Below are 144,179 nucleotides of genomic sequence, written 5' to 3' on the forward strand. Positions count from 1 at the left end.
TCCTACACCAAACCTCAAAACAAACAACATGCCACATCGACTCAAGTCACACCAAGCCATAAATAGTCTTTATTTTCCCGCTCAAATTAAGGACGGACAATAGGAGCGCACAGTCAATGATGAGGACGAATAATGCTGACTCATGTATAAAAACGTCACTGAAAAGCCAAATCGGTGTGCTGTAGTGAGACCTGAAAGTCCAAAATGACTACAGAACAGCAAAGCACTGTCCAAGAGGCGCCAGGTAAGTATTTCTCTTTTTTGGGCTAAAGGATACTGTTTAACAATAATTTTGGCCAAATTTTACATTTAAAATTTTAATCCCATTTTTAAAAAAAGGTGTTGAGGATGCCATGGAAGAGGCTGCTGGGCCTAGTAGGCCAACTAAACCAAAAAAAAAAGGCAGCCACAATTCACAAGAAAGGAGATGGAGGTTTTGGTGCAAATGTGCAATGACAACCTGCCACAGGCACCAAGGAATATGGGTGCAAGCCAGAAATGGAAAATGTGGGATGATATAGCCAGTGGTGTCAATAGGGCGGGTGATTGTGAACGTTCAACCCGGGAGGTCAAACGCCGGTACGTAAAAACTACATTTTAGTAAAAAGTGTTTACAGGTCCAAATACTGCAGGAATAATGCCAACTTTTTACCCCACAGATGGAGCGACTTCAAATAGGGTCTTAAGCAAAAACTGGCTGATAGGGCTAGGCATGCAGGGGGGACAGGTGGGGGCCCCACCCCTGTGTCACTGGAGATCACAGATTTGGAGGAGCTGGCCCAGGGTTGTGTGTAGGATGAGGTGGTGTTTGGCGTGTCAAACATGGATACCAACATGCCAGACTTTATGGCTCCTCATGTTGCCCCAGGTAAATGTTGTAATGTTAACAACTCAGAAATGTGTTTGGGACAATATCTAGATTATAATGTTACTCTTTTCTCTTTTTTCTCACAGAGACACAGGTGGATGAGTCTGCTCCAGAGGGGAGCTTTGGCCGCAGAATTTCTGCTGGCTCTGCAAGGGAGGAAGCAGTAGATCCGGCTGTGGACCCTGTGGCAGACAGTCCAGGGCATTCCCACTCGCAGGCAGTGGGCCTCCTCACTGATCTCAATATTAAAATGGATCAGAAGACCGAGACTCTGCTGAGGATGGACGCCAATCTGCTATGGTGGCGGACGCCCTGGAGCAAAGTGCTGCGGCCAACGTGAACATTGCTAAGGCCCTGGCGGAAAGTACTGGGGCCAACGTGCGAATAGCAATTGCCCTGGAGCAGCTCGTTCGCCAGCACATGTTGGAGCCGGTCTCCCTTCCTGCCGGAACATCAGGACCCTCCACTTCTGGCACAACAACAGCCATCCCTCCAAATGTGCCTAGCCCTATGCCTAGTCCAGAGGCCACAACATCTGCCTATGGCCAGGCCAGCAGAAGGACATCCCGCACCCGTTCAGGCTCCCTTGCTACCTCGGCCAAACGGGCCAAAAGGCGATGACAGCACTGGCTAAATTTCCCACAATTCTTCTCAGTGTTTGCCCCATATTCCTTAATGCCCAAAACCTCCCTCTCCTTTCTTGTGAATTTTTAATTAATTGTTTGTTTGTGGATTTCAAATGCCACTTATTTTGTTGTGTGTTTTTAAAATCATTTGTTATTTGTTTTTACGTTATCCAGTTTTTTTTATTGCCCCAAAATTAGTTGAGAAATAAAACAAATAAAATATAAAATACTGTTGAAAATCTGCACAATTCTATTGTTAATTTATTCAAGAAATGGTTAAAAGGTAATCCCGCAAACAACATTACAAACAATACCACGGAAATCTAAAGATTTTTTAGGGAAAAATAAACCAAGGGTTAAAAACAATTTATGAGTTTTAATTAACACTTAGCAAAAAAAAAAAAGGACGATTGTTTTCTTGGCCCCTAAAAAATGAAGAAAAACAACAAACCTGCGTACAATATTGTTGCCCGAAAAAAAAAAAAAAAATTTGGCAAAAACACAAATGTAAAATAAATTTGTAAGCTAAGTGATTGTCTAACCCAGAAATTATCAGCTGAGTAGTTCACCTGCGTATGGTTTTTTGCTACTAAAAAAAGGCTATTTGCTAAAAACCTGACAAGCATTTTTGCAATTCAAAACTGATTGTTTTTGAGGCCTCAATTGATAAATCGGGAAACCATCGATGAGCCACAGGAAGAACGAAGAGATCATCGTCATTGCGGTATAGAATACCAGACCACAAGCTGAGCGAGCAGTTGTAATGGAAAGTGGATCAGACAGTGACGTAACACTTGTTCCGTTCACATTGGCCGTTCGCATCAGATAATTTATGTACGCCCAAAAAACGCCTCGACACGCCTGCGTTTTCCCATCTCCACCCCCGTCACCACCCCAAAATGGACAGTTCTGTCAATCACATCTGACATGTCACTTCCTGTTCGCTATTCGACGAACGACTGAAAAAATGATCGCAATCAGCCGTACGCACATGCGCACTGTTACACCGACGCATGCGTGGTTTAACAACATCGGATGACTATGAGCGTACGACCGCTTACGAGCGGCTCTGAATGAGGGCCTTTGTTCATTTTAAACTACAAATTCCTTCATATTAATGTACATGTTTTTAAATTATCACCAAAATATTGTAAACAAAATTTATTGTGGATACAAAGGTGCCCATCCACTAGATGATTAAGTTGAGCGATTGAACGATCACGATATCGTAGTCGTTCAATCGTTCATAAATCGTTTGCAAATTATTTGCAAATCGCTTGCAAAAATGTATAAAACGACAAGCGATGCGCGTTCCCGCTGGTCGTTAAGACATCTATCATCGGGCAAATATGTTGGACAACCTGATGATAACGTCAGGTTCAGCATATTTGCAGATGATGGATGTGCCTACACTGAACGACTGCTCGTTCAGTGTAGGCACATCACAGACTGACGAACGACTGCACGATTACAATATCATAATCGTGCAGTCGTTTTGAGGTCTGCTAGTGGATGGGCAGCATTAGATAAGCCATAACAAAAAATTTACATGGTTGATATGGCCAATAGAACGTCTATGGGTAGTATTCAATTTGAGGCATTAAGTCCGGATTCGCGGTAATTTACTGCCGATGACGTCATTATCGCCTGTTTTAGTTTTACCCCGTATTCAATTTCAAAGACTTTCCACCTAGGCGGAAAGTCAATGTAATGTAATAAGCGGTAAAGTATTGCCTATGAATGGCAGGCGGTAAAAAGTGCAGAATTGGGGTTTTAGGGTGCAACGTTTCGGTAACCCCCATGCAGCCTTCAGACAGTCCCCCAAAGGTAATCTGTGTCAAAAAAATGTTTAAATAAACTTAAGGACAAAAAAAAAATTGGGGTACCAACTTAAAAACTAGCGAACTTGACTCTGGGGGGGTCCCCAAGTATGCCCCAAGTGTTTTTTGGATTGCAGGTGTTTGCGGCAGGTGGATTATTTTAAGTCACTTTAGCAAGTTTAAAGTACCCCAAATTTGATGTGCATAGTTGTTTTGCCCTAAAAAAACTTCTAAATGCTCTTCTGCATCCCCTTTTTCAAAGCCGCATTTATGCACCTGCCGCAGCTATTAGAAACCCCAACTTCCTTCAGGGGTTAAAAATGGGGGTACCCTTTGTCCTCCCCTATGGCTACATTTCTTCAGGGGGGTCCCTAGAATATTTCCCGTAAATTCCCGTTTTGTTGTACCTGTAAAAAAACGGGGTAAAAAATTACAAAAAAATTACATAAGGTCCCCCCCCAAAAGCCAAACCAGCCCCAGGCTTGTCAGCCAGTGGTGGTTTCTAAAAATATGGGGAACAAAAAGTGTAGGGTTCCACCGTATTTTAGAAACCAACCCAAGGGTGCAGAGACCAGTTCTGGTTTTAAATATAGGGGTAAAAAAAAATGTGGGGATCCCCCTATATTTAAACAAGCACCAGACCCAACCGACCGGTGTGTAATGCAACAGCCCAAAGACCCAATCACTGGGGCTGCAGGTCCAAAGCATTAGCACCCCAAATCAGTCAGCGCAAGCCAGTGATCTCGGGGGAGTCAGGGACCCCCCAAGGAAGGGTCCCCCCTCCCGAGCACCACAGGCATACGCTGAAGCCTGGGGCTCTTCCCCACACCCCTGGCTTGGTGGGTATGAAGGTAATGGGGGGGCCAAATAATGTAAAACTATTGTGTTTTACAGTGGAACCACAATTGCCAGCATGCCTGCCATTTTGCACTTGTGGAACAACAAGTGCCAGCAGACATACGGCACCTGTAACTTCACTATAAAATAAATAGTTAAAAAAATACAAAACACACACACCGTGACAGTATAACTTTATTTCACACACCTACCCATTCACACATACTTACCTATACTAGATGTATCTGTCCCCTTGTCCAGTAGAATATCCTTAATACATGGCTCTGCAAAGAAAACTTCATCATCACCTATATCCTGGCGCTGGTCTCCGCAGTAATCCAGGTTCTTGGCAAAAAAAAAAAACGAGTTTATACGACCCATGCAACAGCTATCAGTATGTGTGTTGCCACACATACTCATAGCTCCTGAATGCCAGCTGAAGGAACATGCACGGAGCTGGCAGTCCCGAGAGCCAATCAGCGGCCGCGCTGACTTTAGAGCGGCCGCTGATTAGCTCCGGCTACTGGCAGTTCCCACGTGGGCGGGTCACACCACGTGGGAACTGTCAGTAGACACCCCCGAGATCACCGGCTTGTGCTGACCGATTTGGGGTGCTAATGCTTTGGACCTGGAGCCCCAGTGATTGGGTCTCCAGGCTGTCGGTTGGGTCTGGTGCTGGTCTGAAATATAGGGGGATCCCCACATTTTTTTTTACCCCTATATTTAAAACCAGAACTGGTCCCTGCAGCCTTGGGTTGGTTTCTAAAATACGGTGGAACCCTACACTTTTTGTTCCCCATATTTTTAGAAACCACCACTGGCTGACAAGCCTGGGGCTGATTTGGCTTTTGAGGGGGGAACTTATGTCATTTTTTTGGGTAAATTTTTACTTCTTTTTTTTAAAGGTACAGCACAATGGGAATTTCAGGAAATATTCTAGGGACCCACCTAAAGATGTGTAGACATGGGGGATCACTCTGGGTACCCCCATTTTTAACTTCTGAAGGAAGTCGGGGTTTCAAATAGCCGTGGCAGGTGCATTTTTGCAGAAATGTAAAAAAATGCGTTTTGGTACTTAAAAATATGCTAGTACCCATTTTCATGTACCCCAAATTTGATGGGACCATTTTTAAAAACTAAATAAATAAGCTAAATGCTCTTCTGCATCACTTCTTCAAAGTCGGGAAAAAAAAACACCTGCTGCGGCTATTTAAAAACCCGACTTTCTTTTGCAGCCAAAAACAGGGTACCGATAGTGATCCCTGATGTCTGGACATCTTTAGGGGGGTCCTAGGCTTATTTCCCAAAAATTCCCATTTATTTAACGCCGATCCAAGTATCGCCGGGTTCCGTTTCCACCTACTTTCAAATTGAATACGGGGATATGCGGGAACAAGCACGATACTTTAACACCAGGGCCGTATCTACCCATTGGCCAGGATGGCACTCGCCAGGGGCACCGGCCGAGGGGGGGCGCCATCCGGCAGTGCCTCCCATGGTCAAGGGGTAGAAATAGACAGGACTGCCGCGGAGTCCCAGGTACGCCCCTATGATGTCCGTCCAGGGCCTGGGAGCCGCTGGTGATTGAGAGGGAGTCACCCACCCCCTACTTCCCGGCACCACCTCCTCACCCGCCCCAGCACCTCCCCGCCCATCGTCCCCCAGCCTCCTCCTCCCTGTCCCTGGATCCTCCCCCGCTGGGCCTCCCCGGCAGGCATGGTGATTCTCCCTCTCACATGCCGCCGGGCACCAGGGAGCGGAGGATGAAGGAGGGTACCTGACGGCTGCTCCTGTGCGCCTGATAGTGGGACACCCGGGCTCGCGGCTGACTCTGTCTCACATGCCGCTGGGGAGCGGAGGATGAAGGAGTGTACCTGCCGGCTGCTCCTGTGCGGGCTGACAGCGGGACACCGGGCATCCATCTCACATGCCGCCGGGAACCGAGGAGCGGAGAATGTGGGAGGGTACCTTCTGGCTGCTCCTGCTCCTGTGCGGGCTGACAGCAGGACCCCAGAGGTATGTGACAGAGTATAGTGTGATAGGCTGAGTGTGAGTATGTGACAGGGTGTAGTGTGACAGGCTGAGTGTGAGTATGTGACAGGGTGTAGTGTGACAGGCTGAGTGTGAGTATGTGACCAGGTGTAGTGTGACAGGCTGAGTGTGAGTATGTGACAGGGTGTAGTGTGACAGGCTGAGTGTGAATATGTGACAGGGTGTAGTGTGACAGGCTGAGCGTGAGTATGTGACAGGGTGTAGTGTGACAGGCTGAGTGTGAATATGTGACAGGGTGTAGTGTGACAGGCTGAGTGTGAGTATGTGACAGGGTGTAGTGTGACAGGCTGAGTGTGAGTATGTGACAGGGTGTAGTGTGACAGGCTGAGTGTGAATATGTGACAGGGTGTAGTGTGACAGGCTGAGTGTGAGTATGTGACAGGGTGTAGTGTGACAGGCTGAGTGTGAATATGTGACAGGGTGTAGTGTGACAGGCTGAGCGTGAATATGTGACAGGGTGTAGTGTGACAGGCTGAGTGTGAGTATGTGACAGGGTGTAGTGTGACAGGCTGAGTGTGAATATGTGACAGGGTGTAGTGTAACAGGCTGAGTGTGAGTATGTGACAGGGTGTAGTGTGACAAGCTGAGTGTGAATATGTGACAGGGTGTAGTGTGACAGGCTGAGTGTGAGTATGTGACCGGGTGTAGTGTGACAGGCTGAGTGTGAGTATGTGACAGGGTGTAGTGTGACAGGCTGAGTGTGAATATGTGACAGGGTGTAGTGTGACAGGCTGAGTGTGAGTATGTGACAGGGTGTAGTGTGACAGGCTGAGTGTGAAGATGTGACAGGGTGTAGTGTGACAGGGTGAGCGTGAATATGTGACAGGGTGTAGTGTGACAGGCTGAGTGTGAGTATGTGACAGGGTGTAGTGTGACAGGCTGAGTGTGAGTATGTGACAGAGTGTAGTGTGACAGGCTGAGTGTGAGTATGTGACAGGGTGTAGTGTGACAGGCTGAGTGTGAATATGTGACAGTGCATAGTGTAAGTGTGTGACAGGGTATAGTGTTACAGGTGACAGGGTGAGTGTGAGTATGTGACAGGATGTAGTGTGAGTGCGTGACAGGGTGTAGTGTGAGTGTGTGACAGGATGTAGTGTGAGTGTGTGACAGGATGTAGTGTGAGTGTGTGACAGGATGTAGTGTTACAGGTGACAGGGTGTAGTGTGAGTGTGTGACAGGGTGTAGTGTTACAGGTGACAGGGTGTAGTGTGAGTATGTGACAGGGTGTAGTGTGAGTGTGTGACAGGGTGTAGTGTTACAGGTGATAGGGTGTAGTGTGAGTATGTGACAGAGTGTAGTGTGAGTATGTGACAGGGTGTAGTGTGAGTGTGTGACAGGGTGTAGTGTTACAGGTGACAGGGTGTAGTGTGAGTATGTGACAGGGTGTAGTGTGAGTGTGTGACAGGGTGTAGTGTGAGTGTGTGACAGGATGCAGTGTGAGTGTGTGAGAGGGTGTAGTGTGAGTGTGTGACAGGGTGTAGTGTTACAGGTGACAGGGTGTATTGTGAGTATGTGACAGGGTGTAGTGTGAGCGTGTGACAGGGTGTAGTGTTACAGGTGATAGGGTGTAGTGTGAGCATGTGACAGGGTGTAGTGTTACAGGTGACAGGATGTAGTGTGAGTGTGTGACAGGGTGTAGTGTTACAGGTGACAGGGTGAGTGTGAGTATGTGACAGGGTGTAGTGCTACAGGTGACAGGCTGAGTATGTGACAGGGTGTAGTGTTACTATAACTGGTAGGTGAGACATGGGGGCTGGCTAGGGAGAGGTTTTAAGTACAGTGAGTGTATTTATACAGAAAATATGGGGGGAGGGGGCGCTATTCCATTATTTTGCCATGGGCGCTCGGACCCCTAGATACACCCCTGTTTAACACCTACAAAACAGGTGAAGGCAGCGTTAAGTCCGGGCCATGTTAAATTATTGCGGCTCAGCTCAATTGAATACGGGCTAAGTTAAAATGGAAATGTGTTTTAAAAAAAGAGGTCACAATAACAGTGGAAGATGTACATTCAAACATTTACTCCAAACTATACATACTACATTCTGGATGCCAGTGACTGACAAGTCTGATCTTATTTTATTGTGCGATTTTTTCATTTTTAAACTATAGCACACTGGAAATGATTCTAAGCTAAAGGACAGGCTATTTTTCAAACAAAATAAATGGTGTATTAATTTAATGAAGTAGTTTGAAAATAGTGGACATTGGCCCTGATTCAGAGCCGGACGCAAGTCGCTGCTCGTTCGCTCCGAGTGATGTTTGCCCAACTGCGCATGCGTACGGATCGTTATACGCATACGCGAACAACTCAGTGCGGCCGAAATTCATGTGCTCGCAAAATAGCGAATGCCTGATAATTTGAGTGACAGAAAGAGGCGTATGTGGGTGGTAACAGGGGAAGGTGCTTGAAAACGGGGAGTGGAGATCCGATCGCAGGCGTGCTTAAAGGTCAAAACGGGCGTTTTATGGGTGTGCATATTTAAAACAGCAGCGTCATTGACCACGTCACTGGGTTATTTTAGAGCCAGAACTGCTCGCAAAATTGTGGAAGCAAACACCAGCCCCAAGAAAAGCAAGCAGTTCATACCCTGGTCGATGTACTCGATTAATCTAATAAATAGCGGACATGACGTAGGATGCGAGCGGCCAGGGGGCGTATTTTTTCAAAAAACGAACGCAAGTTTTGTTCGCTCGTTCAGACATAGAGGCGTGCACAGACCGCAAACAGCGAACGGTTCATTTGAATAGCCACCCCTTGTTTTAGAACGAACGACCGCAAATAGCGAGTGGCTCTGAATGAGGGCCATTATACACTAAATGAAAGCTACTTACCAGAGAAATGCCCCAAAATAAGATTCTGCCTCACCTGTTTTCCACTTTCTGTTGCCCAACTGTTACCTGCTCGCTGTCCTCAACATAATCAGCAGTTAAAGGCTGCTGCAAACACATATTATGCAAAAGACAGCAGCAGAGCAATATCTGAAACTTTACTTGGAAAATACAACAAAATTCCCCCAGATTTATCCAAACACCGAAAATGAGACTTTAACAGGCCAAAAGTATATTCTATCACACGTCTGGCGGACTTATGTGCATCATTATACTTGCGCTCAGCTGGAGAATTTGGAAGCGGCAGTAGAGTCAGTAACCAGGAGCAACACCCATAGCCAGAGTCACCTATTGTGTTTTAAAAATGACAACAGTCAATAACACCAAGGGATTAATGTGCACAGGGGATTAGGATATCTAAACTATTTTACTCAACAGCCATCCCTCCAGCATTTGTCCCACCTCAAATTTGTCATGGAGGGATGACTGGCTGAGGACAAAGGCATTGTGACATGAGCCAGGGTAGCCAACTACAACACTCATGATTTTGTGTTTTGCCTCACAAACCACCTTTCAAGCCCTGGTGTTTAAGGACTCCTATAGTTGAAACACGGACCAGGGGCCAAGGGCAGCAGGTGATAGGAATTGGGAAGGCAATATATAAGTCCTCTTCATATGTCTCTCCCAGGTGTTGGCGAGACCTACACCAAAGTGCAGAGTCTAGTCCACTTGATGGTCTTCACCACTGACCCCTCCAAACTAGGGGTGAGCGGGTTCGGATTTCTGAAATCCGAACCCCCCCGAGCCCCCCCGATCCGAGTCCGATCTGAATCAGGCTTGACTTTTCCCGCCTGACTCGGATCTGAAATCGAGGCAAAACGTCATCATCCCGCCTTCCGAGTCTCGCGGGTTTTGGATCCTATATAAGGTACCCACGTCGGCGCCATTTTCTCACTCGGCTGTGGACAGTGAAGAGGGAGGGTGGGAGCTAGGGCTGTGTAGTGTAGTGTAGTGTAGTGCTGCTGTTGTCCACTACTTCAAAGTCCATAGGGGCTGGCTGTGTTGTGCTGTGCTGCTGTTGTTAATAGGGGCTGTGTCCACTACTTCAAAGTCCATAGGGGCTGGCTGGACTGTGTTGTGCAGTCAGTTCTCCATAGGGGCTGTGTCCACTCCAAAGTCCTGTGCAGTGTCCCAGTCCTAAAGGAGTGCTGCAGTGTTGTCCAGGGGGTGCTCTGTCCATCAGGGGTGCTCCCCCCAAGTGCTAAAAAAATAATATATTTTCTGTGTTTGTGAATTGTGTGCGCAGTAGCCGCACGTGCATCAATAAAGTAGTGCCAAGCGTGCGCCTGTGTCATAAGTAAAGGGCCGGCTGGCTTGACCGTTAAAGGGTGCTGTAACCCCCGAAAGTATACTCCAGTCCAAACCAAAAAAAATTATTTTCTGTGTTTGTGAATTGTGTGCGCGGTAGCCGCACGTGCATCAACAAAGTAGTGCCAAGCGTGCGCCTGTGTCATAAGTAAATGGCCGGCTGGCTTGACCGTTAAGGGTGCTGTAACCCCCGAAAGTACACTCCAGTCCAAACCAAAAAAAAAATTATTTTCTGTGTTTGTGAATTGTGTGCGCAGTAGCCGCACGTGCATCAACAAAGTAGTGCCAAGCGTGCGCCTGTGTCATAAGTAAAGGGCCGGCTGGCTTGACCGTTAAGGGTGCTGTAACCCCCGAAAGTACACTCCAGTCCAAACCAAAAAAAAAATTATTTTCTGTGTTTGTGAATTGTGTGCGCAGTAGCCGCACGTGCATCAACAAAGTAGTGCCAAGCGTGCGCCTGTGTCATAAGTAAAGGGCCGGCTGGCTTGACCGTTAAGGGTGCTGTAACCCCCGAAAGTACACTCCAGTCCAAACCAAAAAAAAAATTATTTTCTGTGTTTGTGAATTGTGTGCGCAGTAGCCGCACGTGCATCAACAAAGTAGTGCCAAGCGTGCGCCTGTGTCATAAGTAAAGGGCCGGCTGGCTTGACCGTTAAGGGTGCTGTAACCCCCGAAAGTACACTCCAGTCCAAACCAAAAAAAAAATTATTTTCTGTGTTTGTGAATTGTGTGCGCAGTAGCCGCACGTGCATCAACAAAGTAGTGCCAAGCATGCGCCTGTGTCATAAGTAAAGGGCCGGCTGGCTTGACCGTTAAGGGTGCTGTAACCCCTGAAAGTACACTCCAGTCCAAACCAAAAAAAAAATTATTTTCTGTGTTTGTGAATTGTGTGCACTGTGGCTGCACGTGCATCAACAAAGGAGCAGCGCCAAGCGTGCGCCTGTGTCCCATAAGTTAAGAGCCGGCTGGCTCATTTCTTAAAGGGTGGTGTAACCCACAAAGTGCACTACTCTCCAGCAAAAATAAAATAATATTTTCTGTGTTTGTGTGCGCTTTAGCAGCACGTATATATATCAATTTAACATAAATGGAGGACCAAACTTTCTCCGATAAAAATAAAATAGGGAAAGATCAAGAACCACTTCCTCCTAGTGCTGTTGCTGCTGCTGGGAGTTGTTCATCATCCCAGAGAGGAAGTAGGAACATCACTACTTTTACTAAATAATTGACCCTCCAACAGTCCCTAGCGATGAGGATGAAGTACGACAGCAGTCATCCTGAAGCAAAACGTATAACTGAGGCCTTGACTGCTATGTTGGTGTTAGACGTGCGTCCGGTATCCGACATTAGTGCAGTGGGATTTAGACAATTGATGGAGGTAGTGTGTCCTCGGTTCCAAATCCCGTCTAGATTCCACCTGCATCCTCAAAGCAGCAGCGACAAGCGTGCGTCTGTCTGTTAAAGGGTGGTGACACCCTCAAAGTGTGCTACACAAACAATTAAAATATTGTTCTTTTTTTTTCTGTCTTTGTGAATTGTGTGGGCTGTAGCCGCACCTGCATCCTTAAAGCAGCAGCGACAAGCGTGCGTCTGTCTGTTAAAGGGTGGTGACACCCTCAAAGTGTGCTACACAAACAATAAAAATATTCTTCTTTTTTCTGTCTATGTGAATTGTGTGGGCTGTAGCCGCACCTGCATCCTTAAAGCAGCAGCGACAAGCGTGCGTCTGTCTGTTAAAGGGTGGTGACACCCTCAAAGTGTTCTACACAAACAATTAAAATATTGTTCTTTTTTTTTCGGTCTTTGTGAAATGTGTGGGCTGTAGCCGCACCTGCATCCTTAAAGCAGCAGCGACAAGCGTGCGTCTGTCTGTTAAAGGGTGGTGACACCTCAAAGTGTTCTACACAAACAATTAAAATATTCTTCTTCTTTTTTCTGTCTTTGTGAATTGTGTGGGCTGTAGCCGCACTTGCATCCTCAAAGCAGCAGCGACAAGCGTGCGTCTGTCTGTTAAAGGGTGGTGTAACCCTCAAAGTGTGCTCCACAAACAATAAAAATATTCTTTTTTTTTTCTGTCTTTGTGAATTGTGTGGGCTGTAGCCGCACTTGAATCCTCAAAGCAGCAGCGACAAGCGTGCGTCTGTCTGTTAAAGGATTACATCGGTGACAGCATCCAAGTAGGCATGTCAGACAGTCCGTACCTGTACTGGCAGGAAAAAGAAGCAATTTGGAGGTCCCTGTACAAACTGGCTCTATTTTACCTGAGTTGCCCCCCCTCCAGTGTGTACTCCGAAAGAGTGTTTAGTGCAGCCGGGAACCTTGTCAGCGAAAGGCGTAGGAGGTTGCTTCCACAAAATGTGGAGAAGATGATGTTCATAAAATGAATTATCAACTCTTCCAGGGAGACCAGCCTCCAGAACGTACAGAGGGACCTGTGGTTCCAGCAGGGACGAATTAATACTCTGTGAGGATGAGGATGTACACATTGAAGAGGGTGAGGAATCGGTGGATGAGGAGGATGAGGATGACATCTTGCCTCCGTAGAGCCAGTTTGTGCAGGGACAGATAAATTGCCAGCTTGTTTTGTGGGGGCCCAAATGAACCAATCATTTCAGCCACAGTTGTGTGGCAGACCCTGGCGCTGAAATGATTGGTTTGTTAAAGTGTGCATGTCCTGTTTATACAACATAAGGGTGGGTGGGAGGGCCCAAGGACAATTCCATCTTGCACCTCTTTTTTTTCTTTGCATTATGTACAGTTTGGGGCCTAGTTTTTCAATGCCATCCTGTCTGCCACTGCAGTTTCACGCCTAGACGGGTCACGTGTTTGTGCCGCCCACTTGTGTCGCTTAGCATAGTCATCCAGCTACCTCGGTGCAACCTTTTGGACATAAAAACACTATTGTGAGGTGTGAGGTATTCAGAATAGACTGGAAATGAGTGGAAATTAAGGTTATTGAGGTTAATAATAGCATAGGAGCAGAAAAACCTACAAATTCTGTGATTTTAGCTGTTTTTATGCTTTTTTTCAAAAAAATACAGATCCAAAACACAAAACCCAGAACCCAAAACACGCAAGGGTGGTTTTGGCAAAACCAATCCAGATCCAAAACACGAAGAAAGATCCAGATCCAAAACCAAAACACAAAACACGAAAAGTGGCCGGTGCACACCCCTACTCCAAACGGGATGTTGGTTTGGCTGCCCCAGGAGAACAGGTTGCGGCCCCTGGGATAGGTACCTGGAGAAAACGCGGAGATTAGATATGGAGGACTAAATAAGCACTGACTATGTTGGAAGAATAGTTATAATAGATCCGATACCAATGTGTGGAGAAAGGTACTTTGGAAATCGATATGCTAGTAGTGAGGATAACCAGTACTTGATATGAGATGCTGAATAAAGATGGTAAGCTGTTCCTGATATGAAAACACTGGGTAGCGATGGTAAGTTGTACTTGATATGAGATACTGAATAACGATGGTAAGCTGCACTTGATATGAAACACTGGGTAGCGATGGTAAGCTGTACTTGATATGAAACACTGGGTAGCGATGGTAAGCTGTACTTGATATGAACACTGAATAATGATGATAACCAGTACTTGATATGAGATGTTGACTAGCGATGGTAAGCTGCACTTGATATGAAACACTGGGTAGTGATGGTAATCTGTTCTTGAATACATGATGAGAACCAGCATTGGATGTGAGGTGCTGAGTAGCAGTGATAATCAGCACTAAATGTAGGATGCTGAATAGTGGTAAGAACCGGTACTTGATGTGAGACACTGAGTAGCAGTAAGAACCGGTACTTGATGTGAGATGCTGAGTAGCGCTAATAACCATCACTTGATGTGAGACACTGAGTAGCGGTAATAACCAGCCCTTGATATGACATGCGGAGTAGCGGTGAATACCAGCACTAGATGTGAGATGCTGAGTAATGATAATGACAGCATACGCGAGAGAGTACACAGGAGAGGTTACACTGTGGATCCTGGGATGCAGGCACAGTAGAAAACCACTATAGGAGGGAAGTTGTACAGGCAACTTCCTGCTGCAGGAAGTGCCCTAATATACTCATTGTTGTGTCTGGTCATTGGCCAGAGAAAGCAACTGACCGACTGCAGAACTACCATAGAAGAATACTGATCAAATGATGCAAACCAACATGGCAGTACCCACAACTGCAATGTGGAAACCAGGATGCACACCAGATGGCTCTAGCGGACCCTGGGCAGAATACTCAGCCATCACTTGTCTCTACAGCTGACATCTGGACTCTATAGGAGCCTGAAGACGCCATCGCAGACATGAGTAATGGCCGATCCCAGGCTGCATCCTGACACCACCTGCATGTTGGTGGAATGGGCATGGTGCCTATTCAAATATATGTGTGTCTGGGCCCTAGGTGGTTTTAGCTCAATGTGTGTGCAGTCTTTTGCGCCAAAGGGATTTGGCATGCCTGCAGTACCATAAAAAGCTACATTGACTGCATGCCAATGCGACTCCTGGTTAGGGAAGAATATTGAGTTTTGGAGGCTGAAATGCAGCCATCACCTGTGTAAGGTAACATGAAAAGGATGACTGGGATATCCCTACTACTCTACCAGTGACAGACTGGAGGTTTTCTGTAGCAAAAAAGTGCAGTTGCACAGACTGCATGTGTGTATTCCAATGACCACACAATTCTGTGAATTAGCAGCTCCACCATTTTGTGAGTGACAGCAATCTCACTCTATGAGTGTGCTGAATCTGCAGTTAATCACACTGTGTGATGGCATACCATATCTGTACACGTCCATTAAGGCATCAGCCTTAGTGATCAGAAATTCATTGCTTTTTGAAGTTTGAGTGGCAGAAATTCAATAGGTTTTGTGAAATTTCAGATCATGTTTAAGAAGCCTTAATGGTACATGTGAAACCATAAGGTTTTTTTGTCTATGGAATTTCATTTCTTTTTTATAATGTATTAACTATCAGGGTTTGGAGGAGGAAACCAGGCCACCTGCAGGGGAGAAGGGCAACAAAATGGTATATTAGCGCAGGTGGAGGAAGGCCGGCACACAGGAGGTGTTTTGGTGGTGCACAGGGAAGGACAACTGTGGGGGTGGGCTGCAGAAGAATGGGGCAGTGACAGTAGCAGGAGTGCGGAGCAGTAGCAGTAGTGGGGCAGTGCACAGGGGTATCAGCAGGCAACAGGGGGGCTCACTGGTGCTGCTTATGCATCTGAGAAAATAAAATCAATAAGACACATGCATGGATGTATCAGTGAGATCTATCTATGCATCTATGTTAAAAATGTAATATGTGTAAAATACAAAAATAAAAAAGGACATGCCCCCCCACCCAAAGCAAAACCAGCCCCAGGCTTTTCACTGCCAGTCCTGGTTGATGTCCCCTGCATTTAGCACAACCAGCACCTGGCTTTTTAGAGCCAGTCCTGGTTGTCAAAATACAGGGAACAAAAGACATAGGGGTCCCCTGTATTATCCATAACCAGCACCAAGCTCTTTCTAGTGGAGGGGATAATCACCCCAGGCCAAGGATCCCTGTAGAGCAGAGAACCGCCCCCAAAAAAGGGGTCACCCTCTCCAGGGCACCCCAGGTCTGGGCTGATAGCTTGGGGCTATCTCCAGCACCCCTGCACGGTGGGTCCTGGGTTGATTATGTAAAGTGGCCCCTCCCCCTAAAGCACAACCAGCTCTGGTCTCATCACTGGCGGCACAGGTTGTGAAAATACAGGGAAAAAAAATACATAGGGGTCCCCTGTATTTAATACAACCAGCACCAGGCTAATTAGAACCAGTCCTGGTTGCCAAAATACAGGGGACAAATGATGTATGGGTCTCCTGTAATCACCACAACCTGCATGGGGTGGCAGCCTTTAAGCTCTTTTTCATGGCCACCACCACCCAAGGACTTCAGCATCTTCGTTTGGCGGGCTTCAACCCATCAGGGCTTCGGCATCTTCGCCTAGTGGGCACCAATCCACCAGGACTTCGGCATATTTGCCTGGGGAGTGGTGGCCTTTAAGCTCTTTTTTTGTGGCCACCACCACCCCAGGACTTCGGCGTCTTTGCCTGGCAATGCCAATCCACCAGGGCTTCGGCATCTTCACCTGGAAGTGCCAACCTGCCAGGGCTTTGGCATCTTCGTCTGGCAGGCACCAACCCACAAGGCCTTCGGTATCTTTGCCTGGTGGGTGCCATACCCGCCAGAGCTTTTGCATCTTTTCCTGGAGAGCGGTGGCCTTTAAGCACTTTTTTGTTGCCACCACCACACCAGGACATTGGCACCTTTGCCTGATGGGCGCTAACCCACCAGGGCTTCGGCATCTTTGCATGTTGGGTTTCAACCCACCAGGGTTTTGGCGTCTTCAACTAGCTGGTGGCAGCCAATTAGCTCTTTTGTGTGGCTGCCACCTCCCTAGGGCTTCTGGTGTCCTCTCAGATCCAAGCAAGCTGCCAACATCTGCACAGACACCGGGTCCCACCACCACTGCAAGATCCTGAAGGCCACACCACCGCCACTGTAGCCCGCACCGATGCTACCACTGCTGTCACCCGCTTGACCACCACCATGTCCCCACCACCACTTCTGTCCTTTGCCGGGTCGCCCCGCCACTAACACCCACAAAGGCAGCCATCTTGGTGCACCCAAATGAAGCCACAGTGAGTACACCTGCTGGAGGCTCCTACTAAGGCGGCGCAACAAAATTGAAGCTTCCTACAGTATGTCTATAATGTCACAATTGTGAGGTAATAGTTTAAAAACTGTAACTTTCTCAATTACCTGAACCCTAAAAGGCCCTACCCTGGAACAAGAGCTAACTAATAAAACAATCCCACCATCTAAATTTGCCCCCTGCCCGAGTTATGCCTTCACAAAAATCCCCCGTAGAGAACAGCAGAAAAGTGGTCCTAACGGAGAGTGTCAGAAAAAACTGACAGTTGAACTTTAGATTACTCCCAAATCCTAATGTTTTTGCCCTGAAATTTGGCATGCAGCACCAAGCGACAGTTCTATCTGTCCATGCCAACTTTCAGCTTGGTACTTCCTATAGCTTTTGAGGTGTAGCCCCTTAAACACCATGCCCCCCCCCACTGGAATTCTCTATGGAGAAGTAAATTTTTTTCATTTCAGCCTTAATATAATGCACCGTCGTGTCCTTATATTTAGGCTGAATAAAAAAAAACAGCTTTCTACCATAGAAAATTCTGGAGATGGGGGCATGATGTTTAAGGGGCTGCAACTCAAAAGCTTTTAGAGATACCCAGCTGAAATTTGGCATGGACAGTTAGAAGTGTCGCTCAGTGCTGCATGCTAAATTTCAGGGCAAAAACATAAAAAATTTGAATTTAGGAACAATCTAAATTTCCAACTGTCAGTTTTTTTGTAACACTCTCCGTTAGGACCACTTTTCTGCTGTTCTCCATTGGGTATTTTTTTAAAGGCATAACTCGGGGTAGAGAGAGAATTTAAACTCTGGTTTGTTTTATTAGGTACTGTAGCTATTGTTCCAGGGTAGGTGCTTTATGGGTTTAGGTAATTGGGAAAGTTACAGATTTTAAACTATTACCTCCACGAATGCACCATTATGGAGATAGGAAGCTTCAACTAGTTGCACATCCTCAGTTGGTGCCTTCAGCAGGTATACTCACTGTGGCTTCACTTTGGTATACCAAGATGGCTGGCCAGTGCGGGCAGTAGCGGCGGTGGGACCAGGGGGAAAGAAGCGGCCATTAGCTGCAGCTGGGACCCCATGGGGTAGCGGGCATTAGTGGCGGTGGTGAGGGCTATGGGACCCGGCGGTGGTGCGGGGTCCGGCGGCAGACAGATGCAGCATGCATGGAACAGGAAGATCCCTGATGCCTGCATCTGTGTGTGATAAAAATAAACACAGATGCATGGATGGATCAGTGAGACCCAGTCCTGGTGGTGCTAAATATGTGGGGAAAATGACATAGGGGTACCCTGTATTAAGTACAACCAGCACTGGGCTATTCAGAACCAGTCCTGTTTGACAAAATATGGGGGACAAATGACGTAGGGGTCCGCCGTATTTAGCCCAACCAGCACTGGGCTCTGAGCCAGTCCTGGTTCTGGAAATACAGGGGGGAAAATGCGTACAGTCCCCCTGTATTATCCAGAAACAGCAACAGACTTTTTCCAGTGGTGGGCTAATGCCACAGGCAGGGAAACCCTTTCACTGGGTCCCCGAGCTGAAGAATCAATCCTGGCTGCTAGTCAGCCCAAGCTAGGGATCCCTGGGGAGCTAGAGAGCCCCCCAATAAAGGTGTCCCCCTCGCCAGGGCACCCTTTTAGTGGTGAGTGCTGAATTGATTTGTGTAAAAGTGTAGTGCAAATTAAAGAGTTTAAATATTGTATTTTGCAGTAGAACTACAGGCTCCAGCAAGCCTCCCCCACATACTGGTATTGAAGAACCACATGTACCAGCATGTGGGGCATTACGGGCCCGCTGGTACCTGCAGTTCCACTGCAAAAGAAATATTAAAAAAGACATGACACGAACACAGATGATAGTAAAATTTTATTAACACATACACTATCTCACATACTCACCTATGTATCCCTGTAGCCCTTCAGTACTCTTCTCCAGTAGAATCCATAGGGTACCTGTAAAAAAAAAATCTATACTCACCTCCTCCTATGCATGGATCATGTCCTCTTCCTTCCAAAGTAGACAATCCAGGGTCTTGGCAAAGCAAAAAAACTAATTTCGCAAGCCGTGGACATTATTACTGTCCTCTAAGGACAGTACTACCCGAATAGGCGTTGGGACTTCACTATAGAAACTGCAGCCACAGCTCATCAGTGATACAGCCGAGTGTTGCTGTTGCTGGATGATGGATGCGGGTGGGCGCAGATTGACCCCTGCATTGTGTGTTGCTCAATGTTTTTCCAGTTCCCTGTTACTTACAAAGGGGAATGAGTACCTGCCAGCCACCCTAGTCAGGACAGTGCTGTATTTGCAATGCTGTCCTGGATGCAGGCTGGGGCTTGCAAGGAGGAGCAGGTTTTGCTCTCCCATTTAGCATAGTGAGTCAAAAACACATTTATTTATTTTTTCAAATACTCTGTTTTAAAAAGAAACATTATTATCATTTATAACTAAAGTTTACATAGCTTAGTATAGTGGTGCAGTGCTATTGCTATCAATTTTATTGTTAACATAGTGGGAAGTGTGAGAGGAGTTTTATTGTTGGGGCCCCCACAAAATAGTTGCCCGGAGCCCCCACAAACCTTAATCCTGCCCTACCGGCACCTATCAGCAAGAGGTGCCAGGGATAGTCCGGGGCTATCAGCCTAGGCCTGGGGTGCCCTTGCGAGGGAGACCCCTTTATTGGTGGGTCCCCAGGGATTGCTGGCCTGGCCTAAGTAGCAGTCAGGGTTAATGCTTCAGCTGGGGACCCAGTGAAAGGGCTCCCCTGGATGTGGCATTAGCCCCTGCTAGAAAATGTCAGATGCTGGTTCTGAAATTTACAGGGGGACCAGGGCCGCCATCAGGGGGGACAGTTGGGACTGGAGTCTGGGTCCAGACACTCAGTGGGCCCATCCACTCCTACCATCCATTGCCTGACCACCCGCTACTACTATCCCCTTGTGACAGGCCCGAGGGCCCTCTCCTACCCCCCACGGCTGCACAATAGAAGTATAGCAGACTCGGACTGGGTGATTTATAGCCATGCCCCCTATCGCAGGAGGGTGTGGTATATGGTGCAATATGTGTGTAGCAGGTGCAGCAGCTAGCCAGGCAGTCATCAAGGCTGTGACTGACCTGGCCGGCATGTACACGCAGGGGGGAGCACAGTGCAGTCACTCAGACTCAGCACTGCAGAGCACTACTGGGTATTAACTCCCAGTAGTCTCTGCAGAGGGGTCAGAGGAGCATGTGAGGAGCTCTGATTGGATGAGCCCATCACATGCTCCTCTGACCCAGCAGCAGTGCAGCCTCATAGGTGTGACTCAATGTGAGGCTGTGACTGCTGCTCTGCCAGCTGCCTGAGGATGCTGCTGGTGAGTACACTCTATGGGTACTGCAGTGTAGCATAATGTGGGGGGCACTACAGGTGACATTATGTGTGGGCACTACAGTGTGGCCACTATTCGGGTAGTACTGTCCTTAGAGGACAGTAATAATGTCCACGGCTTGCGAAATTAGTTTTTTTGCTTTGCCAAGACCCTGGATTGTCTACTTTGGAAGGAAGAGGACATGATCCATGCATAGGAGGAGGTGAGTATAGATTTTTTTTTTACAGGTACCCTATGGATTCTACTGGAGAAGAGTACTGAAGGGCTACAGGGATACATAGGTGAGTATGTGAGATAGTGTATGTGTTAATAAAATTATACTATCATCTGTGTTCGTGTCATGTCTTTTTTAATATTTATTTTGCAGCATAATGTGGGGGGCACTACAGGTGGCCTAATGTGTGGGCACTACAGGTGGCATAATGTGTGGGCACTACAGGTGGCATAATATGTGGACACTACAGATGGCATAATGTGTGGGCACTACAGTTGGCATAATGTGTGGGCACTACAATTGGCAAAATGTGCGGGCACTACAGACAGCATAATGTGTGGGTACTACAGGTGGCATAATGTGTGAACACTACATGTAGCATAATGTATGGGCACTACAGTGTGGCATAATGTGTGGGAACTACATGTGGCATAATATGTGGGCACTACAGTGTGGTATGTGGGGATACTACAGTGTGGTATAATGTGGGGGCCCTGTAGTGTGGCATATGTGGAGGGCACTACAGTGTGCTATAAAGTAAATGCAAAACACTGTGGCATAATATATGGGGCACTACAGTGTGGCATAATGTTAGTACATGTTTAGTGGTCTCATTTACCCACAACTGACCAACATTGCAAGAGTTACTGGGTGGCTCAGCACTACTTCTCTGACTCCTCCATGCTTACCACTAACTCCCTGACCCCTCCATACTTACCACTACTTATCTGCACTGCTCCCCTGACCCCTCCTTACCAAACACTATCTCACTGCATTATGTCCCTGACCCCTCCATACTCACCACTACCTATCTGCACTACTCCCTGACCCCTCCTTACCAAACACTATCTCACTGCGCTACCTTCCTGACCCCTCCATGCTCACCACATCCTATCTGCACTAACTCCTAACCCGTCCATACAAAACACTATCTCTCTGCATTATGTCCCTGACCCCTCCATACTCACCACTATCTCTCTGCACTTCCCCCCTGACCCCTCCGTATTCACCACTATCTATCTGCACTACCCCCCTGACCCCTCCGTATTCACCACTATCTATCTGCACTATTCTCCTGACCCTTCCTTATCATACACTATCTATCTGCACTTCATCCTGACCCCTCCATACTCACCACTACCTATGTGCACTATTCCTTTGACCCTTCCATACCAAACACTATCCCTCTGCTGTTTGTACTATCTACATGGCCTCTCCATACCAAACACTGCATTGCCTACATGACCCCTGATACCCACCACAATCTTCCTTACCACATAACTGACTGCCATGCACAGGAGTAGATCACTGACCTCTCCCATTAATAGAGAGAGTTTTTTAGTATATAAAAATAAAAGACTATAAAATATTCCCATTGTAGCTGGCCCCACCCCCTCCAGTGACAGGCAAGGGCCCACCTATTTTGTCAGTCCTGGGGCCCACAATTTCTGATGGAAGACCCTGAGGGGGACCCTACTAATTTTTCCCCCCTGTATTTCCAGAACCAGGACTGGATCAGAGCCCAGTGCTGGTTGACAAAAATACGAAGGTCCCCTACATCATTTGTCCCCTGTATTTTGGCAACCAGGGCTGGTTCTGTCTAGCCTGGTGCTTGTTGTGCTTAAATACAGGGGTCCCCTACGTCATTTGTCCCCTTGCACAACCAGCACTGGGTCACTAAAAGCCTGGGGCTGGTTGCTCTTTTAGGTTGGAGGGGCACATTAGTTTTTTTTTCATTTTATGCAATTTTTATTTTTTAGGCATACTGTAGATGCGTGCCTCTGTGTCTTGATGCTGGCAGCGCAGATCTCCCTGATCCATACCTACAAACATCATATGCAGATCTGCAACATATCATTAAGGCATAAACACTGAACGATATGCTGCTGGATCATTTACGAGATTGGCAGATCTTGCCTGCTGTTGGCAAGATCTGAAGATGTGATGTACAACCGCATCGTGATCGTTAGTGGACCGTCATGATTTGGACATATTTTGTCCTTCCGATGCGTCGGAATTGGGCGAATTGTGCAGAATATCGTCTAGTGTGTATGCACTTTAAGGACAGTACTACCCGAATGATGACTTAGTGGCAGGATTTTACTATAAAAATACCGGTGCTAAGCTCTCTTTGGCTGAGAGAGATGAGCCTTCTGCCTCTCAGCCAATTAAATGGTCCTATTATTCACTTCAAAGATGGCCGCCACAAGCCAAACACGGCTCGTGAAGTCATCGCTCTGCCCCCTCGGCTGGCTTATATGAGGCAGTGGCATTGAAGTCCATCGGCCCGGAGGGCGTGTGGAAGAGTTCCCAAAGAAAGAAGACATCTGGAAGTCCTGGCGTGGCAGCAGCCCCGTAAAAGAGCTTAAAGGCCGCCAAACTCCAGGTGAAGGTGCAGCTAAATAAATTATTTTCAAAAAACGGTATATGATTATTTTAATATTTCTTTTGTGGTGGTACTACAGGTGCCAGCGGGACTATAATACCCCGCATGTTGGTACTTGTGGTACGGGGGAGGCTTGCTGGGACCTGTAGTTCCACAGCAAAAGACAATATTTTTAACTCTTTCATTTGCACCACACATTACACAATTAACCTAGCACCCACCGCTCCAGGGGTGCCGGGGATAGCCTGGGCTATCAGCCTAAGCTCTCCAGGCATCCCTGGCCTTGGCTGACTAGCGTTTAGGGGTAATGCTTTGACTGGGTTACTCGGTGAAAGCGCTCCCCTGGCTGTGGTATTACCCACCCCACTAGATAGGGTCCAGTGCTGGTTATGGTAAATACAAGGGAACCCTGCAAATTTTTTCCGCTGTATTTCCAGACAGGTCTTGCTCAGAGCCCAGTGCTGGTTGTGCCTAATACAGGGGACCCCTATATCATTTGTCCCCTTTATTTTGCAATCAGGACTGGCTCTGATTAGCCTGGTGCTGGTTGTGCTTAATCTAAAAATTTTACCATAACATTTTTTATAGTAATATTTGTCATTTGTTCCCTGTATTTAGCACAACCAGCACTGGTACTCCAAATCCCAGTACTGGTTGTGCTCTGGGGGCATGTCATTTTATTTTTATATTACACATATTGATTTTTTAAGATGCATGGATAGATCTCATTGATACATCCATGCATCTGTGCCTTATTGATTTGATTTTCTCAGGTGCATGCCCAGTGCCAGTGAGTCCCTCTGTCACCACCTGATGCTCCTGTGCATGGCCCCATTGCTGCCACTGCTCCACACCCCCACTGCTGCCACTGCTCCACATACCTGCAGCACACCCCAGCAGACATCTCTCCCTCTGCACCCCCAAAACAGTGTACCCATTTGTAGTCCTTCTGCAATGCATGTGGTCCGGTTTGCTCCTCAAAACTCTGATGGTTAATACATTATAAAAAAGCAATTCCATAGACAAAAACATTACGGTTTCACATCTCCCATTAAGGCTTCTTAGACATGATCTGAAATTTCAGAAAACCTACTGAATTTGTGCCACTCAAACTTAAAAAGGCAATGAATTTCAGATAATTAAGGCTGACACCTTAATGAATGTATTTCTTGCGCAATACAGATATGGTATGCCATCACACCCTGTGGTTAACTGCAGATTCATCACTCTCACAGAGTGAGATTGCTGTCACTGACAAAATGGTGGAGCTGTTAATTCCCAGAATTATGCCACTCTGTCTCCCCTGCATCTGCACCACTGTTTTCCACACATCTGCATCACTTTGGTTCCTTCCCATCTGTGCTGCTTAAGTTTCTACTCCTCTCCATGCCTATCTGTCTCCATCCACACCGCTCTGTCTCTTCCACCATCTACTCCACTCTTATCTCATCTGTGCAGCTCTAACTTCTGCTCAGACCTCAGTTGCATAGACTACATGTGTGTATTCCACTGAGCACAAAAATCTGTGAATTAGCAGCTCCACCATTTTGTGAGTGACAGCAATCTCACTTTGTGAGAGTGCTGAATCTTCAGTTAACCACAGGGTGTGATGGCATACCATATTTGTATTGCACAAGGAACACGTCCATTAAGGCATCAGCCTTAATGATCAGGAATTTAATTTCTTTTTTAAGTTTGAGTGGCACAAATTCAGTAGGATTTGTTAAATTTCAGATCATGTCTAAGAAGCCTTAATGGGACCAAACTGGTAAGCCCAGGGCTGGCAAATCTCAGAAATGGGGTTCTCTCTAATGAGGATTAAACCAGCCCTGCACTCTTGGTGGCGATCATGTTTGCAAATCCTCGTGTTGTATTCTTGTCTATGGAAAGTACTTTCGAGTTGTTTAGCTGGTGTATTAACTTGTATTTGTGTGTTTGGCTGTGTTTTGCAGATAGAAACGTGTTTTTACATCCATGTTTGCCTTTGGAAAATATGTAGTAGAAGTAGTAGTAGTAGTGGCAGTAGGTAGTAGTAATGGTGGTAGTAGTAGTGGTAGTAGTAGTAGTGACATTAGTAGTAGTGGTAGTAATAGTAATGGTGGTAGTAGTGGTAGTACTGGTAGTAGTAGTGGTAGTAGTAGTAATGGTGGTAGTGGTAGTAGTAGTATTAGTGGTGGTAGTAGTGGTAGTAGTAGTGGTAGTAATAGTAGTAGTAGGTGGTAGAAGTAGTAGTAGTGTTGGTAGTAGTAGTGGTAGTAATAGTAGTAGTAGGTTGTAGAAGTAGTAGTAGTGGTAGTAGTAATAGTAGTAGGTAGTAGTAGCAGTAATGAATTGATCCTGTGTCATCTTATAGCAGACCCTATAGTTGATTGTCTTGTTCATTAATCAGGCAGAATAGGTTTACAGGATGACACAGGGTTAATGCAGCTAATATTTATAACTGGTATACAGCGCTCATGTAAGGTATGTACTATATCAGACAGGAACGTAAAAGGGAGGTGGTGTGCGTACAAACCAGTCTGTATACATACAGTGGTGGCAGTGGAGTATGCACACACTAGATCTTACTCAGGGGTATAGCAGTGGTGGTTGTGCAGTGGAACTTGCGCCGATCCAGCCTTTTAAATGCATTATGGAGGCTAGATTTGTGGACCCTGACTGGTTGGTAGTTCATTTAGGTGGCAATGACCCAGGTACTTGTAAAGGCATTGAACTCATATATGCAATTAGACGGGATTGGCAGACAATCATAGATAGATGGCCAGGTGTAGGTTTGGTGTGGTCAGCAATAGTGCCAATGCGATTTTGGAGAGGGTCTCAAGGAGTGCAGCATTGGATAGGGTACATAGAAAAGGTCAATGCAGCAGTTTCCAGGTTCGTCACCAAAATGGGAGGGCGCGTGATCAGGCATCCATGCTTATGATACGAAGAAGTTTTTATAGGCCAGATGGAGTACACCTCACGGGCATGGGCCTGGAATGGTTCATTAAGTCTTCCTTGAGGTTTGAGAATTTTTCTAGATGGGTGGTGGGGCTCGGGAAGCAGTGCTCCAGGGCAGCCTATTATGGCATTAAGAGCGCCTGGGTGGCATATTCCTCTTGATAGTGGCAAATAAGTAATTATCCTAAGGGGTGGATTAGGCCTTCATTTTAGGGAGGGGTCAAGGCTGTGCCAATTAGAGGGGAATGGTATCAATACAGGCTGTCCTCCTTATTTAGTCAAATACTTTATAGGGCTGTGGCCCCTGAGCACTGCTTTTTACTGCCACCGATCTTTCAATTACAATTCTAATTTGATAAATAAATTTACAGCTGTGTGCTCTTTAAATTCCACATATGCCTCTGAGAGTTTATTTCTAGTTATTGATTAAGTACATAGCAAAACGTATTATTAAAATAATGGGTGACTTAAAGATTCTGAATACTTACAGTATATAAGTTTGAGGAAAGATAAGCACCCTGTTTGTAAGGAGTTTTGTTAGTTACTGTAGTTCAGTTAGGGGGTTAAAGGATAGAGAGGCGTATCTAGTGAGCTGTCAATCAAATTATAAACCTATAGCAATGTTAGCAGGAGGTAAGGCCTCTGCAAGTCCCATAAATAGCCAAGGTTGAGGAGCCATGTAACTCTTTGCAGTTTTTCAAGCCCACCCACCCACCCACCCGACATATATGGTTTGTATACTGTGTTATGTTTAATGGATTGTGCATTTTTCATGTTTTCCTTCCAACAGGTGGAGGAACAGCCTGGCGGAAGCAGTGCTCCTGGGCAGCCTATTATGGAGTTAAGAGTGCCCTATTGGCATTTTCCTCTTGAAAGCGGCAAGTTAGTCATATTCCTAAGAGGAGAACTAGGCCTTCATCTTAGGGAGAGGTCAAGGCTGTACCAATTGGAGGGGAATGGTACCACTTCAGGCCAGTTTATGTTAGGGCAGGGATCCATCCTCTTTATTTCGTCAAATACTTTATCAGGCTGTGGCCCCGGAGCACTGCTTTTTACTGCCACTGATGTTTCAATTACAATTATAATGTGTGTGTCCTCTTTAAATTCCACATATGCCTCTGAGTGTTTATTTCTAGTTATTGGTTAAGTACATAGCAAAACGTATTAATAAAATAATGGGTGACTTAATACCTGAGCTGGAGAAAGAGTGGCTTAGGTAATGTATTATTTTAATGAACTGAAAAGGTTGGTAAGTGCTATTCCATGTTCCAATGCATTATGTTACATGGGACTTTTTTAGAGGGTTGGTCTATTACTTTCCATAAACTCCCTAACGGCAGATAATGCGTGCAACCACAAAGTTATTAAACCAAGCTTAAATATAATAAAGAGACAGACCAAGTATATATGCAATCAAAAATATATGGTCAGCTTTATTTATTTTACAGAGTATGGTGGCATAAGAAAGAACGGCCAGTAACCTGACGCCCCACACTTGACTTATGCAAGGATGTAAAAACACTCACTGAACGGGCCAATATCCCAATTCAAGTGTAATAGTGATATAAAACTTGCAAGGGCCGATATCCCTCTCTGGCAAGTGAGACGGTATCCAGCCCCATCCCAATGCACTATTTTAGACCTCTCCGACGAGAGGTGCCGCTGACCCCAGTAGGGTAAAATCAGCCTAACCAGTGCATTGAAGGAGGCGCACCGTTCTTTCCCGCCACGCATGTTCCCAATGATGGAACGTGCCCGCCACCATACAACCTACTCTCTAAAACCTCCCCACAACGAACAAAAAACACTCTATAAATGAAATTTGTCCCTGCTAGGCATCTTGTACCAAATTAAAGGGTGATGCTGCACAAATCTACCCCCCCAACCATGCACCTACATCACCAGGAAAAAGATAGCACAATATCGGACAAAATATCACGACATCTGGCCAAAGCCAAGCAACCCACTCAAATCATGACAAATAGCGTGCTGCAAGTAAAGCGACAATTACTGGCACAAATCATTCTCACCCAGGTGAATTGCTAAGACCAAAGGAGAAACCAAAGTCCTCCCCTGACATCCGTATACAGGGCACTAATGACTCCCAACCCAAACTAGCAAAGCGGGATGACCTGCCCAAAATATAAACAAGTGTCCGATAAACAAATGAGCAATAATCCTGTAAACCACCTGCAATACATGAAATACACAAGAGTACCATGACTATGGCATATTGCAGAGGGAGTGATGGGGGGGAGGGAAAGGGGGGGAAGGAGGACTTGACCCGAGGTAAAAACCTACAAAAAACCTGCTGGATCTTTTTATTTTCGTTAGTAATGTCATTCTCATATTCATGTTGTTATTTGTCATTCAGTTTAACTATTGGTATTAGCCAAACGTTGTCCTGCGCAGGGCAAAAAATAGGGCAAAATCCCTCGAGACCCCCACCGGAAAGGTGGCAAGTTGGCCGGAGCACTCAAGTCCACAAACAAACATTACACATCATTAGTCCACATGAACATAGGCATAGGACTTCCATCATCATAGAGCCTGTATCTCCTGCCGAGCTGAGACTGCCAGAAAGACTCTCAATGCTGCCACAAAGTCTGATAGGCAATCAAAGGACTGAGGACCCAAGGACCAGCATGCGAAAACTCTCCATGGCGGCTTGAGAATTGAACAGGGTATCATCTGCGCTGATGACTCCATTCCTGGCAAAAACAGAAGCGACAATATCGATCCCTGGGGTGGCGGTAGGAGGGGATCCGGCCACATCGATGCCTGAAACAAAAGAAAACAGGGGCAGTATCGAAATTCAGGGTCCTTTGCATTAGGCAATGAAGCGTATGCGCAGGCGCAGCAGTGTAAAGAGCAAACGAGACACAAGGAACAACAGCCTCAAATCATACCTAGCTGCTTAATTAGTGGACTCAGCATGCCGACATATCGGATGCTGGGGGAGCAAACAATGCCAACCCTTGTTGTAAACAGAGCCCCCGACTGTTATAACAGCAGGGGCCTCCAAAACACCCCCACTGACACAGCAACACAGCGATGGCTCCTGAATCCAGGGATGTAGTATTCCCCGATATATGCAACCCCACATAAACACTGACCGAGCTTCTACAAGCCATTAGGAGACCACAACCCACGGCCCAGGGAAACCCAAGCCAGGGGCGTGTCCCGTTATTACATAGGCCTGTGTATAAGATATGGGGCCAAATGTAACAGGGCGAGAGCCCAGAGAAGCGAGAGCTTCTGACACTTTTTTGCCAATGTAATAGAGTCCAAAAACAAAGTAACAGAGTGAACTTGCATGTTTTTTTTTAGACTTAGAAAAACTCTCACGATTTAAAATCTCATTCAGGTGTTTTCCCATTTGAAGATAAAACTCAACCAATGTGAGAGCTCACTGCTAAACTCTCACACTTTCCAAACTCTCACCCTATCACACTCGGCCCCTGGTGTGCTTAGAAGAACGTTGTATGTGGGTGTGGTGGACTCGGGTCAAACCTGTTTCCCTATATAAGATTTATATATAAATATATGATTAGGTATATATGAATGGGGATCAGATGCAATGTAAGCTGTGTAGCTCACCTAAATCCTATGAACATGTATTTGTAAAATAAAAAGGGGGGTGTGCGTGTATAAGATATGGTGTACTTTGAAGAGCGTTGCATGTGGGGGTGGACTCGGGTCGAACCTGTATCTGTATATAAAATAAATATATATGATTAGGTCTCAATTGGAATAGGGATGAGACTACCATGCAAAAATGTGTAGCTCGCCTAAATCCTATGAACCATATTTGGCATAAAAAACATTTTCAACACCAAAATGTAAAGTATAAAACAAATATTCCCAAAGGCCAGACACTGAGTCTGAGGAGTAACTGGACCACCGAGGGGATAATTGAAATCACACCAGCAGTTATCGCATAAATGTACCTTATGTATGACCTCACAATGTATTAGACAAAGCGCTCAAATTAAAACGGTATGGAAAAGCACCCACTCATGGGTAAGAAAAACCAACCGCAGGCGCCGGCTATAGGGAAAGGGCCAGAAAACCCTATGTGAATAAAATGCAATCAACTACCGAAAGTATAAGGGAAAATTATACGGACAAAAGAAAAATTACCCCAGAACGAAGTGGTCCTATGCATGTACGAGCACCAGCTACAGGTAAAGAGCATCAATTACTGTACAGGGATTAATACAATTCAGCTACAGAAAGTATAAGGGTAAATCATATGGGCAAAAGAAAAATAACGCACCGACACGTGGTGTTCCTATGCATGCACACTTATGACCAAAAGGGGTGGTCCAAACATTTATAGAAAGAGAGTAAACAAGTGAAGAATAACAGAATAGGAGATGATAGGCTCCTAATACTTGATTTTAGACTATGAGCCAGTGATACCATTCACAAGCTGACTCCAACTTGAGCGCATGGTGGGAGGGTAAGCGGCACACGCTTCAAGTCCCTACGTGGTCATAGGGTCCCAAGACACTCCCAAACTCTATGAAACTTAGGGATACCCATGTAATGTAATTTAGTACATTTATGAAATAAAAAGTATGTAATAGCGTGATATTAGTAATAGTGTGCAAGAACACATTTGTGATCGATTAGCTGATGAATAGTCCATGATACATATTTTCCTTATCCACACTTCTCTGCCGCACTTATTTTCTTATCTCTGTGCATGACTAAACATGAATGTTTTGCTGTAATAAATGAGTTTAATGGACGATACGGTCTTATTAAGATTGAGGTAATGAATTGCTTGTATTAATATTAAATCAATATAACTTCATTGTGCGTACTGACTTATAATTTTCGAAAGTCAACCATGTGCATGACTATAACATGAATGTTTGCTGTAATAAATGAAGGTCATATGACAAAATCTTAACGAAATAATCTAATAAGGAACCGTGCAGAAGAACTGCAGAACAAAGGGCCAAAGGCACCGTGGTTTCTGACATGCTGGCTTATGGCCCTACATGTGTGGAGTCCGTACAATCTCCCTGTGCCCGCGTGGGCCTACTCCGGGCACTCTGGTTTCTTCCCACACTCCAAAAATATACTGGTAGGTTAATTGGCTCCAAACATAAATTAACCCTAGTGTGTATGTGTGTGAGCATGTGGTAGGGATCATAGAGTGTAAGCTCCACTGGGGCAGGGACTAATGTGAATGGCCAAATATTCTCTGTAAAGCGCTGCGGAATATGTGTGCGCTATATAAATAACTGGTAATAATAATAACTGGTAATATGATAACGTGCTGTAACGCATTTAACATGTATAAAAAATGCACAGCATTTATTTATGAAATAAGTGCTCTACCAATATATTGATTAATAAAACTGTTTTGTATGACTAGATGAAGAAAAACTGGTTTGTTGACAATGACCAGCTGCTGTGAATAGACCAAATAAAAAGATGTGCGGAGGTGGGCTGGTAAGCTTCTGAGGAAACGGCATATGGCCGAGAAACGAGATACGCCACGGCCTTGTAGTCGTGGGTTATGTATGAAAAGAGCCCTTACAATAACACAAACAACAAGCGAGCATAAGACCGCCGTCTCCTGACACGGAGCAGTGAGGGAACCTCCCAGCCCTGTACATTACATATTCCCACAGCCTAGTCCAGGAGCTGCGGCTGACATGAGCGCTGGAGAACTGCTTTTTGCCTGCAACCAGATATGAATACAGCTGCCTCCCTACAGTCATTTTTTAATATATCAAACTGTTGGCATATCGATACATAACCTACCACATTCGTAACCATATACCTAATGTCCGAAAGGACCAACTTAATAGCTCCCTTACACTGTGCATATAATTCAGCCTGTTATTACTGAATATGCATGCACTGCTAATAGTTTTTGCTTTGTATAAAAGAAAAGGAGTAGTGAGAGGCCGCACACATCTTTTAACTGCTGAGCCCATGTGACATATGCCGCAGGTGCAGCCAAGGTGCTAAATCCTACCCCCACACCCTCAGACTGCAAAGACCGTAGGGGTGTCAGAGCACCCCCACTGCCACCAGCTGTCCGGCAATAGACCCAGAATCCAGTGCGGCAGCACCAGCGCGACCAGATGGAACTATATTACAATTGAAGGCAATGGGAAACCCATGGCAGCACTCATGCCTTGCTGTACTGTTGTGCTGTGAGGGGTACAGGGCTGTAATAGCTCACATAAACATAGCTCACACAGAGATAGATCAAGCTGAGATAACCCATGCAGTAATAGCTCACACAGAGATAGCCCATGCAGTAATAGTTCATCTAAAGATTGATCAGGCAGTTATAGCTCACACAGAGATAGCCCATGCAGTAATAGCTCATCTAAAGATAGATCAGGCAGTTATAGCTCACACAGAGATAGCCCATGCAGTAATAGCTCATCTAAAGATATATCAAGCAGTTATAGCTCACACAGTGAGGAGGGAAGGGGGGGGGGGGTGGACAACCCAGATCTGCAGCATCATCCAGGGAGAAAAAACGGGCGTGCCAGGGGCAAGGTATACTGTAGAGAGGAATGGATAGGATATAGAAACAGCAAAGCAGGAAAGAATAGATCAGAATAAGAAGAATAAGAGATAAGGATGAAAGCAAGAAAGACATGTATGAGAAGAAAAAGGGGGAAAAATACCAAAAACAAAGACCAGAGTATTACAACCTTGTGACTTTGCAGCTTGGAGATCAGATTCCCAAGAGGCAGAGTAACAGTGCTGACCTAGCCACACTCCTATTAACCACACCCCTTACACAACACTCCACCAATCCTAACCTAATGTCAATCTGACCATAAAAACTAACACTCCCCTACCTAACTTTATTAACCCCACGCATCCCATCCCATCTGTTCTGTCCGAACCTCGGTTATCTATGTCAGCTTATAAAGGGTAGAAGTCAATAAGCTATAATGATGTTACAGTCTAAGGTTTTTACTGCAGTTGTTATTGATACCAGGTCATGAAGTCAACTCTATATATATATATAGAGAGAGAGCTTTTCAGCTAAACATACATTACAACACATGTTGCATTCCATTAGTATACATACAGAGATTTAAAGATACAGATGTCTGAAATTTCATATAGGTAGAAGTGCATCAATACAAGCTTAGACTCATATTGTCAAGGGCCCTGAGAGGACAGAGGTAGGCACTGATTACCAGGGTCTGTTGAGGGGGCCTGAGGTGGGGCCCAGGTCAGCTGCTGAGGGGCACAAATGTGTTGTTGTGCATAGTATTTTTCAGGGTATTGTTTTAGAGAAGGCATGGTCATGTCTCCCTGATTTGGCCACACCCCCACAGTACCCAGGCCCTGTTGATCTCTCAATGGCCCTGCATATTTGGCAAAGTATTTAATTCATATTTAGATCTTACATTGGTATATTCTCTAACCCTCATCTTATACAAAGCACATATACTAAATGCTCTTTTACTTACTGTCTATCAAGGCAAAAGTGATACGTTCACATTTAAACAACCAATATCAAAAGCACAAAGTCTAACTTACTTGTGGTGTTCAGGGACCCCCACAAGGAGGTTCTTCTTTTTTATAGATTGTTTTAGTTATTGTCTTTGTAGCTGTCATGCTTTATTACAAACTTCAACAATGGGTTCGGGATACTCTCTTCCCTAAACTTGCCTAATTAGATTTTCAACTGTTCATCAAATTTGTCAAGTGTAGAATAATTCTCTCTCAGTAAAATAAATTTTAATTGCCCCCATATTTTTAATGAAGTACAAAATATTTTTTTGATCTGAATTTAAAATCAAATCATAAAACTCAATGTTATGCTCTTTGGGAATTGATGTAAATTGCAGGTTGAATTCAATGTCATTTAAAAATCTTCTAAATTCCTTAACAACTTCCAGCAGTCTTCCTTAAAATATTGTCTATATACCTTTTAAAAATTATATTATATTGAGCAAATGGATTATTAGTGTATACATTTCACTTCTCCCATTCACCCATAAACAAAATCACAAAACTGGGTGTAAAATTATGCCCATTGCAGTTCCACAGGTCTGAAAAAAGGATTCTTCCAAAAACATCAAAGTGTGTTAGAACAAAAGTAATAAAATCTAATATATCTAGTTGTCTCTTTTGAAAGAAACTTGAGTCACGTGAACAAAACACTTTCATTATTTGTATCCCATTATTGTTTTACTGCCTTATAGAGAAATTATATTAGAAGAATTGACTTGGATATATGTACAGTTTTCAACTTGAAACCCTGAATTCTTCAATTGAATTCCTGGGGTTAGAACAATAGAAAGATGGGTGGGTCCAGATCCTCTCCTACCTTACTGGTAAAAGGACTCAGTGACAATATGATAACCCTAAAGTCCCAGTGTGTACCAAGAAAAAGGAGGATAATTACTGTAGCACTGTGGATACTATGAGATGCAGGAGAAGAAAGTGGTATTGCATGCACCAGATTCTTACGGCTTGGGTAATATTGCACCATTACCCAGCCGTAGATGAAAAGGCACCGAAGCTCTGGGGTGTTGCTGCTGTTCAGTTCTTCAGCAATTCTAGATTCTGGGATGATAGGGCATTTTAGTTCTTTCTAAGATCCATGTGCTCATAGATGGATTGGATAAGACTTGACATTGTGTTTACCCTATGTGCAACAAGTAGAATTTCAGTATGAATCCATAAATAGTACTCGCCTTGTCCTTAATGGATGTCACCAGTGGACATTTATTTAAAACTCGATGTCCATCTGTTTGTTCATGGTGACAATATAAGCCATATAAATAGTCAAATAGTTGGACACATCAGTTTTAGAAGAAATAATCCATAAATATGTCAAAACCGGTTGAAAGTGGGGAAAAAATACTTTATTGCAACAGATGGTTTCACAGGAATTATTATAAATGACAATCCAACTATTCAATAATAAAATAAAAATACATAGGGGGAGAGGCCCTAGATTGCATACCCTAAGCACAATGTGAGGTGCTACCTGCTGAGACTTGTAGTGCTGCCAGCAGAAAATCAGAAACAAATGCAAGTGCACACTCTAACTATGCTGAACCTAATAATAATACTGCTAAATTGCATCCAAGAGGTTCTTAGCATAATGATGGCCATAATTATGGGCCTGCCCACCATATCCAGATGACCGCCATCAGGCAGGTCACTAACACTCCTATGGAACAACTACAGGGCATGGGACCCCCCCAGGCCAACCCAGCAGAACCACCCCATGGCATCACACTAGTGTGCGATTTAAAGTGAGGGTTAAAGAATATTAAAGAAATGACAATGTGTTCGGTCCTACATAAGTAGGAGGTTATAATTAAAAGTGTATAAAGTGCTACATATATAAAAATACAAACTAAAGAAGGGGAAAAAGTGTACATTATGATGCCATGAAACAGTCCAGTCACACCAGCCCAGAGGGCCACGCACCCCAATACCAGTCCCAAAACTGACACGCAGCATATATATAGTAGGTCTTACCCTCAGTGTGCCTTATTAGACGTGCAGTCTTGGAATGCAATGACTCCTTGCTAATTAAAAACACCCAGGAACAGGTGGGAGGGGTGCTAATCAAGGTGGAATGAGTCTCATCTTTCCAGTGTACATACATAGACACAGTACAGAATACATAGGGGGAGGGGCCCTAGATTGCACACTCTTAGCACAATGTGAGGTGCTACCTGCTGAGACTTGTAGTGCTGCAAGCAGAAAATCAGAAACAAATGCAAGTGCACACTCTAACTATGCTGAACCTAACAATAATACTGCTAAATTGCATCCAAGAGGTTCCTAGCATAATGATGGCCATAATTATGGGGCTGCCCACCATATCCAGGTGACCTCCATCAGGCATGTCCCTAACACTCCTATGGAACAAATACAGGGCACAGGACCCCCCAGACCAACCCAGTAGAACTGCCCCATGGCATCACACTAGTGTGAGATTTAAAGTGAGGGTTAAAGAATAATAAAGAAATGCCTATGTGTTAGGTCCTGCATAAGTAGGAGATTATAATTAAAAGTGTATAAAGTGCTACATATATAAAAAAGCAAACTAAAGAAGAGTACATTATGATGCCATGAAACAGTCCAGTCACTCCAGCCCTGAGAGCCCCGCACCACAATACCAGTTCCAAAACAGACACACAGCATATATATAGTAGGTCTTACCCTCAGTGTGCCTTGTTAGATGTGCAGCCTTGGAGTGCAAGGACTCATAAAATAAAAATATAGTTAAAAAAACCCAATAAAATAATTAAAATTAAAAAAAAATGTTATGTGAAAAAGGAATGTAAAATAAATAAAGTTGAGGGATAAGTGACCCTCTATAGAGCTATGCATTTTGCTGAACTCTGTCTGCTTTCTCAGGTTGGTTGTGGAACCAGTTAGTAGGAGAATAGATGCCTCAGAGATTCATCCACACTTTGCGGGTAAAGTAGGCTGAGGTCCCCCAGATCTGAATATATAGTTGTTACGATTCTCTCGCAAAGATGCTGACCAGTGCTAGGTATGATGGAGGAGTGGCAGTCCCTTCACAACTAGGGCTAGCTGGAGTGTGGCTGTAGGAGGATAGCACTACACAGAACAATATGGTCGTAGGTATGTCAGGGACTGAGGAGCAACTGAGTTGTCAGGCAATGAGTGGCACGACAATACTAATTGCTGCAGGGCAGGAGTGACCTGGACTGATATGTAGCAGGACAACAAACAGAGGTTTCCTGGATATGGTGGGTAGGCCCATAACCTTGGCCAAGATTATGCTAAAAACCTCTATTGATTGCAAAGTTTTATTGAATTTATATATTATTAATAATTTGGAGTTGTGCACCTGAGATTTTTGTCTGTTTTTGTGCCTGCAATTAGTCTCATAAGGTAGCACCTTCCAGTATATATATATATATATATATATATACACAACGCAATGAAGTGCGGCACTCGTCCTATACAAAACCAACTCCACACAAATATAATGTGTTATCAACGTTTCAGTGCCTCTTTAATGGCACTATCTTCAGGATAAAAACAAGACAAAACGTACATCTTACCTTTATAGACTTCACCCCTGTGAAGGAACTTGCCAGGCGCGGGACCACACACCCGACCGGCGTCCCTGAACAAATGACGTCATCGCGACGTCCATGTGACCCGCAAACAAACCATCACCATGACAACAGGATTCCCTTAGCGCTGTAATACATGCATATGATCGAACAAGTTAAATATACAAAACAGATGGAACAGCTTCACTTTTAAAGCATAACATACTACTTACATTAACACTGAAATAAATAAGTAACTACTAACTCCATCTTTCACTAGGGTATATTATAATGATGTAACCTGGGAAATACTAGTACATAATTATTACAAAGATTAACTACCCAGAGCCTGACGAATTAGCCAACCAGGGCCAAAAAATTAAAAACTGGAAAGAGGGAGATTTTCATTTAAACCCCTTGGTGCACAGGTACCTAGGCGATGGATCCATCGAGCCTCACTTTGCAAGAGTAAGCGTCCCCTATCACCGCCTCTTTGGGGGATTGGGACATGGTCGATCATACGGTAACGTAAACTTGCTAACGTATGGCCTTTTTCCAAAAAATTACGGGCTACAGGGAACTCACTACGACCATTAGTTAGAGCAGATCTAATATTTGAGCGATGCATCGCCATTCGCTCTTTAAATTTACACTGAGTTTTGCCGATATATGAAAGTCCGCAGGGGCAAATAATTTGATATACAACAAATGTACTGTTACAACTTAATGAAAACCGTATCAAAAATTTCTTTCCTGACAAGGGGTGATAAAAAGTGTCACCACTTAATAAATACCTGCATGTAACGCAGGAGCATTTGAAACAACCCTTTTTAAGATTAATATTTGCTAAAAAATGCTTAGGGGTCACCTCTCGAGATAAGTTAGAGATATCGGCCTTAACTAATAAGTCTCTCAGATTACGTCCACGGAAAAAACTAGGCATCAACTCAGTATTAGTGAGAGGAAGTGATTTATCAGATTTATGCCAATGCTTTTTAGCTGCCTTGGTGATATTTGGGGTAAGAACATTGTATCTGTTAACCCAAGGAAAAACTTGACTCTGCAAATGCTTATTGTTTTTACTAAGAAGATCCTTGTGATCCAAAACCAATGCTCGCTGTTTAGCTTCTTGTAAAACTTGAGAGGAATAACCCCTATTCCTAAACTTCAAGATTAAATCATCAATTTGTGAAATCGCTACTTCTTTCTGGTTGTTAATTCTCAAAATTCTAACCATCTGTGAGTATGGTAAACCAATTTTAAGGTTTCTAGGGTGACAGCTTTGCATGTGTAAAAGAGTATTGCGGTCTGTGGGTTTCGTATGAACTGTAGTTGACAATAAATTATTTGATTTTATAATTTTAACATCGAGAAAATCGATGTTCACTTGGTTCATTCTGATAGTTAATTTGACAGGCGAACCTGTCAAATTATGTATCTCAACAATTTCCCTTAACTTCTTATCAGACCCCCTCCACACAAGAAACAGGTCATCAATGAACCTCGTATAGAAAGTAATATTAGAAGAAATCGCATCATCTTTAAAGAATATTTCCTGTTCAACAAAAAACATATAAATATTGGCGTATGCCGGGGCCACTGCTGAGCCCATGGCACACCCGGTAAGTTGAAGATAATAGCACCCGTCGAACAGGAAAAAATTCTTAGTTAGAACAAATTCCAACAAAGAAACACAAAATTCAACAAAATCTTCATCATATAGACCACTGTTTAGTGAAAATAGTTTAACACACTGCAACCCCTCAGAATGGGGGATCACAGTGTATAAGCTCGTCACGTCGGCACACACCATCCAGCTATCATCAGCTACTTCCTTTAGATCATTCAACTTATTGAGAAACATTGTAGTGTCCAAAAGGAAGTTCTTATGTTGTTGAACCAAAGGTTGAAACACAGAGTCTAAAAAGATTGATGTAGGTTGTATGAGGGAACCACGGGCCTCAATGATCGGGCGGCCAGGGGGAGGGACTATGCCCTTATGCACCTTAGGCAAGGTGTAAAACAAAGGAGTTAATGGGAATTCCGGAATCAGTGCATCAAACAGCTCACGTTCAATGATACCCCTATCCAACGCTACAGTGAGGATGTTCACAAGTTCCTTTTTAAAAGATAACGTAGGGTCACCAGATAGACAGCAGTAAGTATGAGTATCATTTAATTGCCGTAACGCCTCAGATCTATAGTCACTGATATCCTGTAGAACAATTGAACCCCCCTTGTCCGCCGGACGTATTACTAAGTTAGTATTAGTAGACAGTGTTTTAATGGCCCTCCTTTCATCAGCGGACAAATTAGAATGAATTAATGGAGGGGACTTCGTAATCTTATTGGTTTCATCCTCCAACATACGTAAATACGTCTTAATGCTTGCATTACTTGAGATTGGCTCAAAATTAGAATGTTTCAAGATTTTTTTAAGTTGTTTAGGCACAGAGGAGGCTTGAATTGCTGGATTGGGAGATTTATTAAAGAAGAATTCTTTCAATTTCAGATTTCGATTCAATTGATTTTTTTCAATCAGCCATTGAAACTCATGAAACGGTACATTAGGAATAAATGACAATCCTTTATTAAGTAAATTAGTCTCTGCTTCGGTCAATACGACTGATGAAAAATAAAAAATTATTTCTTCTTCTGAAGGGGTGGCTTTTTGCCACGACCCTTTCCTTTTATACTACCCACCTCTTCTGGTGTATTTTCCTGGTCGCCGGAAATTCCTGAGCGGGTGCGTGCCCCTAAAGGGATCTTCATGCTAGATGTTTGTTCAGCATCGCTGGAGGTACTAATCCCTTCTGCTGATGAATCCGTTTCAACATTAGATTTAGGATATCTGCGTCTGAAAAACGGCTTTTTGGATGTATTAGAACTGCCACCTGATAGCCATTGATATACACGGTGGTGTGCATAATAATTTTCCACTTTGGTGCGTTTTTCCTTTTTAAATTTTAAAAGGTCCCGCTTATAGATAACTATTTGGTTATTTAATTTGGCCATCCAGTCTGTCTCAGTATCAGTTTGTAGAAGAGGCAAATGTTGAATTTCAAAGGATGTAAGTTTATCTTTGACGCTAGTAATTTCTTTTTTAGTTTGTTCGATGACTAAAAGCATCAGGTCAAACGAACATTTGTTAAGAATTCCGATCCATTTTTTTGCAAAATTGTGGATCATATCTGCCAATGGTCGGGCAGTTTTTCATCCTGAAGCCTCTGGGGATCATCTTTGATCTAAAGTAGTCGCTCAAACAAATTCCATGATATTGAAAATCAATTTCTTTCTTTTTCAAACTGAGCCAATCTCTAAAAATAACCTCAGGAGGTAGCAATACTGCTTGATCCTCAATTAATTCCTTCTCCAGTATGTTCTCAGCCTCAGACTCAGAATAGCTGAAAACCTCCCCTATTGGGAAAAGTAATGGATTGAAAGGGATCTCACCCTCCTGGGTCGCACTAGCAGCCATCGTTACTAATAGTTGACAGATCTCAACAAAGAGAGTCACGTAATTATATAAACAACACACGACACAGGTTAATATCCCAAAGGAGGTTAATGTGTGGTCCACAAAGTTTGTGCATATACCAGTCGCCAAATAGAATCAAAGATCCATTTCACTGTTATAGCTGTAAATGGTCCTGATCGTCATAAATATCCACCGCAGTGTCGTGATTAATAAAAAATAATGATTACTGATACAGGACTGAAGACCATGTAAAAAAGACGCTGGGTGCCTTGACAAAAAAGGTCCTAGAACCTTACAATACACATATGCAGCAGTCCGGCACTCCCACAGTAACAGGGCAAAGCTTCAGACGGTGCCTTCACAGGAAAAATCCACAACGCAATGAAGTGCGGCACTCGTCCTATACAAAACCAACTCCACACAAATATAATGTGTTATCAACGTTGTTATCAACATATATCGGCAAAACTCAGTGTAAATTTAAAGAGCGAATGGCGATGCATCGCTCAAATATTAGATCTGCTCTAACTAATGGTCGTAGTGAGTTCCCTGTAGCCCGTAATTTTTTGGAAAAAGGCCATACGTTAGCAAGTTTACGTTACCGTATGATCGACCATGTCCCAATCCCCCCAAGAGGCGGTGATAGGGGACGCTTACTCTTGCAAAGTGAGGCTCGATGGATCCATCGCCTAGGTACCTGTGCACCAAGGGGTTTAAATGAAAATCTCCCTCTTTCCAGTTTTTAATTTTTTGGCCCTGGTTGGCTAATTCGTCAGGCTCTGGGTAGTTAATCTTTGTAATAATTATGTACTAGTATTTCCCAGGTTACATCATTATAATATACCCTAGTGAAAGATGGAGTTGGTAGTTACTTATTTATTTCAGTGTTAATGTAAGTAGTATGTTATGCTTTAAAAGTGAAGCTGTTCGATCTGTTTTGTATATTTAACTTGTTCGATCATATGCATGTATTACAGCGCTAAGGGAATCCTGTTGTCATGGTGATGGTTTGTTTGCGGGTCACATGGACGTCGCGATAACGTCATTTGTTCAGGGACGCCGGTCGGGTGTGTGGTCCCGCGCCTGGCAAGTTCCTTCACAATGGTGAAGTCTATAAAGGTAAGATGTACGTTTTGTCTTGTTTTTATCCTGAAGATAGTGCCATTAAAGAGGCACTGAAACGTTGATAACACATTATATTTGTGTGGAGTTGGTTTTGTATAGGACGAGTGCCGCACTTCATTGCGTTGTGGATTTTTCCTGTGAAGGCACCGTCTCAAGCTTTGCCCTGTTACTGTGGGAGTGCCGGACTGCTGCATATGTATATATATATATATATATATATATATATATTCAGGGTGTGCAGTCCAGATATCTTTCCCATATACTCCATTTAATGTGCTTTATTGCACATCTGAGGGAAAGGAGATGCCCTCAGTCTGGATTAGCTCCCCTACCTTATTGGTTTAAAAGCATGGAGTCTTGTAATGAATATGCACACTAGTATTAGGCACAATTCTAGGTAAGTCCTACAAGTTTTATATACTAGATAAATAGTCAAGAGGAAGAAAAACTCTCTTTTTTGGGGGCACTCTATTGCAATGTTGCTGATTGGTAGAATAAATACTTAACATTTATTGGGTATACTTTAAAAAGATCAAATCCGACAAGTAACATATGTGCGGTTTAGATCCCAACACAAAGATATACAATAATCATGTGTATATTTTTTTACATTTTTGATATATACAAACAACATCAAACCACACAAACATATATCAATAAAAATGTCACTGATTAGGAAAGCAGAGTGAAATATTTCAGGGTGATAACAGAAAATAGAATGATGTCTTAATCATCAAATTGTATTTCTGAATACACCGCAATATGACTTTCCATTTGCACAATTTCCTTGATATCTTATGGTACCATGACCAATCTGTATTCAAAATGATATGGTTGTCAACATGCAATTATTTTCCTTAACATTATCGTGGTACCATGACCAGTCAGTACAACAGCAGACCCAATAGTAAAAACAGTTATAGAAAAATATCTTTAACCCTTTCTTCAATGAGTGATAGAAATATCACTTATAACGTTAATGAGGAGCTCCCAATAATCATACGATCTTCATTCTTTATATGCAGCAGTAGCTACTCCTAACTATCTCTTTCACACTGCACTTTTCTTACTATGGCGGTGCCCTGGGGCAGCTTAGCTGGGCTAGTTTGGGCTGTCCTGTGCTCTGGATTTGAATCGTAGTATGTTAGGGACCTACCCGACAGAGGTTATCTGGATATGGTGGGTAGGCCCATAACCTTGGCCAAGATTATGCTAAAAAACCTCTATTGATTGCAAAATTTTATTGCATTTATATATTATTAATAATTTGGAGTTGTGCACCTGACACAACAGGATTTCCAGCTTCTTGCAAAAAGCCAGAACAGGGATAGCACATGATGCAGTATCCCAGTAACTACTAATACGGCGAATTGCCATCAAGATGATTTGCTAACCGCATATCCTAACAATAGTACAGTACAGCAGGAGATTTTAAGGTCAAGAGCAGGCAAACTCTGCCTGGTTTGTCAAGAACATGCTCACAGTCTGCTAAGTTTAGGAGTTAGAAGCACCTTGGTGACAATGTTACAGCTTCATGTGCGGAGAGCTCCAGCCAGTGCCTGTTAACATCTCTAAAGTACCTGCATTACTAATTGATTGCACTTCAAGATAAACTATAAATTAGTACTTGGATGTATGAGGTTTTTTATCTGTATTAGTGGTCGGTGGCATTTGGATTATTTATAGGTCACCTGTTTGGATATTTAGAAGGTCACCTTAGGAGTCTGAAGCTACATCATTCAGATAAGCTATACTTACATCTCTTTGTATATGCATTTGCCCTGCTCATTATAGACTTCCTATCTATGGAATACTATTGCACACTTTTTGTCTATTTAGAAGGATCTTTGTAATCAGATTCTGAAATAGAGTTAATTAATATTTATATAGTGGCTTGCAAAACTATTAAACCCTCTAAAAAGATTTGTCTGTATTAGAAAAGGATACACAGATTGTTCCAGAGAGTAACTTTTATTACAAACCAGTAGGCTTTCTTTTAAATGAAAAACGCTGGTTACATAAGTATTGTAAACCAGATATAAATTTGGGTGCTAAAAAAAATATATATATAAACAAGCTGATAAACTCCTTTACAACTTAGCAGCTTCTATAGTATAAGTGAATAACTATAACCACATAAACCAAACAGTATATATTATACTTAAAAAGAGCGCTATATAGCAATCACTTTAAAATAAAATTATTATAATTAAGCACATATACAATAAACAAATAATACAGTATATACAAATACATTTAAAAATCGTAATCACATATAAGTCCCAGAACAGGCTCCCCAGGTCATCGTTTTGCCCAGCGTACACCAACGGGACCTCACCCCCTAGTAGGAATCGGTATGATTTACCGCCCGACACCAGCATCCCGGCAGCAGTGGAAATCTCGATCGTCCCCAGGTAAGTACTTACTAACTTATTCTACCCCCTAATCCTCCCTTAGGGGTGCCTAACCGTAACCTCTCCCCCAGTACCTAACCCTAATCCCCCCTCTAAGTGCCTAAACCTTACCCCCCCCTTCCACACTGCCTAAACCTAAGTCCCCCGGGGGTGCCTAACCCTAACCCCCCTTCCCCTAGCCTAAACCTAACCTCCCGGGAGGGTGCCTAACCCTAAGTCCCCCCTGGGAACCCTAAACCTAACCCTCCCCCCCCAGCTATCCGCGCTCGGCGCCCGGCGTGCCTTCGATCGGGATGCCGGGTGTCGGCTCCCGGCATATGTCTTGCCGGGATATGACAGTTGGGAAGCCGGCTGTCGGGATTAGGTCTGCCAGCTTCCCAACTGCATACCCCCTAGTTTGTCTTCTGGGATCCAATGTTATCACTCTCTGTGAAGTTTTCATCCAAATCCATCTAATGGAAGGCTAAGAACAGGTTTCCCGAGTTCAAACAGGCTCTCTGGGTCAAAGTTCTGCCCAGTGCACTATGCCGTGAGGTCCAACTGGGACTGCAACCACTCCATTAGGCATTCTAGACCAATTTCCACCCCTCTATAAAGTTTTCATCCAAATCCATCCAGTGGAAGGTCCAGAACAGGTTCCCGGGGTCAAAGTTCTGCCCAGCACACAACAATGGGAGGTCCGACCAGGACCTCAAACCCTAGTATGTCTTCTGGGATCCAATGTTACCACTCTGTGAAGTTTTTGTCCAAATCCATCCAGTGGAAGGCTCAGAACAGGCTCCCCAGGTCAAAGTTCTGCCCAGTGTACACCAACCGGAAGTCCGACCAGGACCATAACCACTCTAAAACCAGGATCCAAGTGGACCACCTCACGTTGGTTTGGTCCCAATTGGTGAAGGGGTGTCCGAATGCATAACCGGATAGACAAGCAAACAAACAGACCAATTAATTTTATATATAAGATGCCTTATTATTATTAAAATTCTGCACTAAGCATATGGAAATTCCACCATGGAGAGTCTGCATAGGACAAATTCCAATTTATATAATCCTATTTGAATAAATAATCCACTTGTCCTGTGTTATTAAACAGCACACTTGTATGCAAGAGTCAGTAAGTGTATTGATTATTCCACTGCCAGTGCTTATCTCAATCTCCCCCTAACTTTCAATCACACTTAGCAGCAGGTGTCCCTATCCCTGTCCGTGCTGTAGCTCTGTGTGCTCTCTCCTTCCTGCAGTGTAGGGGAGATAGAGTGTGGCTATGTTGTGGCGGCTTGTGGTGGTAATCAGGAAACGAAGATCAACTGAATGACGGCAGTTGGTATGGGCTACGGGCAGGTGAAAAGTTGGTTCTTTGAAATAAAGTGCATTGTGCAGAGTCAGCCCTTGTGTGTTTCTCTGCTATCACTTCTTAGCAGTTTCCTCAGAGGGATACTTATAAAAAGGGAATAAGGGAATGAGAGTCCTGTTCTAGAAGATATACATAGTCTCCTTTGCAGAAAATAACAACGTTTCATGGTCAATTGACCATTGCTAAGGAGCCTAAGGGGCCTATTCATCAACACTAAAATAACGTTTTTAAGGACATTTTCCTTAAATAACGTTATTTTGGTATTCATGTAGCCACTTAGCACAGGAGATATCACAGATATCTCCTTGCTAAGTTCTCCTGCGTTAATTTCCACACTCCCCATACATTAGTATGGGGATGTGGAAATTGTGGTATTAATCAAATTCCGAAAATTATCAATTTTTACAAACTTAATGCATCTGTAGGCAGTGCTGCGCATGCGCTGGTTTTACAGATGTAACAGCGCATACGCAGCACTGTTTCCAGATGCGATAAGGTAGTGTAGGCAGGGAAAAGTATCTATTTCCCGAAAAGCTGTCATCGCAAAAATGACAGCTTTTCGGAATAGATACTTATGGAGAGGAGGAATGATGAATTCCACCTATAATTAGCTAGAACTCTATGACAGTTCTAAAGCTAATTATCTTCAGAGAATTTTTAGGTTTAATGAATAGGCCCCTAAGTGTATCTTTTAGAACAGGACTTTTATTATCTTATCCCCTTTTTATAAGTTATCACTATATTTATCTTTCTACTGTGAAGTGCTCCCGCTCCAATGTGTTGTTCCCACTCAGGAAAACACCCTCAGTGAACAGGAGGCACCTCCCATGGAAGTCAGTGCAGCAGAAGGAGGTTGTGGTGACACTGTTGAGATGCAGGGGGCAGGAATGAGAAGCAGGGGGTTGTGGTGAGATGCAGTGGCCTGTAGTGAGATGCAAGGGACTGTGGTGAAAGGAGGCAGTTTTGAAATACAGGGGGCAGGAGTGAGAAGCAGGGGGCTGTGGTGAGATACCTGGGACTGTGTTGACATGGTGTAGGTTATTATGAGGTGCAGGGGGCTGTGACGAGATGAAATTGCCCCAAGTGTGAAGCCGGAACGGGTCGCTAGTATTTTATATTTATAAATTTTTTCACAATTACACTGTACAACAAATTAATACTTTTAATTTGTTTCCTCTCTAAAAATAGTCATACATTACTAATTTGAGGTCAAGAAAAACTAAAATGATTTCAGAATGTTTTTACTAGCTCTATTTTTTTGAGCTACACTACTATACTGTATGTACATTAGTAATATAGTCATAGTGAAAGGCTATTTTAAAATAATCTGATATTTTTTTGATAGAAAATAAATAACAGTTGTTTTTATTCAATCAATCACAAATAAGAACACAAAACGATACAAACATACAGCATATGAAAGTACTATCTAATATAGTGGCCTATTCATGGGGGTGCTATCTCTTTGCTTGTCGCTAGTACTCCTCTTCTGGGGCATCTCTTGTCACTGTCCAACAGTAGTGATCACCTACCCTGATATCTTTGTGCCATTGCTGAAATGTCTTGGTGGAATCGCTCACTATGCTTGTCACTCAGTGCACCACAGTTATCTTGTGTGGGTAATCCCGTGAATCGCATATATTTGAATAGGGGAGGGTACAAATAACTGATTCATTTAATTGGGTCATTAGGCCCCACCCCCTCTGTGCGGAACCCAGATTGCTGGTAAGATTCTCTCCAATCTGCCCACTTCACTAGGAATACCCCTACATTGTCATATATGGGCTATATCTCGGAACTCAGAGCTAACTGAGAGTTTTAAATGTCATATTCATTCTTGGCATGCTGAAATCAATTAGAAGTAACTATTTTCACATCGGAAACATTTTCATTGTTGTACAGTGTTATTTTCTTTGAATTTTTTCTTTGATATTTTTTGCTGAAACATTTTTGCTGACACATTTTTCCTAGGCTGTGATTTATTAGAGTTTAATTATACTGTATAAAACAGTCACGTTTGTATTGGCAAAAATGTACAGTATTTAATTTCCATAATAAATCTTTATTTTTTATTTTGGGGACCCCTTTTTGTTCAAATAGAGACATAAAATGAACACCCAAAAAAGGGGTGTGGCCTCCTGGGGAAGGGGAATGACAAATCAAATTTGTCCAGTACAATGATGAAGGGGCACTGATCCTGTTGTACCACTGTTATCTAGGTGTCACTGCTAAATACAGTGTGAATTCAATGGCTGCAGTGATAATACAATAATTATGCAGTATAACTCACCAGCTCTAGAATTGTAGGAGAGCTCAGGTGAAGCTGCAACTGCAGCAGGTTTTGTCCATCAGAACAGCCGTGCACAAGGCTGGAGCCAACAGTGTAGATAACAGACTAAAAGTATAGAAAGAGTGCTGCTTGCAGTGTATATGCAGCAAATTCATCAACAGGGGGAGTTGGCCAGGGAGGTGATAGGGGCAGCCAGAAGATGCAGGGGATAAAAGAAAAGGAATCCACAAGTGAGAATGATTATAAATAGGGATGTGCACCAACCTACGTGCTTTGGTTTTGGATCTGGATCTCTTTCGTGTTTTGGATCTGGATTGGTTTTGGCAAAACTGCCCTTGCGTCTTTTGGTTTTGAATCTGTATTTTTTTTTTGAAAATTTATAAAAACTGCTAAAATCACATAATTTTTTTTGTCCCTACAGTATTATTAACCTTAATAACATTGATTTCCAATCGTTCAATGTCAATTTTGACCACCTCACAGCTCACAATATTGTTTTCATCCGGTTTAGGCCCAAAATTTGCACCAAGCTAGCTGGCTGACTAAGCTAAGTGGCAGCAGTAGGCGGTACAAACACATGGCATTTCAACTTCCAACATGGCACATAAGGAAACATATGTTTTTATTATTCAAAAGGCCTCAGGGAGTTGGAGTATGTATGTAGTTGCAGGCAGAGAAAGGAAGATTTGATTAGTAGTAAATGTAATTTAATTTTTTGATTCCAAAGCAAATTTATGAGGAAGAAGGGGTGAAGAAAAGGCATTTGCAAAAAATATTTAAATCATCACATCAATCCTTGCCTCGGAAGAAACATTGAGCACTATGACTGCTGCTGCTTGGAGTGAATTTTCATCCCAGGACGGAACCAGGAAGACTACTAGTAGTACTTTAGAAAAAACAATTGACTGTTAAACAATCAATTTAGAGGGGAAGCAAGTATGACAGCAGTCACCCAGTTACATAGCGGATCACTGATGCTATAACATCTATTCTGGCATTAGATGTGCGTCCAATATCCACCAATAATGCAGTGGGTTTTAGGCAGTTAATTGAGGTCCTGTGTCCCTGCTACCAAATCCCATCTAGATTCCACATCACTAGAAAAGCAATTCCCAACCTGTACCCACTGTCCACTTAACCACAGATATGTGGACAAGCTGAACAGAGCAAACGCCAGATTTAAAGTTTAAGTCATACGTTGTGTCTTTCTTCCCAACGGACACAGATCTGAAGAGATGCAAAGAGCTGTTGGTAAGCAAATTGTCAGCTCAAGTGGCACGTGATGCAGCGATTGCTTCTCCTTCAGTTTCTCCAGCAAATGCATCTGCAGAGAAAAAACAAAACTTTCCCAAAAGACCCACTGGTGATGTAGATGAGTCAACACAACCAAGTTTTGACATCTGGTTGGGTCTATAGGAATTGCCTACAATAAATGAGAGCTCTACCATGACTCCATCTGATACGGTCACCATTCAAAGAATGGTTGAGTACTATTTTATGTTTTTTAATTATAGCATCCAAATAGGCATGCCAGACAGTCTGTTTGACTACTGGCAGGAAAAAAAGATGGTCCATCAAAATGAACTACAAATTCTATGCCAATTACATCCAAAAATTATAGAGGCACCTGTAATGGTGGATTCCAGCTGGGAAAAGTTAATATTGTGTGAAGATAATGTACACACTGATGAGGGTGAAGAATTGGATGATGATGGCGACAACATCTTACCCTCTGTAAAGCCAGTTTGTGCATGTAGAGATAATTTTCCAGCAATGTCAGCTACCAATTGGTAGCTTGTTTTGTGGGGGCCCAAACAAATCAGTCATTTCATGATTGATATTGTTAATGAAGGTGTTGGTGGTGAAGATGGCAGGTGCTTGGATCTAACTGAGAGAAGGGAGCTAGCTGACACTGGACTGCTTGTTGGTACTTTTTTAGCCAAAGTTTCTGAATTTTGAAAAATCTTTTTGGATGGATGCACTGCAGATGACGTAACAGGGAGGAGGTTCCTAGATGGTTAAGGTTCCTACCTCTACTTACTCTGGCTATACAAAGGGTACACATGGCTTGACAATTGTTGTCCGGATTTGGGTAGAAATAATTCCACACATAAGAAGTAGATTTTTTTGTCTTGTGCCCAGGCATGATAATGGGCTTTTCCTTATCATGGGCAACAACTGTTTCATCCACTGGTGCCTGATTTACACAAACAACATCCTCATCAACAATATCCTTATTAGTGTCAGCTACACAAATATCCTGCTCATCCTGGTGCACTTCCATAGAAGCATCCTTGATTTCTATGTCAGCATATTCACTAGTGCTTACATCATAAGAAGAAACACCAGTTATAAATAAAGGTCAAGGCCTTAGCCTTTCCTTGCCACTTTGTTTGGTAAAAGGCATATTGACAATTTTATGTCTTTCTGCTGCTAACTTTTCCTTTGATATTTTTTATTTACCACTATAAAAGATTGGTTCTTGATTTTAGATGCCCTGAATGCCCTTGGGCATCGGATTGATGGACTAGTATCATCATGACTGGTGGCACTGGCAGCAGCTTCAGCACTAGTATGTGGTACCTGCTCTCCTCTCAACTGACCATTCTCCATATCAACAAATATGAATGAAGTGGGGTACAGCACACATGTCAATTTGTACCAATTTTAAATATAACATTGCTCTATGAATGACCTACAGTGTCACAAGATTTTTTATGAATAAGAAAAGAATAACACACTGCGCTACCACTTAGTGTCACAAGATTTTTTTATGAATTTGAAAAGAATAATACACTGTGCTACCACTTACAGTGTCACAGGATTTTTTATGATTAAGAAAAGAATAACACACTGTGCTACCACTTACAGTGTCACAAGGTTTTTTATGATTAAGAAAAGAATAACACACTGTGCTACCACTTACAGTGTCACAGGATTTTTTATGATTAAGAAAAGAATAACACACTGTGCTACCACTTACAGTGTCACAAGATTTTTTATGAATTTGAAAAGAATAACTCACTGAGCTACTGTTTACAGTGTCACACGATTTTTATGAATAAGAAAAGAATAACACACTGTGCTGCCACTTATAGTGATGTCACTATGTTTTATATATAATTCATGTTATTTAGTACTTTGTTGTGGTCTTGTAGTCGGCGTGTAGACATCATTTATTCATGATTGAGGAAAGACGTGAAAAATTTAATATTACACTGCGCTACCACTTACAGTATCACCAGATTTTTTATGAATAAGAATAACACACTGCACTATGACTTATAGTGTCACAATACGTGGATGATAAACTGCGGTCTAGCCAGCAGTGTCACTGAACAATAACAGCACAGCTAAGTTTCTAATGCACACACACAAAAAAAAGCACTTTTATTTTTTTTACACTGGGGAAGCGCACCACTGAATGAGGCAGCAGCCCCTTGATGAACAACATAGACAGCACCCCTTCTTTATGGACAACAAAGCACCCCTGCCGAGTGCAGACAGACCACCTTCAGGGCAGACTCACAAATACGTGGACGATAAATTGCAGTCTGGCCGACAGTGTCACCAAACAATAATAATGCCGCTAAGTTGCTAATGCACACACAAAAAAATAAAAGCACTTTTTATTTTTTTACACCCCTTTATGGACTGCAGCCCTAGCCCCTTGATGGGCAGGACATCAACACAGCAGCAGCCCTTATGTATAACACAGCACAAGCCCCTTGATTGACAGAACAAGTGACACAGCAGCTTCAGCACCCACTGTAGCCCCCCTTTATATACTGTGGCCCCAGCCCCTTTATAGACAATACAGCAGCAGCCTTCAGACCCAGACCCCGATAGGACAAGTTGGATGACACACTGACACAGACAGTGACAGCAACACGTCTGTCCAGTTCACCATCCACACCCGCAGTGAAAATGGTGCTGATCACTAGGACCTTTATACAATCCAAAAACCGCGAGAATCCAACAGCGAGAGGATGACGTTTTGCCTTGTTTTGAGATCTGAGTCATGCGGGAAAACCTGAGCTGAGCTCGATTGTCGCCTCAGATCTGGAAGTTCGGGTGGGTCCGGCTCTCTGAGAACTAGACCTGCTCATTTCTAATTATAAACAGAAAATTTTAAATTGACAGGCCATGTAGTGCCCCCTGCCCTGTGGTGCCCTGTGCGGTGGGACATGTCGCACTTCCCTAGTTATGGCCCTGAACTGGGGTATGGCCTGAAGCGTCACAGTACTAATATGGATACACAGGGATATGGCCTGCAGCATCACAGTACTTGTTTGGATACACTGGGGTTTGGCACAAAAAAAGTATTATTCTTTAACTTTTAACATTTTTTACTCCGCCCTTCCTGCGCCCTAAACCTAACCCTCCCCCATTAGTGTTTAATCCTAACCCTTTGGTCAGGAAGCCAGCACTGGGATTCTGACAGGTGTCAGAATCCCCTCCATCTGTATTTTAACCACATCCCCTGTTATACAGCAGATTACAGTTAAAAATCTGTAATTGAACATTTTACGTCCCTAGGCGAGAGACCACGCCGGTGCCCCACACACACTGCCAGCCACCATACACACACAAATTAGGTAGTGGCGATAGTAGTGACCCTTGGCAATGGTACAAGTTGCACTTCTTAGGCCAGGTACACACTAGAACAATATCAGCAAGATTTGTCAAATTGTAATTACAAATTGTGTATATTGGTCAAAATTCAGCTTCGGACAGAATTGCAAAGCTGCTCGCAAGCAGCTTTGCAATTCCGTCTGTGCAGATATGGTAATACACAAGAGCATCACGCAGGTGCCCGTGACTGCACATCACAGGGCATGCCCAAGACAAGTTTGTACCCAAGAGTGAGATTTATTTACCTTATATGCTGGTTACATTGCTAACCGGGAATAGAGCAGTTGGTTTATCAGTGATGCATAGCGGTGGGTTCCATTTAATTTTTTGCATATGGATCACTGTGCTTAATGTATGAGAGGTTGCACAGTTTAGCTTTAGGCATTGGGTGCTGATTTAGTTACATAGCCAATACATTGAATATTGCATAAAAACACTTTTCACATATTCTACTATTACAGTGATAGTTTTTTTCAAGATGGATTGTTACATTGTATGTATATATGTATTGTCGGAATGAGCAGCTGATCTATAAATGCGAGCTGAGCAGTACATTGGTACGACAATATTATACATTCACCTGCTATTATAATGTGCCTTTTCTGAGACAAATACCTATAGCAACTATTAATTTGTAGGCTTGATATATATTTTTTTCATTTGTTGCACCTCCTAAGCACCTCCTTTTTTTTACTGGAAGGATTGCACATGCACCATGCAATTTATAAAAAGTTGGCTAATGCTGTAATATCTAGAAATTATGGTTTGCAATTTATCTAGAATTGGAATAAGCAGCTGATCTTCAAATGCGAGCCAAGCAGAATACTGGTAAGCTAATACTATACATTCATTGGCTATTATAATGTGCCTTTACTGAGACAATACCTGTAACAATTATTAATTTGAAGGCTTGATATATTTTTTCATCTGCTGCACTTAAGCACCTCTTATTTATTATTTATTACCAGTTATTTATATAGCGCACACATATTCCGCAGCACTTTACAGAGAATATTTGTCCATTCACATCAGTACCTGCCCCAGTGGACATTACAATCTATATTCCCTACCACATACATACACACATGGGTTAATTTTTGTTGGGACCCAATTAACCTACCAGTATATTATTGGAGTGTGGGAAGAACCCGGAGCACCCGAAGGATACCCATACAAGCAAAGGGAGAATATACAAACTCCACACAGTTAGGGGCATAGTGGGAATCGAACACACAACCTCCCGTGCTGCGTGGCAGTAATGCTAACCATTACACCATCTGTGCTGCCCTCTTCTTATCACTGCAATGATTGCACATGCACGAAGCACTTTATAAACAATTGGCTAATGTTGTAATATCCAGAAATGATGGACTGCAATTTATTTGGATTTGGATTTACCCAGGAATGTATTTATTTGCAATAGGAGTGGAGGACTTGGGACGCATGCAATATCTGCTTCCTGGTTTGTTACCTGCATTTGCTGATATTATGTGCACTATCCTTGTGCAGACACTTAGGGGTAAATTTACTAAGATGGGAGTTCTATTTTAGAAGTGATGTTGCCCATAACAACCAATCAGATTCAACTTATCCTTTATCTAGCACCTTCTAGAAGATAACACCTGGAATCTGATTGTTTGCTATGGACAACATCACTTCTTAATAGAACTCCCATCTTAGTAAATTTACCCCTCAGAGTAATTACATATATGTATGTCTAAGGTTTACATTTTCCCACACCCTTGTATTATAAAATTGATAGTGGAGGTCATATTGGGATAAGGTACCCTATTTATGTGCTGACTAACGTGTTCATATGTGTCTAATGTTTATATTTTTTGAACCACAGCACACATATTGATTGGTTACATAAACAGTACTTCATGCAGATGTACTAACATCAGTGATACTACACTGAAGATAATACAAGAATAATATGTACCTATTCCTTACCTATATTAACTGCGGTCTATCTCATTTTAGTAGTTGTTTCATTTATCTGGACCTAACCATCTTCTTTAACTCATCTCTCAGGTATGTGATATCCACCCTCCTATAATCTTCATACTCTGAACTTTATTCATTCAACTTATTTAAATGTATGTGAAATCTTAAATTGTTGCAATAGACATTACCAATTTTTGTGATGTTGTCAGTGAAGCATAGTTGATGATGGCATACTGGGCTGTTGTTTACATAGTCAAACACAGGGCAATTTTACATCTTAGGTCAGCTGGACATGTCTCAGATACAGCCTGTGTTAATCAGCCACAGTATATCTTACTAGTTAGATCTTAGAGAGCTGTGCATCCCATGCACAAAGTATCCAAAATTAACAGTTAAAAAACAGTTGAACAAACATTTAACAACACCAAAAAGCAGGTAATTTATAATTGCAAACTATATGTATTTTGTATTCTAATTCATTATGTACCAAATATTATTCATTCTTATTTCACTCCATGGCATGTTCTCTAAGGCTATTACAGCCTTCACTCTCCCTGCAGATCACCCCTCTGTGCACATTGTAGCCTCAATAATCTACTCCCCTCTTGTGAATTCACATGAGCTATTTACTTATCTTTCTAAATTGACAATAACATCCACAACCTGTCGCCAAAAAATCTTTCATACAAAACCCACATCTATATTTATATCTCTCACCTTCTACTTCTATTAGCTGGTGACATATCACCAAATCCAGGCCCTACACACATGCCCTGCTCACAACAGAACATAAATCCAGCAAACCTCAGACACATCACATGCCTCCCATCACCCTCCAAAACACTGAAATGTGCCTTATGGAATGCACGCTCTGTCTGCAACAAGCTAACATCCATCCATGACCTCTTTATTTCAAATAACCTCAATCTTCTGGCATTAACAGAAACATGGCTTACACAAACAGACACTTCCTCCCCTGCAGCACTCTCACATGGTGGCCTACACTTCACACACACCTCCAGGCCTGGTAATAGTAAAGGAGGTGGAGTAGGATACTACTGTCCCAATCTTTTACATACAGTTATTCCACAGGTACCATCCCTTACATTTACATCATTTGAAGTACATTCTATTAGGACTTTCACTCCTTTCTCTCTGTGCATTTCTGCTATCTATCGCCCACCTGGACCACCCAATCAATTTCTGGAACATTTTTCTGCCTGGCTCCCTCACTTCCTATCTTCTGACATCTCTATCATCATCATGGGTTATTTCAATATTCCCATTGATAGTCCACAGTCCCCTCATGCCTCCAAACTTCTCTCCTTAACATCCTCTCTTGGACTTTCCCAATGGATTGACTCCTCTACTCATCAAGATGGCCACTGCCATGATCTTATATTTATCAGACTATGCTCAGTCTTTGATTTCACTAATTCTCCTTTCCCGCTCTCAGATCATAACCTTATCACCTGCACACTCTCCTCCAATACGTCAACCTCAATGCCAAACAAATCAACCAAACCTCCTCAAACTCGCAGATATTAATGCTATTAATTTTGAACAACAATCCACCTCTCTGCAACAATCACTCTTACCTATTTCTAATTTCACTTCTCCTGAGACTTTTGTATCACACTTGAACCAGACTCTAGAACTAGCCCTTGATGAAGTAGCTCCAGCTACTCATCACATTCCGCGTAGACTTAGATGTCAACCGTGGCATTCCAAATTCACAAGACGAACAAAACCAAAAAAAATAGCTAGGGTGCCAGCAGAGGTGTATGGTTCACTCTATCTGCTGGTGTTCAAAGCTGCACACTTAGCGAGGGTCTTGCCAAACCACCAACAATCAAACAGAACAAGGAAAGAGATGATAAGTGGTGCTAATATCACACAGCAGATGGTATAAAAATGAATTTATTTAATAAATACACATAACCATAATAATACACATATGCATAAAATAGATAATCCCTTATTAATTCCCGGGAAAGGGATATACAGTAGCTATACTATGCACAATAAGCAACTAACCTATAAAAACATAAATAAAAAACATATACATAAGCATACATATGAGCTTCAATCAGCATAAATTGAACAGCCGATGATAAAGGGTATCCAACATCCTTTAAGATATAGATGCAAATGTTCCTCTCCAGGTAAAATGGTAGAGATCTATGCACAGTGGCAGCTATACAGAAAGTAATATAATGAATAGAATATTGAGTCACTGTAGCAATAACTGTCAGGTAAACCAGAGAGCAACAATTATTGCAACATTTGTATCCAATGTTATAGATGCTCCAGCATAGGCAGCAGATGAAATATATGAAGGTAATATCAGAGTGGTACTAGAGCCTCAATGTATGTATATGCTCGTAAGTACTCACAGTCCTCCTTCCGTATAAGCCGCTCCAGCGGTAATCAATCTGTGGCCCCCGTGTCTCTGATATATCCTCCGGAGATGAAATAAGGAACCAATCTCCTCCTGATGTTGCTCCAATATAAGTGCAATAACTCTCACTCTCCCGTACAGATCCAAGCGGTGTCACATAGGGAGACCAACAGCCGGGACAACTGTATCAGGGGGAAGAGGAGCAGGAGCCTCGTAGCTGCGAGCGTGCAATGTGAAGTGGAATCCCACTGCCGGCCAGATCCTCCGTGCCCTCAACATGTTTCTCCGCACTAGGCGGCTTTTTCAAGAGGCCACTCTTATTGTAATGCACTGGATAATGCCAAACAGACATATTTCCAAACTGTCATCTCTGCCCAAGCCTCTAACCCCAAGCAACTTTTTAATACATTTAAATCACTACTTACCCCTCCGTCACCCAACCCACATGCTACTTTCAGTGCACAAGATCTTGCTTCCTATTTCAAGAACAAGATTGATAATATCCAAAATGAAACGGTATGCACTTCCACAGCCAGGGACTTGTTCAATTCCCTACCTGAACCCAGTGGCACGTTCTCATCATTTGACCCCACTAATAAAGATGAAGTATCTACACTCTTCTCATCCTCCTACTCTACTACCTCTCCTCTTGATCCTATGCCTTCACAAATCAGTAAAGCTCTGTCTCCTGTGCTCATTCCACACTTAACTAAAATCTGTAATCTCTCTTTCTCTACTGGTATCTTTCCATCACTGTTCAAACATGCAGTGATCGTTCCCATTTTGAAAAAACAATATTCTGACCCTAACTCTCTCTCAAATTACTGTCCTATCTCCCAGCTACCTTTCCCCTCCAAGCTACAGGAGAGACTTGCCTACAATCACCTCACACACTTTCTTAACACCCACAATTTATTGGACCCACTTCAGTCAGGTTTTCATTCCCAACACTCCACAGAGACAGCACTGACTAAGGTAGTAATGATCTGGTCACTGCCAAGGCTAAAGGCCATTATTCACTTCTAATTCTTCTAGATCTCTCTGCTGCCTTTGACACTATTGACCACTCTCTTCTCATACAAACACTACAATCCCTAGGTTTTCAAAACACAGCCCTTTCTTGGTTCTCATCCTATCTATCTAATCGCTCTTTCACTGTTTGCTTTTCTGATTCTACCTCCACTTCGCTACATCTTTCAGTTGGAGTACCACAAGGCTCAGTAATAGGTCCTCTGTTTTTCTCAATCTATAGAACCCCTCTTGGCAAACTAATTAGCTCTTTTGGTTTTCAGTATCATCTGTACATGGACGATACTCAAATTTACCTATCCTCCCCAGATTTGTCACCATCTGTGCTGGTCCGTGTCTCTGCCATTTCATCTTGGATGTCATCTTGCCACCTCAAACTTAATATATCCAAAACAGAATCAATTATATTTCCACCGGCCAATAGTAGTTACCAACCTGTTATCTCTATCACTGTTGACAACTCAACAATCAACCCCACCCCACAAGCTCGCTGCCTAGGTGTCACTCTTGACTCTGAACCATCTTTTGTGCCCCACATTCAATCTGTCTCTAAATGCTGTTACATACATCTAAAAAACATAGCCAAAATTCGACCATATTTTGCGCAAGACACTGCAAAAACTCTAATGCACTCATTATTTCCCGCATTGACTATTGCAATAGTCTCCTTATTGGTCTTCCGAAAAACAGTCTCTCCCCACTACAATCCATTTTGAATGCAGCTGCGAGGTTGATCTTTCTCACCAAATGTTCAGTGTCTGCTGATCCACTCTGTCAGTTCTTCCATTGGCTGCCGGTCTTCTACTGTATTCAATTTATAATACTTATACTCACACATAAAGCTATTAACCAAGCCACACCAACATACATCTCTTCACTTATCTCAAAATATCTCCCAATCTGACATCTGCGCTCTGCACAAGATCTGCGTCTCTCATCCCCATGCATTACTTGTTTCCATGCACGGTTACAGTACTTTTTTGAGGCTGCACCCATCCTGTGGAATGCCCTCCCACACACAATAAGACTTTCCACTAGTTTCCAAACATTCAGTCGTTCTCTGAAAACTCACCTCTTCAGACAAGCTTACTGGATTCCAGAACCGCCCACCTAGCTTTTTTTTATAGCTCCTGTATCTAACTCTCTTCTCATAGTAAACACCTATCACATCTTTTCTTTCTTCAATTTAACATCCTCCTAACCCTAGGCCAACTTTCCAGTGTGATTGGATTATACAGCGCACCAAGAACATCTGCAATCAGGCTGGACTAATTTGCAATATGTAATACCTAACCTTGTGTATCAACACCTATTTCCCTATAGATTGTAAGCTTGTGAGCAGGGCCCTCTTACTCTTATGTATGTCTTTTATGTATGTCTTGTATGTATGTATGTCTTTTATAACCCAGTAAAATGTTAATGTTGATTCAAATTATAAAGCGCAACGGAATTTGCTGCGCTATATAAGAAACTGTTCTCTCATCCGGTGTCCAATGCACAAAGTAAAACACCAGACAGCAGAAACGAAATGTGAGCAACATCCCGGTTAGACTGTTTTTTCCAAGGGCACACTGCTCTCTAGAAATTACTCACTCCTCATAGGTAGCATTGGCAGCAGATTTAGGAGTGGCAGTCTTTTACCCTGAGTTTCCTGATCTTATTGACCCACTAAACTGTATTACACATGCACACTAAGGGCCTGATTCAGAGCTGAACGCTCTGACCAGAGCACTCGCTCTGAATCAGGGCCCTTCCCCATGAAAATGGAGCGGCCTCCTGGCCACTCGCATAGCTGTGGGTGACCACCCGCAGCATATGCGAGCGGGCAAAAAGATGGTCGCGATGGTCAAGACCATCGCGACCATCAGACTTGCGACGGAGACCTTGCGGTAGGTTCTCCCTGCCGCAAGCCCTGGAGTGATTTTGGCTCTATCAGAGCCAAAATCACTCCCACTGACATCACTCCGTCGTGCGCACTCCATCATGCGCATGCGCAGTGGGCAACATCGACCCGCTTGCGAGCGTCCTGCCGCTCGCGAGCGGGTCTGAATGAACCCCTAAGGGTACAAATTTGATGTATAATTATTCTGCTATTTGAAATCTTATATAAGAAAAGAATGTGAGTTGATTTTCGCCTTACAAGGAGGAGACAACAGATCTCAAAATTCATGAAATGGTTATGACCAGTATGAACTAATTTCTGTGATGATAGAGATTGCAGTTTTGACTGTTAATTAGAAATTACAGTGATTGATTTATTTTTTACATACAGTATCTGGTAATCTTCATAAAAAGGTTCTATATATGTAAACTTTACTGTGAGTTTTATTATTTAATTATTCTGCCAGATGATATAGGGGCATCCATATTATTTTAAGTTGCCTACATATTTTGAGATTTTTTACACAATTTGCCTGATTTTGATGAATCGTGACGACAAATCATAAAATATGCCCAAATCATGAGTTTCCACTCATGATCACGATGCCGATGCGCGTCCCCGCTTGTCGTACATCGCATCTTCAGATCTGCCATGCTGTAGGGCAGATTTGCCAATCTGGGACACGATGCGGTGTCGATCATATTTTTTTACTCACGATCTATCGCACGATTCATCGTACGTCGCGGAATTTGACTGACAGGACCCTGTACACGCCCAATCGCCATCTTGTGCAGCATCATGGATTGAAGGAGAAGGACGCGATTGCACAACTAAAGTTTGCTATTCCTGGTTTTGGTGAGTATTGCTACTGCAACCCCACTGCCCACCAATGTATGCCACCCACCTACCCACCTATAAATGCATGATCCAGCCACCGCCCACTGAAATGAGGCAGGCGGTGCCTGGATAATGCATTATACTCCCATGCCCACCAATGTGCACTACCCACCTATAAATGCATGACCCAGCCACTGCCCGCCTATATGAGGCGGGCAGTGTCTGGGTCATGCATTATACTCCCATGCCCACCAAGGTGCACCACCCACCTACCCACCAATGTGTGCTACCCACCTATAAATGCATGACCCAGCCACTGGCCGCCAAAATAAGGTGGGCGGTACCTGGGTCATGCATTATACTCCAATGCCCACCAATGTGCACCAACCACCTACCCACTCACTGCCTACCAATGTCATGCCCCACCTAGTACATAGCTAGAAAATATGAAAACACTCCAAATATATTAAAACACCATAAAAAAATATTTAGCAACAACAGAAACAAATATATTTCAACAACATAAACAAATTTAATAAATTTGTTTATGTTGCTGTAATATATTTGTTTATGATGTTGTAATATAACACCATAAACAAATATATTGCAACAACATAAACAAATATATTATATCAGCATAAACAAATATATTGCATCAGCATAAGCAAATATATTAAAATCCTTTAAAAAACATATTAATATTGCATTACAAACTTATTAAAATCCTGTAAAAAACATATTAAAATACCATTACAAACATATTAAAATCCTGTAAAAAAAAACCATTAAAATACCATTACAAATATATTAAAATCCTGTAAAAAAAAAACATTTTAAAATACCATTACAAACATTAAAATCCTGTAAAAAAAAAAAAATTAAAACAACATTCCTTTTGTTCTCCTTCTTAGGAATGTCTATGGATAGCGAGCTAGAGTTTGTGACTGGATTCCTGGAGATCCTGCGGTCCAAAGAATGTCTATGATAAACTGTAGACAAAACCATAATAAGTCCCAAAAATTGTCGGCTTTGGAGGTGTTGTTGGAGTACACCAAAAAGTTTATTGCGGATGCCACCCTGAAAACAGTGTGCCAGAAAATCCAAAACTTGCGTACGGTGTACGTCAAGGAAAAACAAAAAGTGGACGATTCCAAGGTTTCTGGAGCAGGCACCGATGACGTGTATCGTCCAACATTGTGGTACTATAACTTGATAAGCTTCATCAGCGATCAGGAGCCACAACACCAGTCTGTTGTCCTAATGGCCGAGTGAGAGGGAGAGGGAGAAGAGACGGCAGAAGTAAGTGGTGCATCTGAGGAAGTTTTGGTAAGTAGTGACAGTTCATAAACCAAAACTTTTTCTTTTTTTAAACAAAACATTATAGATCAATCCCAATTGTCCACTATAGTCATTTATCTCACAGACAGTCCTCCTGCCATGGCACTGCACCTTGTCCGTTGAAATAGGCTATATACTCCTCCCTCACTTCTTTGGCACGTGCGGTTGATGTTGTTGGTATTGGAGGTGCAGACACTGATGTAAACTGGGTAATCTCCTCCAGATGTCCTGCATCTTCTGGTCTAGCTGTGACTGGTACTCGTTATGTAGTTTTTCTTTACAAAAAGTTATGCAGGACATAGCATGCCTTCACGACCCAGTCTATCTTGTCCACATGTAGGTTTATGGTGGTGTGAAAAATGCGGAACCGGTTGCTCAGTATATTCCAAATGCATTTTCCACAATGCGCCATGCCCAGGATAGACGACAGTTATAGATCCTCATCTCTCTGCTCAGGCCCCTCTGTGCCAATGGCTTCATCACATGTTCATGTAAAGCAAAAGCCCTGTCTGTGAAGAAAACATAATTTAGGCCGTGCTTTGTCTCATCCAGTGACGGCAAGTTGAGGGTTTTGTTGGTGAGTCTCTGGTAGAATGCCGTCTGTTTGAAGGACCCACCATCTGAAGCATGGCCATTCTTGCCCATATCCACAAACAAAAATGAGAATGATGCTGAAGAAGCCTTTATAGTTGTAGTAATATGATCCGGTGTTGGCAGGTGGGTTGATGCATGTATGTTTTCCATCGATGGCTCCTCCGCAGTTAGGGAAATTCCAACGTTGTTCCAACTCTTCAGAAATGCTCTTCCACTCATCCAGGGTGTTTGGAAATTAGAAAAATAGTAAAAAAATGGGTTAAAACATGACATATAATATTTTTTCTCCATTTTTTTCCTATATAGGCTCCCACCCAAGATCCTGATATGTCCTCAACGCTGGACATCAGTGTGATCAGGGACAGCGAGGTCGATGCTTCAACCCCATTGCCAACGATCATTCAACCCCCCATCATCTTCCGCACCTCCCCAAAGGAAAAAGAAAAGGCAGGGGAAACAGCAGCAGCAGTACACAGAGCAGGAGGATATATTCCTGCAACAAGCGGAGCGCATCCTGCAAAAACAGCCAGACGACACTGATGATTTCACAGCTCAATAGCACAATGCGTAAAATGGATGACCCAACAAAGAAGAATTTCCAGAGGCTGGTATATGAGCTCTTAATAAGGTCACTAAATTCAAATTTGCATGGGTCAACATACATAGCAGACCCACTACTGTATTCACCTGCCCCAACTGCCTCTGTGAGGCCCTCCCCAGCCCATTTGGTGGATACTCCCCCACCCAGTACCCATCCACAAACCTTTCTATCTATACTGCTCTGCTGGAGGCAGATGATGCTTTGTCCCATTATTAGCAATTATTGTAATGTCTTTTTTTATTATTGTTACCTGTGCTATCACCAAATTTTATCACTCCCAATAGGTACTGTATGCTATATGGTGATGATGATGTTGATTGGATAAGGTCACTACACACATGGTGCAAGTACAGATTGATGGAAGCCGGGGCCACAATCTGTACTTATGCCATGTGTGTATTGGCCTGTTCAATCTGGCATCAGACCAACCGTATTGCATAAAAATTTTAAATTTATATATTAAAAAAAACACAACAGTTTTTTATTTACTACTGTGCAGTGTTGTTGGCATAGTGTTGTTAATGCAGCCTTATTGGCTGACAACCCAGTTATATAAAGAGTAAAAAAAAAAACACAAAAAAAAGTTTTTGCCTTTCACAAGAAACAAATCTGTAGTGTGTTATTTTTTTTCTTACCTTGCAATACTAGCACTGCAGCACTTTAATGGTAGTCTTGCAGGTCTCCGGGATGATGACGCCCAAGGACTGAGGGGAGTTGAGGGTCCCAAACTTCAGGTCTTCCAGTGACGTTCCTGCAGCCAGGTACCTCAGGGTAGCCACCAGCCTCTCTTCAGCAGGGATTGCCCTCCGCAGCCTTGTGTCCTGCCTCCGGATGTGGGGGGTCACTATACTCAGCAACTCCTGGAAAGTGTTATCATCCATGAGCAGGTAGTTGCGGTAGTCATCCAAGTTGTTCTCCTTGATCTCCATCAGCAGGGACATGTGAGTATCTATCCCTTTGCAGCAGCCACTCCTTGGTCCAGCATGCTCTCCTCCTTTGCTGGGCTCTCTCCTTCACCACCTTGAGCCCAGCATAGGCAACCATCACTCTATACCAATAGCCAGGGGCGGATCCAGAAAAAACTGACAGGGGGGCACCACGCTAGGGTAAGGGGGGGGCGGGTGGTTTTTGCATGTGCCGTAGGTGCACAAGTCCCTGGAAAAGTGGGTGTGCCCTCTAAGCAAAGGGCGTGGCCTCATAGGGATTGCCATACCCACGAGCCACGTCCTTGTTTTCAGCACGCTGAGGGCATGGAATACATACAATAACCAAAGCCAAGACAATTTATGTCCTACCTGCCAGCTGGTGGTCTAAGATCCATTGGTAGTTGTCTAAATCTTGGAAAGTTTCAAACCTGTCTGGAAAAGAGATGGGGAATAAATACCTGCATTTAAAAGTGTCAAATAATTTAGATCACTCCCCCTGAATCTGCAACTGCCAGCTAACATAAAGCATTAGAATGCATGGATCTCTCACATTGCCCTCTCCCTGCCCATATCTTTATTTCTCCCCCTGGAGAGCCGTCTCATCGCCACCTCCCATCATATCGCTGATTGCCCCCTCCATTGTTTTCATTACCCTTGCATATCTCCCTGATTGCCCCTTTCATAGCTGTCTCACTACCAGTTCCTTCCAAATAACTCTCACCTCTCACTCATTGACTCCCTTACTGACCCCTAACAGCATCCAGTGTCCACCTCAGAGCACTCACTGTCCCTTTTTTTTTGGCCACCAAGCAGCACCCCCAGATTGCTCCTCACGGGAAAAAAATAAAACACATTTGCGCCATAGGATAAAGAAATTGGCCCCACAAGAATAAAACACACAGGAAAAAAAATAATACACCTCTGCCCCATCATAGTCGACTAACCTAAGATGTCAGTAGCAGAAGCCGTGAACGGCACAGGTCTGGTGTTTGGCAGGGTCAGAGTCTTTGGATACAGCTCTGGTGAATGACAGGGTGAGTATGCGGAGTCGGGTATGGTGAGTGTGCGGGGACAGGTCTGGTAGGTGACAGGGCAAATGTGCAAAGACAGGTCTGGTAGGTGATAGGGTATGTGGGGCAGATGATAAGGGTGACAGGGCGAAAGTCAATAGGCAGGTCTGGACACAGCATCCCTTCCCCTCTCCTCCCCTCCAATGTTCTCCTTTCACAGCACTTTCCCACTTCAATACACTCTCTCCCTTCATCATATCACAGCACCCCCCCCTTCCTTCATTATTCACATCATAGCACCCTAACCCTTCCCTCAATATTCACAACGCCATGGGCAGCACCAGCAAGCTGCTTACCTTCGAACTAACGCCCTTGCAGTATCACCCACAGCAGCCTGCCCTGACGTGACACTACTGAGGAAGAGAGGAGCTAAGGAAGGCGGAGCTGCTTGGCTGCTACGAATGTGTTAGAAGTGTAATAAATACAGGGCAGAGCCCCCACCCGTGTTTCGGCAAATCCAGCCCTGCAGCCAGCCCCCCCTTCTCTGTCCCCAACTCCAGCAGCCCCACTTCTGTGTCTCCATCGCCAGCAGTCATCCTTCTGTGTCCCCAAGCCAGCCCCCTTCTGTGTCCCCAGCTCCAGCAGCTGCCCTTCTGCATCTCCACCCCCAGCAGCCCCCTTCTGGGTCCAGAGCCAGCACCAGCAGCCCTCCTTCTGTGTCCTTATCCACATCCAGCCCCCTTCCGTGTCCCCATCCCCAGTGGACCCCTTCTGTGTCTACAGCCAGCCCACTGAATGTGTCCCCAGGCAGTCACAGTAGGTCCTCTTTCTGTGTCCCCAGGCAGTCCCAGTAGGCCCTCTTTCTGTGTCCCCAGCCACAGCCTTCCCCCTTCTGTGTCCCAGCCACCCTCACCCCCACCCAGTGTCCCCAGCAGCACCCCTTTTAAGTCTGTAGCCATGTCCAGCAGCCCTTCGGTGTCCCTAGATCCAGCAACCCCCCTTCTGTGTCCATAGTCAGCCTCCAGCAACCTCCCTTCCTTCTATATGCCCAGCCAGCCCCTTTTCAGTTTCCCCAGCAGCCCCACTTCTATAGCCCCAGCAGTCCTTCTTCTGTGTCCCCAGCCCCAGCAACCCCCCCTGTGTCCAGAGCCAGCCCCAGCAGCGCACCTTCTATGCCATGACTCCCCAGCTGCCCCCCTTCTATGTCCCCATTCCCCAGCCAACCCCAGTCTTTTATGTCTCCAATCCCCAGCAGCCCTCCTTCTATGTCCCCACTCACCAACCTTTGGTTCCCACTCCTCAGCAGCCCACTTTCTACATCCCTATTGCCCAGCCAGCCCCAGCATTTAATGTCTCCACTCCTGAGCAGCCCTCTTTCTATGTCCCTACTCCCTAGCCAGTTCCCTTCTATGTCCCCACTCCCCAACAGGTTCTCTTCTGTGCAGCCCATCTTACCTTGCTGCTCAAGGCAAGCGGCTGCGGCTCCTCCGTCCTCTCCCCACTTCAGCGGCGCGAGATGACATCAGGACTTCACGCGCACCGGGTCTTGGGAAAAAAAACTAAACTTTATTGCTCACCGGCAGACGCGCACGCACATCAAAATAGCTGCACGGCCTGGGGAAGGCTGACGGCAGCAGCCTCATTCTCATGGCAGCTGTGCAGCTGAAATTAAAGTAAAAAAAACCAAACTCCTAAACGACAGGGGTGGCATGTGCCTGGGTGCCCCCCCCCCCCTGAATCCGCCACTGCCGATAGCGTTCCTATAGCACAGAATTCAGGAACAGGATAGAATGCAGGTAGCACACACTTGCAGGTAGAACACACTTTGTAAAAGGCAAGCCAGATACAAAGCAGAGCACAGTAGCAATGTACAGGACTCAGCAGGTATACACCTAGCCTCACTAGTAGCAGAGCAGAATGTGCATAGGGTTAAAATGGTGCCTGCTTTTAATACCCCCTAGCAATGCCCATTATTTAAATTTCCCAACAATCGTGAGGATCCTTGTGTGTTGTTTGGTAAACTCACAATCTATCAGGTGCGATCTCACGATTTCGACTTCTGACACGTTGCCCGATAGATTGTGAGATCGTGAATAAAATTGGCAGCTTTTTTTACCTAATTGTGCCCACAACTGCCGGGGAGCTCCCGGGGAGAGTTCAGGGGAAATCGTCCACGGTGTCGGATTGTGAGCACATTGTCAAGTGTGTAGGCACCTTTAGACAGTGGCGTAACTAGGGTATTTGGAGCCCAGGGCAAATTTGAAAAGGGAGCCCCCCCCATGTGTGCGCGCCGAATGCGCGCGAGGCAAAAAATGGGCTTGGTCACTTAAAAATGGGGCATGTCAACATGATACACCCCTTTATTTTCAAACTGAACATTCCTATCCATATGCACCTTAACCCCAGTAGTACCCCTTATACAGTACCCCCAGTATGCAGTTGTGGTCCCTCTCATGCAGGCCCATAGTAGTGCCCCTTATACAGTGTCCCCAGTAGTGGTCCCTCTTATACAGCCCCCAAATAGTTCCCCTTACTCAGTACCCCCAGTAGTGGCCCCCCCAAATGCAGTGCCCCACGTAGTGTTCCCCCTTATGCAGTGCCCCCAGTAGCAGTCCCCACAATGCAGTGCGCCCAGTAGCGGTATCCCCTTATGCAGTGCCCTTTTATATAGTGCCCCCAGCAGTAGTCCCCCCCATGCAGTTTTCCCAGTAGTGGTCCCCTTATGCAGGCACCCTGTAGTGATCCCCCCTATCTAGTGCCCCCTGTAGTGGTCCCCGCAGTGCCCCTAGCAGTAAGCCCCTTATATAGTGCCCCCAGTAGTAGTCCCCCCCAAGTAGTAGTCCCCAGTAGAGTAGCACCCCCCCAGTATAGGTCCTCCCAATGGCACCCCCAGTAGAGGTCCCCCCCAGTAGTAGCCAACCCCTCCCCCGTTGAGCAGATAGGTTTAAAAATAAATAAATATATATAAAAATATACTTACCTGATTCCACGCTGCTCCTGTCCGCGACGCCGCTCCCGACCGCCAGTCCGCCCGGGCTGGCGTGCTCAGCATTATGGGACTGACGTCATGACGTCATGACGTCAGTCCCATTACCCACTGCAGGAGCCGGACGGAAGTCCGGCTTTTGCAGTGGGTGCTGCAGCAGTCAATGAGAGTCTATCTGACTCTCATTGGCTGCTGTTTAACACATGCATCGCCGCCAGCGCTGGCGGCGATGCGTGTGTTATGCACAGCCTGAGCCTGCCTCCTGGCCCTATTGGGCAAACGCTCAGGGGGAGGGAACGGGCTCAGGCGTGCAGCACAGGACCGGCGCTGGAAGCCTAGCGCCGGTCCTGTGCAAATGTGTAGCGCTGACCGCACTCATTGCGGTCGGCGCTACACTGGCTATCTAGGGCGGGCCGGTACCGTGGCCGGCGGCGCCCCCCCGCGCCGCCGGTCCAACGGCGCCCAGGGCACGAACCCCGCTCGCCCTGCCCTAGTTACACCACTGCCTTTAGAGTATAACTAAAGGTTCATTTTTAAACAATTTTTTTTCTCTTCTTTTTCTTGTACACTATACCTAACTCTAGTGAGCACCGCCGCTGCCTATTATATCCTATTAATAACATTATTTCCCCCTTATGACAATAATAGTAAGGGGATAGTGGCCTAATTAATTTATGGTTTACATTTTAATTTTAGCCTGTGCGACGTCATCCACTTCCCCATTCCCTGTTGTATCAACACATTACTTATCTGAGCTGCGCTGTCCAACGCAGCATCGGATAATCTGGGGAACATAGGCTGGCTAAGGTGACCCATTGGGTCACACAGCTGGCCGCCACCGATGAGAGGAAGAAGCCAGGAAATCTTCCTCAGCCGACGGAGATCCTGGCCTCTTCCCTCCCCTCAATGGTGGCGACGGGAAACAGAGGCCATCACCGCCGTCTCCCTATCCACAAAAGGCAGCAGGCTGTCAATCAATGACAGTCTGCTGCCAGTCTACTTGCGGGATAGTAGATCCATTCTGTACATGTGCAGAACAGGTCAGGAGCTGCTGAATGAGGGTCATTGTGTAGTGTGTATACACAAATGCGTGTCCCCATGCATCGTATACGACATCCTCTGGACGGCTATGCTGAACGGTCAATAAGAAGATATTATGAATGCTGTGGTGCACATCATGTAGTGTGTACGGCCAACCGGACGCAGAAGTGTATAGAAAATGGATTGGGCATTCCTTGGTGGTGAAAGGGAGGTGACTGGTCAGACACACGAAGATGGTCCATCTTATGGCTGTGTTGTGGATGTGTCCTGGGAATGTCGCTGAAATAGTTATGTACACAGACACTTAGATGCTCACATTGGAACCCATACTTAGAAAGAGATTCTGCGCCAAGCATGGGGCTGATGCAAATTCCAATGCACCAAGATACACCTAGCATGATTGCAGTGTCTGGAGATGCTCTAAATGGGGTCCTTGTCCTTGCACAGTCATACACATGGATGTACACCAGGGTAAGGGCATGTAGCTGCATTAGCATAAAGTCACAGACATGCAACTGGCAAAAGCTGCTGCATCCAACTCAGAATCAGCTCCTTAGTCTCATTTTAAGTAATATTCCTGCCATATGTGAAGCTTCTTTTAAATGGCCACTAAAATATCAGTATCAATATCTTACTTCTGGTATGCACGGACGTTGCCCCAGAAGCTGTTTCCTCACAACCCCCTACTCACCCCTGGTAGAAGTCCTTTGTGATAGTGAATTTTGACTTTTACTCACCATTATAGTGCCATAGACACGGCTCTCCATAAGCTGGGTACACACTGAGATGATGTCTACAAGATATGTAGTGTGATAGAAGCACTGGTAAAGTGATCAATGGCAACTACATTTGTCCTAGGTTTTTGGCCTATGTGTTCCAAAAAACCCCAGGAGAAGTCTGTTTTGTAAGCAGACCAGAGTGTCGGCTTTTGGAAAAGCCGGTTTTGGGTCCTGGGGTGTGGATGTGATGAGAGGGAAGGCTCCATCCACAGGCCACTCCAGGTTTTGGGCCTTTCAGCCTGGTAGCAGGCTCATTAGGGCTTACAGCTGGGACTGGCTGATATAAGCTGTGTTCAGTTGTAGCTGAGTGTCTCACACCTGGGGAAGTAGGCATGCAGGCTAGCATGTCCAGAGACACTGTTATGACAACCCTGTAAGTACTGTGCCCATGCTGTTGTTGTCGGTGTGGGCAGAAGGCCCTACTGTCCTGGTAGTGAGGGTACCTACTGTTTAGTTATTGCCCAGAAGGGCTAGGATTTTGGTTTATGATTTGTTATATTCATTTGGCACAATAAAGACTGGCGCCCACCAGTTTGTACGATAACCCCAGACTTGTGTCCTGTTTCTACGGCTGTGTCACAAGTGGTGGAGAATGCGGGCAATCACACACTGAAATTGCAGCAAGGAAAAAATTTTCTTTAAAATTTAAAGGGACAGACACCAATTCGTCAGTGTGGATATAAATTTATGTCCTTTGAAGTCCATAGAGGTGGCGCCCGCAGATGCCTTGGGAAGCCAGATTCTGCTTCCAACCTACACCCCAGGACAGATGCTTTGGGAAGCCAGATTCAGCTTCCAACCTACACCCCAGGTCAAAATGGAGGACAGGAAACGAACAAACTGCAGCAGGAAGCTACCACAGCTCAGCAGGAATCCACCAATGTGCAACTGTTGGCCTTGGAGACAGCCCAAAGGCAACAACAAGTCGCCATCGAGGAAACCCGCCAGGCCTTAAAAGAGGTAGTACAACACTTGGTAGCCCAGACTGGAGATGCTTCCACTGACCCTCCAATCCACACTCGCTCTATACGAGCCAGTCATTTTTTGCAGAAGATGACCCCGTGTGATGACATGGAGGTATATCTTACGGCCATTGAGAGAACCGCTGAAAGGGAGAGTTGGCCCAAGGAACAGTGGGCAAGTCTTGTGGCACCCTTCCTGTCTGGAGAACCACAAAAGGCCTACTATGATTTATGCCTGGATGTTGCCAAGGACTATGCAAAGCTAAAACGGGAGATCCTAATCCACTTGGGAGTCACCTCATTTGTTTGGGCCCAACGAGTCCACCGCTGGGAGTTCCAAATGGAGAAACCTCCACACTCACAGATGCATGACATCATCCATCTAACCAAAAAATGGCTGCAGCCTGAGACGCTGACAGGACCACAGATGGTACAGTCATGATGGTCCAGTATCTATGATCGCTACCTGCATCTCTGCACAAGTGGGTGAGCCATGCAGACCCTCAGTCCGCAGACCAGCTAGTCAAACTTGTGGAGAGGTACATGGTGGTTGAGGAACTGTTGAGTCTGCCCCACTGAGCCCCGGTGGTAAAATGGCGAACTCCCATCGGCACTGGTAAGAATGTTAAAGGGGAAAAGGGTGCTGGGCGATGGAATGTACCTAAGACTGAGGGTGATGAACCTGGAGACAGGCCAGCCAGGCCAGAAAGGTTCCTTCCCCGTAAAAGACTAGATTATAATGTGATTTGTTGTTTACGATGTGGTGGCTTCGGCCATATTGCTGCTAGTTGTCCACTTACCTCTGAACCTACGTAATGTGATACTGCTCATGTATACCGCAGGGGGTCTTTCTTTGCACAGCCAGCCTGTACTGCCGACCGGCGGGCTGAGACTGATAAGCAAATGTGTGTACTTACTGTAGAAGACAACCATGTAGAGGCTCTGCTAGATTCTGGTAGCCTGGTGACACTTGTGAAAGCTGAGCTGGTGAACCCCTGGAAGCGTAAGGGGAAAACTGTTGGTGTGACCTGCATACATGGGGACACGCGCTATTATATTACTGCAGAAGTGAACATCGAGACATCATGTGGTTCCGCGATAGTCTCTGTGGGTTTGGTACATGGCTTAATGTATGATGCAATATTGGAGAGAGACTTTGCTCACTTCTGGAAGTTGTGGGAAAGCTGAATTTTGCACAGAGGTAAATCACCCTGACTCATTTGAGAGGGTTACTGATGTAGTAGCAGAGTCAGAGATATTCCCTTTTTCTAGTATGATTGGCGAACTAGAGAATGTGGAGCATGATGGTGGCTCACCAAGTGATGTGCTTCCCACAGAGGTGGGTAGTGTTGTTGAGCCAGTTGATCGTCTGCCTGATTTAGAGGTCAGAAGAGAGGTCTTTGCCGTGGAGCAGTTAAATAACCCTACTCTGGTAAAAGCCAGGGAGAATGTCAAGGTAATCAATGGTAAACCCATAGACCCCGATAGTCCTTTGTCATATCCTCACATGGCAGTATGTCAGGATTTATTGTATCAGGTGACTAAGAAGGGGAAGATATTGTGGAACAATTAATAGTTCACAAAGCATACAGAGGAACAGTGCTAGATCTGGCCCATGGTCATAAAATGGCAGGCCACCTAGGGGTAGAGAGATAACTACTGAGCAAATTGTGTAGAGGTTATTTTGGCCCGGGGTCCATAAAGAGGTATCTGACTGTTGTGCATCCTGCCCTGAATGTCAGTATCATGCTCCAAGTCCACATTTCAAAAGTCCCCTGGTTCCGTTACCCATTATTGAGGTTGCGTTTGAAAGAATAGCTATGGATTTGGTTGGGCCATTAATGAAATCTGCCCGGGGCCATCAATATATTCTGGTGACAATAGATTACGCTACCAGGTACCCGGAAGCGATACCATTATGCAATACGTCAGCCAAGACCATTGCTCGAGAATTAGTCCATGTCTTTAGCAGGTTGAGAATACCTAAGGAGATCCTGACTGACCAAGGTACCCCATTTATGTCAAAAATAATGAAGGAGTTATGCCGCCTGTTTAAAATTGACCAATTAAGAACCTCTGTGTACCATCCCCAGACCGATGGGTTAGTGGAGAGGTTTAATAAAACTTTAAAACACATGCTAAGGAAAGTAGTGGACAAAGATGGTAGAGATTGGGATTACTTGTTACCTTATTTGCTGTTGGCCATAAGAGAGGTTCCCCAATCCTCCACAGGGTTTTCTCCTTTTGATTTATTGTATGGGAGACATCCAATGGGTTACTTGACATTGCCAAAGAGACATGGGAGGGGCAGTCCAGTCTGTATGAAAGTTATTGAGCATGTTTCTCAAATGCAAGAAAGAATTGCTGCTGTGGTGCTGATAGTAAGAGAGCACTTTGAACAGGCCCAACAGGCACAGTAGAGGGTATACAACCGCAATGCTTGCTTACACAACTTTGCTCCTGGGGACAGAGTGTTGGTGTGGTTTCCACAGTAGAAAGTTAACTTTTGGCCAAATGGCAAGGACCCTTTGAAATCTTAGAAAAAGTGGGGCAGGTCAATTATAAAGTTTACCAGCCGGGGAAAAAAAAGCCAGAACAGATATACCATGTAAATTTTATAAAACCCTGGAAGGATAGAGTAGCACTGTCAGCCATCCGAGCCCCTCCAGTAAACCCAGGGCCCATGGTACCTGAAGTGACAGTTGCAAAAACCCTGTCAGCCAGTCAACAGCAGGAAATTAAGGAATTTGTGATCTGAAATTGGGTGATGTTTTCTGAAAACCATGGTCATTAAACATGACATAATCACTGACTCAGGGGTTAAGGTTAACCTAAAGCCCTATAGGTTACCAGAAGCCCAAAGAGAATCAGTGTCGAAGGAAATTAAAAAATTGTTAGAGTTGGGTATAATTGAAGAATCGCATAGTGAGTGGTCAAGTCAGATTGTGCTCATTCCAAAACCCGACGGGAGTGTGCGATTCTGCAATGACTTACGGAAATTGAACAGTGTGTCAAAGTTCGATGCCTACCCTATGCATAGGGTGGATGAACTAATTAAAAGGCTGGGGACAGCCAGATATTTCACAACTCTTGACTTAACCAAACGGTATTGGCAAGTGCCGTTAACTGAGAATGCCAAAGAACAGACCTTTGGGCTACATGGGGCACCTGCTACCTTTCAAAGAATGATGGATAGGATTCTAAGGCCCCATAGACAGTATGCTGCTGCTTATCTGGATGATGTGGTCATTCATAGTCCTGATTGACAGTCTCACTTTCTCAGAGTACAAGCAGTGTTGGACTCCATCTATAAGGCAGGTTTGACAGCCAACAAAAAAAAAATGTTGTCTTGGGTACACCATTGGCAGAGGTTTGATAAAGCCACAGCTCAATAAGATTGAGGAAATCCAAAACTGGCCATGACCCCTGAATAAGAAGCAGGTGACAGCCTTCTTAGGGATCACTGGGTATTATAGGAGGTTTATACCCAATTTTGCCACCATTGCAGTCCCACTGACTGACCTTACCAAAGGAAAACAGAAGTCATGGTGGAATGGGGTCCTGAAGCAGAGAAGGTTTTCTGGGAGTTAAAAATAGCGTTATGTACCCAACCAGTTCTGGTGACCCCTGATTTTGACAGAGAGTTTGTTGTACAAACCGATGCATCAAATGCATCAAAGAGGGTGAAGAACACCCGATTTTCTTCTTAAGCCGGAAATTAAATATACATGAAAGAAACTATGCTACGGTCGAGAAAGAAGCATTGGCCATAAAGTAGGCGTTAGACACTCTCAGGTACTACTTGGTGGGAAGAAAGTTCAGATTGATCACTGACCATGCCCCTCTGAAGTGGATGTCAGAAAACAAGGACAGTAATGCTAGAATAACGATATGGTTCTTGGCATTACAAACCTTTAAATTTACGGTAGAACACAGGCCAGGAAGACAGCTGGCCAACGCAAATGCTTTGTCACATGTCCATTGTTTGGGGGCTGCTGTTTTTACCGCCCCACAGGTCGAAACAAAGTGGGGGATATGTGATAGAAGCACTGGTAAAGTGGTCAATGGCAGGTACATTTGTCCTAGGTTTTTGGCCTATGTGTTCTAAAAAACACCAGGAGAAATTTGTTTTGTAAGCAGACCAGAGTGTCGGCTTTTGGAAAAGCCAGTTTGGGTCCTGGGGGGTGTGGATGTGAGGAGAGGGAGGGCTCCATCCACAGGCCACTCCAGGTTTTGGGCCTTTCAGCCTGTTAGCAGGCTCATTAGGGCTTACAGCTGGAACTGGCTGATATAAACTGTCTTCAGTTGTTGCTGTGTGTCTCACACCTGGGGAAGTAGGCATGCAGGCATGCAGGCTAGCATGTCCAGAGACACTGTTATGACAACCCTGTAAGTACTGTGCATGTGCTGTTGTTGACGGTGTGGGCAGAAGGCCCTACTGTCCTGGTAGTGAGGGTACCTACTGTTTAGTTATTGCCCAGACGGGCTAGGATTTTGGTTTATGATTTGTTGTAGTCATTTGGCACAATAAAGACTGGCGCCGACCAGTTTGTACGAAAACCCCAGACGTGTCTTGTTTCTATGGCTGCTGTGTGTGTAAAGAGGTAGTCCATTTACCCCAGGAGAGAGACCCCTATCCCAATTGTGTCACAGTAGTTTCCAGCTGAATCGGAATGTTATATTGGTTGCATTGCTCAGTGTGTATGGCCAATATGCGCGCTCCCATGGCCGCTTGCGACATCGTCTGGTCGGCCATGCTGCACGTCCAAATGATATCACAAGCAGCCCTGTTGCAGGTATCATTTCATCGTTCATTACCTCATTCTCATGTGTACCCAGGAACTGATATGTTGGCTCGTCCGCCCGAGTTATCGACTGGGTACACATCGCTCAGTGTGCACTCAGCTTTAGACACGGCTCTTCTTTAGATGTTGGGGCTGATTTCCCCACTACTACTGACACATCCATCAACTCTAGAGCTCTCTCACTGTAGAGAGCAGAGCAACATGTGGTAGGAGTCTGGGGACAATAGGCAGAAGCTGGCAGTCAAACCTGGTTTGGGGGGCCCCTGAGAGAAGGGGCAATTTAACACCAAAATTAAACTGCCTGCAGCAGGGATCCTCGAACTTCACAGAACTGCTTCCGATGTTAGTCTCTACCCCCTGTATTAGGCGCCACCCTCGTTGCTGAGCTGCTCCAGAGCATGTGGTAGGGATCTGGGGACAAGATGCAGGTGTTGGGAGGCAATGCCTAGTACTGGTCATGAGAGTGCATGGGGCACTTTCAAAGGTTGGGCAACAACACCTCCCCCCTTCACAAATGCAGACCGCTAAGCCCTGCACCCTCCTGAAAAGGGGCATGGCCTGAACTCAGTGAGGCACACCGGGGAATTACCCAACTCCCCAGTGGCCCTCTCATTTATCAACAAGTTTTATCACTCAAAATGAGTGATAAAACTCGCTGTGTATGATAAATGGTGCTCCAGCCTGGATGTAGTTAGGATACCAACGGGCACTATCCCAATGCCGATATCCCGACAGCCACATCCCAACATGGGACTAAAGATAGGCGTCGAAATCCCGATGCCAATCATTAGCCCCACTATTATATTCCGACACCCGGCTTACCGAATGAAGGTAAGCCGGGTGTCTTAGCGTGTAGCCGCGGGGGGAGGGTTAGAGTTAGAAACCCTCAGGGGGACTTAGGGTTAGGCACCCACCCAGGAGGATTAGCGTTAGGGTAGGGAAAGGGGAGGTTATGGTTAGGCTCCACTAGGGGGGTTAGACACCCCTCCGGGAGGGTTAGGTTTAGGGTGCGAGGAGGGGGGGTTAGGTTTAGGCACTAACAGGGGGAGGGTTAGACTACTTACCTGATGCTGTCGGGATTCCAAATTGTCGGGCTGCCGCTGGGATAGAGGGGGAGAGGGGAGGGTTAAGGGTCTTACTTACCTCTGTCAGGATCTTCATGTGCCGGTCTTCCAGCATCTTTATTTCATCCGTCGGGCAAGGATCTGGCAGTAATTCATAACGATTCCATATATGTATGTCTGTGTGTGTGTATGTATGTATATACTATATATATATTGTGACACAGTCGAGATATGGGTCCCTCTCCTTGGTAGCTGGACTCCCTCTTTATACACACAGCAGCCGGAGAAACAGGACACAATTCTGGGGTTCTCGTGCAAGCTGGTCAAAGCCAGTATTTATTGTACTGGACATATAAATAAAACAAAACACAAACAAAATCCTAGCCCATCTGGGCTCTAACTGGACAGTAGGTTCCCTCACTAACAGAAGACTAAATAAGTTCACGTCCACATTACTTACAGGTTGTATCACACAGTGTCTCAGAGCAAACTAGCCTGCGGGCCTGCTCTCCCAGGTATGAGACACTCAGCTATAACAAAACCTAGCTTATCTGAGTCACTTTCAGGTGCAAGCCCTAATGAGCCTGCTACCAGGCTGAAAGGCCCAACACCCTGGAGTGGCCTGTGGATGGAACCCTCCCTCTCCTCACATCCATACCCCCAGGACCCATTCCAGCTTTTAACTAAAGCCGACATTTGTAGTATGTTTTCAAACAGACTTCTCCTGGGGGTTTTAAAACACATAGGTCAGGAATCTGGTACAGACATAGAAGCCATTCAAAACTGCTCCAGTGCTTCTATCACAATATATATATATATATATATGCAAAAAAACAGCGGCACTCACAGGACTTGTAAAGAAGACTCCACACTCCCAAGGTCAAGTTCAACATTTCAGTCAAATGACTTTTATCAAGAACGTTTGACTGAAATGTTGAACTTGACCTTGGGAGTCTGGAGTCTTCTTTACAAGTCCTGTGAGTGCCGCTGTTTTTTGCATGTATACATATTGGCCTGTTTGGACCATCAGAGGGCACCCAGGCATTTGTATGTTATTTAACCTGTGGAATGCCAGCTTTATTTCTATATATATATATATATATATATATATTAGGGGTGAGCGGGTTCGGATTTCTGAAATCCGAACCCCCCCGAGCACCCCCGATCCGAGTCAGGCTCGACTTTTCCCGCCTGACTCGGATCTGAAATCGAGGCAAAACGTCATCATCCCGCCTTCCGAGTCTCGCGGGATTTGGATCCTATATAAGGTACCCGCGTCGGCGCCATTTTCTCACTCGGCTGTGGACAGTGAAGAGGGAGGGTGGGAGTTAGGGTTGTGTAGTGTAGTGTAGTGTATTGCTGCTGTTGTCCACTACTTCAAAGTCCATAGGGGCTGGCTGTGTTGTGCTGTGCTGCTGTTGTTAATAGGGGCTGTGTCCACTACTTCAAAGTCCATAGGGGCTGGCTGGACTGTGTTGTGCAGTCAGTTCTCCATAGGGGCTGTGTCCACTCCAAAGTCCTGTGCAGTGTCCCAGTCCTAAAGGGGTGCTGTAGTGTTGTCCAGGGGGTGCTCTGTCCATCAGGGGTGCTCCCCCCAAGTGCTAAAAAAATAATATATTTTCTGTGTTTGTGAATTGTGTGCGCAGTAGCCACACGTGCATCAACAAAGTAGTGCCAAGCGTGCGCCTGTGTCATAAGTAAAGGGCTGGCTGGCTTGACCTTTAAAGGGTGCTGTAACCCCCGAAAGTACACTCCAGTCCAAACCAAAAAAAAAATAATTTTCTGTGTTTGTGAATTGTGTGCGCAGTAGCCGCACGTGCATCAACAAAGTAGTGCCAAGCGTGCGCCTGTGTCATAAGTAAAGGGCCGGCTGGCTTGACCGTTAAAGGGTTCTGTAACCCCCAAAGTACACTCCAAACCAAAAAAATATATATTTTCTGTGTTTGTGACTTGTGTGCACTGTGGCTGCATGTGCATCAACAAAGGAGCAGCGCCAAGCGTGCGCCTGTGTCCCATAAGTAAAGAGCCGGCTGGCTCATTTCTTAAAGGGTGGTGTAACCCACAAAGTGCTCTACTCTCCATCAAAAATAAAAAAATATTTTCTGTGTTTGTGTGCGCTTTAGCCGCACGTATATATCAATATAACATAAATGGAGGACCAAACTTTCTCCGATAAAAATAAAATAGGGAAAGATCAAGAACCACTTCCTCCTAGTGCTGTTGCTGCTGCTGGAAGTTGTTCATCATCCCAGAGAGGAAGTAGGAACATCACTACTTTTACTAAACAATTGACCCTCCAACAGTCCCTAGCGATGAGGATGAAGTACGACAGCAGTCATCCTGAAGCAAAACGTATAACTGAGGCCTTGACTGCTATGTTGGTATTAGACGTACGTCTGGTATCCGCCATTAGTGCAGTGGCATTTAGACAATTGATGGAGGTAGTGTGTCCTCGGTTCCAAATCCCATCTAGATTCCACCTGCATCCTCAAAGCAGCAGCGACAAGCGTGCGTCTGTCTGTTAAAGGGTGGTGACACCCTCAAAGTGTGCTACACAAACAATTAAAATATTGTTCTTTTTTTTTCTGTCTTTGTGAAATGTGTGGGCTGTAGCCGCACCTGCATCCTTAAAGCAGCAGCGACAAGCGTGCGTCTGTCTGTTAAAGGGTGGTGACACCCTCAAAGTGTGCTACACAAACAATTAAAATATTGTTCTTTTTTTTCTGTCTTTGTGAATTGTGTGGGCTGTAGCCGCACTTGCATCCTCAAAGCAGCAGCGACAAGCATGCGTCTGTCTGTTAAAGGGTTTTGTAACTCTCAAAGTGCTCCAAAAAATAAAAAATTTTTTTTAATGTGTTTGTGACTTGTGTGCGATGTAGCCGCACTTGCATCCTCAAAGCAGCAGTGACAAGCGTGCGTCTGTCTGTTAAAGGGTGGTGACACCCTCAAAGTGTGCTACACAAATAATAAAAATATTCTTCTTCTTTTTTCTGTCTTTGTGAATTGTGTGGGCTGTAGCCGCATCTGCATCCTTAAAGCAGCAGGGACAAGCGTGCGTCTGTCTGTTAAAGGGTGGTGACACCCTCAAAGTGTGCTACACAAACAATTAAAATATTGTTCTTTTTTTTTCGGTCTTTGTGAAATGTGTGGGCTGTAGCCGCACCTGCATCCTTAAAGCAGCAGCGACAAGCGTGCGTCTGTCTGTTAAAGGGTGGTGTAACTCTCAAAGTGCTCCAAAAAATAAAAAACTATTTTTTTAATGTGTTTGTGACTTGTGTGCGATGTAGCCGCACTTGCATCCTCAAAGCAGCAGCGACAAGCGTGCATCTGTCTGTTAAAGGGTGGTGACACCCTCAAAGTGTGCTACACAAATAATAAAAATATTCTTCTTCTTTTTTCTGTCTTTGTGAATTGTGCTTGCTGTAGCTGCACCTGCATCCTTAAAGCAGCAGCGACAAGCGTGCGTCTGTCTGTTAAAGGGTGGTGACACCCTCAAAGTGTGCTACACAAACAATTAAAATATTGTTCTTTTTTTTCGGTCTTTGTGAAATGTGTGGGCTGTAGCCGCACCTGCATCCTTAAAGCAGCAGCGACAAGCGTGCGTCTGTCTGTTAAAGGGTGGTGTAACTCTCAAAGTGCTCAAAAAAATAAAAAACTATTTTTTTAATGTGTTTGTGACTTGTGTGCGATGTAGCCGCACTTGCATCCTCAAAGCAGCAGCGACAAGCGTGCGTCTGTCTGTTAAAGGGTGGTGACACCCTCAAAGTGTGCTACACAAACAATAAAAATATTCTTCTTTTTTCTGTCTTTGTGAATTGTGTGGGCTGTAGCCGCACCTGCATCCTTAAAGCAGCAGCGACAAGCGTGCGTCTGTCTGTTAAATGGTGGTGACACCCTCAAAGTGTGCTACACAAACAATTAAAATATTGTTCTTTTTTTTTCGGTCTTTGTGAAATGTGTGGGCTGTAGCCGCACCTGCATCCTCAAAGCAGCAGCGACAAGCGTGCGTCTGTCTGTTAAAGGGTGGTGACACCCTCAAAGTGTGCTACACAAACAATAAAAATATTCTTCTTCTTTTTTCTGTCTTTGTGAATTGTGTGGGCTGTAGCCGCACTTGCATCCTCAAAGCAGCAGTGACAAGCGTGCGTCTGTCTGTTAAAGGGTGGTGTAACCCTCAAAGTGCGCTCCACAAACAATAAAAATATTCTTTTTTTTTTTCTGTCTTTGTGAATTGTGTGGGCTGTAGCCGCACTTGCATCCTCAAAGCAGCAGCGACAAGCGTGCGTCTGTCTGTTAAAGGATTACATCGGTGACAGCATCCAAGTAGGCATGTCAGACAGTCCGTACCTGTACTGGCAGGAAAAAGAAGCAATTTGGAGGTCCCTGTTCAAACTGGCTCTATTTTACCTGAGTTGCCCCCCCCTCCAGTGTGTACTCCGAAAGAGTGTTTAGTGCAGCTGGGAACCTTGTCAGCGAAAGGCGTAGGAGGTTGCTTCCACAAAATGTGGAGAAGATGATGTTCATAAAATGAATTATCAACTCTTCCAGGGAGACCAGCCTCCAGAACATACAGAGGGACCTGTGGTTCCAGCAGGGACGAATTAATACTCTGTGAGGATGAGGATGTACACACTGAAGAGGGTGAGGAATCGGTGGATGAGGAGGATGAGGATGACATCTTGCCTCCGTAGAGCCAGTTTGTGCAGGGACAGATTAATTGCCAGCTTGTTTTGTGGGGGCCCAAACGAACCAATCATTTCAGCCACAGTTGTGTGGCAGACCCTGGCGCTGCAATGATTGGTTTGTTAAAGTGTGCATGTACTGTTTATACAACATAAGGGTGGGTGGGAGGGCCCAAGGACAATTCCATCTTGCACCTCTTTTTTTTTCTTTGCATTATGTACAGTTTGGGGCCTAGTTTTTCAAACTGCCATCCTGTCTGCCACTGCAGTTTCACGCCTAGATGGGTCACGTGTTTGTGCCGCCCACTCGTGTCGCTTAGCATAGTCATCCAGCTACCTCGGTGCAACCTTTTGGACATAAAAACACTATTGTGAGGTGTGAGGTGTTCAGAATAGACTGGAAATGAGTGGAAATTAAGGTTATTGAGGTTAATAATAGCATAGGAGCAGAAAAACCTACATATTCTGTGATTTTAGCTGTTTTTATGCTTTTTTTCAAAAAAATACAGATCCAAAACACAAAACCCAGAACCCAAAACACGGAAGGGTGGTTTTGGCAAAACCAATCCAGATCCAAAACACGAAGAAAGATCCAGATCCAAAACCAAAACACAAAACACGAAAAGTGGCCGGTGCACACCCCTAATATATATATATATATATATATATATATATATATATATATATATATATATATATAAATATGTGCATGTATGTATATCATATATATATGTGTGTGTGTGTGTGTGTGTGATTATATGTATAAGACTAAAATACATAACAATGTATCCCCATCAGTTGACATAGTGGTTAGCATTATGTCCTCACAGTGGACATATACTGTACACTACACACATATCTCATAAATCATTGCCTCTGTGCAGTGAGGGGGAAAGTGGTATCTCGACAATCCCGACAGAATTAGGCAAGTACTGTATGATAACCCTAAGCCTAACCCTAACCCTTCTCCTCCCGCTGCCTAGCCCTAACCCTCCCCCTAGTGCCTAACTCTAAACATAACCCTCCCCCTAACCTTAATTCTTACTGTCAGAATGTCAGCGGTCAGGATTCCATCACCAGTATTCTGTCTGCCGCCATCCTGACCGCCGGGAGGCCGACTACATCCCCCTCACAGCACAAAAGCCATGAGTTATGGTGGATCTGTGTGTAGTTTGTATGTCCCCATGTTCATTTGCAAGGCTTTTGCCACATCGCTTGTCACACCCCTGTGGCAGCACACAATAGGCCCTTCCCAATTTTCAGCTCCACGCCCATGTAGACCTCAATCTGGCAATGCATGCGGGGACGTGGTGCATGCACAGTAGTGCATATCAGAGGTCAGACTCTTCCTGGCTGAGCTGCGTCAGTTCTGCGTCACTCTCAGCGAGAGTAATGCTTCTTCTGGACAGAATCCCAATTAGTAGTATATAGGTTTTCTATAACAATAGAAGACACAAATACTTGCACCTCACAAAGGGCAGGATGCATCAAAGGGAGAAATATGGTCAAACCCCGAAAATGGGTTTGACCGCATTTCTCATATGCACCAAGCCCCGGAGTGCAAAGCAATAAGTGACAATCCCTTTTCTTCTGTCTTTAATTACATATGGGTTACCATATTGTCCTTGGCAGCACCCCCGAATGTTATACAATTTGAATTAAAATATGATACAGGACATACAATCTGACTATCCGCTAGTGTAGTAGTTTCATTTTTTCCCCCTTGTTTAAAATTGAGAGAGACACTAAGGGCTCTATTTATCAACATTATTTTTACTAAAATAATGTGAAAAAGGGTGTTTTCACACCCTTTTCACATCATTTTAGTATCACCTATAGTTATTACAGGGCAATTGGAGTAGAATTCGTAAAATTCTACTCCGACCCCTAATTATCACTTATTTTTAGTAAAGCAGATCGCATTTCCCATAACTGTAATGGGAAATGTGATCCAACCAGAGTTACTAAAAATAAAATGTGAAAAAATATCGGGGGAAGCCCTGTGATAATAACGCCACCTGGAGGTGGCGTTATCCAGGGTCTCCCCCGGTTACCAGCCTCCTTCCCTGCTCTAACGGGGAGAGCAGAGCCGGGAGTCGGTCCCTGTAATCAGCTGTGTGGTCTAAACAGACCGCAAGCTGATTACTGTAAAAAAAAAGAAAAAAAAAATAGTAAAAAATAAAATTTACCGGTGATCGGGCCTCCGGTGATGACTCCCCTCCGGTCAACTGGTCTCCCACAGTGCACTGCTGTCCGGTCATCAGGTGATCGGGCCCCAGTGCAGTATGGGAGATCACCTGACCGGAGGAATGGAAGACATCACCGGAGGCCTGGAAGCATGCAGGTAAGTGTAAGTAAGGGAGGGGGGGTCGCGGGGGGTCCGCAATCACGGGAGCGGGGCTTAGCGCCACGGGGCTTAGCACTGGGGGGCGGGGCTTAGCACCGGAGGGGGGGTAGCTGAGGCGAGCGGTCGGCGCATGCGCGGGCACTTAATCACAGTATTTTTTGCGAAAATACCGTGATAAGGCTCCGAAGGGGATTAGCAAGGACAGAGCTTTATCGCAAGCTCTGTCCCTGCAAGGGATTTGTAGTAAATCCCTGTGATATTGCCTGAATTCGCAATGCGAATTCACTCGATAATATCACACTACAATCTGCATTACCAATGCGGATTGTAGTAAATAGAGCCCTAAAAGACAAACAAGGCACTTCATTCTGCTAATAAAGCTTGGGAGAAAATTTACCTTCAAGCAGGACAATAATCCCAAGCACAGTATGCAGTCATAAGGGTACATTTACTAAAGTGAGAGTTTTTAGAATTGGAGATGTTGCCCATAGCAACCGATCATATTCTACTTAACATTTAAATAGCACCTTCTAGAAGATAATGCTAGAATCTAATTGGTTGCTATGGGCAACATCTCCACTTCTAAAAACTCTCACTTTCCTAAATTTACCCCACAATGTCAATATTTAATGTCAATATTTATAATGTTGACAGCAGAATGTTAACAATTATGATGTTGACCATGGTTAAAATGTTGACATCTGCAAAATGTTGACATGGACAAAATGTTGACATATGATGTGCAAATGCTGCTATTAGCATTAAGGTCAGCTATAAGGGTTAGGGTTTGGAGGTTAGGGTTAGGACGGAGTTAGGCATACTTGAAAACTGTAGCAATTGTGTCGACATGCTGAATTTGACATGATGAACGTGTCAACGTGTTCTCAGTTGACATTATGACCATATCAACATTATCATGTCAACATTGTGAATGTTGATATGGTCACGGTAGATCTTATATGCCAAACCTCCCTGACACAAAGCCAAAACAACACTGATGTGAACTACAAAAAGGTGAATGTTCAACAATAGCAAACTCTAAGTCCAGATCTCAATCTAACTAAAGGTGCGTACACACTAGGCGATTAGGAAAGACAGTACGATTACGACATCGTAATTGTACAGTCGTTCCTGATGCCCTGTAGTGCCTACACTGAACGATGTCGTTCAGTGTAGGCACCCTCCACCATTCCTGAACATGGCTGTCGTTATCGGCAGATTGTGCTGCATGTTCAGGCGATGATAGATGTCGGAAACGACCAGCGGAAGCGCGCATCGCTGGTCGTTTCCGACATTGTAGTGCATGATTTATGCATGATTACTGAGCGATTGCACGATTACGATGTCATAATCGTGCAATCGCTCAGTAATATCGCCAAGTGTGTACGCACCTTAAGAATCCATAGGACTATTTGAAGATTAAGCATCATCCAAACAACCTGAACAAACTGGAGCACATCTGTAAGGAAGAATGGGCAAAAATCATTCCCACAGAGTGTCATGACTTGGACCTTGAGTTTTCCATTCAGAGGACTGGGAGTCTGGGTGACTATGTGGGGAGGCAGCAGTAGACAAGGAGGAAGTATATTTGATTTTCTCATTGGCTAATTCCAGGTGTTGATGAGACCTGACCAGAGGCGCGGGGTCTAAGTCATTGGTGGTTTTCACCAGTGATCCAACCAAATGGGATATGGACTTAACTGCACCCAATGAGCAGGTTGTGGCCCCCTGGTCAGGAACCCAGGAATTAGCAAGTTACAGGTACTGTAGGTATTATCGGTAGTAACCGATGTTGAGTATCACTGAAGTATATCGGTAAGGACCAATGGAGAATAATACTGGAGGATATTGTTAGAAACCAATGTAGAATAACACTGCAGAATATCAGTAGTGACAGATGCTGAATATCACTGAAGAATATCGGTAGTGACCGATGATGAAATTCACTGGAAAATATCAGCAGTGATTGATGTTGAGCCTGGAACAGCGATCCGATGCAACAGCTGCTGGAGAAGATGTTCAGGCAATTTCCTGTTTCCTGAAGTCCTACTTTATACCCTTAGGTAGTTGTCCATTGGAGGAAAGAGTCAGCTGAGAGATGGCAAGGCTACCATTGGTGGAGGGCCCAGTCAGGTGAGAAAGATAACATGGCTGCGCCCATGACCGCCGCTGCAGGAACTCTGATCTGGAGTATTGCATGGAAGTCAACAGGGCCCCGGGAAGAGTACTCAGCGTGTCACCCGCCGCCGAACCTGGCACATACTTGCCTACCCTCCCGATTTGGTCGGGAGCCTCCCGAAAATCGGGGGCCGCTCCCGAACCTCCCGGGAATGCAGGCAATCCTCCAGGCTGCCACCCACCCCTCCTGTCTCCCCGCAATTCCATGTAAAACCCCCACAGTGGGGGGGGGGGTGATGTGATTCACGCAGAATTGCATAATTTTGGCCCCGCCCCCTGCTTCACACTGCCTGTAATATTGGCAGTGTGTAGCGGGGGCGGGGCCAAAATGAAGCGATCGCGTGGCTCCGCCCCCCACCCCGCTCGCAAACCCTTGTCATCTGGCTGGCCCCACCCCCGTTTGCTGGCCACGCCCCCCAGTTATGCTGATCCGGCTGCTCCCTCCCGGAAGGGGCAGCCAGATAGTCGCACGTATGAACTGGCTTCTGACCACATGGCTAGTCAGGGGAAGCCGGCACTGCTGTAACAGCCGATCCCAGGCTGAATCCTGACACAGAGGGCCTGCTTCAGACCCGGTCGCAAGCTCTGAGCGCTCACAACCGGGTCGATGGTGGCCCAGAGCGCATGCGCACGATGGAGCACTGGTCACCCACAGCTATGCGAGCCCGGACCTGATTCAGAGCGACCGGGTCTGAATCGCAAGCAGGTCGATGTTGGCCCAGTGCACATGCGCACGATGGACCCGGCTCCGTTGTGCGCATGCGTGAAACCTGGATTGCGACGGCCAAGCCGTCGCTATGGGACTCGTACCAAAGGGGGCATGCTGTCGATGGTGAGTGACAGCACGCCCCCTTTGGTAGGTGTACCGGGGGCGTGGCTGCCCAGACGGAGGCGTTCCTATAGGAACGCCTACCGTCTGGGGCCGGCCCCACTGACACCACAAGTGATGTCAGTGGGAGTGCCTTCGGCTCTGATAGAGCCGAAAGCACTCCAGGGCTTGCGACAATGAGACCCTACCACAAGGGTCTCGTCGCAAGCCCGATGGTCGCGATGGTCTTGACCATCAACAAACAAAGGTTTCATTATCTCAGTCATGCCAAAATTCCGTATTTCGGAATATTCCGTATTTCGGAATATTTGGATATGGGAGACTCAACCTGTAAAAGTTTTATTTTACCAAGTACTAATCGGAAGGGGGTTGAATACTTAAGCAAGAATAATTCTTCAATTGTTATATATTTTTTTTTTTTTAATTTAGACAAATTTTAAAAGCCTATTGGTCAGAAATAAAAATACCATCTGGAACAACACTTGTTTTACAGACTAATATGTTGACTTCTTAGGGGGTTGAATATTTTGCAAGTCACTGTATGTGCCCTATTATAAAATACTAAACATTTTCTGTGAATAATTCTGTTCCTGCTCTATATCAATAACACATGGAGAGAGGCGGCACTCGAAGACTTATATCAGCAGTGAACCATACAACAGGGTTCTTATTGAGACAACGTTTCAGGGATCAATTCCCCTTCCTCAGGACAACATAAACCACTCAGTGTATATAACAGTGCTTAAATAGAAAAAGCAACCATACTTACTGTACCCCATCCCCCAGTGTATCACGGTCCTGCCGGCTGATCAGCCTGAGCAGCATCCCTCGGCAGTGGCACCTCTTTCGCGCCGGAAGTGACGTCACTCGGAGCAGCCCTGGGACAATGGCAACAACAAACATAAACAAACTACAGCAAATGAATAGTGTGAAGCCGTCATAAAAACGGTGTGTCTAAGCACAAACATAATTGTGAACAGTACTTACATATCATAAATAAGATTATATATATGCATAAATATATATCAATAAGATAACCATACACAGTGCAAGATAAAATCACATGAATAAGAAAAATATTGTTAAAATATATGGCAAACAAAGTAACACATCTATATAGAGGTAAATACCAATTAAGGAGACATATAAATCATATATTAAAAATTATGTAAAATATTATGTAAAAAAGGCTATCAAAAAAGAAGATATCAGAAAACATCACATCCTCGATATACTGTATTATCTCCATCTACTGGACAAACAGGAATAATACAACTGATCTTAAATGCTTCAAATAAAATTCATGAGTCCAAGGGATTCATTCAAACCTTGGGGTGACAGGTTATCTAAACAATTCATCCACTCGGATTCAAGCTGTAAAAGAAACCAATAAACTTTTACAAATTGAATCCAAGTGGGTTGTGAGGTTGTTCCAAACATCTTGGAGAACTAACCACTGATCTTCTGTGGATGTAGGCTTGCTCCAATAATTCTGTCTTTTCATGAAATCCCAGACAGACTCTATGATGTTGAGATCATGGCTCTTTGGGGGCCATATCATCACTTCCAGGAATACTTGTTCTTCTTAACGCTGAAGATAGTTTGGCATTGGCTGTATGTTTGGGGTCGTTGTCCTGCTGCAGAATAAATTTGGAACCAATCAGAAGCCTCCCTGATGGTATTGCATGATGGATAAGTATCAGCCTGCATTGTAGATACCATTAATCCTGACCAAATCTCCAACTTCATTTGCTGAAATGCAGCCCCAAACTTGCAAGGAACTTCCACCATGCTTCACTGTTGCCTGCACACTCTCATTATTGTACCGCTCTCAAGCCCTTTGGCGAACAAACTGCCTTCTGTTACAGCCAAATATTTCACATTTTGACTCATCAGTCCAGAGCACCTGCTGCCATTTTTCTTCACCCCAATTCCTATGTTTTTGTGCATAGTTGAGTCACTTGGTCTTGTTTCCAGATCAAAGATATGTTTTTTTGGCCATAATTCTTCCATGTAGACCACTTCTGGCCAGACTTCACCGAACAGTAGATGGGTGTACCTGGGTCCCACAGGATTCTGCCAGTTCTGAGATGATGGCACTGCTAGACATCTTCCGTTTTCGAAGGGAATCATGATGTGTCTTTCATCTGATGCACTAAGTTTCCTTGGCCGACCACTACGGTCATCAATGTTGCCTGTTTCTTTGTGCTTCTTCAAAAGAGCTTGAACAGCACATCTTGAAATCCCAGTCTGCTTTGAAATCTTTGCCTGGGAGAGACCTTGCTGATGCAGTATAACTACCTTGTGTCTTGTTGCTGTGCTCAGTCTTGCCATGGTGTATGACCTGTGACATGAAACTGTCTTCCACAACCTCACCTTTGTAGCAGAGTTTGGATGTTCCTCATCCAGTTTTAAGCCTCCTACACAGCTGTTTCTGTTTCAGTTAATGACTGTGTTTAAACTTTCAACATACATATGAAAATGATGATCATTATCACCTGTTTGGTATGATTGGTTAATTATACACCTGACTATAATTCTACAAATTCCCTGATTTTGTGCAAGTGTACCTAGAAGAATTGAAGCTGTATTGAAGGCAAAGGATGGTCACACCAAATATCGATTTGATTTAGATTTCTCTTCTGTTCATTCACTTTGCATTTTATTAATTGCTAAAAATAAACTATTAGCACTTTTTTTTAAAGCATTATTAATTTGCAGCAGTTTTACCACACCTGCCTAAAACTTTTGCAGAGTACTGTATGTATATATATATATATATATGTATATATATATATATATATATATATATATATATTGTGATAGGATCATTGGTAAAGTGGTCTGTGGCAGGTACATTTGTCCCAGATTCCTGTCTTATGTGTTTTAAACCCCCAGGAGAAAGTCTGCAGTGTAGCAGGCTTGAGTTTCGGCTTTTTGAAAAGCCGGTTTGGGACGTATGGGTTGTGGGTGAGAGGAGAGGGAGGGCTCCACCCACGGCCACTCCAGGTTTTGGTTCTCTTAACCTGGTAACAGGCTTGTTAGGGTTTCCACCTGAGAGTGGCCAATATAAGCCTAGTGTGTTGAGGGCTGATTGTCTCACCTGGGAGAGCAGGCAGGGAGTTTGCTCAGAGACACTTGGAAACCTAACTGTGAGTGTTGTGCTGTGCTTTTGTTGCTGGCGAGGGTATTAGGCCCTGCCAGATTCTGGTAGTGAGGGAACTACCTGTGAAGTTAGTGCCCTGACAGGGCTAGGATTTATGTTTATGTTTTCTTTATGTTATTTCTGACATTGTACAATAAAGACTGGCGCCGACCAGCTTGTACTTGCATCCAGACTGGTGTGCTGCTTCCCTGCTGCTGTGTGTGTGTGTAAGGAAGGAGTCCTCTACCCAGGAGAGGGACCCCCTAACCTAACTGTGTCACAATATGGTGGAGAATGCGGGCAACCACACACACTAAAGTTGCAGCAAGAGGCAAACTTTCCATTTAAAAATTAAAGGGACAGACACCCAATTTGTGAGTGTGGAAATAACACTGTGTCCTTGGAGTCCCATAGAGGAGGCGTCAGCCAATGCTCAGAGAGGCAAGGTTCAGCTTCCAACCTACACCCCAGGACAAAAAGGAGGACATTATTAAGGCGTTGCTCCAAGCTACAGCAGCTCAGCAGGAATCTACCAGGGCTCAGCAGGAAGCTACAGCTGCTCAGCAGGAGACTAACAGACTTCAACAGATCTCCATTGAGGAAACCCACCAAGCCTTAGTGGAAAACAGCCAGGCCATAAGAGAGGTGGTACAGCACCTGGTCGCCCGGCCCAGAGATGTTAATACTGGTCCTCCCACCACCACTCACTCCGTACGAGCCAGTCACTTCCTCCAAAAGATGACTTCGGGCGATGATGTGGAGGCCTATCTCGCCGCATTTGAAAGAACGGCCGAAAGGGAGAGTTGGCCCAAGGAGCAGTGGGCAAGTCTGGTGGCACCTTTTTTGTCTGGGGAGCCACAAAAAGCATATTTCGACTTATGCCTAGCTGATGCCAAGGACTATAAAAAACTAAAACAGGAGATCCTAACTCGCTTGGGAATCACCACCTTTGTTCGTGCCCAACGGGTCCACCGCTGGGAGTTCCATAGGGACAAGCCTCCACGTTCACAGATGCATGACCTCATCCATCTGTCCTCAAAATGGCTACAGCCCGAGACGCTGATGGGACCACAGATCGTGGAAAGGGTCATGATGGACCGGTACCTGTGATCCTTACCTGTGACTCTGCGCAAGTGGGTGAGCCATGCAGACCCTAAGTCCGCGGACCAGTTGGTCGAGCTGGTGGAGAGGTACATGGCGGCTGAGGAGCTGATGAGTATGCCCCACTGAGCCCCGATTGCGCACCGGCGAACTCCCACAGACACTGGTAAGACTGTTCCAGGGGAGAAGGGTGCTGGGCGGTGGAATGTACCTAAGACTGAGGGTGTAGAACCTGGAGACAGGCCTGCCATGCCAGGAAGGTTCTTGCCCCGTAAACGACTAGACATTAATATGACTCAGTGTTTCCGATGTGGTGGCTTCGGCCATATTGCCGCTAATTGTTCACTTACAACTGAACCTATGCAATGTGATAGTGCTCATGTCTACCGCAGGGGGTCTTTCTTTGCACAGATAGCCTGTATGGCTGACCGGCAGGCTGAGACTGATAAGCACATGTGTGTACTCAATGTAGATGGCAACCGAGTAGAGGCACTGTTAGACTGGTAGCTTGGTGACACTTATAAAAGCTGAGCTGGTGAACCCCTTGAGGCATACAGGGAAAACTGTTGGTGTGACCTGCATACATGGGGATACTCGATATTATGTTACGGCCGAGGTGAACATCGAGACACCATGTGGCTCAGCTATAGTTTCTGTGGGTTTGGTACATGGTCTGATGTATGATGCAATATTGGGGAGAGACTTTGCTCACTTCTGGAAGTTGTGGGAAAGCCGTTTTGTTCCAGAGGTGAACAACCCCGATCCATTTGAGAAGGTTGTCGATGTAGTGGAGGAGGGAGTTTCTTCTGAGTCAGAGTTATTCCCTTTTTCTACTATGATTGGCGAACTAGAGAATGCGGAGCGTGACGGTGGCCCGCCAACTGATGTGCCTCCCATTGAGGTGGGAAGTGTTGTTGGGCCAGGTGATCGTCTGCCTGATTTAGAGGTCAGAAGAGAGGTCTTTGCCGTGGAGCGGTTGAATGACCCTACTTTGGTAAAAGCCAGGGAGAATGTAAAAGTAGTTGATGGTAAACCCGTAGACCCTGATAGTCCTTTGTCCTATCCCCACATGGCAATGTGGCAGGATTTGTTATATCAGGTGACTAAGAAGGCGGAAGATGTTGTGGAACAACTAATAGTTCCCAAAGCCTACAGAAGAACAGTGTTGGATCTGGCCCATGGTCATATAACGGCAGGCCATCTAGGGGTAGAGAAAACCACTGAGCGAATAATGCAGAGGTTTTTCTGGCCCGGGCTTCATAAAGAGGTATCTGACTTTTGCGCATCCTGCCCTGAGTGTCAGTATCATGCTCCCAGGCCACATTTTAAGGGTCCACTAGTTCCATTGCCTATTATAGAGGTGCCGTTTGAAAGAATAGCGATGGATTTGGTTGGACCCTTAATGAAGTCTGCCAGGGAACACCAGTATATTCTGGTCATAATGGATTACGCTACCAGGTACCCGGAAGCGATCCCGTTACGCAATACGTCAACCAAGACCATTGCCAGAGAGCTAGTCTTTAGCAGGCTGGGTTTACCCAAGGAGATACTAACTGACCAGGGTACACCGTTTATGTCAAAAGTCATGAAAGAGTTATGTCGCCTGTTCAAAATTGAACAGTTAAGAACTTCGGTTTATCACCCCCAAACCGATGGGCTGGTCGAGAGGTTTAACAAGAAGTTAAAACACATGCTTAGGAAAGTGGTCGACAAGGATGGTAGGGATTGGGATTACTTATTGCCGTATTTATTGTTGGCCATAAGAGAAGTTCCCCAGTCCTCCACCGGGTTTTCACCCTTCGACTTGTTGTATGGGAGACACCCAAGGGGGTTACTAGACATTGCCAAAGAGACATGGGAGGGGCAGTCTAGTCCTTACAAAACCATGATTGAGTATGTTTCTCAAATGCAGGAGAGAATTGCTGCGGTAGTGCCGATAGTGAGAGAGCACCTGGAACAGGCTCAACAGGCGCAGCAGAGGGTATACAACCGCAATGCTCGGTTACGCAGCTTTGCTCCTGGGGACAGAGTGTTAGTATTGGTTCCCACTGTGGAAAATAAACTTTTGGCGAAATGGCAAGGGCCCTTTGAAATCTTAGAAAGAGTGGGGCAGGTCAATTACAAAGTTTACCAGCCGGGGAAAAGAAAGCCGGAACAGATATACCATATAAATCTGTTAAAGCCCTGGAAAGATAGAACGGCACTGTCGGCCATCCGAGCCCCTCCAGTAAATCCAGGGCCCTTAGTTCCCGAAGTGACAGTGGCAAAAACCCTGTCGACAATTCAACAACAAGAGGTCAAGGAGTTTCTGATCAGAAATACCTGTTCTCTGACGTACCTGGGAAAACCTCGGTCATTAAACATGACATCATCACTGACCCAGGGGTTAAAGTTAATCTAAAGCCCTATAGGTTACCAGAAGCACAAAGAGAATCGGTGTCAAAAGAAATTAAAAATATGCTAGAGTTAGGGGTTATTGAAGAATCACATAGTGAATAGTCAAGTCCCATTGTGTTGATTCCAAAGCCCGACGGGAGTGTGCGTTTCTGCAATGACTACCGAAAGTTGAACAGTGTTTCAAAATTCGATGCCTACCCGATGGCAAGAGTTGATGAGTTGATTGAGAGACTAGGGACGGCAAGGTATTTAACCACTCTTGACCTAACCAAAGGGTATTGGCAAGTACCGTTAACCGAGAGCGCCAAACAAAAGACAGCTTTTTCAGCGCCAGAGGGCTTGTTTCAGTACAAGATGTTGCCCTTCGGGCTACATGGGGCACCTGCTACCTTCCAAAGAATGATGGACAGGATTCTAAGGCCCCATAGACGGTATGCGGCTGCTTATCTGGATGACGTGGTCATTCATAGTCCTGAATGGCAGTCTCACTTACCCAGGGTACAAGCAGTTTTGGACTCCATCTATAAGCCAGGTTTGACAGCCAACCCAAAAAAGTGTTGTCTGGGCATGGAGGAAGTAAAATATCTGGGATACACCATTGGCAGAGGCCTGATAAAGCCTCAGCTCAATAAAGTTGATGCCATACAAAACTGGCCACGGCCTCTGAATAAGAAGCAGGTGAGAGCCTTCTTGGGAATTACGGGGTACTACAGGAGGTTTATACCCAACTTTGCCACCATGGCAGTCCCACTGACTGACCTGACCAAAGGCAAACAAAAAGTCATGGTAGAATGGAGTCCTGAGGCAGAGAAAGCTTTTCAGGAGTTGAAAGTAGCATTGTGTTCCCAACCAGTCCTGATGACTCCTAATTTTGAAAGGGAATTCATAGTACAAACCGATGCATCAGAAGTAGGTATAGGAGCAGTCCTGTCCCAGAACAAGGAGGATGAGGAATACCCTATTTTCTATCTAAGCAGAAAGTTGAATGTACATGAGAGAAACTATGCCACAGTGGAGAAGGAGGCGTTGGCCATAAAGTGGGCTCTCAGGTACTACTTGGTTGGAAGAAAGTTCAAATTGATCACTGACCATGCCCCATGAAGTGGATGTCCGAAAATAAAGACAGTAATGCGAGAATTACGAGATGGTTCTTGGCGTTACAAACTTTAAAATTTTCAGTGGAGCACAGGCCAGGAAGCCAGCTGGCCAATGCTGACGCGTTGTCACGCGTTCCTTGTTTGGGGGCTTCAGTTGTTCCGCCCCACAGGTCAAAACAAAGGGGGCGGATATGTGATAGGATCATTGGTAAAGTGGTCTGTGGCAGGTACATTTGTCCCAGATTCCTGTCTTATGTGTTTTATACCCCCAGGAGAAAGTCTGCAGTGTAGCAGGCTTGAGTTTCGGCTTTTTGAAAAGCCGGTTTGGGACCTGGGGGTTGTGGGTGAGAGGAGAGGGAGGGCTCCACCCACGGCCACTCCAGGTTTTGGTTCTCTTAGCCTGGTAACAGGCTTGTTAGGGTTTCCACCTGAGAGTGGCCAATATAAGCCTAGTGTGTTGAGGGCTGATTGTCTCACCTGGGAGAGCAGGCAGGGAGTTTGCTCAGAGACACTTGGAAACCTAACTGTGAGTGTTGTGCTGTGCTTTTGTTGCTGGCGAGGGTATTAGGCCCTGCCAGATTCTGGTAGTGAGGGAACTACCTGTGAAGTTAGTGCCCCGACAGGGCTAGGATTTATGTTTATGTTTTCTTTATGTTATTTCTGACATTGTACAATAAAGACTGGCGCCGACCAGCTTGTACTTGCATCCAGACTGGTGTGCTGCTTCCCTGCTGCTGTGTGTGTGTGTAAGGAAGGAGTCCTCTACCCAGGAGAGGGACCCCCTAACCTAACTGTGTCACAATATATATATATATATTAATCTGACCTGCTCAGGATGTACTCGCTAGCCTGAAGCAGGTCTATTATTTAGGGACTTTTGGTAAACTTTTTTTTGCGAGTCTGAAACAGACACTCTATTACATTGGGCGAGTTGATTGTTTTCAATGTGAAAACATCTGGATGCGAGTTTGAGAATGGAGAGTTTTAGTAACTCTGAAAAATGCGAGTTTTAGTGAACAGACACCCTATTACATTGGAGAGTTGTGAAAAATTGCGAGTTTAGCACCAAACTCGCAATTTACCAAAACAGACTACCTATTACATTTGGCCCATCCTCTTTTCTTCTTTTTTATTTTATTTAATTATTTACATACCTCCTTTTTATTGTTCGTTTGGTTTGCAGTTTGATTATTTATTTATTTATTTATTTATTCACTTTTCTGTGGACCAGCAGGTATCAATAGTAATAGTACATACAAATCCAAAAAAAAGCGCTTCTTGCATTAACCTCTTTTACACTATTTCGAGTAATGACAACAGAAGCAGCTATAAATTTCACAGGTGCGCTACTAGATTATCAACCAGCCCCAATGACATGTGTGACAACAGCCAGCCAGCCCCTATGCAGCAGCCAGCCCCTGACAAGTGACAACAGTAGCCAGCCCCTTAAACACAATCAGCAACAGCACAGCATAGCCCCCTACTTCCTCTTCGCTATCCACAGCCAGAATGAAAATGGCGGCGATCGCGGGACCTTTTATACAATCCAAAACCTGCAAGAATCCGACAGCGGGATGATGATGTTTTGCCTCGTTTTGAAATCTGAGTCAGGCGGGCAAATGCGAGCCGATTCGGATCTACCTCGTATCTCTTAAGTTCAGATGGATTCAGATCTTTGAAATCCGAACCCGCTCATCTCTACTGGAAACGAGTGAAAATTAATGCTATTGAGGTTAAAAATACTGTAGGAACAAAAAAAATAAATAAATGTGATTTTAGCAATTTTTATCAATTTAAAAAAATAAAATAAAAATCCAAAACCAAAACACACAAGGGTGATTTTGGCAAAACCAAATCCAGATCCAAAACACAAAGGAGATGCAGATCCAAAACCAAAACACAGGGTCAGCACACATCCCTTTTATATATATATATATATATATATATATATATATATATGACAAAAAAGTGGACAAAGAGTGCCTCCTAGTGCAATCTCGTACCTACTGTAAGACCCTTCACCAATAATATACACCTATGTGATGGAGGTGTACCTTAGGTAGTGGATTAAATCCACAGAATAATCAGCATAGAACAACCAGTAATGTATTCAGCACTTCCACTTCTCATTTGGAACAAGACAACTCCAGCCATGTGGCACCAGCCATGATATTTATGCAATGATGGTATAAAAAGAGAAAAGGACCATAGTGTAATCCAATAACCCAAAGATATTTAATACACACATAAACAACAAAGTAAAATGCCCGTACATCAAAATAATTTCAAATAAGCTTATCTGCAAATATCCATAGTCACTTGACAGGAACCCCGGGCAGAAGGTAACGTCAATCACTGGTAAACCTATATATATATATGTTTATCCAGTCATCCGGCACTAGTATACTTTACAAAGATCTTTGTGCTCCCGTGCCTTCCAAGGGTCTGCAACCCGATTATAACGGTAAGTAATGGCGGCACTGGTTGGTTAAAAGATATCGTTATCATTCAGTCGTCCACTTTATCGTCCATTTTTATCACAAAAACGATGAACGATAACGACGACGCGTGTTCCTGCGGGTTATTCGTCATCATCGTTTATCGGGTTAACATGCAGGCCAACCTGACGATGTCATCAGGTTGCTGCATGTTGGGGAATGGGGGAAGAGAGCCCGGCGCTGAAAGATATCGTTAATGATATCGTTCAGCGGGTGTGCTCAATGTCATGAACAACATTGAGCACACCCTGCCGGGGACAAACTAGACGATATTGCTCAGGGAGCATATCGTCTAGTGTGTGCGCACCATTAGAGCATTACCTGATTGCCGACAGCTGTGGAACGCCGCCCTCCGACATCCCCAGTGAGATTCTCCACAACACAATACCCGGATCCCCTGGTGACATCATCAGGATGTGCCCCGCAGCTACCCAATGAGGTTGTACAATGGTAGTCATGGCAACCCGATTTGTATTGGTTGCTGTTAATCACAAAAAACTTAGATTAAAAACAAATTACAAACACATAAAAAGCTTTAAAAAACGGTATATGAACATAGTATAAATCACCTGATTAATCCAATAAATATTTATGGTAATCATATTAATAATATTGATAATTAACTGATGACATAATATAATATGAAATACTTCAGTATGCCTAAAGTGTCAAAACATCACTTATTATAGGAAACATTGCAGTCCTAGATTCTCATTCAACCCTTTCGGGGCTATCGTATTTAATTTGAATATCCATCTACATTCTAGTTTCAAGAGCATTTTGTTAATGTCACCCCCTCTGATGTTACTTGGGATGTGATCTATAATTTTAGATCTGATACTAGCCACACTATGTTTGGCTGCTATACAATGGCGTGCAACCGGTTGGTCACTACTGCCTGTGGATAGTGCCGCTCTTATGGCTTACTGGTGATTCGCCAGGCGTTCCTTAAATTGGCTTTGGGTTTTACCCACATAACATAACCCGCACGGGCATGTCAGTAGGTAAATCACAAAGCGGGACGTGCATGTCAAGGGATAATTGATAGTATACTTCTTTCCCGAATGAGGGTGATTGAATGAATCTCCCACTGACATAGAGCTACATGTCAGGCATCCCAAACATCAATAACATACTATTTTTTTTGTTCAAAAATTAGTTTTATGTAATTTATTCTTTAATGGTGCTATATCGTATTTGACTAATTGGTCCTGTAAATTTGATCCTCTTTTATAGCTGGGCATCATTCTAGAGTTAAATAGCAATGGTAACTCTGAATCGGTATTTATCAAAGGCCATAATTGTTTAGCCTTTTTTACCACTGTTTTAGTTTTTGACCTATGTGTTCTAAAAAACCCCAGGAGAAAAGTCTGCAGTGAAGCAGATTTGAGTGTCGGCTTTTTGAAAAGCCGGTTTGGGTCTTGGGGGTGTGGATATGAGGAGAGGGAGGGCTCCATCCACAGGCCACTCCTGGTTTTGGCCTTTTTGGCCTGTTAGCAGGCTCATTAGGGTCTGCACCTGGAACTGGCTGATATAGGCTGTGTGTGATTGTAAGCTAGTGTCTCATACCTGGGAGAGTAAGCAGACTGGCTGGCTCAGAGACACTTGGTGAAAACTACCTGCAAGTCTTGTGCATATGCTTGTGTTGATGGTGGAGGCAGTAGGCCCCACTATTTCTTTAGAGAGGGAACCTCTTGTCTAGTTAGCGCCCAGACGGGCTAGAGTTTACTTTTATGTTTTGTTTTCCTTTTATGTTGCACAATAAAGACTGGTGCCGACCAGCTAGTACGAGACCCCAGAGTGGTGTACTATTTTTCAGGCTGCTGCGTGTGTGAAGAGGGAGTCCACGTACCCCAGGAGAGGGACCCCTAATCTGGTCGTGTTACAATATATATATATATATATATATATATAAAATGGTAAGTAATGGCGGCACTGGGAGACTTGGTAGGTTAAAAGAATGCCTTTATTTCCTAAGTTTTGGAGATGAATCCGTCGTCAGGGAAGCAGAGCTAATGAAAACATACAAACATATATACACACTTAGAGCATTACCTGATTGCCGACAGCTGTGGAACGCCGCCCTCTGACATCCCCAGTGAGATTCTCCACAACACAGTGCCCGGATCCCCGGTGACATCATCAGGATGCAACCCACAGCTACCCAATGAGGTTGTACAATGGTAGTCATGGCAACCCGATTTGTATTGGTTGCTGTTAATCACAAAAAACAAAGGACAAATGTATCTATCACTGACCACTTTACCAGTGTTCCTATCACATATCCCCCCCTTTGTTTCGACCTGTGGGGTGGTACAACTGAAGCCCCCAAGCAATGAACGTGTGACAACGCATCTGCAGTGGCAAGCTGGCTTCCTGGCCTGTGTTCTACCGAAGAAGTAAAGGTTTGGAGCGCCAAGAACCATCTCGTAATTCTTGCATTACTGTCCTTGTTTTCTGACATCCATTTCAGAGGGGCATGGTCAGTAATCAGTTTGAACTTTCTTCCCACCAAATAGTACCTGAGAGTTTCTAATGCCCATTTTATGGTCAAAGCTTCCTTCTCCACTGTGGCATAGTTTCTCTCATGTATATTCAATTTCCTGCTTAGGTAAAAAATAGGGTGTTCCTCACCTTCTTTGCTTTGGGACAACCGCTCCGATGCCTACATAAGGTACATAAGGCTATTTTTAATTCTTGGAAAGCTTTCTCCACTTCAGAACCCCATTCCACCATGATTTTTTGTTTGCCCTTGGTAAGTTCAGTAAGTGGGACCGCAATGGTGGCAAAACTGGGTATGAACCTCCTATAGTATCCAGTGATCCCTAAGAAGGCTCTCACCTGCTTCTTATTGAGGGGTCATGGCCAGTTCTGTATTGCCTCAATCTTATTGAGCTGTGACTTTATCAAACCTCTGCCAATGGTGTACCCCAGATATTTTACTACCTCCATCCGTAGACAACACTTTTTCAGGATGGCTGTCAAACCTGCCTTAAAGATGGAGTCTAACACTGCTTGTACTTTGTGTAAGTGAGACTGCCAATCAGGACTATGTATGACCACATCATCCAGATAAGCCGCAGCATATCGTCTATGGGGTCTTAGAATCCTATCCATCATTTTTTGAAAGGTAGTTTGTGCCCCACGTAGCCCAAAGGGTAACATCTTGTAATGAAACAACCCTTCTGGCGCAGAAAAAGCTGTTTTTTCTTTGGCGTTTTTGGAAAATGGCACTTGCCAATACCCTTTGGTTAGGTCCAGAGTGGTTAAATATCTTGCTGTCCCCAGCCTTTCAATTAATTCATCCACCCTTGGCATCGGGTAGGCATCGAATTTTGAAACACTGTTCAGGTTTCGGAAGTAATTACAAAAACGCACACTCCCATCAGGCTTTGGAATCAACACAACACAATTCTAAAATTTTTTTAATTTCCTTTGACACAGACTCTCTTTGGGCTTCGAGCAATGTTTAGGGCTTTAGGTTAACTTTAACCCCTGGGTCAGTGACTATGTCATGTTTGATGACCGTGGTTTTTCCTGGCAGGTCAGAAAACCCTATTTCTGAGAAAAAATTCCTTGACCTCCTGCTGTTGACTGGCTGACAGGGTTTTTGCCACTGTCACTTCAGATACCACGGGACCTGGGTTTACTGGAGGGGCTTGGACGGCTGACAGTGCTGCTCTATCCTTCCAGGATTTTATCAGGTTCACATGATATATCTGTTCTGGTTTTTGTTTCCCCGGCTGGTAAACTTTATAGTTGACCTGTCCCATTTTTTCTAAGATCTCAAAGGGCCCTTGCCACTTAGCCAAGTTTACTTTCTACTGTGGGAACCAACACCAACACTCTGTCCCCAGGAGCAAAGTTTCTTCACTGTGCATTGTGGTTATATACACTCTGCTGCGCTAGTTGGGCCTGTTCCTATTGCTCGTTAACTATCGGCACTACAGCCACAATTCTCTCTTGCATCTGGGAAACATGTTCAATCACTGTTTTATAAGGACTGGACTGCCCTTCCCACGTTTCCTTGGCAACGTCTAGTAACCCTCTTGGATGTCTCCCATATAACAAGTCGAAAGGTGAAAACCCAGTGGAGGATTGGGGAACCTCTCTTATGGCCAACAGCAGATGGCAACAAATAATCCCAATCTTTACCATTTTTTTCGACTACTTTCCTTAACATATGTTTTAAGGTCTTGTTAAACCTCTCGACCAAACCATGGGTTTGGGGGTGATAAACTGAAGTCCTTAACTGGTTAATCTTAAACAGGCGGCACAACTCCTTCATAACTTTTGACATGAACAATCTCCTCCCCTTTCTTAGTCATCTGATACAACAGATCCTGACATATTACCATGTGAGGATACGTCAAGGGACTATCAGGATCTAAGGGTTTACCATTGACCACCTTGACATTCTCCCTAGCTTTCACCAGAGTAGGGTCATTTAACTGCTGTACGGCAAAGACCTCTCTTCTCACCTCTAAATCTGGCAGACGATCAACGGGCTCTACAACACTTGGTGAGCCACCATCACGCTCCTCATTCTCTAGTTCGCCAATCATGCTAGAAATGACTCTACCGCTACATCAGTCACTCTTTCAGACGTGGCAGGGTGATTTACTACTGTGCAAAACCGGCTTTCCCACAACTTCCAGAAGTGAGCAAAGTCTCTTCCCAATATCACATTATACATTAAGCCCGATACCAAACCCGCAGAGACTATCGCAGAACCACATGGCGTCTCGATGTTCACTTCGGCAGTAATATAATACCGAGTATCCCCATGTATGCATGTCACACCAACAGTTTTTCCTTTATGCTTCAAAGGCTTCACCAGCTCAGTTCTCAACAGTGTAACCAGGCTACCAGAGTCTAACAGAGCCTCTACTTGGTTGCCTTCCACAGTGAGTACACACATGTGTTTATCTGTCTCAGCCTGCCAGTCAGCAGTACAGATAAAGTAAAGATCCCCTGCAGTTGACAGAAGCAATATCACATTGCATGGGCTCAGAGGTAAGCGAACAATTAGCTGCTATATGGCCGAAGTAACCACATTGGAAACATTGAGTCGCATTAATGTCTAGTCTTTTGCGGGGTAGGAACCTTCCTGGCCTGGCAGGCCTGTCTTCAGGTTCCCCACCCTCAATCTTAGGCACATTCCACCACCCAGCACCCTTCTCCCCAGGAACAGTCTTACCATTGTTGATGGGAGTTAGCCGGTGCGCCATCGGGGCTCAGCTCCTCAGCCGCCACGTACCTCTCCACCAGTTCGACTAACTGGTCTGCAGACTTTAGGTCGGCATGGCTCACCCACTTGCACAAGGATGCAGATAGAGATCGCAGATACTGGTCCATCACGACTCGTTCGACGATTTGCGGTCCTGTCAGTGTCTCGGGTTGTAGCCACTTGGTGGATAGATGGATGAGGTAGTGCATCTGTGAGCATGGATGTCTGTCCATTTGGAACTCCCAGCAGTGGACTCGTTGGGCACGAACAAAGGTGCTGACCCCCAAGGGAGTTAGGATCTCCCATTTTAATTTCACATAGTCCTTAGCATCGGCCAGGCATAAATCGTAATAGGTCTTTTGTGGCTCCCCAGACAGAAAAGGTGCCACCAGACTTGCCCATTGCTCCTTGTGCCAACTCTCCCTTTCAGCTGTTCTCTCAAATCGCCCGAAGTCATCTTTTGTAGGAAGTGACTGGCTCATATGGAGTGAGTGGTGGTGGGAGGACCAGTATTAGCATCTCCAGGCCAGGCGACCAGGTGCTGTACCACCTCCTTAATAGCCTGGCGGGTTTCCTCAAGGGTGACTTGTTGCTGCCTCTGGGCTGCCTCCAAGGCCATAAGTTGTACATTGGTAGCCTCCTGCTGAGCCTGGATAGCTTCCTGCTGAATTTTATTAGTCTCCTGCTGAGCTGCCGTAGCCTGAAGCAGGGCTTTTACAACGTCCTCCATTTTACCTCCAGGTGCTCGTTGGAAGCTGAACCTTGTCTCTCTGAGCATTGGCTGATGCCACCTTCAGGGATTCAATAAACACTTGTCTGCCCCTTTAAATTTTAAAGGACAAATTTTCCTTGCTGCACTTTTCAGTGTGTGCTTGCCCGCATTCTCCACCAACTGTAACACGACCGGATTAGTGGTCCCTCTCCTGGGGTAGATGGGCTCCCTCTTCACACACACAGCAGCCGGAAAAATAATACACCAGTCTGGGGTCTCGTACTAGCTGGTCAGCACCAGTCTTTATTGTGCAACATAAAAGGAAAACGAAACATAAAAGTAAACGCTAGCCCATCTGGGCGCTAACTAGACAAGAGGTTCCCTCTCTAAAGAAATAATGGGGCCTACTGCCTCCACGATCAACACAAGCGTATGCACAAGACTTGCAGGTAGTTTTCACCAAGTGTCTCTGAGCCAGCCAGTCTGCTTGCTCTCCCAGGTATGAGACACTAGCTTACAATCACACACAGCCTATATCAGCCAGTTCCAGGTGCAGACCCTAATGAGCCTGCTAACAGGCCAAAAGGGCCAAAACCTAGAGTGGCCTGTGGATGGAGCCCTCCCTCTCCTCACATCCACACCACCAAGACCCAAACCAGCTTTGCAAAATGCCAACACTCAAATCTGCTTCACTGCAGACTTTTCTCCTGGTTTTTTTTTAGAACACATAGGTCAAAAACCTAGGACAAATGTATCTACCACTAACCACTTTACCAGTGTTCCTATCACAATATATATATATATAAATATATACGCGCAGAGCTCATGCAATATACATAAAGATAAAAAAGTACATACAAGTATGGACACTCCCTTTTCAAGGTGGCTGCCAATCCTTCCAAAGGATGATCTATTCAAACAATCATTTAAAGATTTAGGAAAATAGTGAAGGAACGGCGCCTTCTGTGTACCAGTTCTTTTTCGATATTTAGCAACAACACTGTTCATATAGAGTCCATATAATCTTTATCCTGACGGGATCTCCGTGTATAATGTCCCAGGTGTATATCTCAAAAAAAGAAGAGAATAAAAACCAACATAGTGTAACCACTGGTGGATTGGCCGTTATCTTCAGCGGGATAAATCCTGGGGGGGCCGATTGGTCCAAGGGGCTGCTTGTTATCTTTGGCTCCGCCCCCTGAATCGCTTCACAGGCTGTCCCTGTTTTGTGTGAGCATGACAGGCAGCCCGCCTGTCACAACTACTGGCCCGCCTTTCTTATGCAAAGAGGCTTTCCTTTTAAGCCTGGGTGATGCTTCATTCATATGCAACGCACCATGGAGGAGGAGCGGGCCAGCGTACAGCAGCGGCAGGTAAATCACGGAGGTAGGAGGGGGGTCCACCATGCCTGCCAGCCAGCACCGATTGTGTCCTTTCCACACTGTCCCCTCCCCAGGCTGTGAAGTGAAACTGTAACTTTACAGCCTGGGGAGGAAACAGAGTGAAGAGGGAGCAATCACTGACCCCCCCCTAGCAAAGTCAGTCCTACCTCAAGTCAATCCTGCACGAGGCCTACATTTATTTGGGTGTTGGTGATTGCTATTTTCTCTGACACCATTTCTATTTTGGTATAACTCTGTATAATCAGCACAGTTCTATATTCTTGACACATTGTGTATGTTAAAAAACGTATCACACGATGTGGAGGCTATCTCTTTTATATTTACATATCTACCTTGGAGCAGCTTGGTGCTTAAGGAGAAGAGACCCTAATTACATTGCTGTATGAAAAAGTGTTATCCGGTACGAAGCTTGCATTTATTTGGGTGCTGTGATTGCTGGTTTTCATTTTCTCTGACACCATTTCTAGTCTGTGCAATCAGCACAGTCTCATATCTTATATTAAGACTTTATATCAGGTTACACACAGGGGCGGATTGGGAATATAAAGTGGCCCTGGAAAAAACGCCTAAGGCGCGCGCCCGGAAAGGTGGGTGGAGCCTAATTGCAAGGGGTGTGGCCTAATGTGAAATGCCATGCCTGCAAGCCACTCCCCCCATTTTGTCATGCTGTGGGCATTCCCACCGCTCCAGGAGCTGATAGCCATGTCCACAGTCCCTCTCTTTAGTGAATAAGCACAGTGAGCAAGTGAATGAGTATTTTCTTACCTAAATGATTTCTCTGCAGTGGGGAACCTCTGAAGATATTGATCCTTCATGGACAAGCAGTTTCTAGTTTCAGAATCAGTATTCACTATTGATGCAGGAGATCACATGGTCTGAAAGCCACCTGTATACGTAACAATAAAGCCAATGTCATTCATCATGTAACATATGTTCAACCAGACAATACATAGAAACAGAAGTTTTGGGGTGGGTCAAAATGTGAGTTTCCTATATCAAACAATTTTATATTAATAAAATAGATTTGGTCATTTGGTACCATTTGCATCATCTTTTCTTCTAGAAGTACTGTACCAGTGATCCTACCATACTATATGTGTGTCTCCAGCACCATCGCCTTGGTGTGTCTCCAGCCCATCCCCCCCATTTGTCTCTTCAGTGCTATCCCTTACTCCTCTTCAGTGCCACCACTCTGCTTCTCTCCAGCACCATCCTTCTGTGTCTCCCCAGTGCCTTCATCCTGCATCTCCCAAGCACCATCTTCCTGTCTCTCCAGCTCCATTATCCTGTGTCTCCCCAGCTCCATTATCCTGTCTCCCCAGCGCCATCATCCTGCCTCTCTCCAACGCCAGGGCCGCAACTAGGGGGGGGCTGAGGAGTCATGTGCACCGGGCGCCTCACTGATGTCCACTCTGGTGCCACAAGTATCAGTAGCGGTGGGCCCGGCTCTTCCTCTGCTGTGCGCACTGCTACCATAACACATGGCAGCTTGCTGCTGCTGTTCCCCCTCCCCTGTCTCCTGCAGTGTCTCTTGGGACTGGGAGAGAGGTCATGACATCTCTCCCAGTCCATACTCACAGTGCCCTGCGCTGAGGATGGCCGCGGCGTTAGGCCCGTCCATCACGATTAAAGTGCCTCCAGTCCACATGGCGCTGCCGCCGCCTCCAGTCTGCTGCTGTGCAAGAGCCAGCAGGTAAGTATGCTGTTGCTGGTGGGGAGATGAGAGGGGCTTTTCAGTGAGGGGGCTGTTTGTTGAGGGGGGCTGTTCAGTGAAGGAGCGCTGTGTGTAGTGAGGGGCTGTGTGTAGTGAGGCAGCGCTGTGAAGTGAGGCAGCACTGTTCAGTGAAGGAGCGCTGTGTGTAGTGAGGCAGCGCTGTGTAGTGAGGGGCTGTGTACAGTGAAGGGCTGTGTGTAGTGAGGGGCTGTGTGTAGTGAGGGGCTGTGGTGTGAGAGACCCTTGATAAGGACGGCTGTGATGAGGGCTTTGCAGGGAGGGCTGTGTATAGTGAGGGGCTGTGTTTAGTGAGGGTCTTTGTGTAGTGAGGCAGCGCTGTGTAGTGAGGGGATGTGGTGTGAGGGACCCTCGATAAGGAGGGCTGTGAAGAGGGCTTTGCAGTGAGGGGCTGTGATGAGGAGGGCTGTGAGGTGAGAGGCTTTTTCTGTGCTTTTATGGGTAAGTAAAATTATTGTAAAGAGAGGGTGTTTGGGGGGTGCAGTAAAACAATCAGTAATATCAAAACATGGAGGGGGGGCGTCAAATTACTGCCTTGCCCCGGGTGACTAAAATCCTAGTTTCGGCCCTGCCAACACCAACATCCGGCGTTTCTCCAGTGGCCTCCTCCTGCCCTAGCACAGAATAGCTCCCCTTTTTCTCAGACAGATCATCTCCCTTTAGCACATAATAGCCCCCTTCCCCTCATACATCTCCCCTTAGTACAGAATAACCCCCCTCAGACAGATCATCATTCCCCCACCCCCCAGACTCGTACAGAATAGCCCCATCTCCCATCTACCTAGCCAAGCAAACAGCTAGTCTTTAAAAAAAAAGAATACCCCCCCTCCCGCCCCGTCTGTTTCCTCTCCTGACTTTCCCTCTAGTTGAATTAACCTCGTCCCTGCCCAGGGGCAGATCTCCACATTTCTTTAAGGGGGGGAAATTTTATAATTTGTGACTCCTCTCTCCTGTCCTGGCACCTCCCTTTTACCGAACAAAGGTAAGCCGGGCGGCGAGAGTAGACAGCCGCGGGGGGGGAGGGTTAGGCTAGAGAAAGGGGGGGAGTTGGGGTTAGGCACCCAAAGGAGAGGTCATGGACCCCTCTGGGAGGGTTAGGTTTAGGGTGCAGGGAAGGGGGGTAGGTTTAGGCACCCCTGGGGGGAGGTTAGGGTTAGGCACTTGGGGAGACTCATGAGGTTAGGGTTAGGCACCCCTAAGAGAGGGTTAGGGCGAGGAAGGTTAGGGATAGATGACATACTTACCTCGTCTGCCTTCCGGTGTCAGTATTACATCCGCCGGGCTTACGTCAAGCAGTATATAATACCAATTCCATCAGATACAGGTACAGGAATGCCCAGGACAAACAGCACTAGAAACTGCTCAAAGTAGACACAGGAAGGTGCCAGCCCAGGTGCCCAAATCTGCAGCCACATATCTGGGTGAGGCAGGCCAGGTTGAACATATTACTTAATGTGCAGACTTGAGAGGGTGTAGTGTGGCCAGGGAGAGGGAAGGGATAGGATCATGCCTGCTGCTGCTCCTCACTGTTATTAACTTATTATAGAACTCAGCCTCAGCGTTTACAGCACAGCCTAATAAAGCATGCAGGCTGATTGTAGATAAAGCTCCAGGGGGCAGTGTGCACAGACGGATCTTAACCTGCGTAGTGCAGGATTGACTTGAGGTAGGACTGACTTTGCTAGGGGGGGTCAGTGATTGCTCCCTCTTCACTCTGTTTCCTCCCCAGGCTGTAAAGTTACAGTTTAACTTTACAGAGGGGACAGTGTGGAAAGGACACGATCGGTGCTGGCTGGCAGGCATGGTAGACCCCCCTCCTACCTCCGTAATTTACCTGCCGCTGCTGTACGCTGGCCCGCTCCTCCTCCATGGTGCATTGCATATGAATGAAGCAGCACCCAGGCTTAAAAGGAAAGCCTCTTTGCATAAGAGAGGCAGGCCAGTAGTTGTGACAGGCGGGCTGCCTGTCATGCACACACAAAACAGGGACAGCCTGTGAAGCGATTCAGGGGGCAGAGCCAAAGATAACTAGCGGCTCCTTGGACCAATCGGCCCACCGGGATTTATTCCGCTGAAGATAACGGCCAATCCGCCCTTGGTTCCACTATGTTGGTTTTTATTCTCTTCTTTTTTTGAGATATACACCTGGGACATTATACACGGAGATCCCGTCAGGATAAAGATTATATGGACTCTATATGAACAGTGTTGTTGCTAAATATCTAAAAAGAACTGGTACACTGAAGGCGCCGTTCCTTCACTATTTTCCTAAATATATAAATATATATAAAAAAATCCATCAATGATTCAGCACTCACTGTGTAGAATAGCACACTACCTGCTCTGGTGCCTTCCTTACAGGGATCGGCATCCCCACCATATAGTAGCACAAAAGGCAGCACTCAGGGTCCATTCAATGTTGGTAAAGCAGTGCAGTGGTTTAATGAATAATCAACATACAGAAGAACAGTGTTAGATCTGGCCCATGGTCATATAACGGGAGGCCACCTAGGGGTAGAGAAAACTACTGAGCGAATTGTGCATTTGATGATTATTCATTAAATCACTGCACTGCTTTAACAATATTGAATGGACTCTGAGTGCCGCCTTTTGTGCTAATTGTCGAAACCGGATAATTGGTGAAGACATAATCTGTTTGCAATTGGAATCTGCACAATGCTATCTTGTAAAGGGCGACAAGACTCCATCTTAGAAATAAAATCTCACAACACTGTTGTGATAAAAAGGTACATAGTCAGCCTTCCTCAAACACAGGCAGACAGTATTCAACACATAAACAATAACTTATTAGCATTTGGAATCCTATACAAAGCCCATCCTGGAGAAAATCCCTATACCATAACACGACACAATATACCATGGTGCTATGAGCATTTTTACATAAGAATATATGAGCTGTGGCAATTGTAATGTAGCCTAGCTATGGAGCTACACCAGGGCCGGATTAAGGTCTGTGGGGGCCCCTGGGCAACAAACTTGTGGGGGCCCTATATACCACCATCCCCTGTAGTAATGCCCCTTATGCAGTGCCCCCAGTAGTGGTCCCCCTATGCAGTGCCCCCAGTAGTGCCCCTTATATAGTGCCCCCAGTCCCAGTAGTGGTCCCCCCTATGCAGTGCCCCTTATATAACTCCCCAGTAGTGGTCCCCCTGTACAGTGCCCCCAGTAGTGGTCCCCCTACGCAGTGCCCCCAGTAGTGCCCCTTATATAGTGCCCCCAGTCCCAGTAGTGGTCCCCCCTATGCAGTGCCCCTTATATAACTCCCCAGTAGTGGTCCCCCTGTACAGTGCCCTCAGTAGTGCCCCTTATATAGTACCCCCAGACCCAGTAGTGCCCCCATGTAGTGCCCCTTATATAGTGCCCCCAGTAGTCCCCCCTTATGCATTGCCCCCAGAAGTAGTCCCCCCTATACACTGCCCCCAGTAGTAGCCCACCCCTATTCAGTACCACCAGTAGTTGTCCTATGCATTGCCCCAGTGCCCCCATGAAGTGCCCCCTCTATGCAGTGCCCCTTACACACACAAAAAAACCTCACAACTTACCTAAAAGCCAGCTCGTGACGCGACCGCAGCTGTCCGCTCCGGATCCTCTTCTCCTGCAGTATGGGAGAGACATCAGCGTCATGACGTCACTCCCATCATCACCCGGGGGGGAGCCGGAAGACGGTGCTCATAAGTGAGCTCCAGCCGGCTCCCTCCATTGAAGCAGCAGCCAATGAGAGTCTGTGTGACTCTCATCGGCTGCTGTAACAAACGCACAGCTGCCATCGGCGGCTATGTGTTTGTCACTGTGTAGTGTGGTCGCGCTCCCTGCGCAGTCTACACTACACTAGCGGCGGGGACACTAGTGGCGGGTGAAGCCACCGGCTGCACCGCTGCTAGTGGGGGCCCCTCTGTGTGTGGGGGCCCAGGGACGACTGCCCCTGTCGCCCCCCCCCTTAATCCAGACCTGAGCTACACAATTGAGTCCATCCCCACAACCAAAACAAGCAGAATAAAGAGTGGGGCTCCGACTGCACTGCTGGGAGCCTCCACCCTGTATGAGAACTAAATTCACTGTATAAACATATTTTACAATTGCAGTTTAAAAACATCAGAAAAATGTATGTGTGCTTATGTGTATATATATATGTATATATATATGTATGTATGTGTGTGCATGTGGCCCATCATGCATGGACTTACGTGTATAATATCACACACAGACTTATATTTGAAAAGTAGCAAAATTCCCTGCAACTCATACACACAATGTTAAACAGAACACAGTCAGCTTTTTAGTGATCTTTCCCAAAATCATACTGGCATGGCCACACACACACATAGATGCCCTTCCAGCTTAGTGCTGCTCGCTGAATGCCCCACCGACCCCCAGATGCACAACGCAATTCAGTGCTGTTTCTCCCCGCATACATACATTTAAAAGCAATGGTCCCGTAACTTGGTTTAAACTAGGGGTGAGCGGGTTCGGATTTCTGAAATCCGAACCCCCCCGAGCCCCCCCGATCCGAGTCCGATCCGAGTCAGGCTCGACTTTTCCCGCCTGACTCGGATCTGACATCGAGGCAAAACGTCATCATCCCGCCTTCCGAGTCTCGCGGGTTTTGGATCCTATATAAGGTACCCGCGTCGGCGCCATTTTCTCACTCGGCTGTGGACAGTGAAGAGGGAGGGTGGGAGTTAGTGCTGTGTAGTGTAGTGTAGTGTAGTGCTGCTGTTGTCCACTACTTCAAAGTCCATAGGGGCTGGCTGTGTTGTGCTGTGCTGCTGTTGTTAATAGGGGCTGTGTCCACTACTTCAAAGTCCATAGGGGCTGGCTGGACTGTGTTGTGCAGTCAGTTCTCCATAGGGGCTGTGTCCACTCCAAAGTCCTGTGCAGTGTCCCAGTCCTAAAGGGGTGCTGTAGTGTTGTCCAGGGGGTGCTCTGTCCATCAGGGGTGCTCCCCCCAAGTGCTAAAAAAATAATATATTTTCTGTGTTTGTGAATTGTGTGCGCAGTAGCCGCACGTGCATCAACAAAGTAGTGCCAAGCGTGCGCCTGTGTCATAAGTAAAGGGCCGGCTGGCTTGACCGTTAAGGGTGCTGTAACCCCCGAAAGTACACTCCAGTCCAAACCAAAAAAAAAATTATTTTCTGTGTTTGTGAATTGTGTGCGCAGTAGCCGCACGTGCATCAACAAAGTAGTGCCAAGCGTGCGCCTGTGTCATAAGTAAAGGGCCGGCTGGCTTGACCGTTAAGGGTGCTGTAACCCCCGAAAGTACACTCCAGTCCAAACCAAAAAAAAAATTATTTTCTGTGTTTGTGAATTGTGTGCGCAGTAGCCGCACGTGCATCAACAAAGTAGTGCCAAGCGTGCGCCTGTGTCATAAGTAAAGGGCCGGCTGGCTTGACCGTTAAAGGGTGCTGTAACCCCCGAAAGTACACTCCAGTCCAAACCAAAAAAAAATTATTTTCTGTGTTTGTGAATTGTGTGCGCAGTAGCCGCACGTGCATCAACAAAGTAGTGCCAAGCGTGCGCCTGTGTCATAAGTAAAGGGCCAGCTGGCTTGACCGTTAAGGGTGCTGTAACCCCCGAAAGTACACTCCAGTCCAAACCTAAAAAAAAATTATTTTCTGTGTTTGTGAATTGTGTGCGCAGTAGCCGCACGTGCATCAACAAAGTAGTGCCAAGAGTGCCCCTGTGTCATAAGTAAAGGGCCGGCTGGCTTGACCGTTAAAGGGTGCTGTAACCCCCGAAAGTACACTCCAGTCCAAACCAAAAAAAAATTATTTTCTGTGTTTGTGAATTGTGTGCGCAGTAGCCGCACGTGCATCAACAAAGTAGTGCCAAGCGTGCGCCTGTGTCATAAGTAAAGGGCCGGCTGGCTTGACCGTTAAAGGGTGCTGTAGCCCCCGAAAGTACACTCCAGTCCAAACCAAAAAAAAATTATTTTCTGTGTTTGTGAATTGTGTGCGCAGTAGCCGCACGTGCATCAACAAAGTAGTGCCAAGCGTGCGCCTGTGTCATAAGTAAAGGGCCGGCTGGCTTGACCGTTAAGGGTGCTGTAACCCCCGAAAGTACACTCCAGTCCAAACCAAAAAAAAATTATTTTCTGTGTTTGTGAATTGTGTGCGCAGTAGCCGCACGTGCATCAACAAAGTAGTGCCAAGCGTGCGCCTGTGTCATAAGTAAAGGGCCGGCTGGCTTGACCGTTAAAGGGTGCTGTAACCCCCAAAGTACACTCCAGTCCAAACCAAAAAAAAATTATTTTCTGTGTTTGTGAATTGTGTGCGCAGTAGCCGCACGTGCATCAACAAAGTAGTGCCAAGCGTGCGCCTGTGTCATAAGTAAAGGGCCGGCTGGCTTGACCGTTAAGGGTGCTGTAACCCCCGAAAGTACACTCCAGTCCAAACCTAAAAAAAAATTATTTTCTGTGTTTGTGAATTGTGTGCGCAGTAGCCGCACGTGCATCAACAAAGTAGTGCCAAGCGTGCGCCTGTGTCATAAGTAAAGGGCCGGCTGGCTTGACCGTTAAAGGGTGCTGTAACCCCCGAAAGTACACTCCAGTCCAAACCAAAAAAAAATTATTTTCTGTGTTTGTGAATTGTGTGCGCAGTAGCCGCACGTGCATCAACAAAGTAGTGCCAAGCGTGCGCCTGTGTCATAAGTAAAGGGCCGGCTGGCTTGACCGTTAAGGGTGCTGTAACCCCCGAAAGTACACTCCAGTCCAAACCTAAAAAAAAATTATTTTCTGTGTTTGTGAATTGTGTGCGCAGTAGCCGCACGTGCATCAACAAAGTAGTGCCAAGAGTGCCCCTGTGTCATAAGTAAAGGGCCGGCTGGCTTGACCGTTAAAGGGTGCTGTAACCCCCGAAAGTACACTCCAGTCCAAACCAAAAAAAAATTATTTTCTGTGTTTGTGAATTGTGTGCGCAGTAGCCGCACGTGCATCAACAAAGTAGTGCCAAGCGTGCGCCTGTGTCATAAGTAAAGGGCCGGCTGGCTTGACCGTTAAAGGGTGCTGTAACCCCCAAAGTACACTCCAGTCCAAACCAAAAAAAAATTATTTTCTGTGTTTGTGAATTGTGTGCGCAGTAGCCGCACGTGCATCAACAAAGTAGTGCCAAGAGTGCGCCTGTGTCATAAGTAAAGGGCCGGCTGGCTTGACCGTTAAAGGGTGCTGTAACCCACAAAGTACACTCCAGTCCGAACCAAAAAAAAATTTATTTTCTGTGTTTAGCCGCACGTATATATCAAATCGATATAACATAAATGGAGGACCAAACTTTCTCCGATAAAAATAAAATAGAGAAAGATCAAGAACCACTTCCTCCTAGTGCTGAAGCTGCTGCCACTAGTCATGACATAGACGATAACATGCCATCAACGTCGTCTGCCAAGGCCGATGCCCAATGTCATAGTAGAGGGCACATACAATCCCAAATGGCAAAGTTCAGGAAAATGACCTTGAAAAAGACATTTAAATCAGCTGAAGAGAAACGTAAACTTGCCAATATGCCATTTACGACACGGAGTGGCAAGGAACGGCTAAGGTCGATCCCTAGTATGTTCATGACTAGTGGTTCAGCTTCACATGACGATGGAAGCACTCCTCCCACTAAAAAAATCAAAAGAGTTAAGCTGGCAAAAGCACAGCGAAGAACTGTGCTTTCTAAGAAGATATCACAAATCCCCAAAGAGAGTCCAAGTGTGGTGGTGGTTGCGATGCCTGACCTTCCCAGCACTGGACGGGAAGAGGTGGCTCTTTCCACCATTTGCACGCCCCCTGCAAGTGCTGAAAGGAGCACCCACAGTCCACTTGCTGATATGCAAATTGAAGATGTCACTGTTGAAGTACAACAGGATGAGGATACTGGTGTAGCTGGCGCTGAGGAGGAAGTTGGCGAGGAGGATTCTGATGGTGATGTGGTTTGTTTAAATCAGGCTCCGGGGGAGACAGTTGTTGTCCGTGGGATGAAAAAGCCCATCACGGTCATGCCTGGGCAGAAGACCAAACATTCCACCTCTTTGGTCTGGCAATATTTCTATCCAAATCCGGACAACAACTGTCTTGCCATATGTACCATATGTAAAGGTGAAATAAGTAGGGGTAGGGACGTCAACCACCTAGGAACATCCTCCCTTATACGGCACCTGCAGCGCGTTCATAAAAAGTTACTGTCAAGTTCAGAAACTTTGGCTCAGACCGTAAGCAGTCCAGGGACACCTAAATCCCGTTGTCCTGTTGTATCCAAGCGCCTGCAAACCACACCGTCAACTCCCTCCTCGTCAATTTCCTCCTTAGTCAGGATCGGAAGTAGTCCTGCAGGCCATATCACTGGCATGACTGACTCTCCTATCCGGGATTCCTCCGGAGGATCCTGCATTGCTACGCCTACTGCTGCCGCTGCTGCTGTTGCTGCTGCTGCTGGGAGTCGTTCATCATCCCAGAGAGGAAGTAGGAACACCACTACTTTTACTAAACAATTGACCCTCCAACAGTCCTTAGCGAGGAGGATGAAGTACGACAGCAGTCATCCTGAAGCAAAACGTATAACTGAGGCCTTGACTGCTATGTTGGTGTTAGACGTGCGTCCGGTATCCGCCATTAGTGCAGTGGGATTTAGACAATTGATGGAGGTAGTGTGTCCCCGGTTCCAAATCCCGTCTAGATTCCACTTCACTAGGCAGGCGATACCGAGACTGTACAGAAACGTCAGAAAAAGTGTCCTCAGTGTCCTGAAAAATGCCGTTGTACACAATGTCCACTTAACCACGGACATGTGGACAAGTGGAACAGGGCAGACTAAGGACTATATGACTGTGACAGCCCACTGGGTAGATGTATCACCTTACGCAGCAACAGCAGCAGCGTCACCAGTAGCAGCATCTCAGAAACGCCAGCTCGTTACAAGGCAGGCTACGCTGTGTATCACCGGTTTCAGTAAGAGGCACACCGCCGACAACCTCTTAGAGAAACTGAGGGAAATCATCGCCCAGTGGCTTACCCCACTTAGACTCTCCTGGGGATTTGTGATATCTGACAACGCCACCAATATTGTGCGGGCATTACATCTGGGCAAATTCCAGCACGTCCCATGTTTTGCTCACACAATAAACTTGGTGGTGCAGAATTTTCTGAAAAGCGACAGGGGCGTGCAGGAGACGCTTTGGGTGGCCCGAAAAATTTCTGGCCACTTTCGCCATTCAGCGACTGCGTGCCGAAGACTGGAGCGCCAGCAAACACTCTTGAACCTGCCCCGCCATCACCTGAAGCAAGAGGTTGTGACGCGGTGGAACTCAACCCTCTATATGCTTCAGAGGATGGAGGAGCAGCAAAAGGCCATACAAGCCTATACATCCACCTATGACATAGGCAAAGGAGGGGGTATGCACCTGACTCAAGCGCAGTGGAGAATGATTTCCGTGTTGTGCAAGGTTCTTCAGCCCTTCGAACTTGCCACACGTGAAGTCAGTTCAGACACTGCCAGCTTGAGTCAGGTCATTCCCCTCATCAGGCTTTTGCAGAAGCAGCTGGAGAAAGTGAAGGAGGAGCTAAGACGGAGCGATTCCGCTCGGCATGTGGGACTTGTGGATGAAGCCCTTCATTCGCTTTGCCAGGATTCCAGGGTGGTCAATCTGTTGAAATCAGACCACTACATTTTGGCCACCGTGCTCGATCCTAGGTTTAAAGCCTATGTGGTGTCTCTCTTTCCGGCCGACACAAGCCTGCAGAGGTGCAAAGACCTGCTGGTGAACACACTGTCAGCTGAAGCGGAACGTGACACGTCAACGGCTCCTTCTTCATTTTCTCCCGCAACTGGGGCTGCCAGGAAAAAACTTAGGTATCCTAAGCAACCCGCTGGCGGTGATGCAGGGCAGGCAGGACCAAGTTTGGACATCTGGTCCGGACTGAAGGACCTGGCAACAATTTCTGACATGTCTACTGTCACTGCATATGATACTGTCACCATTGACAGAATGGTGGAGGATTACATCGGTGACAGCATCCAAGTAGGCATGTCAGACAGTCCATACCTGTACTGGCAGGAAAAAGAGGCAATTTGGAGGCCCCTGTACAAACTGGCTCTATTTTACCTGAGTTGCCCCCCCTCCAGTGTGTACTCCGAAAGAGTGTTTAGTGCAGCCGGGAACCTTGTCAGCGAAAGGCGTAGGAGGTTGCTTCCACAGAATGTGGAGAAGATGATGTTCATCAAAATGAATTATCAGCTCTTCCAGGGAGACCAGCCTCCAGAAGGTACAGAGGGACCTGTGGTGGTGGATTCAAGTGGGGACGAGTTAATACTTTGTGAGGATGAGGATGTACACACTGAAGAGGGTGAGGAATCGGTGGATGAGGAGGATGAGGATGACATCTTGCCTCCGTAGAGCCAGTTTGTGCAGGGACACATTAATTGCCAGCTTGTTTTGTGGGGGCCCAAACGAACCAATCATTTCAGCCACAGTTGTGTGGCAGACCCTGGCGCTGAAATGATTGATTTGTTAAAGTGTGCATGTCCTGTTTATACAACATAAGGGTGGGTGGGAGGGCCCAAGGACAATTCCATCTTGCACCTCTTTTTTTCTTTGCATTATGTACAGTTTGGGGCCTAGTTTTTCTAACTGCCATCCTGCCTGCCACTGCAGTGTCACTCCTAGATGGGTCACGTGTTTGTGCCGCCCACTCGTGTCGCTTAGCATAGTCATCCAGCTACCTCGGTGCAACCTTTTGGACATAAAAACACTATTGTGAGGTGTGAGGTGTTCAGAATAGACTGGAAATGAGTGGAAATTAAGGTTATTGAGGTTAATAATAGCATAGGAGCAGAAAAACCTACAAATTCTGTGATTTTAGCTGTTTTTCTGCTTTTTTTCAAAAAAATACAGATCCAAAACACAAAACCCAGAACCCAAAACACGGAAGGGTGGTTTTGGCAAAACCAATCCAGATCCAAAACACGAAGAAAGATCCAGATCCAAAACCAAAACACAAAACACGAAAAGTGGCCGGTGCACACCCCTAGTTTAAACGCAATGTCAGTATATAAAGAAATTAATGTTTTCTGTAACTATGGCTTAGTAAATGACAATTGGACTGTGTTTGGTGCCGTACTGATCTACTCTGTTTTAACAGCGTTCCGGTGGCATCGGTGAGAAGATCAGAACATGCGGCTATGAAATATGAATGTTAGAAAGAGAATAACTTCTTGAAATGTTGTATGCCATAGTTTAGACTAGATTTATTATGCAGCGGGAAAGTGGACACAACCAGGTTGTTGGAGGCTGGGTTGTGTCTTTGCACTGACCTATGAATTGTACCGTAACGGAAGAAGCAAGAAGAGGAACCAATGAGAACCTGCCAACGTATTCTATTGTATTGCTTATCCCAGTACGGGTATATATGTGAGTGCTCTGAAACAAGATGCCAGTCTGCAGTGTTCCTGTTTATGCTGTCGGCGGAGGTCTCAATCTTGATTCCGGTATCTGGTCCCAGAGCGCACGCGTATGTATACTGTACTTGGGGTCTGTATAATTTCCTTTTGCTCCTAAATTGTGTTTATGATTTATTTGCGCTTATTGTACACAGATCATAGCGTGTAACTGACTGTACTTTTACTTGAATAATACTTGTACTTTGGAACCACAGATTCCATGTCTAAGTCTTTATTTACTGTATGACTGCATACGCAAATTAGCGTCATCCTTAGAAGTTTATAGGAAGGGTTTTAGAAGGTACAGGCAGGGGTATATAGAGGTTCATTTTAATATCGTCAGATGGGGGCTCATCAAGTGAAGTCACTTACCTACTCACACGCACACACGTCTAGCGATATCTCAGCAAAGGGTGGAGTGGCCACATACAGGGTTTTTCTGTAACCGCTTTGTGCTGAAAGATCGCTATCCGTTTTCGTGAGAGCAAAGGAAGCTGACTAGAATCCAGGGACAAGAAAGGAAAAAGTTTGATTTCCTTTGTTGATAGAACCTAATGTTTAAAAGGGTGCCGCAGTATTGAGTACGCGGCTGAGTCGCAGCTTTGCACACAGCAAAGACACACTTTTGTGTACGCAGTTAAAAAGTCATTATACAGTTGTGTGGTAGTCGCATTATTGTGTATGCGGCTGGTCGCACAATAGTGTATACGTACTTCCGGTTCTGCTACCACGTGTGTTGAACAAAGCCGCTGAGATTTTGTTTTGTTATTGATAGCTAGCATTGTTGTAAGTATCTCGATTGGTGTTGCCATAGTCTGGGAGAACGTTTATTTTTCTGCGCAGGAAAAGAGTGTGTAATAGTGAGTATTTGTTGTTTTAGGGTGTAACACGGTTCCTAAGGTTAAGGGTATTGTATGACCCTTAAGTACTAGGCGCAGGGGTCGGCCTAGTAGCTCGGTAAGTAGCTTACCGTTCTATACACATCAGCAGGTGTACATGTCGTCTTTGTTGTAGGGACCGGCTCTCAGTGTGATTGCAGTGTTCAATAATTAGGTTGGGTTACTTGAGCATTGTAGTTGAGCCGCGCTAGGAAACTTGTGATTGTGAACTGAGAGATAATAGGTGAGTGAAAGCATCTAGAAATAACTTTCATAGGTGAATGGAGGCATCTAGACATTTCTTCCATAGGTTTGCTGCTGTTGAAAGCGCCGCTCTGGTCGGCACGACATATTATGCATACTAAGTACGGTGCCAATGCAACCAGGTATTGTGATTTATGGTTTAAAATGACGAGGAAGAGTGTTAGACCGTTTCCTAGAATTGGTAGTTTTGATAAAAATGTGTTAGACAATGTCCAGGATCACATCAGTTTGATACGCTCCCGAGAGAAAAAGGTTAAGTATTTTGAATGTTTAAAACTGTGGCAGCATGAAGGGGATGCGTGGCTTAAAAATGTGCAAACGACGCAAACTAGCGTTGTGAGCACATTGCCAGAAAATACATCAGTGACGCTAAATTGCAATACGGGTGAGCCGCAAAATGGCGCACACGTGCGGCAAGGTAGTGTCGTGGAGAGTATTGCCAGCATTTCAAGTTTAACTCCCCCACCTTATGTGGATGGAGGTGCAAGTACAGTTACCAAAAATACCCAGAAAAATGTAACAAGCAATTTGTACCCTCTCTTAAGCAACTATAAAGAAAATGTTCATGATGCGGATGATGAGCCTATTGTAATGTCTGCCATTTCCCATGCTGTGCAGATGATAGATGCTGAATCACCACAATCACGGGTGGTGCCGCCATCTCCATCGGTAACAGCACTACTCTGCACCAGTAGAGGAAGTTGTTAATACCATACGTAGCAGCAGCAGATTAAACCCCCAGCCAGGTAACCAGGTCAGAGGTAGCAAAGCTGCCGGTCTGCATCCCATTCGGACAATAACTGTTCCAAATGGAAATGCAGATGTGAACGGTGTAGTGCCCACGAGGGAAGTAGTAATGCATTGTCCATGGACAAGAGCAGAACTAAATTCAATCATAAATGATTTCCCCGATCCCAAAAAAGAACTAGCCAAATGTCAAAGATTTTTGAGAAATTTGGGTAGTTCACATGAGCCCACTAATAAAGATTGGCGTATGGTGTTAAGGGCCCGTCTGCCACGCAATACCGATGTGACAAAATTTATCATGGATTGTGTATTGGATGGTGACGTTCCCTTAACAGACCAAGTAAACCAAGGTAACATTTCCCGCATTGTAACCCAATTGGGTATATATTTTCCAGTAGTAGTTAACTGGAACAAAATTTTCACAATTAAGCACCATAGGAGAATGATAGTCACGGTACTCATGGACGGTCTGAGAGACGACTTAAAGACTCGGGCTCAGACCTCACAGCCTGGCTGGAGGGGACTTACAATAGATAACCTCATAGAGTCTGCCACAGAACATGATACAAATATCAAAAAGAAGAGAGAGACCCAGGGTGAAAAACTAATGGCTGTCCGTATCCAAGCTCTGGAAGGAATGACAATAATATCACAGCCAAGCTACACACCAGCACCCACACACACACCTGCACCTGAACAATTACACGTCCTCACCAATCCCACACCACAGCAAACACATCCTTACCCCACATATCATACACAACCACAGGTCCCATACTCATATCCTCCACAATATCCTTACCCATACCCACCACCTTTCCCTCTTGCTCAAATCCCACAACAATCTTTTCATCCACCCCGTTCAAAATTATGTTTTAACTGTCACCAAGTGGGACACATAAGTAAGTACTGCAAAGTGAAGAACACCACACAGGAACACGAGTTTTCCATGGGTTCATAGGTAACAACAGTATCTTCTCCCAGGCCTTATATGACTGTTTACAATCTTTTCAACCTGCCAATGTATCTGTTCTAATGTAAAATGTGGACGATATATTGTTGTATTTTAGGTCATGTTTAAATGATATTAAACTATTGTGCTTTGTCTCCCACTCATAGGACACAAGGTTGCTAAGGATAAACGGCAGCCATGCTAGGCTGAGGTCGACTACTCGGAATACTATTCAACCCAGTGGCACAGGCATTATTTAGAGCAGTAGCTATTAATAACAATATTTAATTGCAGGAACCTGTATACAGATATTATACCCCTAGAATTATTAAAAAATGATGGGGGGACTTATTTTACAGGTGACTTTTCCAAGAACATTTGTAAAATGATGGGTAACAACACTGAGATTATCCCAGACTGTCTTTTCCTTTATTTGCCCCCCTTTGAGATGCTGTTCAAACAGGCAGCCTCATGTGAAAATATGATAATGAGATTACTGTGCACTGTTTCAAGAAGGTGAATGAGAATAACCGAAATTGAAAGTGTTATTAACTAACATGTCTAATGCAACCTGTCATGATGTCAAATCTGGAAGAATTTGTTATGATCCAATTTTTTTTTAGCTCAGGTTGTTTGACTGATCGGTGGAAAGGTCCGTATCTGACAATACAGCATCCTCAAAGGGTGGCCGAGGAAGATACGTGGCTCCATTCCACTCACTATAGGGAGGTTAACCAACTGGTGGAGATACAAGGCAGAGACAAGTCTGATAACGTGGACCTGTCGATTGCGAGCTTGTGCCGGAAGGATTAAAAAGGTGACGGTGAGATAACTGAGCTAAAGAAATGTGTAGATCAGTGCTTCCAGCAATGGAGTGGTCTGCTGTGGTCATCCTAGTTCTTTTTTTTTCCAGAGTTTTTGTCATGATGATCTGTTTGGGGATACTCAGTGTCTGTGATGGAGGACTGATAAAGGAAATGTGAGCTGATGGCAGAGCTGATGGAGTGGATTCAGGAGGAGGAGTGCAATGCCAATCAGGGAAGTTTCTGACCAATTTTAGTATTGTAATTGTTATGTTATTTGGGAAGAATACTTCCAGAAGTTATGACCCTCACACATGATTGAAATGCTTGGTATACATGAAAACACACCATCACCATATCTTCACACGCAATATGAACACAAGAGAAATATATCTGGGAACGTGCATAAAGCCGCTCAGTTAATTAGTGAGACAACTGGCTTTCAAGTTTTAGTCGCACTGGATCCCACCAGAATTGCTCGGGGTACATTAAATTTTAGATATATTCAGGAACTTGCTAAATTGATGGATAATATCACCGAGATGTACGATGACACATTCAGGTATATAGGGAGAGAATTGCAAGCATATAACAAAGAACTGCTCCAACACAGGCTAGTGTTGAATTATTTAACTGCTGTTACTGGAGTGTATTGCGTAACGTTAGCCACCCAATTTGGAGTAAAATGTTGCACTTATGTCACCAATGATACCAGCGACCCTAAGGAGGTGATAGACCGGAAGATGGATGAGATTCTGCAGCTAAAGTGGGAATTCCGAAAGAACCATAATGCTTCATTGAATGAAGTGGAGGTGCAGGTAGAAGAATGGTTCTCATGGTTGAACCCTGTGAAATGGTTCTCCGGTCTAGGACAGTGGGTCCAGAAATTGGTTGCTATAGTGGGTAAACTTCTGATCCTCATAATCAGTGTCATCTTAGTGATTGGCTTGTGTGTCAAATGTGTTCCTAATTTGTTGAAGTGTAGGAAACATACTAGGGCGAACCAAGACATGGAGATGGTGGTGATAAGCAATAGAGATATGGGAAAAGAATTGTATTACAACCCTGAATTAGAACGTACCCTATAATAATGTGGTCTGAATTTGAATGGTTGTGCATAAATAAATCGTTTATGTTATTTTAAGTCCTCTTAGGTAACGCAGTCCCAATCCCTTTTTCCAAACTCCCTTTAAAGGCTAGATGAGTTCCCACATCCTGTCAATGATCCCTTAAGGATCCGCAGATGGCGTATAAGGGTTGTTTTACCCTCCAGGAGATGCATTATCTAAATGGTTCAAATGACCAAACTGTGTCATACCATAATAACATTGAACAGTATATTTTCATGCAGATTCAGAACAGGTTGTGAAAGTGCTTGATTGGCTATCAAACGGTGGACTGTCGAAACTGGATAATTGGCAAAGACAGAATCTGTTTGCAATTGGAATCTGCGCAATGCTATCTTGTAAAGGGCGACAAGACTCCATCTTAGAAATAAAATCTCACAACACTGTTTTGATAAAAATGTACATAGTCAGCCTTCCTCAAACACAGGCAGACAGTATTCAACACATAAACAATAACTTATTAGCATTTGGAATCCTATACAAAGCCCATCCTGGAGAAAATCCCTATACCATAACACGACACAATATACCATGGTGCTATGAGCATTTTTACATAAGAATATATGAGCTGTGGCAATTGTAATGTAGCCTAGCTATGGAGCTACACAATTGAGTCCATGCCCACAACCAAAACAAGCAGAATAAAGAGTGGGGCTCCGACTGCACTGCTGGGAGCCTCCACCCTGTATGAGAACTAAATTCACTGTATAAACACATTTTGCAATTGCAGTTTAAAAACATTAGAAAAATGTATGTGTGCTTATGTGTATATATACTGTATATATATATGTATGTGTGTGCATGTGGCCCATCATGCATGGACTTACGTGTATAATATCACACACAGACTTATATTTGAAAAGTAGCAAAATTCCCTGCAACTCATACACACAATGTTAAACAGAACACAGTCAGCTTTTTAGTGATCTTTCCCAAAATCATACTGGCATGGCCACACACACACATAGATGCCCTTCCAGCTTAGTGCTGCTCACTGAGTGCCCCACCGACCCTCAGACGCACAACGCAATTCAGTGCTGTTTCTCCCCGCATACATACATTTAAAAGCAATGGTCCCTGTAACGCAAAAAGGATAATTATTACTTGGTTTAAAACGCAATGTCAGTATATAAAGAAATGAATGTTTCCTGTAACTATGGCTTAGTAAATGACAATTGGACTGTGTTTGGTGCCGTACTGATCTACACTGTTTCAACAGCGTTCCGGTGGCATCGGTGAGAAGATCAGAACATGCGGCAATGAAATATGAATGTTAGAGAGAATAACTTCTTGAAATGTTGTATGCCATAGTTTAGACTAGATTTATTATGCAGCGGGAAAGTGGACACAATCAGGTTGTTGGAGGCTGGGTTGTGTCTTTGCACTGACCTATGAATTGTACCGTAACGGAAGAAGCAAGAGGAGGAACCAATGAGAACCTGCCAACATATTCTATTGTATTGATTATCCCAGTACGGGTATATATGTGAGTGCTCTGAAACAAGATGCCAGTCTGCAGTGTTCCTGTTTATGCTGTCGGCGGAGGTCTCAATCTTGATGCCGGTATCTGGTCCCAGAGCGCACGCGTATGTATACTGTACTTGGGGTCTGTATAATTTCCTTTTGCGCCTAAATTTAGTTTATGATTTATTTGCGCTTATTGTACACAGATCATAGCGTGTAACTGACTGTACTTTTACTTAAATAATATTTGTGCTTTGGAACCACAGATTCCATGTCTAAGTCTTTATTTACTGTATGACTGCGTACGCAAATTAGCGTCATCCTTAGAGCTTTATAGGAAGGGTTTTAGAAGGCACAGGCAGGGGTATATAGAGGTTCATTTTAATATCGTCATAATTTATATATTGTGACACAGTCAGATTAGGGGTCCCTCTCCTGGGTAGAGGACTCCTTCCTTACACACACACACAGCAGCAGGGAAGCAGCACACCAGTCTGGATGCGAGAACAAGCTGGTCGGCGCCAGTCTTTATTGTACAATGGCAGAAATAACATAAAGAAAACATAAACATAAATCCTAGCCCTGTCGGGGCACTAACTTCACAGGTGGTTCCCTCACTACCAGAACCTGGCAGGGCCTAATGCCCTCACCAGCAACAAAGGCACAGCACAACACTCACAGTTAGGTTTTCAAGTGTCTCTGAGCAAACTCCCTGCCTGCTCTCCCAGGTGAGACACTCAGCCCTAAACACACAAGGCTTATATTGGCCACTCTCAGGTGGAAACCCTAACAAGCCTGTTACCAGGCTGCGAGAACCAAAACCTGGAGTGGCCGTGGGTGGAGCCCTCCCTCTCCTCTCACCCACAACCCCCAGGTCCCAAACCGGCTTTTCAAAAAGCCGAGACTCAAGCCTGCTACACTGCAGACTTTCTCCTGGGGGTTTAGAACACATAAGACAGGAATCTGGGACAAATGTACCTGCCACAGACCACTTTACCAGTGATCCTATCACATATCCGCCCCCTTTGTTTCGACCTATGGGGCGGAACAACTGAAGCCCCCAAACAATGAATGCGTGACAACGCGTCTGCATTGGCCAGCTGGCTTCCTGGCCTGTGTTCCACTGCAAATTTAAAAGTTTGTAATGCCAAGAACCAACTCTTAATTCTCGCATTACTGTCCTTATTTTCGGACATCCACTTCAAAGGGGCATGGTCAGTGATCAATTTGAACTTTCTTCCAACCAAGTAGTACCTGAGAGCCTCTAACACCCACTTTATGGCCAACACCTCCTTCTCCACTGTGGCATAGTTTCTCTCATGTACATTCAACTTTCTGCTAAGATAGAAAATAGGGTGTTCCTCACCCTCCTTGTTCTGGGACAGGACCGCTCCTATACCTACTTCTGATGCATCGGTTTGTACTATGAATTCCCTTTCAAAATTAGGAGTCATCAGGACTGGTTGGAAACACAACGCTACTTTCAACTCCTGAAAAGCTTTCTCTGCCTCAGGACTCCATTCTACCATGACTTTTTGTTTGCCTTTGGTCAGGTCAGTCAGTGGGACTGCCATGGTGGCAAAGTTGGGTATAAACCTCCTGTAGTACCCCGTAATTCCCAAGAAGGCTCTCACCTGCTTCTTATTCAGGGGCCGTGGCCAGTTTTGTATGGCATCAACTTTATTGAGCTGAGGCTTTATCAGGCCTCTGCCAATGGTGTATCCCAGATATTTTACTTCCTCCATGCCTAGACAACACTTTTTTGGGTTGGCTGTCAAACCTGCCTTATAGATGGAGTCCAACACTGCTTGTACCCTGGATAAGTGAGACTGCCAATCAGGACTATGAATGACCACGTCATCCAGATAAGCAGCCGCATACCGTCTATGGGGCCTTAGAATCCTGTCCATCATTCTTTGGAAGGTAGCAGGTGCCCCATGTAGCCCGAAGGGAAACATCTTGTACTGAAACAAGCCCTCTGGCACTGAAAAAGCTGTCTTTTGTTTGGCGCTCTCGGTTAACGGTACTTGCCAATACCCTTTGGTTAGGTCAAGAGTGGTTAAATACCTTGCCATCCCTAGTCTCTCAATCAGTTCATCCACTCTTGGCATCGGGTAGGCATCGAATTTTGAAACACTGTTCAACTTTCGGAAGTCATTGCAGAAACGCACACACTCCCGTCGGGCTTTGGAATCAACATAATGGGACTTGACCATTCACTATGTGATTCTTCAATAACCCCTGACTCTAGCATATTTTTTATTTCTTTCGACACCGATTCTCTTTGTGCTTCTGGTAACCTATAGGGCTTTAGATTAACTTTAACCCCTGGGTCAGTGATGATGTCATGTTTAATGACCGAGGTTTTCCCAGGTACGTCAGAGAACAGCACCCTATTTCTGATCAGAAACTCCTTGACCTCTTGTTGTTGAATTGTCGACAGGGTTTTTGCCACTGTCACTTCGGGAACTAAGGGCCCTGGATTTACTGGAGGGGCTCGGACGGCCGACAGTACCGTTCTATCTTTCCAGGGCTTTAACAGATTTATATGGTATATCTGTTTTGGCTTTCTTTTCCCCGGCTGGTAAACTTTGTAATTGACCTGCCCCACTCTTTCTAAGATTTCAAAGGGCCCTTGCCATTTACCCAAAAGTTTATTTTCCACAGTGGGAACCAATACTAACACTCTGTCCCCAGGAGCAAAGCTGCGTAACCGAGCATTGCAGTTGCATACCCTCTGCTGTGCCTGTTGAGCCTGTTCCAGGTGCTCTCTTACTATCGGCACTACCGCAGCAATTCTCTCCTGCATTTGAGAAACATACTCAATCACCGTTTTGTAAGGACTAGACTGCCACTCCCATGTCTCTTTGGCAATGTCTAGTAACCCCCTTGGGTGTCTCCCATACAACAAGTCGAAGGGTGAAAACCCGGTGGAGGACTGGGGAACTTCTCTTATGGCCAACAATAAATACGGCAATAAGTAATCCCAATCCCTACCATCCTTGTCGACCACTTTCCTAAGCATGTGTTTTAACGTCTTGTTAAACCTCTCGACCAGCCCATCGGTTTGGGGGTGATAAACCAAAGTTCTTAACTGTTCGATTTTGAACAGGCGGCATAACTCTTTCATGACTTTTGACATAAACGGTGTACCCTGGTCAGTTAGTATCTCCTTAGGTATACCCAGCCTGCTAAAGACATGAACTAGCTCTTTGGCAATGGTCTTGGTTGATGTATTGCGCAACGGGATCGCTTCCGGGTACCTGGTAGCGTAATCCATTATGACCAGAATATACTGGTGTCCCCTGGCAGACTTCATTAAGGGTCCAACCAAATCCATCGCTATTCTTTCAAACGGCACCTCTATAATAGGCAATGGAACTAGTGGACCCTTAAAATGTGGCCTGGGAGCATGATACTGACACTCAGGGCAGGATGCGCAAAAGTCAGATACCTCTTTATGAAGCCCGGGCCAGAAAAACCTCTGCATTATTCGCTCAGTGGTTTTCTCTACCCCTAGATGGCCTGCCATTTTATGACCATGGGCCAGATCCAACACTGTTCTTCTGTAGGCTTTGGGAACTATTAGTTGTTCCACAACATCTTCCCCCTTCTTAGTCACCTGATATAACAAATCCTGCCACATTGCCATGTGGGGATAGGACAAAGGACTATCAGGGTCTACGGGTTTACCATCAACTACTTTTACATTCTCCCTGGCTTTTACCAAAGTAGGGTCATTCAACTGCTCCACGGCAAAGACCTCTCTTCTGACCTCTAAATCAGGCAGACGATCACCTGGCCCAACAACACTTCCCACCTCAATGGGAGGCACATCAGTTGGCGGGCCACCGTCACGCTCCACATTCTCTAGTTCGCCAATCATAGTAGAAAAAGGGAATAACTCTGACTCAGAAGAAACTCCCTCCTCCACTACATCGACAACCTTCTCAAATGGATCGGGGTTGTTCACCTCTGGAACAAAACGGCTTTCCCACAACTTCCAGAAGTGAGCAAAGTCTCTCCCCAATATTGCATCATACATCAGACCATGCACCAAACCCACAGAAACTATAGCAGAACCACATGGTGTCTCGATGTTCACCTCGGCCGTAACATAATATCGAGTATCCCCATGTATGCAGGTCACACCAACAGTTTTCCCCTCATGCCGCAAGGGGTTCACCATCTCAGCTTTTATAAGTGTCACCAAGCTACCAGAGTCTAACAGTGCCTCTACTCGGTTGCCGTCTACAGTGAGTACACACATGTGCTTATCAGTCTCAGCCTGCCGGTCAGCCGTACAGGCTATCTGTGCAAAGAAAGACCCCCTGCGGTAGACATGAGCAGTATCACATTGCATAGGTTCAGTTGTAAGTGAACAATTATCGGCAATATGGCAACAGAAAAGGTGCCACCAGACTTGCCCACTGCTCCTTGGGCCAACTCTCACTTTTGGCCGTTCTTTCAAATGCGGTGAGGTAGGCCTCCACATCATCGCTCGAAGTCATCTTTTGGAGGAAGTGACTGACTCGTATGGAGTGAGTGGTGGTGGGAGGACCAGTAGTAACATCTCTGGGCTGGGCGACCAGGTGCTGTACCACCTCTTTTATGGCCTGGCTGTTTTCCGCTAAGGCCTGGCGGGTTTCCTCGACAGTGACCTGTTGTTGCCTCTGGGCTGTCTCCAAGGCCAACAGTTGCACCTTGGTGGATTCCTGCTGAACTCTGTTTGTCTCCTGCTGAGCTGCTGTAGCTTGGAGCAAGGCCTTAATAATGTCCTCCATTTTATCCTGGGGTGTAGGTTGGAAGCTGAACCTTGCCTCTCTGAGCATTGGCTGACGCCTCCTCTATGGGACTCCAAGGACACTCCCCAATTGGGTGTCTGTCCCTTTAATTTTTAAACGGAAAGTTTTCCTCTCGCTGCAACTTTAGTGTGTGTGGGTGCCCGCATTCTCCACCATATTGTGACACAGTCAGATTAGGGGTCCCTCTCCTGGGTAGAGGTCTCCTTCCTTACACACACACACAGCAGCAGGGAAGCAGCACACCAGTCTGGATGCGAGTACAAGCTGGTCGGCGCCAGTCTTTATTGTACAATGGCAGAAATAACATAAAGAAAACATAAACATAAATCCTAGCCCTGTCGGGGCACTAACTTCACAGGTGGTTCCCTCACTACCAGAACCTGGCAGGGCCTAATGCCCTCACCAGCAACAAAGGCACAGCACAACACTCACAGTTAGGTTTTCAAGTGTCTCTGAGCAAACTCCCTGCCTGCTCTCCCAGGTGAGACACTCAGCCCTAAACACACAAGGCTTATATTGGCCACTCTCAGGTGGGAACCCTAACAAGCCTGTTACCAGGCTGCGAGAACCAAAACCTGGAGTGGCCGTGGGTGGAGCCCTCCCTCTCCTCTCACCCACAACCCCCAGGTCCCAAACCGGCTTTTCAAAAAGCCGAGACTCAAGCCTGCTACACTGCAGACTTTCTCCTGGGGGTTTAGAACACATAAGACAGGAATCTGGGACAAATGTACCTGCCACAGACCACTTTACCAGTGATCCTATCACAATATATATATATATATATATATATATATATATATATATATAGATCAGCAAAAACAGGCAAGCAGCGGCACTCAGAGACTTGTTTGAAAAAAATTGTGTATGCACATATAGTGGAAAAACAGTACTAGGCACTGCCGCCCAGGAGTTAAAGTGGGCCAGAACGGGGCAGAACTGTGTTCCGTCACTTCTATTTGGAGACAGAACCAGTTCCACCTCCTCCAAACCACCTCAGCCATGAGCCGCAGGGAGGCCTAATTTGCCAGGCACCCACTGAGATTTTGTTGCCAGCGGGTGCCTGGCTCCCTACCCGCAGCGCCAGCCAGTGGCTGGAGCTCACACCTGAGCTCCGGCTTTCGGCTCCTGGAGTGTGCAGTGCGTCTCTCCCAAAGTTCATGACGTCTCTCTTCAGAGGAGCAGCCAGGTGGCCCAGACGGCAGCGGATGCGGGAGCAGAGCTTAAGGTAAGTACCTGCTCTGGTACCTTACTTACAGGGATTGGCATCCTCACCATATAATAGCACAAAAGGCGGCACTCAGGGTCCATTCAATGTTGTTAAAGCAGTGCAGTGGTTTAATGAATAATCATCAAATGCACAATTCGCTCAGTAGTTTTCTCTACCCCTAGGTGGCCTCCTGTTATATGACCATGGGCCAGATCTAACACTGTTCTTCTGTATGCTTTGGGAACTATTAATTGTTCCACAATATCTTCCCCCTTCTTAGTCACCTGATACAACAAATCCTGACATACTTCCATGTGAGGATATGACAAAGGACTATTGGGGTCTATGGGTTTACCATTGATCACCTTGACATTCTCCCTGGCTTTTACCAGAGTAGGGTCATTCAACTGCTCCACGGCAAAGACCTCTCTTCTGACCTCTAAACCAGGCAGACGATCAACTGGCTCAACAATACTACCCACCTCAGTGGGAAGCACACCACTTGGCGAGCTACTACCATGCTCCGCATTCTCTAGTTCGCCAATCATACTAGAAAAAGGGAACATCTCTGACTCTGCTACTACATCAGTAACCCTCTCAAATTAGTCAGGGTGATTTACCTCTGTGCAAAATCGGCTCTCCCACAACTTCCAGAAGTGAGCAAAGTCTCTCCCCAAGCGAGTTAGGATCTCCTTTGCATCAGCCAGGCACAAATTATAGTAGGCCTTTTGTGGTTCTCCAGACAGGAAGGGTGCCACAAGACTTTCCCACCGTTCCTTGGGTCAACTCTCCCTTTCTGCGGTTCTCTCAAAGGCCATAAGATACGCTTCCACATCATCACCCTCAGTCATCTTTTGCAGAAAGTGATTGGCCCGTATGGAGCGAGTGTTGTTTGGAAGTCCAGTGGAAGCATCTAAAGACCAGACTACTAACTGTTGTACCACGTCTTTTAAGGCCTGGCGGGTTTCCTCTATGGCAACTTGTTGTTACCTCTGGGCTTCCTCCATGGTGACTTTTTGTTGCCTCTGGGCTGCCTCCATGGCCATTAGTTGCACATTGGTAGATTCCTGCTGAGCTCTGGTATTTTCTTGCAAGGCTTTGTTAGTTTTCTGCTGATTTTTGTTAGCTTGGAGCAAGGCTTTAACAATGTCCTCCATGTTGTATTTTGGTGTAGGATTGTAGCAAAACCTAGCTTCACTAAGCATCTGTCGATGCCACCTTCATGAACTTCACAGAACACGAGTTGATACCCAACACAAAAAATTGGTGTCTGTCACTTTAAATTTTAAATGTAGAACTTTTTCTTGCTGCAAACTTCAGTGTGTGATTGCCCGCATTCTCCTCCAAAATGTGACACAGTCAGGATAGGGGTCCCTTTCCTGGGGTAGATGGACTCCCACTTTACACACGCAGCAGACGTAGGAACAGGAAACAAGTCTGGGGTTCTCGTACAAACTGGTTGGCGCCAGTCTTTATTGTGCCAAATGAATATAAACATAAACAAAACACAAACATAAGTCCTAGCCTGGCTGGTCACTAGCTACACAGCAGATTTCCTCTCTATAATAATGGTAGGGCCTATTGCCTATCACCATCAACAAAACATGTGCACAGTACCAGGAGTGTATCTAGGGGTCCAAGCACCCCTGGCAAACTAAGGGACTGGCGCTCCCCTCCAATGACTGCTTCTCCATAAAAAAAAAGAAGCATACACTGGGGGGAGTTTAAGTCACACACGTGAAGAAATAGGGAGAGCATAATTTTTATTTGTCTTTTTAATTAATATATATATATATATATATATATATATATATATATATATATATATATATATGTATCTTTTATAGAACTTACTCTATTGCAAACCACTATATATAAATTTGTTTATGCAAAAAAACACAGGAAAACCTTGAAAACATTGAATTAAAAACAAACAAAATGCATTATGGGTAACATTATTTACATATAATCAAATTGGACTATCTATACTGCATTACACTTTTTAACAACTTATACCTACACTCCACCATAAAGTTACTGGGATGATAACTCACATGAATCTTTTATATTATCCCATATAAGAATGAAGACAGTCCATATGAATCATGTCTTATTCCCAACACGGTGTTAGCCTCAACCTATAAAGATTATAGCCTCTCCCCCAAACTGCAAAAATAGATGAATTACTTACACTGGGGATAGTTCAATTTACATGCCTGTAGGAATAAGGAGACAATATATATATATATATATATATATATATAATTATTTTTTTGTCAGTTATAACACTTACTACATGAAAAGCACTGTTTATTAATTTCTATATGTCAACAACACAGGAAAAGAGGGCATCAATAACAAACAAGATGCATTGTGCGCAAGATAATTTGCATATATGCAAATTACATTGCGAATAGAGCCTTGTGATTGATGTGGTGCTTGCACTCTTTTCCTACACAGTTGACATATTGGAATTAATGATTGGTGATTGGTATGTGTTGGGTATTGTGGGGGAAGAGATATATTAGGGATAAAAATAATTGACTCTCCCTAATTTTAAATGTTTCTGATATGAAGGGGCATATAAGAAGGCTAATACATACTAGCAGTCAATGGAGAGCACTGCTAAGCGAAGAGGAGACAGAAGATCTTGTGCTAGTGCTGTTGGGCTGAAACAACACCCCCCCCACCGGCTGGTGCCCCTGGCAAGGGCCATCCAGGCCAATAGGAAGATACACTCCTGCATAGTACTTAGAAGGAAAGTAACCAAGTGTTTCTGCCTGCTCTCCCAGGTGTGAGACAATCAGCCTAGGTATCTCCCAGGTGTGAGATGCTTAACCATTTCCAGCTGCAAGCCTTAATGAGCCTATTACCAGGCTGAAAGGCCCAAAACCTGGTGTGGCCTGTGGATAGAGCCCTCCTATTCCTCACATCCACACCCCCAGGACCCATTCTGGCATTTCCCTAAAGCTGACATTTCTAGTATGTTTTTCCCAAAAAGACTTCTCCTGGGGGTTTCAGAACACATATGACAGGAACCTAGGACACACATTGGAGCCCTTCCACACTTCTCCAGTGCTTCTATCACAGTATATATATTAGGGGTGTGCACCGGCCACTTTTCGTGTTTTGGTTTTGGATCTGGATCTTTCTTCGTGTTTTGGATCTGGATTGGTTTTGCCAAAACCACCCTTCCGTGTTTTGGGTTCTGGGTTTTGTGTTTTGGATCTGTATTTTTTTTTTAAAAAGCATAAAAACAGCTAAAATCACAGAATTTGTTGGTTTCTCTGCTCCTATGCTATTATTAACCTCAATAACCTTAATTTCCACTCATTTCCAGTCTATTCTGAACACCTCACACCTCACAATAGTGTTTTCATGTCCAAAAGGTTGCACCGAGGTAGCTGGATGACTATGCTAAGCGACACGAGTGGGCGGCACAAACACGTGACCCATCTAGGAGTGACACTGCAGTGGCAGACAGGATGGCAGTTAGAAAAACTAGGCCCCAAACTGTACATAATGCAAAGAAAAAAAAGAGGTGCAAGATGGAATTGTCCTTGGGCCCTCCCACCCACCCTTATGTTGTATAAACAGGACATGCACACTTTAACAAATCAATCATTTCAGCGCCAGGGTCTGCCACACAACTGTGGCTGAAATGATTGGTTCGTTTGGGCCCCCACAAAACAAGCTGGCAATTAATGTGTCCCTGCACAGACTGGCTCTACGGAGGCAAGATGTCATCCTCATCCTCCTCATCCACCGATTCCTCACCCTCTTCAGTGTGTACATCCTCATCCTCACAAAGTATTAACTCGTCCCCACTTGAATCCACCACCACAGGTCCCTCTGTACCTTCTGGAGGCTGGTCTCCCTGGAAGAGCTGATAATTCATTTTGATGAACATCATCTTCTCCACATTCTGTGGAAGCAGCCTCCTACGCCTTTCGCTGACAAGGTTCCCGGCTGCACTAAACACTCTTTCGGAGTACACACTGGAGGGGGGGCAACTCAGGTAAAATAGAGCCAGCTTGTACAGGGGCCTCCAAATTGCCTCTTTTTCCTGCCAGTACAGGTATGGACTGTCTGACATGCCTACTTGGATGCTGTCACCGATGTAATCCTCCACCATTCTGTCAATGGTGACAGTATCATATGCAGTGACAGTAGACATGTCAGAAATTGTTGCCAGGTCCTTCAGTCCGGACCAGATGTCCAAACTTGGTCCTGCCTGCCCTGCATCACCGCCAGCGGGTTGCTTAGGATACCTAAGTTTTTTCCTGGCAGCCCCAGTTGCGGGAGAAAATGAAGAAGGAGCCGTTGACGTGTCACGTTCCGCTTCAGCTGACAGTGTGTTCACCAGCAGGTCTTTGCACCTCTGCAGGCTTGTGTCGGCCAGAAAGAGAGACACCACATAGGCTTTAAACCTAGGATCAAGCACGGTGGCCAAAATGTAGTGGTCTGATTTCAACAGATTGACCACCCTGGAATCCTGGCAAAGCGAATGAAGGGCTTCATCCACAAGTCCCACATGCCGAGCGGAATCGCTCCGTCTTAGCTCCTCCTTCACTTTCTCCAGCTGCTTCTGCAAAAGCCTGATGAGGGGAATGACCTGACTCAAGCTGGCTGTGTCTGAACTGACTTCACGTGTGGCAAGTTCGAAGGGCTGGAGAACCTTGCACAACACGGAAATCATTCTCCACTGCGCTTGAGTCAGGTGCATACCCCCTCCTTTGCCTATGTCATAGGTGGATGTATAGGCTTGTATGGCCTTTTGCTGCTCCTCCATCCTCTGAAGCATATAGAGGGTTGAGTTCCACCGCGTCACAACCTCTTGCTTCAGGTAATGGCGGGGCAGGTTCAAGAGTGTTTGCTGGCACTCCAGTCTTCGGCACGCAGTCGCTGAATGGCGAAAGTGGGCAGAAATTTTTCGGGCCACCCAAAGCGTCTCCTGCACGCCCCTGTCGCTTTTCAGAAAATTCTGTACCACCAAGTTTATTGTGTGAGCAAAACATGGGACGTGCTGGAATTTGCCTAGATGTAATGCCCGCACAATATTGGTGGCGTTGTCAGATATCACAAATCCCCAGGAGAGTCTAAGTGGGGTAAGCCACTGGGCGATGATTTCCCTCAGTTTCTCTAAGAGGTTGTCGGCGGTGTGCCTCTTACTGAAACCGGTGATACACAGCGTAGCCTGCCTTGTAACGAGCTGGCGTTTCTGAGATGCTGCTACTGGTGACGCTGCTGCTGTTGCTGCGTAAGGTGATACATCTACCCAGTGGGCTGTCACAGTCATATAGTCCTTAGTCTGCCCTGTTCCACTTGTCCACATGTCCGTGGTTAAGTGGACATTGTGTACAACGGCATTTTTCAGGACACTGAGTACACTTTTTCTGACGTTTCTGTACAGTCTCGGTATCGCCTGCCTAGTGAAGTGGAATCTAGACGGGATTTGGAACCGGGGACACACTACCTCCATCAATTGTCTAAATCCCACTGCACTAATGGCGGATACCGGACGCACGTCTAACACCAACATAGCAGTCAAGGCCTCAGTTATACGTTTTGCTTCAGGATGACTGCTGTCGTACTTCATCCTCCTCGCTAAGGACTGTTGGAGGGTCAATTGTTTAGTAAAAGTAGTGGTGTTCCTACTTCCTCTCTGGGATGATGAACGACTCCCAGCAGCAGCAACAGCAGCAGCGGCAGCAGTAGGCGTAGCAATGCAGGATCCTCCAGAGGAATCCCGGATAGGAGAGTCAGTCATGCCAGTGACATGGCCTGCAGGACTACTTCTGATCCTGACTAAGGAGGAAATTGACGAGGAGGGAGTTGACGGTGTGGTTTGCAGGCGCTTGGATACAACAGGACAACGGGATTTAGGTGTCCCTGGACTGCTTACGGTCTTAGCCAAAGTTTCTGAACTTGACAGTAACTTTTTATGAACGCGCTGCAGGTGCCGTATAAGGGAGGATGTTCCTAGGTGGTTGACGTCCCTACCCCTACTTATTTCACCTTTACATATGGTACATATGGCAAGACAGTTGTTGTCCGGATTTGGATAGAAATATTGCCAGACCAAAGAGGTGGAATGTTTGGTCTTCTGCCCAGGCATGACCGTGATGGGCTTTTTCATCCCACGGACAACAACTGTCTCCCCTGGAGCCTGATTTAAACAAACCACATCACCATCAGAATCCTCCTCGCCAACTTCCTCCTCAGCGCCAGCTACACCAGTATCCTCATCCTGTTGTACTTCAACAGTGACATCTTCAATTTGCATATCAGCAAGTGGACTGTGGGTGCTCCATTCAGCACTTGCAGGGGGCGTGCAAATGGTGGAAAGAGCCACCTCTTCCCGTCCAGTGCTGGGAAGGTCAGGCATCGCAACCACCACCACACTTGGACTCTCCTTGGGGATTTGTGATATCTTCTTAGAAAGCACAGTTCTTCGCTGTGCTTTTGCCAGCTTAACTCTTTTGATTTTTTTAGTGGGAGGAGGGCTTCCATCGTCATGTGAAGCTGAACCACTAGTCATGAACATACTAGGGATCGACCTTAGCCGTTCCTTGCCACTCCGTGTCGTAAATGGCATATTGGCAAGTTTACGTTTCTCTTCAGCTGATTTAAATGTCTTTTTCAAGGTCATTTTCCTGAACTTTGCCATTTGGGATTGTATGTGCCCTCTACTATGACATTGGGCATCGGCCTTGGCAGACGACGTTGATGGCATGTTATCGTCTATGTCATGACTAGTGGCAGCAGCTTCAGCACTAGGAGGAAGTGGTTCTTGATCTTTCTCTATTTTATTTTTATCGGAGAAAGTTTGGTCCTCCATTTATGTTATATCGATTTGATATATACGTGCGGCTAAACACAGAAAATAATTTTTTTTTTGGTTTGGACTGGAGTGTACTTTGTGGGTTACAGCACCCTTTAACGGTCAAGCCAGCCGGCCCTTTACTTATGACACAGGCGCACTCTTGGCACTACTTTGTTGATGCACGTGCGGCTACTGCGCACACAATTCACAAACACAGAAAATAATTTTTTTTGGGTTTGGACTGGAGTGTACTTTCGGGGGTTACAGCACCCTTAACGGTCAAGCCAGCCGGCCCTTTACTTATGACACAGGCGCACGCTTGGCACTACTTTGTTGATGCACGTGCGGCTACTGCGCACACAATTCACAAACACAGAAAATAATTTTTTTTTGGTTTGGACTGGAGTGTACTTTCGGGGGTTACAGCACCCTTTAACGGTCAAGCCAGCCGGCCCTTTACTTATGACACAGGCGCACGCTTGGCACTACTTTGTTGATGCACGTGCGGCTACTGCGCACACAATTCACAAACACAGAAAATAATTTTTTTTTGGTTTGGACTGGAGTGTACTTTCGGGGGTTACAGCACCCTTTAACGGTCAAGCCAGCCGGCCCTTTACTTATGATACAGGCGCACGCTTGGCACTACTTTGTTGATGCACGTGCGGCTACTGCGCACACAATTCACAAACACAGAAAATAATTTTTTTTTGGTTTGGACTATAGTGTACTTTCGGGGGTTACAGCACCCTTTAACGGTCAAGCCAGCCGGCCCTTTACTTATGACACAGGCGCACGCTTGGCACTACTTTGTTGATGCACGTGCGGCTACTGCGCACACAATTCACAAACACAGAAAATAATTTTTTTTTGGGTTTGGACTGGAGTGTACTTTGGGGGTTACAGCACCCTTTAACGGTCAAGCCAGCCGGCCCTTTACTTATGACACAGGCGCACGCTTGGCACTACTTTGTTGACGCACGTGCGGCTACTGCGCACACAATTCACAAACACAGAAAATAATATTTTTTTTGGTTTGGACTGGAGTGTACTTTGGGGGTTACAGCACCCTTTAACGGTCAAGCCAGCCGGCCCTTTACTTATGACACAGGCGCACGCTTGGCACTACTTTGTTGATGCACGTGCGGCTACTGCGCACACAATTCACAAACACAGAAAATAATTTTTTTTGGGTTTGGACTGGAGTGTACTTTCGGGGGTTACAGCACCCTTTAACGGTCAAGCCAGCCGGCCCTTTACTTATGACACAGGCGCACGCTTGGCACTACTTTGTTGATGCACGTGCGGCTACTGCGCACACAATTCACAAACACAGAAAATAATTTTTTTTTTGGTTTGGACTGGAGTGTACTTTGGGGGTTACAGCACCCTTTAACGGTCAAGCCAGCCGGCCCTTTACTTATGACACAGGCGCACGCTTGGCACTACTTTGTTGATGCACGTGCGGCTACTGCGCACACAATTCACAAACACAGAAAATAATTTTTTTTTTGGTTTGGACTGGAGTGTACTTTCGGGGGTTACAGCACCCTTAACGGTCAAGCCAGCCGGCCCTTTACTTATGACACAGGCGCACGCTTGGCACTACTTTGTTGATGCACGTGCGGCTACTGCGCACACAATTCACAAACACAGAAAATCATTTTTTTTTTGGTTTGGACTGGAGTGTACTTTCGGGGGTTACAGCACCCTTAACGGTCAAGCCAGCCGGCCCTTTACTTATGACACAGGCGCACGCTTGGCACTACTTTGTTGATGCACGTGCAGCTACTGCGCACACAATTCACAAACACAGAAAATAATTTTTTTTTGGTTTGGACTTGAGTGTACTTTCGGGGGTTACAGCACCCTTTAACGGTCAAGCCAGCCGGCCCTTTACTTATGACACAGGCGCACGCTTGGCACTACTTTGTTGATGCACGTGCGGCTACTGCGCACACAATTCACAAACACAGAAAATATATTATTTTTTTAGCACTTGGGGGGAGCACCCCTGATGGACAGAGCACCCCCTGGACAACACTACAGCACTCCTTTAGGACTGGGACACTGCACAGGACTTTGGAGTGGACACAGCCCCTATGGAGAACTGACTGCACAACACAGTCCAGCCAGCCCCTATGGACTTTGAAGTAGTGGACACAGCCCCTATTAACAACAGCAGCACAGCACAACACAGCCAGCCCCTATGGACTTTGAAGTAGTGGACAACAGCAGCACTACACTACACTACACTACACAGCCCTAACTCCCACCCTCCCTCTTCACTGTCCACAGCCGAGTGAGAAAATGGCGCCGACGCGGGTACCTTATATAGGATCCAAAACCCGCGAGACTCGGAAGGCGGGATGATGACGTTTTGCCTCGATTTCAGATCCGAGTCAGGCGGGAAAAGTCGAGCCTGACTCGGATCGGACTCGGATCGGGGGGGCTCGGGGGGGTTCGGATTTCAGAAATCCGAACCCGCTCACCCCTAATATATATATATATATATATATATATATATATATCTTAATTACCCAAAATGTATATTTGATCAGGAATTTTATCTTATACAACAGAAGACTAGCATTGGAAACACTATGTACAGTAAGTGACTCACTGAGAAGCGTGAGAAGGCATTTGCCCTCTATCACCTCTACAATTGGCTCTAGTTTTCAAATTAACAACAGATAAAATGTGAGGTGTTTGCACTTTTGGTAACATCCATTAGTCTGTTTGTACAGTGTGAGCAGCACTCAAAGTGAGCCAATGCTGACAGCCCTGTGTGTGCTTATCACATACCTCTCACCTCTCCCACACTCCATCACACATTGCATCCCACGCACATAAGCATATCATTAAATATTATCTGCAGTATTATTGTGCTGATATTTCTGTTCCAGCCATTTAGTCATTATGTACAACATTAGATCTTGGTTCTAGTTCTTTTTTTTTACTTTCAACCTGAGTATTTTAACATTTATTTAACCTTAAAATAATGTACAAATATAAATGTTAATTGCATTACAAGATTACTGCTAAATATAGGTGTACTCAATAAATACATACAACTACATTGAAGTGAACTGAACTACCCTTCCACATCAGGTTCTATGTGTTTTAATTGTTTGTATTCAGGTATTCCTAATGATATGTTTCTCTGTGTTGTGAAATATGCTTATTCAGGTACTGTACTACATGACAATTTGTAGTGCAGAAAGAACAGTAACAATATAACAACTTAATGCTACTTGTATTATATAGTAATTAAAGTTCATCTACAAAATGTAGTTAATTCCCTAGGACAACATTGGATTATTATTATTATTATTATTATTATTATTATTATTATTATTATTATTAATAATAATAATAGTAATAATAATAATAATAATAATAATCAGTTTTTATTCAACACTAACAATCTTCACCTTGCACATGATTCATTTTAATTAAAATCTACAGTTGTGTCAAAATGTGGATCGGTGCAGTAGGACTACAGGTCCCAGCAGGCCTCCCCCGCATACTGGTACTTGGAGAACCACAAGTACCAGCAAGCAGGGCCTGTTACCTATAGTACCCCTGTAAAAGAAATATTAAAATAAAACAAAGACACCGTTTGTTTTAATATTTTATTTTTCTGCACCTTCACCTTGGGGATAACAGCATTAATAAAACTCTTTTTCATGGCTGCCGCTTCCCCCAGAACTTCCACGGCATCTTCACCTGGAGGGCAGCGGCCTGTAAGCTCTTTTGCATGGCCGCCGCCCATCCAGAACTTCCCCTGTGTCTTCTGTCTTCTGCAGGTCTTCTCTGCTGTCCCCTGGGCCGATGGACTGCCGTGCTTTGTCCTTGCATTGGCTTATATAAGCCAGCTGAGGGGGTGGGACGATGACGTTGCGAGCCGTGATTGGCTCGCAGCTGCCATCTTTACCACAAATTATTACCACAAAAGTTGCCAGCCGGGGTTACACAGGGTTAAAGAAGCATTACATTTATATACATCACATTACAAAATCAGCATTTCAAATATATAACAGTAGAAATACACAGTGCTTTGAGAGATGCCACATTCAAATGAGGCACCAACCAGAATGGATATACATTACATTAGCATAAACTGTCCCTGCAGTAACTACCAGCAACCATACTCAATCAGCTAAGCATGTGAGCAGATAGTACATTGGCAAGACACCAGCATTTAACATGACACATTTTTATCACATTAAATTAAACAAGAAGGTAGGAAATCCACACAAGAACAACATTGCAACTTTCAGCATAAATCACCGACAAAGATAAATATTTTCAGACACCAGGAGAACAGATAGGTATACGTTTAGGAAGCCTTGCGGACGCAATGCCGACCACCGGCTTCCAGACTACTTAATCCCAGCGAGGTTTAAATGACAGGCGTCTAAATCTAGACGCCTGTCATTTTACCGACGCCGGGAGACCGGCACCAGGCATGCCGGGCGCGGACAGCCGCAGGGGGAGGGTTATGTTTAGGGCTCCTGGGGGGGACTTAGGGTTAGGCACCCCCCTTGGAGGTTAGGGTTAGGCTAGGGGAAGGGGGTTTAGGGTTAGGCACCCCCCCGGGGGACTTAGGTTTAGGTGACGGAGGGGTTAGGTTTAGGCACTTAGAGGGGGGATTAGGGTTAAGCACAGGGGGGGTAGGGCTAGGCACCCTAAAGGAGGGTTAGGGTTGGGGGTAAAATTAGGTTAGATAATACTTACCTTTAGGACGAACGGGATTTCCACCTCTGTCGGGCTGCCGCTGCTGGGATTTGATACCGAATGCAAACAGATAGCCACATGCAAAACTGAATGTCAAGCACTACACACTAGCAAAAGGGACCGCACAGTGGCACTCAATATACTAACTGCCAAATAACCACACCCGGGAGAAGTACTGTAACTACAATGAGAGACCTTGCTCCTGCTTCCCCCCTAGTTCCATCATATTCCCCACTATGGTAAGGGAGAAGACTAATGATACCCCAAACCACCTAGAGCATTTAACAGTGGCCACTAGTTCCCTTCATCTAGCTGCGCGGTGGCAGCGCTATGTCCCACTAAACGGGGGCCCACTAGCAATGGCATTTTAAGGAGGAATGGATGAGGGATTAATCACGGTCTCACCACCTGCTGTGGTGCTTCTGCCACCTCCGATCTCCTGTACTGCCCGGGATGCAGTGCACCGCACCGGGCTGTGCTCCATTGGGCTCGGCTCCAAGTAAGGTGTGAGGATAGCTGAGGTCACATCCCGGTGCTTGTCTTTTGTGAGCAGAGCACAGGTCCTCTTCCTCCCAGCAGCAGAATCCTCCTCCGGGTCTCAGATCAGCAGGGACTGTCCTCCTTGATGCCCATGCAGGCCAGCTGTCCTCTCTCCACCCGCAGAATCTTCCTGGCAGCTGGGGTCCTTCTAAGCAGCAGTGACACTGAGCTCTGAGCGGCTGCGGGCCCCTCACTCTGGGACCAGTGCTTAGCTCCTTGGCAGGGGGTCTACCGATCCGCGGGCATGTCTTCAGACAGCCCTCAGCTGAAGGGGTCCTACAGCTCTCCCAGTAGTTCCCGGCAGCACAGCATGCAGTATGAGCAGGGTCCAGTGACAGGGCTCATCTACCAACAGTTCTGGCAGTGGCAGCGACATGCACATGTCCGGGGTCCGGTAATTATAATCCAGGGGTAGCAGAGGGTTCCCTAACACTCCAGCAGTATACTGTAATCCAACAAGCAGAGCCTCTTGTCCTCATGGGTGTCTGCTAGGGTCTTTGCGCCGGCTATCACAGCCAGGATCCTCCGCACTGCGGCACCTTCTCAGTCTGCACTGCAGTTGCTGACCGCCAGCCTTGTCCTGTAGTTTTCCAGCAGGGGTGCTCACTGTGGGGTCCTAGCGCCAGCTTTTCACAGCCAGGATACTTTCACTGTGGGAGCACTCTGGCCTCCACCACAGCCGCCGACCTCCAGTGGGACCTCCTTATGACACCCAGATAATTACTGGCTGGGACACCCTGCTTCTCTCCCCCTGCAGGTATTTGAATCACTATACAAGCTTACATGGCAGCTCCTGTTGCCTAGCTACTTGCCATCAGGGCTCTTTTCTCCCCTCCAGGGGATTGCTATTTTATAAACTTCCCCTCTCTCTCCTCCCTGCTTCTCCAACTCCCCTGTGGACAGAGAAGCCCTAGCAATAGACCGCCTACAAGGATATCTGCCTGGACACCCAGGCTACCAATGACTGGGGCAGGATTTTCTCACAAAAATGGGTTACTGACAAAGGGACATTTTCTTCCCCCCCTTTGCATATGCTCACTCAGGTCCAGGGAGAGCAGGGTCAGAGGAGAGTTCACTATACCTACCTATGGGGCTAATAGCGCTGTATGATATTATCATATTAAAAAAAACTGACAGGGGCTGCAGGACATCTAAGTGCTCCCTCCTTAATCACTAAGGGGTAACCCCATAACTATGGGGGTACCACAACAGAAAAAAGGGCTTGCACCGAAAATAACAATGCTTTACAAACTGCAATATCAGCCGGATCAACCAACAAAAAATCATCTAGGTAATGCGCTGTGCCTGACTGCCGCGTACCAGCCTGAACTCACCACTGCAAAAATGAACTAAAACATTCAAAGAAGGAACAGGAAATTGAGGAAGCCATAGGTAAACATTTGTCCACAAAATAAAGGCCCTCAACTTGAAAACCCGTATACTTAAAAGAATCAGGATGAAACGGCAGCAGCCTAAAAGCCGATTCAATATCCACCTTGGCCAATAAAGCTCCCCTCCCGAAGTCCTGTACTATACCCAATGCTTGTTCAAAAGACTGGTAAACAACCCGGCAATCCGAAGGATCTAATGCATCGTTCACCAACTCTGGCTCCGGATCCTTCTTTGGAACTACACCTAAAGGAGAAACACATAAACTTTGTAGTGGTGGTGAAGGGAATGGGCCTCACATGCGGCCTAAACTTACTTCACCCATAACTTTGGACCTAACCACCTCAGGCAAATCCCTTGCTGACTTTAAATTCTGCTTTGCCTCAACATATACTTCATGAGCTAAAGGTAAGTGAAAACCCTCACAGAAACCATTTAACAAAAAGACTGCTTCCTCATATCGATTCCTACCTATCTATACACTCTAAGATTGTCACTATTTAGCGTTATGAGTCGCACAAGAAATAATTGCTTTCAGACTTTGATTGTGGTTCCAAAGCACAAAAAGTTATTATTCACCATAAAAACATAGTTACACGCTGTGATCTAAATACATTTAGCGCAAACAAATTATACAGACACAAGGTACAGTCGTTACATACGCACACGCTTTGGATTGAGATCCCGGCATCAATGATGAAACCTCTGTCAATAACAAAGCAAGAAGACTAGCATCCAGTTTCAGAGAGCCTGCATATATACTCTTACAGGGATAGGCAATACAATAGAACAGTTTGGCATGATTCCATTGGTTCTTCTTCCTGGTTCTTCTGTTACAGTACAGTTCATAGGTCAATTTGTATGGTCACATTCCAGCCTCCAATAGCTCTTTGTGTCCATTTTCCCGCTGTATAATAAATTAGACTGGCTGCATTACAGGATACATTTTAATGCCTAACTCTCTATGATCCATAACTTGCAGACACATGTTGCGATCTTCTCACCGATGAAACCAGAAATCTGCAAAGACACAGTGGTTTAGAATGACACCAAACACGGTCTGTTTATCATGTACTAAACCTTAGATATCAAATAACAT

This window comes from Taudactylus pleione, unplaced genomic scaffold (assembly GCF_031769625.1).
Source record: "Taudactylus pleione unplaced genomic scaffold, aTauple2 ptg000352l, whole genome shotgun sequence".
NCBI classification, from domain to species: domain Eukaryota; kingdom Metazoa; phylum Chordata; class Amphibia; order Anura; family Myobatrachidae; genus Taudactylus; species Taudactylus pleione.